This window comes from Strix uralensis, chromosome 25 (assembly GCF_047716275.1).
Source record: "Strix uralensis isolate ZFMK-TIS-50842 chromosome 25, bStrUra1, whole genome shotgun sequence".
Taxonomy (NCBI): domain Eukaryota; kingdom Metazoa; phylum Chordata; class Aves; order Strigiformes; family Strigidae; genus Strix; species Strix uralensis.
This window is the reverse complement of record NC_133996.1, coordinates 4,123,978-4,249,313: the sequence shown is the minus strand read 5'-3', so window position 1 is coordinate 4,249,313 and position 125,336 is coordinate 4,123,978. Positions and strand designations below refer to the sequence as shown.

The window sequence follows — 125,336 nt, the reverse complement described above, 5'->3', positions numbered from 1 at the left end:
GAGGGAGTGCTGTGCAAAGTGCGGTGCAGCACAAAGGGGGGAGCAGAGAACTGGGAGGGTGCTAAGGCAAGGTGGGATCGAACTGTAAGGGGGGTGCACAGAGGAGAGGCAAGGAACGGACAAGCGTGCAAGCCTCGGAGGGAGGTGCAATGTGAGGTGGGGTGCAAGGAGACAAGGGGGTGCAATGCAAAGGGGAGGTACGTAGAGGCAGGGGGTGTTAATGTGAGGCTGGACGCAGAGAATTGAGGGGGTGAAGATGCAGGGAGGGGTGCACAGAGGCGAGGGGGGTGCGAGGAGTCAAAGAGGCCCTAATGCCAGGGCAGGGAGGTGCAGAAGAGGGAAACGGGATCTGCGGACTGGCCTGGCGGGTGCCCGCTGCTGGAGGAGCGCAGTGGGGTGACGCAGCACTACACCGTGCCCAGCAGCGTGGAGGTGGCAGGGAGATGGCGGGTGCACGGCCCAGGCACCCATGAGGAGGCAGCTGGGGCTCACAGGGCCAGCAGAGCACCCTGGGCCGGCCAGGGAGAGCAGAGCAGCCACCGGCCTCCTCCGCGTTTGCTGCTCGGAGCGGGACAGCCGTGGTCTGCTGGGCCTTGGCGTGGTTGGTGCCGCTGTGCCCTTTGCCCTGGTCACCAGCGTAGCCTGAGTCACCAAGAAATCTGATAAGGCTCTAATAAAACTCCTGGAGTAGCGTGGAGGGGAGGGGGTTGCTTGGCACTGTGTGACTGGGCTCAGCCACCCTCATTTTTTGGCTCTGCTGCCAACTTCCCGAGTGTCACGTGTGTGTGACCGGAGCGCTGAAAACTGGCGGGAGTCTTAAACTGATTTATTAGCTAAACCTTAGGGGCAAAGGAGCCTTTTGGTAAAGATGCAGCCCCTAATCTGTGGCAGCACTCGGGGTGGGGAAGGCATGAGCCCTTGCCATGACACACAGCAGCTAAAACTCGAGCTTTGGTTGCGCTTGCTGGTTTGCATCGGTTACATTCTTGTTTTAAGATGGCATCAGCTCCCAAAGCGCCGGCGGCTGGACTCGCTCGGGGAAGGCTGCAGGGAATGCGGCCCTTCGCCTTCCTGGCAGGCAGGAGGGGAGCACAGCAGCCTCGTGCAGCTAATTTGATGGAAATCATCAACAAACGTGACCCATCAATTAAAGTGAATCATCAGCCTGAGCAGGAACCAGCTAGGTGTGTCAATTCCTCTCTTCCGCTTGGTTATGTTCTCGATAGTCAAATTAATCTGTTTTAGCAATTAAGCAAGAAATCCTGAGTCTTTCTCGTTTTAAAAGGGCTTAGTCATAACTGGGTGAGAAGTCTGATCCTAGACGATGGTGGTACGCGTTTCGGTTGAAGCAGGACCGTGCACTGGCAGCATGCAGACAACTAGAGACTTGCTCAGGAGAAAACACGGGGGCTGGTTTTCTTTCTGAAACAGTTCCTAGAAGCTAAAACCGGTACAATGTTCCCGTGAAATAACTGGGTCAGATTTTTCTACCTCCTCGTGCCTGGATCAATCAGCAGCCATGGTGGGTAGGGCTGTTAGTACCTGGCTATTGTACATTTGCTGTGGGGGATGCAGCATCAAATTAAGTTCTTGCTACCTCGGTAGCGTGCGTTCCCAACCTGCTTGGCTGAATGCTACTGGCTGGACAAGGGCCTTTCAACCTCTTGACCTCTGCAAAAGATTTCGCTCAGTGCAAATTCTTGACAAAGTAGAAAGATACTCTGACTTTCTCCAGATCAGGAGATGAAGACCTGGAGACATGCAATTAAATCTGTGTTCCCAAATTAATCCATGAGCACCGCAGCACTCTGACAGTGGCAAACACCCCCATCAGGGCCTTGGGACTTGAGCTGCCTTGGAGCTTTTTTCAGTTATTTGTGTCTCCTGTGTTAGGGTAGTAGTGCAGTCACCTCCAGCTTTTCATGGTCCAGCCGAGATGCTAGCTGTGATTCTTGGAACTTGCACTGTCCTCGCCCCAGGAGGGAACATAATTAGGAGTAAGCTTCTTAGCCTGCAAAGGGAGAGCAATACAACTGCATGAACAGGCACAGGGAGCTTTAAAAATGTCCCATCAAGCAAACTACATAAGTTATAATACACCAGAGCTTATCCTGTTGTATCTCGAAGAGCAAAATCAGACACTGTGTATGTACCTAAGTTCATAATTGTCTTCCTTGGCCCCTGGAAACACTTCACAGCTCCTGCCTTTCAGCAGCCGTGCAGCTGGGCCCCGTCTCTGACCCAGACACCGGCGTTCCCCGGGTCCTCCGGGCCATCCAAGCACGCGGAGCTTCATAACCCAGCACACACTAATACAGTACCCAGCAAACGCCCAGAGTTGTGTCCACAGGTAAATCATGCAAAATTCAGCCCTCATATTGAGAGAATCCTCCACAAAGCTTTGCTATTCCTTTGATCAGAGGGTCTAAATATTTTCCAGCAGATGTTAATCATCAAAATGTAAACATCATTTACACTGCACAGGGAGGTAAAGCCAGGCACAGAATCACAGAATCATCTTGGTTGGAAAAGCCCTTGAAGCTCCTCCAGTCCAACCATGAACCTCACCCTGACCGTTCCCAACTCCACCAGATCCCTCAGCGCTGGGTCAACCCGACTCTTCAACCCCTCCAGGGATGGGGACTCCCCCCCTGCCCTGGGCAGCCCATTCCAACGCCCAACAACCCCTTCTGCAAAGAAATCCTTCCTAAGAGCCAGTCTAAAGTCTAAATATCCAGGCAGAGACACCAGAAGAAGGGAAGTGTTTTCTGAAGTCGTGCAAGGAATCAGCAGCAGATTTGCTCAAAGAAACCAGGAGTGCAGACCCTGCCGTGCATCCTGGCTGCAGCCCACGCTGGCTACAAGAACGTCTCTATACGTTTCTAGTCCATTTCTATGTTAGACCCAGCTCTTTATTTCTCATCCTCTGTGCATTCATTTGGATTCAAATGTGCATTCAAAAGTGAACATGGCACTGCTACCGCTCTCTCTGTTTACACTTTGCTCCTGTTCCTTCATCCCCATCTGCAACTCACAATTGCCTGAGCAAAGTGGCTGCAGGTCAGGCTTTCTCTCTCAGTTAAATAATTTTCTTTTTCTCTGGTCTGCCCCAATAAACAGCACAGGAAGTGGAAAGTAAAGGATGCATGACTCTAAATTTTATTTCAACTGCTCTAGCCTAACCATTTGCACCTACAAACAAAACCTAGTCCAGCCCCAGCACTCACTGGCCAGGTGTCTGCAGGGCAAACCATGTTGCTTCTCTCTCACAGAGCAAGATCCATGTCTATGAACCTGTGTACATGTGCATTGTGACTTCCTAACTATGGCATGGGGTGTGAAATTTAACTTTTGTGTAGATGTTGTGGGTTTTTTACACTGAATTGTCTTTTTTAAATGTGTGTAGCATAGACTGAGGACAGAATAGGAGATAGGTATTTACTGAAAGCATTAAAAAATGCCTTCTGTATGACTTAAATTGTTTTCTCTCAAATGTTGTAAAAAGGTCAAGGCCAGCTCTCAGGCAGTTGTATTCCTTGCTCCCTGTACCTTTCTTTGGACTGAAAATCCTGCAGCCCTCTGTCAGAAGGATACTTCAAGGTGGTGTTTATCCTGCAGGAGGCTGGGCGCTGGGAGGAGGACATCTTGTTTACATTCCTCAACGTGCCTCCAGTTCCCTTTGAGACTGCAGTGGGAAACGTCACCTCTGACAGTCCAAACCAGCAAATACCCCCGGCCCTCCCTGGCTTCAGCCGCTGTTGTGTCTGTCTGTCACCAGCTCGGAAAAAAAATCAAGCTCCTGTGCCCCAATTTTCTCTCCGTCAGCAAGTAAAACTTGTATGTCAAGGGCATCCGAAGCCAGCCTGATTTTCTGTGTAGAGCTTTAGATCCCCATGAGGACGGCACCTGAGAAAAGAAGATAAAACTCTGTTGTAAGGATGATAGTGATGGATCCCGATTATTATTTGTTTAATTGAAAGAGTCTGGACAGATGCAGAAGCAACAATTAACAATTATATTCCGTAAAGAACTTTGACAACAGCTGAATAAGTGAAGGGGTGATGAGATGAAGACAAATCATTACAGCTAATGGTTGGTCTGTCATTTATGAGTCTGGAGGTGTATGGGAGAGTCCTCACACTTCCATCTAATGTCTGATTTAAGGGGCTTTTTGCTCCTTCTGTTAAGACAGAAGAGGCAAGTAGCAATTTTCTTCTGTTGTGCAGCTGGGATTATCTAGGAGCCATGGAATTAAGTTCTAAATGAAAATTTAAACTATTCATTACACTTTATTAATAGACTTCGCAATGTTTAATTGTGGAAATAAATTATAGAGAGAGGAATTCATAACTTTTTATTTTACGCACACCTCCTTTTCGGGAGGGTGCGTTAAGATAATTAGGACTAGCGGAGATGCCAGCCTTGCCTTCGCCCCAAGGCCCGGTTGGCAGCGTCCCCAGGGCCAGCGGCCTGGTTCGGGCGGCTGGAAGGACAAGGCAAAGGGAAGGTTTTTGCAAACACTGCCACCCCCTGGCTCTTTCCACAGAGTTATTTTTGTCCCCCCCCGCCCCAAACTCTATAACTTTTTGCTGCCTGGGGGAGCTGTGCACTTCACTTCTCCAAATTGCTGGTGGAAAGGCCAAACCTTGGTGGGCAGGGAGGAGTTCTTCTGCAGGGACTCGGGCACAACCCGCTGCCTATGGGGAGCTTGTGCCATGAGCTGCCTGCAAACGCACCGGCTTGGTGGCTTCCCCCGCGGCAGGGTGAGCTGTGCAGGATGGCTCCTGGCCACGGCGAGGGGAGGACCGCAGGGGGATGGAGAAGGGGCCGCGAAGACCAAGCCCCCCATCGAGGCCGTGTTGGAGATCTGGGGCGAGTGTGTGAGGCTGCTGGGGCCCACGCCCTGCAGCGGCCTGCGGGCTGAGGGGATCCAGGCCCAGCGAGGGCTGGCTTTAAGCAGCCCTCGGGTCTGGGGAGGGAGGCAGGGAGCCGGGAAAAGGCCTGGCCGGAGGGGCAGAGGGATGTGGCCGGTCTCTGAGGCTCCAGCGCCGCGGGCGGAGGCCTCAAGCCGGCGGCCATCCCACCCCCCCGCCGACTACAACTCCCAGCAGTCCCTTTCGCGGGGCCGCGCCCCCGCCCCCCTCCACGCCGATTGGCTGAGTCTGCACGGCGCGTTCTCCCCTTCCCGTTGGCTCGGGGAGCTGTCAATCACAGGGTGGCGGTGGCCGGGAGGGCAGGACGGAGAAGGATTCTCGAAAGCCACTTACGCCGTTTGCGTGGAATCGGGGTTGCTGCGGGTGCGCGGGGGGTGGTGGCGCAGTTGGCGTGGCGCATGCGCAGAGCTGCGCGGCGAGAGCGGCGGCGGGGGGTGCTGCTGAGCCCCGGACAGCTGGAGGGGGTAAACAGGGGAGGGGGCGGGGGGGCACGGCCGGGGCCTAGGCCGGGCCGCGCCTGAGGGCCCTCCCCGCGCCCCGGGGACGGCGCCCGGTACCTGCGGGGTCCTTCTGGTTCCCCCCTCCGCTCGGTCCCGCTCTCCCCCCGCATGGATGGAGCCTCGCAACTTCCAGTGCCCGCTGCGCCCGCACCCGGGAGGCCTGACAGGTAACGGTCCCGCCGGCCGGCCGGGCCCCGCCCGCCCCTGCAGCCCCTCCTCCCTGTCAGCTATCCCCCCCGGGCCCCCTTCCCTGTCAGCCGCCCCTCCCCCGCCCCTTACCTCCCTCTCCTGACAGTTCCCCCACACCCCCCCGCTATCCCCCTCTTTCCTGCCAGCCACCCCTGCCCCAGTCCCTGTCAGATGTGTGTGTGTGTCCCCCTTATCTCCCTGCCAGGCTTCCCACCCCCCCTTTGCCAGGAGCCTGACCCCATCTCTCTTAAGAAGCCCTCCTTCATCCAGTCCACCCCCTGCCTCCCCCGAGCCCCTCATCCCCCATTTTCCTCATCCCTTCTGCACACCCTCCCCCTCTAACCAAGCACCTCTCTCCCCCCAGCCCTGTCGATACCTGCATCCTCTGGCTGGTACCTCCCCCCCTGCCAGGTTCAGCCCCTGCCTTTTGACTTCTCTTTTCCCCCTCTCTTAGCTGGCACTGCCCTGTCCTCGCTTTCTTCTCCCCTTTCCTAAGGGCCCTGTTCCCTCCCCTGCTCACCTTTCCCTTACTAAAGCCTCACTAAAGGGAAAGTTTCTCTTGCCCCAGTGGGTGTCCTGCAACCCCTTTCCTTGGAGAGCAGATCAGCCTTTCCTTGGAGAGGAGATCAACCTTTCCCCCGCTGCCAGCATCTGCTGGCTGAACTCTTTCCGGGAGCTACTGGGCCATGTGGGTCTTGGCATCAGGCTGTTACTTGTGCTGGGCTGAGGTGGTGTCTTGCGTCTTCCCTTTCTTCCTGTGGATGACTGTGTCAGCTGGAGGATGAAGGGTAGAGGTCGGGTGTCAGCTTAGGGGGTTGTAACCACCTTGGGGGCCAGCGTCTCTGGGCATATCAGAGTTTCCTTGGCACTGCTGTCCTCTTGTGCTGGGTCTGTCAGGTCTCAGATCCTACCTCTGCTCCTGTCCACCTCTGTTGTAAGCAACTCCTTCCTCTGTTGTTGGCTGGCTCCGTGTTCTGAGCCATCTGTCCTGGGGAGTGACTGCTGCTCCTGGCAACTCCTTCAGCTGTAGCAAAACCTTCTTTTTACTGGGTGTTTGCTGCTAACCAGGTCATTTCCTCTTGCTTCTCTAGGTTTGTTAAAAAAAAACCCCAAACCTATCTATAATTTGATCCATGACCTCTCGGAAAGTCAAGGTAAAGAGGATAAGGAGAGTAAGTTGTGAGGCTGAAGAAGCCCGCTGAGTTGGGTCCTAGGTGGTATTTGGATGCGTGAAGTAATTTATAGATGCTTAAGGGAAGGGTCGTAGGAATCTTTCTTTGGGATGAGTCGCGTATCCGCAAGGCTTGTAGTGTGCAGTGCTGCTTTTTTCAATGACCTTGAGTTTGGAGACTGAGAAACTTGGGCGCATCCAAACACTTAGGAATCAGATTGCTTATTTAAGATTGCTAATTTAAGAATGAGTCCTGCTGTTTTGTGGAATTTCCTCGTGTCGATGGAGCTCTTCTGAGGGGCGGTGATCCCCAGGTTTGAACTCAAGCCCACATCTGCAGGACACTTCTCTGTGTCAGTGCGCTGCTGTGCGTGTAGGTGAAGTAGTGGGGTGTATGCAGGTGGTTCTGCGAGGGGAAAATCCGTTCAAGCAAAGGAGCAGCCCCCCAAATTCTAGCCGCATTGGGACCGTTCAGTATTAAAGTGACTAAATTGTTTGTGTTACCAATGTCGAGGCTTTGTTTCCAGACTCAGAGCAAGTGTTTCAGGAAAATTAGAAGAGCCAGCTGGGGAAAACCAGATAATCTTGTTACTTCCCTTCCTCCCCATACCCCGAAGCACCCTTTGAAAGCGTACTTTTCCAGGAGCTTAAGGGGCTCCTAGGTTACTGTCAGTGTAAATACAGCCTGGCAGATTTTGAGCCCACAGCCTGCAGAAATCTGTGATTTGTTAATTTTTGACTGCAGATTTAAAGGCCAAGTGTTGCAAAAGTTCTATATCAGCCTCTGGAGCTTTGCACTGCAGAAGCAGGAGTCCAGTGAGCCAACGACAGCTAACTGCAGGTTCCAAACTACACCACTTTGTGCTTCAGGGTGTAGTTTGAGAAGAGGCTGTTACTGTGGATGAGGTAGCAGCTTTAACTAGATCTCAGGTTTTTAGGCCTGTCTGGGGTATTCCAGGCAGGTTTGGACCAGTGAGGGATGAGGGAGGTTTGTCCTCGCTTGGAATTGAGCGCAGAGATGCTCTTGAAGAGTGATGAAGAAATGTGCTCCAGTGTCATCTAAAAAATTGCCAGAAAAGGTCATGATGATCTCCTACATGTAGCCAAAGTGAAGCTGCTTGTGGGGTCATCACTGGTAGCAATAATGCAGATTTATCCTACATTGTTCCTTGTCACTGGGACTTAATCCTCTCGTTTCATCATGAGTTGGTTGTGCAGGTTTAGTTAAAAGCCAGAGAACTGCATGAATGGTTTAGGAAACACTTTATCTAAAAGTGAACAGAGTTTGCACAGCAGTTTTGCTGAAACCAAACCCAGAGGTTTTGCTGAAAGAGGAACATCCTACACCAATTTACGTGCCTTTAGTGGTAATAGAGAGACTCTTTGAAGGGGCTTCACGATTGGAAGCCAGTATGTGTCTGAGAAATTGGAGGCACAGTTTCTTCTTCTCTGATTATTTATATATATTTTCCAGGAGACCTACAAATCTTAGGGGATTTTATGCTTTATGCAAGGGTCTGTTTCTAACGTAGTTGGAGATTGTTGATCTACATGTACAGTGGTGTGGTCATATATATAGTCTTTAGCATGAAGAGCACTTAATGCTATAGTAGGAGCTCTACACGTATTAACTCGAGAACTGGGTAACTATCATAGTCATGGTGAATGGGAGTCTGGGATGGCTAGTGGATAAAGTCTGACTTGGAATGAGAATTTGGGACTGCTTAATTCTTCGTCTGTGATTCCAAAGGTTGCCAAAACCTTTGCAGCGCTGGAATACCTGTTGAGCAACAAAAAATAGCATCGTGAAAGCAAGAAAAGCTCTTAAAGTCTTCTTGGCCAAGCATATACACATATTCTGGGAGACCTTTAAGCATTTTGCAGCATTTAGTCGCCAAACCAAGCCCTGTCTAGGCAAGAGAGACACCTTAGGCTCGTGCATTCCTGTTTGACTGTTTTTTTTCCAAGCCTGTCCTTTTTTTTTTTTAATGATCAAATGCTGAAAAGCATGCATCAGTATCTCAGGTATGATGGACACTGCTAGCATAGCCTTGGATGCTTGTATTAGTATGTTTAAAGTCAGTTATGCATCAGATGTTTTCTTTTAAACTCTGGCTTATTCAGCTTTGTCAACCAAAGGGCTGATTTCATGGATGATTTTCTTGACCCGCATCTTTTAAGAAATAAAGTTGTGTTGATCTCTTGTTGAGACCTGCTGAACGACAATCTGCTGAGAACACCTCTGATTTATCGCAGCTGGCCATGACCTGTACAGAGAGTTGGGAAGCTCCACAGCGCATCTGTAATCCTAAAAACACTCACAGAAATAACAAGTCCTGTGTCTTGCTGCGCTCTCCCGGCCAGTGTGTGTTTTGGAGTTCCGAAAGGTGTAAAATGTGGTGGCAGAGGACGCTTTGTCGGAGAGCAAGAGAATTTGAGTCTGTGTTAAGGAGTGGTAGGTTTTTGGGATGTTCGTTCCGTCTGAGCATCCTGTTCATCCAGTCAAAGAGTGGATTTATAGTGTATTAGTGGTTTTGCAGTAACTTATTCAGCAGTAAACTGACTTCTTGGTATGGGTTATTTCTGTCTGTAGAGTATGGGAGATCTGTATCCATGAAGTGCATTTCTCCATGTGTGTCCTTCAGGTTATTTGGTGCTTTTCTTGCTAGATAGGAGTTGAATAAAAATGAGCTGTTTAGAAATTAGCCATGACTAGAGGTAGGAAATCTGACAAAAATACTTCTAGGGGTCTTAAGAGAGCAGTGGGGCATTTGTCAGTCGGGAGGTGACGGCCTGCCTGGCTTTGGCGTGGTGTTAGGTCTCTTCGGGGTCCTAAGATCAAACAAAAACTAAACTGCTCTTGGAGAGGAAGGCAAGCAGTCCCTGCCTGGCAGGGAAGAAGAAGAGTTAGCTGGATTCTGCTTGGAGAGAGGGGACTATGAACAGAATCTGTAGGGAAGCACTAAGAGGAATGGAAAGCTGCAGACAAGGCTGAGATGCTGAGATCTGCTGGAATATTGTTCCTCGTGTCTCCTTATGATGTACTTTGGGTTAATGGATTATTCACTTCTCTGGAAAAAGTTGTTTAACTGTCATCAGTCACTGGTCACAGGTTCCTGCAGAAAAGTGCTGTGTGAGGTCAGGCAGCTGGTGTGTTTAATAGGGATACATGAAGGAGGAGGAGGAGGGGAGCCTTGGGATATAATCTTAGAGGTAAGAAGATCTTGGGTTTTGTACAGTGAGTACCAGAGTCCCTCGCCTGAGGGGTGAGCTGCTGAGGCGTCGCAGAACGATGGAGGGTCTCTCTGCCCTGTTGCAGCTATAAATGGAGAAAACACTTGTGTATCCTGGAGGGTTTGTTTAAGGAGGCCAGTCTGTGGGGATCCAGCCCAGGAGAAGGGCAGGTGGAGGCTTGTTAGCTGGAAAGGGTGTCTGGAGAAACTGGAGGAGAGAGATCACAGATACCGTTCATCCCGGCACGTTTAGTCTCTCCAAACTTGAAGCTGCTTTTTGAGTTAGCAGTCCTCTTCTCTCGCTCGCAGAACTTCGCAGAAAAGCATGTCTGGAAACCACGTCCTCGTGGATGTCTCCAGCGATGTAGCTTACTTAGCCCTGCTGGCGTGTTTATGTAGATCTGGCCTTGGACACAAGGAGCGATGGGTCTGGCCTGGTTTCCTGTGTTCACCTCTGAGCTGCAGAGTTGGGAGGATCCCCCTGCCCTGGTGCCGAGGCGCTTTGCTGCAGGTGCCCGCTTCCTCTCCTTCCCATGCTCGTGAGCTCTTCATCAGGACAGTTATAGACTCTGCCTCCATAAACAGGCAAAACAATACCTACGCTAAGCTCATGTGGAAAGCCAGGGGATAGCTATCAAAATCTGACAGCTTAATCATCCTACTACAGGAATTAGTGTGAAACAGCGATGACCAAATGCAGTCACAGTGCTGCCTCTTGCTGTTAAGCCTGGGAGTGAAGCAACTATTGCTTAACAGGAGAATAAGTGAGGTAAAAGATGCTTAAAACATGAGGTGTCTTCCTGGGTGTGCGTGCTAGCTTTCCTGGTGCTACTTCTGGAGTAAAAGGAGTGTGGATTAAATACGTACGTGATGGACAAATTCATACAGACTTGCTCAGTTTCAGGCTGGCCAGTGGATTCTAGGGGAGCCCCAACTTATGCACTAAAACAGATGATGAGGTCCAAAAAATCTCAGCTGATTGCTGCAACATCTTGGGATGTGAGTTGAGCTGCTTCTGCCATGCTGAACTTGAGATGTGTGGCAGAGGCCGCTGGCTTACTGGACACATCTGCTGCAGAAACTAGACTTGGACGGTGGTGAGTTTGGGCTGCTACATGTGCATCTGGGGTTTGAATCGGTCCTGGTGAAAGTGCGGCCCCGTTAGCCCTCGCTGGGCGTGGGCTGGGAGCAGGCTTGCTGTGCAGAGTCCTCCCATCGTCCTGACTCGCCTTGCGTTCAAGGCCTGCGCTCTCACTGTGGGAATTTTATCAATTTTGTTCTCATCATACGTACAAAATAGGACTGGAGTACAACCGCGAGGGTTGCTTGTCTTCTGCCGTCTGCTGTAGGGACGTTCATCTTCAGAGACTACACACAGCTGTGCCTTTTTTCTGTGGTTGTGTTGGAGAGATCCTATGGCTACCCTAAAAATCCTGCTTAGGAGCCCACTGCAAGAAAATCCGATTTTCAGTTTGTTTGTGTGGCTTTTCTTGCTATCTGTAGGTCTAATGATGTTTCTGTGCTCACCACGGAGCTGCACGGAGGAGCCGGCTGTGTTAGGAAAGCGATCTGAACCTCCACTTCGGATGAACTCTGCTTTCTGCGAGGAAACATGAATTCTTGGTGCTTCCTCCCCATGGGGAAATGCCCGTGTATGCACGCTAACAGTGTTTTGAAAGCAAATTGTGGCTGAAGCGCAGGGCTTTGGGGATCCTGGGATGCAGGAGCCTCATGGTTTCGCTGTGCAGGGGAAGCTGCAGAACGGCTGCACGGCCCTGAAGTCGCTCAGGGTGGAAGCCCTCGCTTTGCAGCAACCCGACAGATGAACCAGGCAGGGTTTGTCAAAACTTCTGCCTGACCTCAGCGGAGTTATTTGTTGCTGCGTTTCTGTGAAATGTTCTTGTTTCAATGAATCAGCATTTCCTCATTCAAAAGAGGACTCATTTGAAAATTTTGGCTTGTTCTGCTTGTGATTGCTTTTAAAGAGAATTTAAAACTATTGGGTTACGTAGGACGAACTGGGTGTTTAAAATTTTATTATTTTCTTTTAAAGAGAACTGTAGAAATAGCAAAGTGGGACAGCGCAGGGCCTGTGGTATGTAAATGAGGTGAATTACATCATTTCTCAGAGATTAACTGGTCCTTTCTAGGCAGCCTGTCCGGAGCAGGGTTGTGACGATCACTCTGCAATTTGAATATTTTTTAGCAGATGTAGCTAATTCTACGGGGTTTAAATTATTTAGGTAGTGTATTAAATATGGAACTCCATTAAGAATGTGAAAAACTCAAAGTTGCATTTCCAGAAGAAATTAAAATGATCGCCCCTTTTCTATTGCTAATGTAATTGGGTGTTCTGATGATAGTGTCACCTGATGGTTGGCTGTTGTGATTTCTAAGGAACATTTATGCCCTTTTGGTTGGGTTTTTTTTGGCTGATAATCAAATGTAGTAAATGAGAGAGAAGAGGTGGCCAAAACCACCTCGTTTGTTCACAGTGTAATAAGTCTTGCTGATTGTAGAGTTTGGGAAATGTGAAATTGGACATGGGTGGACATGTAGTGGTGGGAGGCAAGCTGTGAAACAGGATGGTAGCCCGGACTTGCAGGGTCTTTGCTGGCACAGAAACAAAGAAAGAGGCTTTTCTAGGCTGATGTCGTCCTGGGGTTGTGAATTTCTCTGCAAATTGGGGATGGCCTCTTAAGTCAGATGTTCTTCAGTCTTATGCTGTTCCTTCCCATCCTTGAGTTTCTTCAAGGAGCCTTTATACAAAACTTTTCAGTTCTTACCCACCGCTGTTTTTTGAAAATAAAGTACTTGACATTGTGTATGAATGGCCTCATATGTTTGTATGCCTGCCTTTGTTCCCTCTGGTTCTGTCCTGCAGGTAATTAAATGCCCTTAGTGTGGATCTTTTCTCTGTTGGCATGCTTGGATGCACAGCAGCTCTTCCGATAGCTTCTTTTCGTCTGCCCCATTGCAAGAAGATGGCAAAAGCAAACATTACCAGAGACATCATCCACAGACAGATCAAGGTATGTGTTAGCCAAATATTTGCTTGTGTTGGGTGGAGAGCAGATAGAGAATTGGTGTTCACTTGGGAGATACTCATGTTGTTGCCTTTACTTCTGAAAAGATCTCTGCTACTTACATATTGATAAGCTGTATAAGAAGCCATCCCGGTTTGTTAAGAGAACAAACACATAGGACCTATCACTGTCCTTAATGAAGAGCTGGGGTGAAGTTTGGCACGACAGGAATACAGTTCTTCTCCCTAGCAGGAGCACACCGTGCTAGTTTGACATCAGCAGCTCTGTTCCTTTTGAGTACAATGTTGAAGAGAGAAATATGGCTACTTGTGTTTGGGCACCATAAAGGACCCTTAGCTAGCTTCCCTCATGAGTTTTTCTGTCTGCTTCTTTATGTGTTCTCTTTGTGTGATCTTGCCATCAAAGGTATTTTCTGACTGTAGTAAAGCTAATGATCTCTGTCTCAGGCTCTTTCTGTCTCTTTTTCTTTAAAGAGTGGTGTGTTCCTTTCTTTGTGTAGGAAAAAACTTCTGTGGTGGTCAGATCAGTCATCTGATGGCTGCATTTGTGAAATATCTCTTAACGTGAAAGGACTAGCTCCAGCAGACACAATAGGCAATTATTACTTGGACTCAGAGGCCTTAAATCATTTGCAGCTTTGCTGGTAATCAGCATTCACGAAAGAGGTCTGTTAGCGGCCAGAATAAGGAACTAGGAGCTTGAGTGCTCCCTTCACTTTGCAGTTTGGTACCAAACTTTGTAATTTAATCCATGTGCAAAGATTTATTTTGCTGCTGTAACAAGGAGGGGATGGTTCTGTGGTTAGAGCGTTAGCCTGGGACTTTTTCACACTGTCTGCTCTGTCAGACTTTCATGTGTGACCTTGGAAGATTACTAAGTCTGACAGTTCCTTGTAGGAAAAGCAATATCCTGCTGCACAGACCTCGCAAAGCCACTGAGGTTGCAATAGCAAGGCAGTTATAAGTGCAGCACCTTGCACTGGGCCTAGCAGTGTTTTGGGAATGCTCTCCCTAAAAATATGTCAACGGGTTTGAAGTTTGTAATGGAAGTTACTACAAAACGCCTGTTTTGGTTTTTGTGTTTCCTCCAATCCTCTTATATCTGTCTCCATTTTGTTTTCAAATAGCTTTTGTTGTGTGGAGCTGTACGTGGTACACTAGTTCCTTGTGTCTGCTCTGGGACTACTAACGTGTTCCTAGTACCATCGGTGTCATTTTTGACATTAGTGTTCTCCTCTGTAAATGGTGATAGCGAATGCTTACGTTGTCTTCGCCTGGCTGTAGCATGGCATGGGACGGGACCGGGGCTGGCTCGGGTCCTTGAAAGGAATCTCCTCGGATGTTAGATGTTCCATCCCAAATATGACTTGCATTCCCTTTTCTTCATGCCTGCCTCTGCAGTTGGCCTTCTTTCGTTGAAGCCATCTGCTAATGCATCTGTGAACCCTGCGAGATCACAGGGGAAACAACTGTCCTGCTTTTCTTCACCTTCATTTGTACTGACGCAGTTTGGTGGCAGCTGTTCTCTTCCCTGTAGAACAGGCTGTGCTGTGGTACTGCAACTACAAGCTCCTACTCCCTTTCTCATGAAATAAGCCTCCTCTAAAGGATGCTGTCCATTGCGTTCCCCAATACTTTGCCCCGTGGTGGTGGTGCTTCAGGACAGGGTCTGTGTAATGGCAGAGCTCTGAGCAGCTGTGGTCTAGCACTGCTGTCCTCAGGAGCGAGTGGCTTCTGAAATCCTTGCCGAGGGATAACAACAGGCGTTCCCAAGCTCTGCTCTGTCTTCCATATAGGCAACTTATTCTGTCTTAGTGTGGGCCTCTCAGACCTTGTCTTGGCTACCCAGCTGGAGCCTGGCAATTAGATAAACATCATTTTAAACCAATTCAGGGGCAAGGATTACAAACTGCCTACCTGGAGATGATGCAAATGATGTCTCCCTACAGCAAGACAGGTACCCGATGCTGTGGACACCCCAATACCTGGCAAGGTCTCTGAGTGATCTTTAAAGTTCTTGAATCTTAAAGAGAAAAAGGAGTGTTTTGTTTGCTGTAGTCAGTGTGGCACTTGTTTGCTTCGTGCAGGAGAGGGGTGCGCTGGGCTTCGAACGACACTATCATGTCACCGATCCATTCATTCGACGCCTGGGCCTAGAGGCAGAATTGCAGGTAAGCGAGCAGTGTTTAAAGAGCAAACTGAGCTGCTGCTTGTACGACTCGCTGCAGAAAGGACAGCATGCAGTGATGGAATGGATGTGTATGGAATTCCCTCTCCTGTGTGGGATAGATACTGATTACTTAGTCCCCTAAACTGCATTAGAGCCAGGAATAGCTCAGCGAGATCTTGTGTGAGCTTTCTGCGTTACCTAACGCACCTACAAGAGGGCACGTATCAGCTAACCCCAACAGTGGTGCCTGAAGAAGGCGATGGTCAACTGTCAACTCAGCTCTAATGCTGAAGAGTGTGATGTGTTGCCTAAAGAACAGGTTGTTGTATAGCAGTCTGATACAGCTTAGAAAGATTTTAAGAGTATCTTGGTTTGGGGGAGGAAAAGGTTCTTTTGTGCCCCTTTTCAATTGCGTCTCCCATATCAAACACTACTCAGTGCTCCCCTAGTCTTTCCTGGTACAGTTGTTAGTTAATTTGGATGAAGATGGATGATGTAGCCACCCAGCAGCAAGGTGCTTCTAAAACAGTTACCAAAAGTGCGTTTTCCCTGTGTTCCCAGAGAACCTGTACATGTAATTTGTCAGCCTAGCCAAGGGCTTTTGAAGCAAAGTCACCTTTCCACATGTACAGGATTTCATCTGTAGCCTCTGAGACTAAGCTGCCATTTTATTCAACACTACTTTTTTTTTTTTTTTAAATTTGTTTCATTTTGCCTTTTCTACCCCAACCGCTATAGCATGTCTGTCTTTTTCAGAGGTGCTTATCTGCCATGTGGGTGGTTTTTTTGCAGGGTTGTAATAAAAAAACCTGCTTGTATTGGGAACAAGTTGTTATGTGTGGGGAGCTCTCTGTGTCCTTGTCTTAGAACAGCTCTGTTTGATAAGTCTGAACTTTGTGTAATACCATCTTACCATCTTCCCTTTTTTTTTTTTATCTCAGGGTCATTCTGGGTGTGTCAACTGCCTAGAATGGAATGAAAAAGGAGAGTAAGTATGTGGCTTGATTCAGGGGATCAACAAACTGATAACCCCAGGTTCTCCCAAGAGGAGGATGTAGGTCATCTTATCATAAGCAGCTGCTTCCCATCCCTAGTATCGTGGAGCTCAAGCTCAAAGTTTTGAACTGTAGTAGAGCTCACGCTTCAAAAGAAGCTTTATTTTGTTAAATATATCTGGATATTATTAGAAACGCCCCTTTAGTGAGTTCAGAAGGGAAATGGTCAGACTAACAAGTGGAGATTGAAGACCGCTTCTCTCCTCTTAAGTGGTATTATGGATTATAATGGATCTTTAGGATTTGCCCAACTGGTAGTGACGTTTCCCCACCCCCTTCACCATGCTGTTAAAAGCTTCTGCTGGGGGACAAATATATCAGAGAGGGAGATAGAGCATTTACCCCTCTGCAATTTTAGAGGGAAACTCTCCCTAAGAGCATTTCCGTTAACCAAGTGGAATAAAGAATATCTATGTGAGAAATGACTGGAAGAAAGAGCGCATATTTCTTGACATGCCTCTTAAAAGATCCGGAGTCTGCTGTCTGATACTCTTCAGAATTATTTACCAGTGAAAATTTAGTGTACTTGAAAGAGATACAGCTACAAGGAAATAAGTTTAAAACTGCTGATAGTTGCAGATGTCGTTCTTTTGCTTCAGATGAAGATAGATGTACAAGGCAAACAGTGCCTTGCAGTGCCGCTGCCACACCCTGCACTTAAAAAATAGTCTGTGAATCACTAAATGAGCCCTGGCTTGGGACTGCTTGGGCACATCCGAAGTCCAGGAATGAATGCCTTGGCTTGGGTTCGGGGATGATGTGGAGCAATTAATGCAGCCAGGCTAATAAGGAAGATGGAGGCTCTGCATTTTGTTGTTGACCAAATGCTCCTATTGTTTTCCCCTGTGCCATCTGAATCTGTGGTGAGCTGGTTCAATGAGCTAAACCAATGAAAAACACGCACTTTATTTTCCATGGAGTTGATATTTGGCTGGTTTAGCTCCTTAAGCTGACTGAATGGGTTGGCGCATGGGGAGCAACAAGAACACATAGCTGAGAAAAGAGAGAGGAAGTGGGCTTCTTAGAGCTGAATTAACTTAATGGCTGTCTGTGGTCAAACCACTCCAAGAAATTGGTCACAGCTTAGAACAGAAGAATACATGATGCATACTTCTCTTCTGTTTCTTTTAGCTTGTTGGCCTCTGGCTCTGATGACCAGCATACCATTGTCTGGGATCCTCTGCACCACAAGAAACTCCTTTCTATGCACACAGGACATACTGCAAACATCTTTTCTGTCAAGGTATATGATTGGAAGGAATAAACAGCTTAACAAAACCAGTAAGCTAAGTAGCAAGAGAATAGATCCTTGCTGGGAAACTTTTTCCTGCAAGCAATTCCACACCACCCCCTCAAAATAATATTTCTAATATTAGGAAAAAAATTGCATTAAATCTAATACCTGCACTTCTTAGTTTATGCAGCGCTCAGACTTATCTCATTCTCTCTGGAAATTCAAAGGAAATGGTTGTAGCAAATTGGGGTGTGTGACAAAGAGGCTATTTTGTGTGCTACTGTAGCTGGTGACTCTTGAGTACCTACATATGTGTAATGTAGGTAGTAACATGGGTCGTCCCGTGTTCCTAAAGCAAGCTGCTCTGTGACCTGCCAGGACAGCTCAGCAATGTCTGTGCAAACAGCCTCAGCACAGTCTGAGTGTCAAATCTGTCTCCCCCAGTTCCTGCCGCATTCAGGGGATCGGATCCTCATCACGGGAGCTGCAGATTCCAAGGTGCATGTCCATGACTTGACTGTCAAGGAGACGATCCACATGTTTGGAGATCACACCAACAGAGTTAAGCGGATTGCCACAGCTCCCATGTGGCCTAACACCTTCTGGAGTGCAGCAGAGGACGGGCTAATCAGGTACAGAACTCTAGTTGTTCTGCCCCAAAATTAATTGGATTAGGATCCATTGCAGTACGTACTATGCACAGATCTGAAGAGAGACCGTCTCTGTACTAAAGAGCTTAAGTTAATCTCTCCCTTTCCTGAAACTGGAAGGATTCATCTTGAAATGTAGACTCCTCCGATAAATACTCTCCTCAGCTCCTCTGTTTTCCTCCACTGAAAAGGAAAGGCCATGTAAGGAACAGCCACGTCAAGTGGAAGGGAGATACAACACTGAGCGATGTTTCCCCCCAGAGTCACTGAGACTCTTAAATGAGTAATGTTACTACAAGAGTCTGTTCTGCTTTTCATACGAGCTACTGTTTGTGAGATCACGACTTGGAGTTTAATCTGGGACTTGAATAAATCTGTGCACATTATAGAGCTGGTTTTAATGGTTATCCTCAATGATATTGAGGCCTAGTGTATATGGAACTGAGATGCTTCCAGTAACCAGTGGCACAAAGGACTGTTAATGTTGTTAGTGTCATCTCTTCATGTGCAAACTGGATAATTAAGTGTAGGTCACTACTGAGCAGTATAAATGTGCTGCTCGGGGTGGTCTTCAGTTTGGACACCATGGAATGCTAACCTCTCTCTTCCTGCTGCTTCTGTTACCCAGTGACACGGATTGCCTGACTCTCTCTTCCCTTTGCAGACAGTACGATCTGCGAGAGAACAGCAAACGTTCAGAAGTCCTGATAGACCTGACAGAGTACTGCGGGCAGCTGGTGGAGGCCAAATGCCTGACGGTCAACCCCCAGGATAACAATTACTTAGCAGTAGGGGCAAGTGGACCCTTTGTGCGGCTTTATGACATACGCATGATCCACAACCACAGGTAATGGCAACTGGCTTTTCTGGGCAGACCTGAGTGGTACAGAAAGCTGTTCAAGGCACTGGTGGGAAGGGGGAATTGCAGTGATGTGGTACTCGCCTGTCTCACCGTGCAGTTTTACCCAGGCTTTTCTATCACCCCCAGTCTTTCCCGTCTGTGTGAGTACACTGGGGTGGTGTGAGACAGGCTCGTGACTGCACAGCTGTATAAGCATGAGGCCTTGCCCTCGTGTGTGAACAAGAAGTGCCAGCGTAGATCAGGCTTCCAGCAGTTGAATGCTGTGATTATAAGACTGTTGTTCTTTCTGGCTAGAAAAAGCATGAAGCAGAGTCCTTCAGCTGGAGTACACACGTTCTGCGACCGACAGAAACCGCTTCCCGATGGTGCGGCACAGTACTACGTGGCAGGTATTGGGACCTGTGCTGGGGGTGACTGGTGGGACTTTAAGTTGATGCCTGAAGAAGTGGAGTTCTACCCATCACAGAAGAAACCACTGCCTGGAAGAGTTCTCCTCTGATGCAGGGGTCTTCCGTGGAATTGCAGTTTATTTCACTTCTATGCTGTGAATTCTTGCTTATGTTACCTGCCCACTTTCCCTGATTTGGTGTGTTGGTGAGCTGGCCTTACTTCTTGTCTAGCGTAAATGTCTTTTTGTCACTTTTATTGGAAAGTCAAAGATTGGATAACCTGGACACTACAGGTTTTCTCCTGGAACTGGTCCCAGCAAGGCTGCTGTTCAGAATCTTTTTGGCACGGAAGAGAAGTGCCTTGTCCTCATCCTGCAGATGAAGCATCAGCGATGCAGTATCTGGCCAGTCTGGATGATGTTCTCCAGTGCTCATTATTTACTATCTTTTTTTCCCCCAAATGCTTGGGTTTTTTTAAGTATCTTGGTCCAGCATGCTCAGCAGACCAGTTTTGACAGTCTTGCTTCTGATGAGTCCCACTAGAGGATTTCTTAGGTCCCCTGAATTGGTCATGCAACACATCTACTGTCTGAAGCAAAAGAACCTGTGTGTGAGCTGAATATTTAGGAGCCTTGGTTTGGTTGTGCTAAGGGCTTTATTAAGGAAACCCAGTTAGAGGGTTGAAGATGGAGGTATTTGTTTGCAGATGGCCACAAATCGCAGAAGCCAAATCCGTAGTGAATCCCTAAAACTGAGATTTGCTGGGTTCTGCAGACTTCATTGTTGGCAAGCTCGTTATAATCTGGTCTTCCATACAGAGCTGGCCTCGCAGAATTGGTATCTAGAACTTGTGAAAAGGCAGCTGTGCACATCTACGTGTTTTGGTGGCTGATGGAAGGTTTCAATAAACAGCAGTAGGAAATGGAAGATCACTTAGGTGCATGCGCTTCGTGGCACTGCTCTCCTAACAACCTCTTGTAAAAGGGAGGAGCTGGGGTCGGACAAAGACAACGGTTACTCGTTACACTAATATGTAGGGGCCTCTTCTCCCCACAGGGCACCTTCCAGTGAAGCTTCCGGACTACAACAACCGGCTGAGAGTTCTGGTGGCCACATACGTCACCTTCAGTCCTGACGGCACTGAGCTCTTGGTCAACATGGGAGGGGAGCAGGTAAGAAGGCAGCTAGAGTTTGACAGAAAGCTTCACATGTACATTGTTGTGCATTCTTGAAAACGGGTACAGCAACTTCTCTGTGGGTAATAGGATTGATTTTAAACTGCTTTCTGACTCATTCAGACTAAATGCTTGGTATTAGGGATTTATCTGTTATGCTACCACTGATCAAACTTGAACCGCGTTCTGTTCTGGTTTTCCAATTCACATTTCACTTTTCCGGAAGAGGTAAAAAACCAGTTCTGGAACTGACCTTTGCTGACCTAGAAAAGATTTCATAACTCATTCTTGAAACATCAAACTGCTAATATAATAGAATCTAGTGAATAAGGAACTTACAGAAGCAAAGGCCTTCACCTGGAGTATTGATTGCTTTAATTTTAAGCGCTGGGTGATATTCATGGATCTTTTGTAAAGCCTATCAGTGAAATGAGAAAATCCTCCTGACAGCATTAATCAGCATGGATTAAGCAGGACCTTCGCTTGTGGGCAGGTTACTCTGTGGTTGTCCTCTACAGATCTCTTTCTTACAGATGCACTCACTCCCTTTAAGAGAAGGTGCTGAGTTAGATTGTAGGTCTGATTTGGGCTGTCCGTTCCTATACCAGTACAGTTTTAAATTAGGGCTTTGCAGGGCTGCTTCCGAAGTTTGTCAGGAAATCTTGGTTTCATCTTAGAGGGACTTTTGCTTGTTTAGTGTACTGCCTCTTTTCTGTCAATAAATGTTTGATTTCTTCATGATCACTGTGTTAATTCAACAGTTAAAATATCTTTTTGGAGTTGAAGCTTTTTGAGCAGGTTGGTTTGTGCTCAGGGCATCTTTTAACTTCTGTAGGTGTGGAGAGGGCTTTCTTACATCCTCAGTAATTACTCTCAGCGTTACTCTTTCTGAACTCAGTGCTGGAATGGAACACGCCACTGGTACTGCTGTCATCCTCTGTGTACCCATCTATAAACAAGATTCCCAGTTAGAAAACTGGAAATGGCAAAACACAAATGTGGAACCATACAGCCATCCAACCCTGTTTTATTTCTGTGACTTGAGTATCAATGTTCCACTGACTTCTTTTGTCTCCTTCTCTTTCTTTGTTCCTTAGGTCTATTTGTTTGATCTAACGTACAAACAGCGACCATACACCTTTCTCCTTCCAAAGAAGTGCCATACTTCAGGGGGTAAGTATCATGCTATCATGAAAGTGAGTGGAAGGCAGGGTGCAATCACATACTACACACCTCTTCTTCAGGGTGCAGCCCAGTCTGGGCAAGAACTAGGAAAATGAAGTAGGGCATGGCTGTTGCTGGGCTGTTTCTGCAGTGCAGTTCATACCCTGAGTTCTAAAACCCTTCTACAGAGTGACAAAACGTGTGTCTTGAGGGGAGAAGTGAGCTGTTGAGAGGTGAATGCGTGTGTGAACTAAGGAGAATGCTTAAAGCTGTGCACCAAGGGTAAAGTAGGTTTTGTAGAGTGGTTGAGGTCCTGGTATCCTGCCTTCAGCTAAAGCGGGGAAAACTGTGGACAGGCATAGAAATGATATATTGTTTTTATTTTTTTTAAACTTATTAGTGAAATGTAGAATACATCTGCTATCCCCTTTTACACCCATTAGGAAGGAGACAGAACAATCTCTTTCCTAGTCTAAGAATCTGGCCTGGCACTAATATCCCTCCTGGTGGTGAGAGAGTTGAATCAAAAAGTCATTTATTTTATGAGTAAATATTTCCAAAAGCCTTTTTATACCTGGCTGTGTTTCTTACAGGGCCTGTTTGTACACAGATATTGCAGGCAGTGCGCAATGAAAGGCAGTAACACTATTCCCCGGGCAGAGGCTGACTCTTATCAGGGAGTGTTCCCTGCTCAGCCCCTTCCCTCCTCTCAGAGCACCCTGGCATGGTTTGATCTGTGTACTCAGCGCGCCTTAGGCCTTAATCTAACACTCACATCCTGGTAGCAGGCCCTGCCTGCCTTTCTCTTCTGTCCTGAATGCATGTGGGTGATTTGTACTGTGGTATCTGGTGAGGTCATGCTTTAAATGGCAGGACAGGGTTTGAACAGGCTCACAGTGGTGCAGCTGCAGCTGCAGCAAATGCTCCACCCCGTTGGGCACAGAAAGTTCAGGCAAAGGCTGTGCAAAGGCTGAACTTCGTGTGCACGCATGTCTCTGCACACTGAAATCTCTGAGCAGTTCAGGAGCCTGGTTGGACGGTGTCCCCAGTTTTCCAACCTGTGAAATGGCCGCAGGAGCACTCCCAGCTGCAACATAAATGCAGTTTGTAAAAATTGAAGCTAAATATTTTCTATAGAAATGGCTGATGATGTGGCTGCATGACCTTCAGAGGATTACTTCAGCTTGTAATGGCTCCTTGAGCAGTAGGGTAAGAAAAGAAGAAAAGGAATAAAGCATCTGGAATTTCTTTTACTGGATTCTTCCAGTGGTTCTACTGATCCTCCTTGTTCTATTAAATGTTTGACAACTTCGCTTTATGATTCTTTATCTGAGTGAATCTAAAACACGAAGTTACTACTGTTACTAAATACTTCTGCAGTTTTAAATGTCAGGCTTCTGGTGATCAGTCAGGTACTCTGATTATGGCCTCGACTTGGTCTGAAGGCAGTTCAGTTCAAGCTGCCCTCTCTTTGTGTGTGCCACTTAGTTCCTCGTGTATCTAGTTTTCTGTTCTAGAGTTGTACTACAAAGGATACTGCAGAGATTTTGTAGTAAATGTAAGAAGGCAAATCAAATCCAAGTGGCTGGAGGAGGTGGGGCATGTGGAATCATGGAAGTTTTTATTTCTGTTCTGGATGGGACTGTGGTATTGGCTTGGCTCTGCTGTAAAATAAATCCCTGAAGCTTCAGATAATAGTTTGTATAATCTACATTGATACTTAGCATGGCTGTATTTTTATTTTTTTTTCATAACCTTCAGAAGTGCAGAATGGAAAAACCTCTACCAATGGAGTGTCGAATGGCATCCATCTCCACAGCAACGGCTTCCGCTTGTCTGAAGGAAGAGCACATGTGAGGTAAGGGGACAGCTCTACCTGCATGAAAGCCTTACAGCTCTGTTCCTGTCCTCTTCCTCTTGCCAGGGTCAGGTGCTGCTAAACAAGGTGTGACGTGCAAATCCACTTGGCGTGTTGACTTGATTGTCAAGTGGCCTCTGTCCTAGGAGCTGCATTTGCTTCTGGTGCTTGAACGAGAGTCAGATCAGGCAGGAACATCCTGGGAGAAATGTTGTCCATGAGGATTTTTCCCTTCTTCTGATGAATTACTGCAGACAAAACCAAGAGATGACTTTTCAGACCTGGAAGCAGGGTGTTCTTAGTTGTCCTCAGTGGTGGTTACTTCCTGACCTGCAGAAACTGTGTCTTTGTAGATGGGAGAGGCTGTTGGGTCGAAACAGCTTTGCTTCCCTTTGACATTTTTTTGGGCACCTGCCTGCTGCAGACTGAACTGAAGCAGCCAAAATTGCTTTAAGGCAATGACACTGGTGTCATTACTCCTGCAGTCTGCATGTGAGCTAGGAATGGATGGAGAGCCCTCTTCTATTGTTCCTGCTGCTTGCTTTCTTTAAGAGCAAAATGCAGTTGGGGCGAAGCAGAAGCAGACTTGAAGCACATCTTGCCGACTGTTTTTCCTCCAGCTGATGAGACATGGTTAAAAGTCAAGACACAGTTGCTTAATACCATATATGGGTAGTCTAGGTTCCACCAAAGTCACTTTGTTGAATGTTTTCAGCTTGTTTCCTCTAGATGGCCCCTCCACCACGGCAGCAGAGATGTGGCTGGAATTTTGTGGTTGCTGAGGATGGGCCTTGTGCAGCCCTGTGGACTCGGATGCTTGGTTTCCTTCTGAATTTGCATTCTGTTATACATTGCTAAAAGAGGATTGGAAGTGTTTATGCAATCAAAGCAAAGATGTATCGGTGATGTCTGAGGGATTGGATGCTTGAAATACTCGCTGTTCAGTTTTGAGTATGGGTCTGTATATAAAGAAAAAAATGGAAACAGTCAAATGATGGTCAAAAAGAAACCTTCCTCCTAAATTCAGGTTGTTCAGGGTCTCTTCTGCCTTTTTATGAAACTTTTGATATTAGCTAATGGTTGCTGGGACTGGCTAAACTAGAATGAAGCACTGCAGACATTTAACCGGAGTCAATAGAGCATTAGCATGTGAGACTTACCTGTGCTCCTTTCTTCTTCCCCTTCAGTCCCCAAGTGGAGTTACCTCCATATCTGGAGAGAATCAAGCAGCAAGCCAACGAGGCCTTTGCTTGCCAGCTGTGGACTCAAGCCATCCAGCTATACAGCAAAGCGGTCCAGAAAGCCCCCAACAACGCCATGCTGTATGGCAACAGAGCTGCTGCCTACATGAAGCGCAAGTGGTAAGGAAGCAGAGAATCTCGGAGAGTTCAGTGTCACAGGCGCTGCTGGTGCCTGACTTCTGAGTACCACGAGTACCTTGTCCACTGCGAAGCACCGGGCTCCACGGAGCAGGGATGGGGTTGCTGGGTCAAGCTGTCAGTGGGTCATCTCTGGCACAGGACAAGGGGATTGCACAGCAGCATGTGTTGGAGAAATTACGGCCACGGGTACCATGCAGGCAGGCACAGTTGGTAGCAGCTCATCGTTTTGCCTACTGGCATGCTGAGTAATGTTCTGTTCCTTTTCTGTTTAAAAAGAAACCAAAAATCTGTTTCTGAGTACCAGCATTATGTGTGTCTCCAAGGGTGTTTGTGTTTCTTTGGATAGTTCTGATCTGCATTAGAGTATGGCTCTAAATCTGCTGTCAACAGATGAGGTAATGGTTACTATACTTTATAACTTCGTATCTCATGATATAAGGTTGTTGTAGGACTGCCTGGAGTTGCTTTGGTTGCTGCTTTATCCAAGTAACTAGTACTGCAGATAGTCAGGCATGACCTGGTGGTTCCTGTGTTACCCCAGCTAACCCACATCCCCTTGACTGGAAACAAACCTCTCTGAGGGATCTGGGGAGGCGGCAACTGGTGCCTCAGAGTCTGGGGGAGGTTCTGTCTTGATTGTTGCAAAATAGGCTGTTAGCCTCTGCAGTAGGTAATGTCTTCTCTGACCAATAGCCAGAGCTGCATCTGCAAGATACAGCTGAGTTATTTTAGTATCTGTCCCCTTGAGCAGAGTAAGACTGAGTAGCATGACTTGCCATTAACATATTTAAAATAGCTGTGGTCCTTCATCTACATTTGCTTTGTGAGGATATCCTTCTCTTCTCCCTGCTGAAATCCCCAGTATGAATTCTCCTATCTTCTTGCCAAGATAAAGAGCAGCCAGCAGTTGTTGTGACTGTTGGTAACTGGCCTACTGGCTGTTTTGCAATAGCAGAGATTTGGGAGCTGCCTCAAAAAGACCTCAGTGTTCAGAGGGAGAAGAACAATAGGTTGAGATTAAGGAATGGAAGACAGAAGCTGAGTGCTGATCTCATGAATGACATTTTTCTTACAGGAATCATTTTTCCCGAAGGATATTGGCAGATCTGAACCTTTCTGTGTGTCAGCTAGTGCTTTGCTACAGTTTTCCGTGGCAGGATGATGTGAAAATATATGCACAATGGGTTTCTGTGGCATGCAATGATTAGAATTTAAATAGTACTGAGCTGGTATCTTCTCAGGTGCAGAAAACACTCTTCTGCTAGGAACAGCTACTGGTGTATGGCAGGAGGTGGCTGGGATGTCACGGGGAAGGAGGGTGAAGCAGCTGGACAGTGACCCACGCTGAACCACCCTTCATGTTCGGAGCAGGAACAGCTACAGGCCACCCTGCAGAACACTGCAGGTCTTGCTTTGGCCTCGTTCTCTGAATAATGGAGAGATCTAGAAAAAAGGAAGGTCTGTTATTTCCTAACCTCCCCTTGCTCATCTCCCTTAAGATGCTACTCATACTCTGCAGCACTTCTAAGGCTGGCCTTTTAAAATTTGGTCAGAAGAGCCAACTGCATCACTCTCCAGATTGCTTTTAGCACTCTATGTTGACAGTACTTAGCTGATTTCTAGTTAGAGCATTTTTGCAGAAGCTGAGTCAAACCTGTAACAATGGGAGAAGTCAGTGCCTGCTTTACATCTCAATGTGTACGTTTTCAGACCAGTCTGTCAGGCTGTCTGACACAGGTAGTTGAGATTGAAGGATTTTTTGAGGGTGACAGAGCAGCTAATAGCCCAATCAGCTCTGAAAATGTAAGACACTCCTTGTCATCATAACAGGTAACTTGCATTCCCTCTTTCTTTGAATAAAAGTGGCCTGATGCTGTGCATCCAGCCTCCTGGATTAACCCAGAGACAGTGCTGCAAAGACTGCCCTCAAGAACCTCGAGAAAAAATTCTGCTCCACTGCAGATCTCATGGACAAGGCACTCCACCTCCTGTACTGTGCTAGCAAGCTGTAATATGTGGCCAATATCCACCTAGACGGGAGGCAGCAGGAGGGTGAATGGTTTGCAGAACATGCTTGTGACACTGAATAAGTGCTGCTTAACATGTAACCCAAAGATTTGGAGCTGCCTTTAATGAGTAGAGACACAGGAGCTCCTCTTCCCTGACAAAGGCTCCACGTGATCTAAAGTTGTCACCCTGTGGAAGGTAGAGGGCAATTCACCCCCTTCCCCTTGGGACTGTTTGGTAGGTGCAGTTCACATAGGTTACAGGTGTGAAACTGGTTATTATTTTTAGTATTATTATTATTAGCCATGGTATGGAGACTTGGCACACTTAAGACAGATTGTGGTGCCTCTGAACAGTTCAGGCTCGATGCTGGTACACCAGGCGTGTCAGCCCTGGCTGACTTCTCAGCCTCTGTCAGTCTGAACTGAATGCCAGCGTGCGAGGCTCATCAAGTCTCTCCTGCTTCCAGAGCACAAGCAGAGACGTTCTTATTCCCGCAGCCATGGAGCTCAGGGAAATCAAGCGTAGTCTCCAGTAACTGTAAACAGGATATAAATATCCATTATGATACCAGTCTGCTATAACGCTTATTTCTAAAACGTAAAGGTTTTTCCTCTAAAGGTGAGAAAAGACTGCTGCTTTAGATATTTGTCCATCAGGGCTATGAAGTGTGGTGGTTCTGTAGCTCCTTCCTGAGGGCTACAAGTGGCTGTGACTGTGGGCAGGGAAACATGCTGCCACGCTGTGCGTCCACCAAGGGGCACACGTGAGCTGCCGTGCTCCGAGGAGGCCCCGCTCGCCTTGCAGGAGAGGCCTTGTGTCTGCTTGGCCAGAGGGCTTGTGCATCCTCCATCTTCAAAGGACTTCCCTAAATGTGTTCTATCGGTGAGCTCTGCTCTGTCGGATTTAAAATGGCAGGTCAAGACTTGCTGGGCTTCCCTGTGTGGTCGCTTTACAGGGCTGCCTGTGTGCGTGTGGAGGTGCGTTCGAGAAGCTGGGCTTGGTCAGATGGTGCCCCTGGGAAACAGCAAATGCTATTAGTACGTGAGCTGGTGGGATGTCTGCTTGCACAGAGAGAGCTGGAAACAACAAGCTGTGGAGTGAAATGAGGGCTGGGAAACAGCAGTGGCGAATGTATGCTGTTTCTGCTTGGGCTATCTAATCCACCCCTGCCTTTTCTTCAGGGATGGGGACCATTATGATGCTTTAAGAGACTGCTTGAAGGCCATATCCTTGAATCCATGCCACCTGAAGGCCCATTTCCGTCTTGCCCGCTGTCTCTTTGAACTCAAGTACGTGGCAGAAGCACTGGAGTGTCTGGATGACTTTAAAGGGAAGTTCCCAGAACAAGCACACAGCAGTGCCTGCGATGCGCTGGACAGAGACATCAATGCAGCCCTCTTCTCCAAGAGTGATAACGGTGAGTGCCGGCGTTCAGTGTGGTTCTTCAAGGTTGTACTAAAACCTAATGATTGGACAAGGAGTGTTCTCCTTAAACTGCCCCTCTGAAGTAAAGCTCCAACTTCTGAGAGAGATTGATTGTTACTGTGCATAAAAACTGGCCTGAGCCTGTTCTTTCCTTGCGTCTGGTCCTGGTTTGTTCGTGAGCGAGAGTATGATAAAAGGAGTCTGATGTATCCAGGAGATAATCTGGAAGGAAGCTTGTGCTTCTAAACCCTGCTTCCTGCTGGAATTGTCCTTAACTCTTCTCTATAGCTATTGGGGTACCCTAGAGAGCTGTTTGCTGGGGTGCCCAGATTGTGATGAGGGAAATCTGTTGTCTTTCCAGCTGAAGACAAGAAAGGGGGTGGCCCCATCCGGCTGCGAGCCACAGGCCGCAAGGACTCCATCTCAGAGGATGAGATGGTGCTGAGGGAGCGCAGCTACGACTACAAATTCCGATATTGTGGCCACTGTAACACTACTACAGACATCAAAGAGGCCAATTTCTTTGGCAGGTATGTTGGCAGAGCATAATAGGGATGCAGGACAGGAGTGTGAGCAGCAGCAGAATGCTCTCTTCCGTCGGATAAAGCCTCATGCGTAGCCCCATGTGACTGTTCATAAAATGACGCTGACACTGGTTTGCAGGGTTGAAAAAGATGACAGAAACCATCCTCCTTGTGTGGCTGCATGAATAGCTGGTTCAGTAGCAGATCCACAGAGGACCCGGTTGGGCTAGCGTTTCAGAAAAGCCATTTGGGATTGAAAACATGAACCCTGGGGATGGAGGGAACCAACACAGAAAGCTTTATCTGGATCCATAAGCGTGAGGGGTGGCAGCCTGCTGATTATAGAAGCCAACTGAGATTCTGATCTCTGCTAGAGACTAGCTTTGGCTCTGAGCTGTGATCTCCAGTCTCTGCTCCTCTCACCCTAGCAATGCACAGTACATAGTCAGTGGGTCAGATGACGGCTCCTTCTTCATCTGGGAGAAAGAAACCACCAACCTTGTTAGAGTGCTGCAGGGAGACGAGTCGATTGTGAATTGTCTCCAGCCTCATCCCAGTTACTGCTTCCTGGCTACCAGTGGCATTGACCCAGTTGTACGACTCTGGAACCCTAGGCCAGAGGTAAGAGCTGCAGTGAAAGGCTGTCTTCTTGTCGTGAGATGCAGCACATCCTTGTCTTTCCTACCGGGATCTCTTGATAGTTGCAGCCCCTTTTTGGTGCTAGTGCTGCCTGGCTGAGTTCTCTCCCTTCTTGTCTTGCAGAGTGAAACCCTTAATGGCCGCGTGGTAGTAGACATGGAAGGTGCTTCCCAAGCTAACCAGAGACGAATGAATGCAGACCCGCTGGAGGTGATGTTGCTGAACATGGGGTACCGGATTACAGGACTGACCAGTGGTGGGGCTGGAGGCTCAGACGATGAAGACAGCTCAGAGGGGCAAGTCCAGTGCCGGCCCAGCTAAAACAGAACTGCCTCTCCTTCCTCTAATTGTTTGGCTGAAAGGGAACCTAGTTTCCTTGGTCCTGAACTTTCTCTGATGAATGACTGCACTGTTTCGCACTATGCACAGAGTAGGACAAGCTGGCAGGGGCAGGAGCGGCCGTCTCTTTAAACCATCGCCACCACCTCCTCCTTCTCCCGTCACGCTACTGAGCAGCATGGCAGTGCAGTCCGGGGTTTGCCTTTAGTGGAATTTAGTCCCAACAGGGGTCTTTGAGTTGTCTGTAAGCAGTGTAAGCTGGTGATTTTTTTTTTTTTCCAGAGCTGCTGTATGATCTGGTACAGGGGGATGTTGCCTGCATTCATGCATTTGCAGAGGGGGATGTTAAATTCCTGAATAAAATACAAACCTAGGGCAGGGTTATGGAATGAATTTACTGCAGTGATCTTGGTCTTGAAAGCTTGACTCTGCTTTCGTGCTACCAGCCTGTCTAGAGGCCCCTGGTTTAGAGTTGTTGGCCATGAAACACCTGTTTTATCCCATAACATCTTTCTTCTGCCTTCCATCTCTAACACGTTGTCACCAGATGTAGCTGTGTTGTATTAAGGACTGGATATTGCCTGTCTTGTCCCTGGGCATCTGTCTTAGTTGATGAAACAGTGAAGGCCCTGAGTATGTGCAGCTCAACAGGGCAGGATGTGCTTGCCCAGCTCTGATACTTTCTTCTGTGGTCTGTGAACCCATGGAGAAAAGTGACAGCAATGGGAGCAGGTTTGGTCAGAGACTGAGGACTCATGTAGCTAAAGCTGCTGAGGAAAGGGGCTGGTAACAGCACTCTTCCAGAGCTTCCCTCTCCATTGCCCAAAATGTGTGTAGCTGTATTCACCTTCTCCTCTCCATGTCACCTGTGCTGGAGCTGAGAACGTTGCCACCGCGTATATGTTGCGACTAAAGTTTTGAGCTCTTAGACAGCAGCATTTTTGCGCAGACAGCTGCTCTGTCCTGGCCAAAGTGCGCCTTCTCTTGTGGTTGGTGTAACATCGGATGGATTAGTGGTCCTCTCAGGAACCCTCCTTCCTCTTCCCACTCTCCACACACTGACTCTGGCTGCAAAGCCAGGAGTACACCTAGAAATGCAGCATTGTACTTCCATTCCTTCCCCTCTCATGTAACACGCAGCTCTGGTTTTTCCTCTTGCAGTTGCCAAACACTAAATATCAAATAGATCTTACACAGCTGTGCTACAACCGAATCCGAAGAGGTTGTTTTTTTCTAGGACTATCAACTAAGACCAAAGAGCCCCTGGAGATCTTAACTGCTCTGTGCTGTCTCGTATCTCTTACTGCTGAAGGTCTGAACATGCTAGCCTTGGTCCCAGGGGTGTGAGATGTGTGTCTGGGAGTGTGTGCGCATGTGTGTGTGCTGCATTAGGGCTCTTCTTCCATGTGGTGCAATCCCTGGTCTTCCTGTTCCTGCTGTGGAAAGATGAGAGGCCTCCCTTTCCTTCTCTGGCTGCTTCTGGCTGCCAGGCGTTGATGAGAGAGACTGCGCAGTGCTGGCTGATCAAGGTAACTGGCTTCCTCTCCCTTCCAGAACAGTCTTTGAGATGAGTGAGCCTCGTACAGGAGGGAGAGGTCACAGAGTCTCCTAGCTGGCAGCATCTCTCCAAGGACACTGTTCCCTGCATAGTGAGATCCCCCCCTTGTAATCGCAGCGGAGCTAACTGGGACCTGATCTCTGCCCCTCAGACAAAGACATCCATCTGCTCTTTCACACGTGGGTGAAACCGAGCCTTAGCAAACCCTGGTCTTGTGGGAACGTGTCCCTCGCCGCCCAGAAACGACTGGCTACTTGTGCTGTGCTGAGCTGTGATGGCAGACTCGCCCTCCATCTTCAGCTGAAGCAGAGCTCTCCTGGGACAGATTGTCACTTGGCTGCTGAGGGCACGTTTGCTCGTTTTCCTGCAGTACCAGCGTGGTAGATGTGGCTGCTTGCTCAGTTTACCTGTTCGGTTGTGTACAAGCTCCCCCACCCTAGTGTACCCTGGCACTCAACGCTCTTCAAAACCCAGAGACAGCAGAAAATTATTCTCACTTGGGTGGCTTTTTGACATGGTCTGGCCTTTTCTTTTTTTGCTTAAGGCTTTCCTACTAGACGCATCCTCTTTTTTTTCCCCTCTTCTCCTCCCACTCAAACTTTTTTTTCAGCTTTCAGTAGACAATGTCTGCAGACTTTGATTTTTTAAACTGAGAGACTGAGACGGAAAGCTCTGAAGAGAACAGACCTCTCCCTCCCCATTCACCTTTTGCTGTGGCAGCTATTTTTTGTTGTTTTTACCCTTGTGAGACAGTGCAGCTCTTTTACCTGCCAGTTGCAGTGTGAAAGCTACAGGATTCCCTGCCTCTGCAGTGGAGTGCTTTTTTTAATGGCTGCTTTGGTTAAAAAAGAGAAATAATAATGGGAGAGAAAAATCTTTCTGCCTCCAGCCCCTTTTCCCCTTGTTGTGGGCAGATTACCTGCTTTGTCACTTCTTAATGAGGAATTTGTATTTATTGGTGAAGGAAAAAACCTGCTGGGGAAGTAGGGAGAAGATGTTGCTTTATTGACCTCTGCTGTTTACTTCAACCCCCTCTTTGGGAAAGCTTCTTCCTGCTCTTTCTGGTTAACTCTTTCTAGCCTGGGATATGCAGGGATGCCTCCTTTATTTTTGTATTCTAGCAATGGGCTCTCCGTTAGGAGACTCTAGGGTTCTCTTAGTGTTGCAATGACCATTGCTTCTCGCTTTTTCAAGTACTAAAGATGATCATCTCGTAAACTTTGCCCCTGCAGTTGTAGAGGTAACACACAAGCCTTACTGCCCTCATTAGAAGGAGCAGAAAACTTGTTTCTCTGGTCCCTGGAAGAGAAAGGGTTAAGCAATTAAACAATTCTTTGTTCTAGTTCTTTCTTGGTGTCATTTTGTTTGGGGAATTGTTCTGGCTTTGTTCTACCTTTCTCCTCTATGGAGGTGGACAAGGGTGGGTGGAGGGTGGCCTGGTTGGGCTGGATGTTGTCTGTTCAACAGTGCTGCTTCATGGAGAATAGAGGCTTCGGTAAACTTGAGTGGGAAGGGGGCTGGGGAGCCCAAAACACGGCCTGTAAAGCTGTGGTGGCTGCTGAGTTAGTGCTGCTGTTAAGTTTATCCAGGTGTGGGAGCTCAGATCTGTCGGTGGAGCAAGGGCCAGGGCTGTGTTTGGGAGCAGAGTCCACTTCTGGCTTGGTTTAGAGCTAAAGCTGCAAACGTTGGGGTGAGGGTGAGAACGGCTTGCAGGGGGAGTGATGCACACATCTTAGGGAAAGATAAATGGTGCTGTAATGGAGTTAGTGTCTCTGAATCATGTTTTGTCAGGGTGGGGGTTAAAATCGATAAAATCCTTGCTGAGTCTCTGCTGAACCTTGGAGGTTCGGGCGAGTGAGGGGGAGGCAAAAATCTGAGTAGAGAGAACAGTCCATCCTTGCCTTTTAAGCTCTTTTTAAATAGCCTCTTGCCCTGAGGTGGCTTAGTCGGTGGGGCAGACCCAAGGTCACCTGCCTGAGTCACCACATCACTGACTGATCTTCTGAGTTGTTTCCGCTGTCAGAAGCAGCGCATTTATTGCCTTAAAGTGTCTTGCACTCCGCGTGGTGTGCAGGACAGCACCACGTAGACCCAGAGATGATCCTGGGCTAAAGAATATCACAAACTCACTTTCTCCTCTGGGCTCCTGCTGCAAAACCTCCCAAATACTTTCCTGCCCTCCAAGCTGCAGAATGCGAGGCCTTAAGTAAGAGTTAGAAAACCGGTTTGCTATTTTCAGAATCCATTTGAACTCTTCTCTTAAAAATTCCCGTTAGACACATTTCAGCTGAAGGCCTTTTGAGGCCTCTTCATTTCAAATCCTGTCTGATATAAATTATTGCTTTAAAAGACAGCTCTGCTCTAACAAAGCAATGTGCATCCACAGCTGGAATTGGCAGTCAACTAATTAGGTCAGATCTTGGACTGAATGGTTGGACAAAGAGGAAGCGTGGAAGGGGAAGCTGAGTGGTTGAATTGTGGGTGGAAATGGCTAGAAGGACCCAGAAATTGAGTTTTATTTGTAATTTGGGTGAGGGAAATGGGTTGAGGAGGGAGAGGAGCGATAATGCTCTGGGGTGTGGGGAGAGGAACGATCGCAGCCCTAGTGATGAGTTCACTTTTCTCTGATGTAACTGTTCACGGTGCCAGGAACGAATCGGCAAAGGGCTCAAGATGGCTCCTGTCTCTGAGCAAAATGGGAGCAGGATGTCAGAAAACTGCCTGCTGTTGTTGCAGTGAGGAATTCAGTCCTCTGCCTGTTATGCTCCTCGTAGCTCGTTCAGGCCTTGCTGCTGCAGGAGAGGAGACTGATCGGGCCCCCTCCGGTGGGCCTTTTTGTGGGTTTCATAGCTGAGAAATCGTCGTGACCTGCACTTGGCTCTCTGAGCACTTCCACCTTGTGCCCCTTGTCCCCGAGAAACTGGTGGCTTTTCCTTTAAACATAAAAGTTGCCCTGTGGGTTGGCTGTGTCAGTTGGAGAGGGAGAGAGAAGGAAATGCAGCTTTCAAGTGACAGAGGAAGCAGAGAAGACCTGAAGGTTAGAGCTGAGGGGTGAGCTGGCTTAGGGGCATGCTTTTGGGGTGGGTGGCTGAGCCTGCGTATGTTCTTGCGCTTGTGAGTAGCACCATCATCAATACAGATGAGAGTGACGTTTCTGGTTCACGCTGAGCGATTAGAGGCTGTCACATTGCAGCAGGCACAGACCACAGGAAGGGGAACAACAGAAAACGCAAAGCAACCCACCCCAGCATCACCTCCAGGGCAGGGGAAGGACGCCTTGGTGTCCTCCATCAGCCTGTGCCTCGGTGACATTTTAAATAGACTCCTGCATGCGGTGTTGCCTGCTGCTGCCTCGGTTGTCAATGTCAGAAGGGGGAGGGGATCTCTTCCTTGAGTGGTTTGGTTCTGGCAGTCCCTGTAATGTTTGAGCTGTCACAACAGGGAAGGTTCCCAAGGAAGCCGCTTACTGAACAAGAGCTGGCTGGGTGCCTGCTTCTTTCAGGCTCAGAGATGAGCCGGGGTAGAAAGGGGAGGTAACCGAATCCCTTCCAGGCCGAGCTCCAGCTATAGCCATGGTGGCGAGCGCTTGGACAAACCCAAACTGAGCTGCCACTCCCCGCAGTGGCCAGGCTCTCCTCTCGGAAGGGTCCGCGGCTCCAGGGTGCGAGTGAGGCACCGCCCGCAGCGAGCAGGCAAAGAGCGTTGTCCTGAGGACATTTTGGGCCGGTGACGGGAGGTAGAGCTGCTTCCTTGCTGACAACAGGAGAGAGGAGCCACCGGTGGCAAGGCGCTGGCAGAAGTGGGAGCGAAACCTTTTGTTTCTCGTCAAAGGAGAGATTGCAAAAACAATGATGGCAGTATTCCTGCTCTGTACATCGATCCAGTATTGTAGTCAGGCAAGATAGCTGCAATAAAAAGCCCGGCCTTTAATTTTATGCATGGAGAACTTCTTACCTGCTATCCCCTCCCTGATTTCCCCCCCTCTGCAGTTTCTTTTCCAACTGCAGCTATTTTTCCCTGCTGACTTCAGGTGTTTTGTATTCTGCTTAGATCAATAGCAGTAGAACAGCAGCAGCTTTCCAGTTGTCACTAGGAAGACCCTGCTGTCAGCTACAGCTCACCCATTTTCTGCCAGTGCGGTACTGGGGATGGAGAGCCCTTCTGCTTGTCTGACAAACACAAAAGAAAGCTGTGCAGTACAGGAGCGCTGTATTGATTATTTTTATTTTATTTTGTTTAAATCCAGCCTGGGGAAATCAGCGTTCTTCCCATGCTTCAGCAGCTGGGTTTGCCTTCCTGCACTTGGTTTAAGAGGGAATAAACTGGGCTGTCTGCAATGCCCCTGCGCACGCGGGAGGGGAGGGTGTGAGGCAGCACTGCGGGGAGTCGCGTCCTGCTGAGGCTGCCGCCGCCGTCCTTGCTGCGTGGGTCTGCCAAGGGACCTGGTCCCTGGTGATACGCTGCTTAGCAGCCCCCGAGACACAAGCAGGAAGAGCAAATCCATGGCCTAATCCGACAAACGTGCCAGGACCACGTTAGCTGATGTGAACATTGGCCCCTATTCATAGATTTTTAACAATCTCTGATATTTATGTTAGCCTGGAGCAAATCAATGCAAGTATTTTTCTTCATCAAACAAAAAGTGTTCACTGAAACACATACAACCTTTGTGCACATCTTCCATCGAAGTGCCAAAATAGGAAATGTCTGTTGGAAACCAAAGCACCAGGCATGGCTTTGCTCTCAAGAGTGTCTGTATTTCCTCGGCTTTCTCTCTCTTTTGGAACCAGACTATTTTGTGAATTCCCTCACCATCAGATTCCGAGGAGCACAATTTCAGGCTCTTGATCAACTCTTGACGCAGTGACACGTGCTGAGACGATGCCCACGCTCAGCTCGAGCGAGCGCCTCGGTCGATGGCTCTGCTTCCATCCAGATGCCTCGGAAGCAGCCCTCCCTCTTCTTGAGGCTGTCCTAAAACATGCTCTAGACTAGGAAACACGGTGGGATGTTAGATAATCTCTTGAGGGCTTGGTAGAGGTAAGGAAATGTAGTCTTCAGTGCAGTACTAAGCTAGTTGTGTTGAAGCCCAAGTACTCGTATGGCAAGTTAGCGCGTATCGAGGGCAGGTAGGACACCTCTACACTAGACTGTTAGCCGATGCTTTCTACTGCCGTAGCGCCAACTCCAAATTTGTGTCCCCTCTGACACGTCTCTGCTGTGGGCAGAGGTTACAGATCTCCTGGGCTTTCAAGCTGAAAGCTTCACTAGTCTAAAATTCAGTGAGCGTGTAAGTGGTGTTCTGTCCCCAGAACAGAGAATGCATTGATAAATGTGGAAGGCTGGACTCAGCTTAATTATTGAGCAAAGGCAGGTAACGGCAAGCAGAATGCATGGAGATGTCTTTGATGAAGGAGAGAAATTTCAGTAAGAAGCGGGGCCGTGATGTGGAAGCTCTGAGTTTGTGATGACCATTGGGAACGTGGCTCTCGCCATCAACGGGGTTTGCTAACAACAAAAGCCGGCACCGCGGTGTGCTGGAACCCAACCACGTGCAGGAAGGGGCCAAGACTGTTTTATTAGCAAAACCCCTTGGCAGCATGTTGTGTACCACCACAAAGTGCTGGAGAGCTCTGTGGGCCTCGAAGGGAAATGCAGCTCAAGGTCTCGGTGCGAGGAGGAAATGAGCGGCTTCCAAGGAAAATGTGGAAGGATGTGAAGAGGAGAGCGGGGGCTGGACGCTTGGCAGCTCTCCTGCACATCCTGGGTCTGCTGGGCTGGGGCAAACGATGTCCTCCCTGTTCTTCCCACTTGTTCAGTGCGTTGTCACTCTGTATTTTGCCGAGCGTGTTGTGGTGGGTGGAAATCTGGAATAAACATATTTCTTCTTCAGCTTTCTCGTGTAGTTTGAATTAAACTTCCTAATAAAGCAATTGTTATTTTTCTAATCTGATTCTCCATTTGTAAATGCTGTTGTGCCCCTTGCAGTACCTTGACCTCCTCCTCTCTGGCGGGGGGCTTGGTGTGGTGCTTATTTCTGCTTTTGCGCTTTCCTGAGGGGTTCTACCCGCCAGCTCCTGGGGATGACTCGTCCAGCTTCCGATCTTTGCGAGGGCAACAGGGAGAAGTTCGCTGCCAAGGTTCGTGGGGCGGATCTGCACAAGGTAGGTGCGAGGCGGGGGAGCTTCACCACAGCGGAAGGCCCCGCTGTGGAACAACCCCCGGGCCTTGTGCACCCCGCGAAGCCGCTGAGGCCCTGGGGAAGCGGGAAGCTCAGCTCCGCGGGGCAGTGGGGAGCAGCGAGCCAACCCCCCGCGGAGCTGCGGGCTCTCGGCCGGGGCTGGGTGAGCCCCGCGGCCCTTCCCGCCGGGTCCCCCCTCCCCAAACGGGGCAGGGGGCAAAGGGGGGGGCGCTGGGCCCGGCAGGCCGGGGGGAGCCTTGCCCGCTGTGCCGCTTCCTGGTTACCGGCCGTACCCGGAAGCGGGCGCGGTCTCCAGGAAGTGACGCAAAGGCGGCGGCGCAGGGGGCGGGCCCCGGTGATGGCGGAAGCGGAGGCCAAGATGAAGCAGTTCAATGGCGGCGGCGCCGGGCTGGACGCCGAGCGCGGCCGCTTTCCCTACTGCGTGGTGTGGACCCCCATCCCCGTCCTGACGTGAGTGCGGGCCCTGCGCGCCGGGCGGCCCAGCCGAGGCTGCCGGGGAAGGGCCCGGCCCGGGGCACCCCTCGCCGCTCCCAGGGCCCGCTCCGGGGGTGCTCAGCCTGCTGCGGAGCTGGCAGGGAGCCCGGCCTGCTCGGGGGCAACCGGGGGCTGGCCCGCTTCGGGGCGGGCGGACCGGCGGAACCGGCTGCCTGGCCTGCTCCGGGGGCGGGCAGGCTGCCCGGCCCGCTTTGGGGTGCCGGGGTGCCAGGTGCTTCGGGGCCCGTGCAGCAGTCAGTCCGCGGGGGAGGGCTCTCCTCTCCCCGCAGCAGGGGAGAGCTCTGCGGTGAGCGGGCTTGTCTCCGCAGGAGCGGGAGTGGAGGGGATCCAGAGAAACGTGGGAAGCCTTTCATGGTTTGGGAGGAAAGGTTTGGCTGCGGGGATCTTAGACCATCGTATGCCTTGAGGAGAGTCTCTGCGCTTTGCTTTTAATGAGTTAGAAGTTGATTTGCCTTCCCAGTCTTGTCGGCCAAGTGTAAGGAGGCTCCGAGGAGAACTTTTGAGTTTCTCTCTGGTCGTGGGAAAATGAAAAACTGTAAAATGTGGCTCTGGGGGTAGTCTGGGAACACAAAGGCTTATTTTTATGCCTTCCTCTTCCCCTCCGGTTCAAATCAGGTGATAATGTTTACTGAGCCAGAGCTGAAAGTCAGGTAGAAGACGTGGTGTGGTCTGTGCCAGGATCGGGAATGGCACCACAACTCCTCGGCGAGGGCAAGCTGCAACTTTCCTTCTGCTGTCTCGCGTACAGCTACAAACCAGCTTCGGTTTTTACCTCTTTTCTTTTCTGATTGCTTCAAATTTCCACCTTAGCCTTTTCCTGGAGGATTTTTCAAAGCTTTTAACCTTCTTGTCCCACACTGGGACTGATGAAGAGAGCTGTCCTGCTCCCAAAGTCACTGGGCATCCATATTTGTTTGAGGGTTCGTTCCCTGATGAGTAGTGACATGCTCTTGTTGATTTTGTTTTGGAGCAGAAATTTTAGTGTTGTTGTTTGGTAAAATTCCTCATAAGACTGCATATTAGCTCTGTTTTCTCCCTCTGATGTTTCCTGTCATCCTTGGATTTGGAGGCTTAAATGCTAGTCAGTGCTGAGAGAATTAAAAAAAAAGGAACAAGTGTCCAGACCTTTGAAGGTGGCAACGCTGTGACAGCGTTATATTCAGCTGTACCTTCTGGCTGATAAAACACTGCCCAGGTAGCCAAACTGGCTGCTTTGCATCACACCAGATAGGAACATGGAGAGGGTAAGTGATGCAAGTGCAGAACATAAACCTTGCAGAGTCCTTTTTCTACGTCATAGAGTTATGTTATCAACGGGAGCCATGTGCTGTTTATAACCCCAGCTGCGCTTATCGGCCTGTAGAGCTTGGCTTTCCTCGTAACATCCGACCACCTCGGTCCCTTTGTATTTTGATAGTTTTAGAATTTCTCTGATTGAGCCGTGACTTGTGAATCTGTTTCTGTTTAGCGTTGCTGTAATCTCTTCTGAAATATTAGTCGCTGCACGCAGTCCCTCAGGGAGAGAGGAGTGAGAAATCGGAGAGAGGTCAGCAAACCTGAGAATGCCGGAGGATGTGGGAGAGAGCTGTAACTTGGCCTGAAGTATTTACTTCTGAGTGATGATGATGGAAGGGGGTTGGGATATAGATCTGCTGCTCCCTGGGGCTGTAAATATCCCATGTGGAGGAGAAGATCTTTGAAACAATGGGATCATTTAGGGGAGGCAATGCTTCCTGGAGTCAGGAGCCCCGTTTTCTGTCTGGGGTGCTTAAATCTAGTTTGCTGCAGCGTGGATGGGGAGATGGGCAGGGTGACCTTATTTCAGAGAATCATCTAGGTTGGAAAGGACCTTGAAGATCATCTAGTCCAACCGTTGAATTTTCAGCTGTTGAAGTGGAAAGTCTGTTTTTATCTGAAGGCAGTTTCTCCTGAATCTGACCTTTTTGCTTGGATAAACAAATGGGTTTGTTCTGGGAGAGCGGGGCTCGCCCTTCCCTGGCCGGGGACGTCTGTCGTGCAGGCCTTCAGAGTCTTGCACTCTCCGTAACTGCCGCCACTCACAGTAAAATCCCAGAGCCTGACTGCCCCACGGATGAGCTGGCTCTAGCTATTCCCTGCGTGTTTTTCTTTTGCTCGTACCTCTTCCGCGTCTCTACCCGTCTTTGCCTGGCTTTGGTTCACCTGCTTTCATCCCGCAGCCGCGTAGAACGCGCTAACTGTGCCTGTCTATCCCATGCTACGCAGTTGGTTGTACGGCCGCTCCAGCAGTCTCCCGGCAGCATGTTGCACGCGCTCGGTGTGAGCGGGGGGCAAATAGCTCAGCCTGACGCTTGGCTTGTTGCCTCGGTAGATGGCTCTTCCCGATCATTGGCCACATGGGTATCTGCACGTCGACCGGAGTCATTCGGGACTTCGCGGGGCCGTACTTTGTCTCGGTAAGTAGATGATGGATCCGGGTGCTGAAGCAAAATCTGTTCTTGGTCTGGTTCTCACCTTCAGTGGTGACTTTTGAGCCATCCCTTGTCTTCTGCGGCTCAAATTTCTGCAAAGTAATGGCTTTAGATGTTTCTGAAGATCTTGGCTATTACTCTGTGGGCTGCTGTCCAGTGGAGGTCATCTGGGGGATATGATAGGTAGTGGCTAGCTTGGTTTGGTGAGCAGAAGGGAAAAAATCTTGTAGTCCAGGCTCTTAATTAGGAATTTTGGACCTAAATTCTCTTACAGTAGTCAAATTCTGAGCAGCAGAAGTTGCCTTCCAACTTCCTCAGCATGCCTGTTACTGTGATGCTGCTTAGCGTCAGGTATGTGCCAGTCTTCTAAACTGCTTTATAGTCAAGGGAGTTTTAAGTTGGGATAATTAATGCTCTTAATAGAGTGGAACATTTACAACTTTGAGTTAACAAGGTATTAACAGTTAAAAAAAAAAAAGGAGGGGGAACAAGGTACTTACACCATACAGCTAGATGATTGCACTGTGTATAGAGTATAAATATAGTCATGCCCAGAACAGGAATATGAAAACAATTGAAATCTAAATCCAGACACACAAATAAGATTGGTGCCTTGAGACTGCTGAGGCAACGTGACAGTTTTATCACTAAGTGATCGCGGGCTGTGAGGCCTTCCAGCAAGAGGCATGTCATGAATATTGCGTGGGTTTATCCTCTTGAGACGTTTTTCCTTTTTTGTAGGAAGACAACATGGCATTCGGGAAGCCAGTGAAGTAAGTGCTCTTGTTAGTTTTTATTAAAGGACATCTGCAGGTCAGTTGGTTAGTTTAATTCACGGAGACAGACGTGCTGTAATATTGCTTTTCTTGTTGTTCAGATGCCCTAATTCAAGTGGATGGCTACTGTGTCTCTGCTTTTCAAGAAACCACGTTAAATTAAATCTTTTTAGAAATGTGACAGCAATGTAATGGTATTAATAACTAGAACCTTTATTAAAAAAAAAAAGAAAAGGCTAAAACATTTTAAGATAATGTTAACAACAAGTGCTCCAAGTAAATACTGCCCGTGCTGTACTAATGAACTGTCATCATTCGCATCCTGTTAATGATTTTCTGGGGGAAGGAGGAGAGGTGTCTGGGTTTTGTGTATCTGTCAGATCAAGTTTATGTTTTGAATGGCCGGAAGGTTTCATATCATGGGACGTGAAAGCAGTTCAGAGTTTTGTCTGTGCCCCTGAGGTCTGCGGTTTCTCTCTCTGGGGTGCTGAGCAGTAGCTCCTGCTGCCCTCTGCAGCACATACTTGTCTTGAAGAGCTCAGCTCCGTGGACTCCAGAGGTAGTGGATTTCTCTAAGGCCTTTAAGCATCTTCCTGCTGGGAAGAGCAAGAAGCTGTGAAGGTGCAGCAGTAATGCAAAGGGATCTGTTCTCATCCTTCCAGGTACTGGAAACTGGATCCCAGCAAAGTATACTCCACCAGTCCCAATGCTTGGGACACGGCCGTACACGATGCCTCGGAGGAGTACAAGCACCGAATGGTAGGGCTCGGATGATGATGTCCTGTCTGTGTGGGGAGGAATATTTCCCCAGAGTTCGTGTCCTTGCTGCAGGAGTGAGACCTGTGGCTCTGCACCAGCACAGGGTGCAGAACTGGGGAGCCTCAAGACCAAGATTCCTAATCCCCTGCCCCTTTTTCTGTTCCAGCACAACCTTTGCTGTGATAACTGCCATTCTCACGTGGCTCTGGCCTTAAACTTGATGAAATATGATAACAGCACCTCCTGGAACATGGTGAAGCTCTGCTTCTTCTCACTCCTGTATGGGAAGTATGTAAGGTGAGCTGAGGAGCAGTCTAGATTCAGCAGGAAAAGGGGCTGTTCGTTCATTCTTCCTAGCCCTCTAAAGCTTCAGCCTGTCCCGTGGAGAAGGGAGAAACATCTCTCCCACAACATGTGGGTGTATGTTGCTGGTAGGTGGTATTGTCACTGCCTGCTGCCTGTTCTTAAGAAAAGAACCGAGAGTGCTTGTTGGGTTGCCCTAGATGCTGCTCCCAAAATACTGTATCTGGCAGCTAATTTAGGGTGCCTGGAATTTGGGAAATGCTAGCTAAAGCAAATCGTGCTCTGTGTTGTCTTGTGGCTGGGTTAGGTCGGAACATAAGGTCATGGAATGGCTTGTCTCCAAGGATTACTGGTTTCTCTTCCCTCTCTTGAATCTTGTTTACATGCAAGACAAACTAATCAGATTTCCCACTGCTGTGGAGCTTCCAGTTTGAGTGGAGAGGGAAACCCTGAGCTTTCCTTACTAGAAAGGGCACTTAATCTCCATTTCAGCTCCTTGTGCCTGAAGAGGAGATTCTGTGAGGAATGCCCTGCATAAAGCTTCTGAGTTGCTCCACTTTTGTTGGGTCTTCCCTGTTCTGGAAAACAACTCTCTACCAGCTTTTAGACAGGTTTAGTCCCTGCCATCTTGGTTAAATGCAGCAGCAGTCTGAATAATGAGGCCTGCAGTAACAGAGTTTCATTTTTTTGTGGTCTGTCACCACTCCTGTCTGTGCAGGTCTGAAACGTGCTAGTCTTTGACCTGAATTTAAGCTGGAAGGAGAATCCAGCCCTGTTGTTTGTGATATAGTTATTCATGGACCTGATTTAGTCTCAATTTTTATCACTCCCTGAATCTCCAGAAAGTGATGTGTGGCAGTGCCAGCAATGGATAAGAAAGTCAGAAGGGCATCTGTCTCCCTCTGATTTCTCCAGTGATTCTCACATCCTTCTCTCCCTTTTGTCTTTCTCTGCTGATTTCTTTAAACCCTTCCCCTTTTTTTCCGTTTTGCAGCATAGGGGGATTTGTGAAGACCTGGCTTCCTTTTGTCCTCTTCTTGGGGCTGATCGTGACCGTTGTCCTCACACTTCATTTGCGGTGATGGCAGCTGTGAACTCCCCATTCTGGGCACACGAAGGAGGAAACTGTGACTGATCCAGCGAGATGGAGGCATGGGACTCTGGGAGGCGTTTTCCAGGGAAGGTGGCAACTCCACTCCATTGTAACAGCTCATCTTTGTTTCCTGGAACTGGCTTCTTTTCCTTCTGTTTTTGTTCTGTCGGTGGTGTCTCCCAGTGTCAGGGGTCTTGAAGCCTCCTGCTCTCTCCCTGAATATGCTCCCTCTCTGCAGTTTGGTAGGTAGACGCGCGGTCAGGAAACGAGAGGTGTCGCACCTTTGCTTTCAGTGCCGAGTAAAAAGCCTCAAGGAGCACAAGCAGATAACACCTTGTAAGGTTCTCTCTGATCACCTGGTTTCTTCCTCTTGGCAGACTTCATTAGATGCTTCTCAGATTTCCTGAGTCTCCAAGAAGTTGTTCTTTCCCCGTTGGACAACTCTCCCGTAGCACATGTTTCACAGTGGAGGTGTGGGGTTCCTCCTGGGGACGTGGAGTGCCGCAGCACTCCCTGACGGTCTCCCCAGTAGCGACGGAAAGGTGTTGACAGCACAACACTCCCTTGAGGAGACACAAAGAGGAACGCTCCGTGGCAGGGCAAATTCATCTGGTCCTGCTGGTGAGCCCAGAAAGGCAGGAAAGGCCATCGACTGGCTTGGGGATGGCTCATGGCAGTCTGCACACTTTCAACAGTCTGTTGCAGAGTTGGGAGTCTACTGCTAAGTCTCTTTTAGCTTGTGCCAGAAAAAATATAGCTTCCCTGCTTCTCCCTGTGCTCTGAATATCTAAAACTGTCGTTACACTTCTCACGAGCCACTTACTTTCCTTTGATCCCTAATACTGTGTGTGTCGCAGCGTACGTGAGCCTGCAGAGGTGGCAGCAGCAGCAGGTACATGTTTCTGGGGCAGAAGGCTTAACGTAGGGGTTTGAAAGCATCCACGAGACCAGCTCCTGAGACCTGAGTTTAGTAGGGCCATCAGAGACTAAAAGAAAAGGTGAAGGGACTGGAAAGCATCCATGTTCTGGTTGGGCTTTGCAGCAGCAAATGGTCGCTGGCTTGCTTGAAGCTGGTTCTGGGATGGTGCACAAGGTCTGTTTATTTCTTTGGTGTGCTTTGAAGAGCACAGCTGGGGTAAAAGTGCTTTGCAGGACTGGTTTAGGTGTGAGAAATGCTGGTCTGGCAGTGTTGGTGGGCTTGGTGGCCCTTCTGAGCCCTGAATCGGGCAGGACGGGTAGTAGGGGGTAGGGTGTTCTTGAGTCTAGGCAGGAAGTGAATTTGGACGTGACCCAGAGCCTCTTCCAGGGCGAGAGGTCCAGGTCTGTGTTTGCTGAGGCTCTGGCCTCCAGATGCTGCTTTCTGTGGGGCTCTGAGCCAGGGGCTTCTTTAAAAAGTGTGGCTGAAGGGTTGTGTGCAGTTGAGCAGACCCCCTCTGACTGCAGCGGAAGGTGAGAGTAGCTTTTCCACTCATGCCTTGAAAGACCAGCTCTTTACTCCACAACCTGATGGATTTCAACCTCGAGGAGTGCTCGTGGCCAGCAAGAAAGCTCTTCTCAACGACCTGCTGTCTCTGTGGCTCCCTCTGACTGGGAAGCCCTTTCGCTGTCACCCCACTGGCTCTCAGGCCTGTCCCCATGTGCCCTTCCATCCGCTTCCATCTCTCCAACTCCTCTAGCCATGTGGGAGGCTTGGGGACTCCTCTTGGGCTCTCGATTTCTGTGGTTCCTCCTTTTCCTCAGTCACTTTTAAATAACCCCTTTAACCTCCCCCTTTTCCCTAGTGTCCAGTTGTCTCTATCATCTGGTTTTCTCCTTTCTGGGGGAGGGGGGGTGGAGGTGCACAGACCTCAGTGCCCTTCCCCATCCACCTGGGATGAAATAGTCGGTGTCTGCTCTGTACAGTCATCTCGAGCCTGCGTGGAGAGCGAGCTGGAGGCTGCTGGGCCTGGGGCTGATTAGAAAGCCACAATCTTGATCAAAGAGAACCTTACCATGAAAGGATGGTGTCTTACCGAGCTACCCTGTGTTGCTGCAGTCTCCACCCAGCTAGCCTGCTGGCTAACGTGCCCTAGGACAAGCCAGCTGAACAGGAGAGATTAATCCTTTGCCTCTGTTTTTAATTTAAGTATGATTTCTCGGAGTGACCCGCCAAGGATGCGCTGGGAGTCCCTGGCCCCAGGGCTGAAGCCAACCTGTCTTACACAGTAGCAATAACCTAGAGACTCTTAGGCCTGTCTCACACGTTGATTCAGTGTTTTATCGACAAGCTATACAAGCGTTGCCAAAGCTGAGACTTCAAGTTGTCAGGAGAGGCTGGGAGTGGGGCTGCTGGCCACAGTCCCTGCTCCTGGGACTTCTGAACACATGTTGAGTGTCATTTCCCACCGTGAAAATCCTCGTCGTTTGCTCCTAATGCTTTTGACCGGATCCGGGTTTCAAATGGAGACTTACTGTGAGCAGCAAACGAGATTTGTAGTGGGTCGGAGTGCTGGCTGAACAGCCCACCCGCTTCCACCGACGGGACGGGGACAGGGGGTGGCTCCCGGCTTCCGAAGGGAACGTGGCCAAGGGGAGAGCAAGGCCCAAAGCTGAGGTACCGCCGGGCCAGCCCCCGTGTCCCTGCTGGCCACAGCAGGCTGCCTGTCCTCCCACAACGCGGGACGCTGCCCGCAGAGGTCAGATGCTGGGAGAGGCGAGTGGCCTGGTCGGATTTACGGTTTTCCTACGCTGCGGGAGCGTCAGGCCAGCGCTGCGGGGGAGCCCCGGCTTGGGGTCCCAGCGGCGCTGCAGCCAGTGGCTGCGGTTGTGTGGGGAGTGGGCTGCTTCCTCTTGGCATGGGAGGTGGCAGAAGGGGTGGGTGGGGAAGGAATGTCCTCTCCTTGCAGCTTCCTTCATCTCAATACCGGCTTCTTCGCAGTGCCCCCTTCGACTGGCCACATCAAAGGTTCACCCCATCCTTCACCTTCCAGATGCCAGTTTTGTGCTCCCCTCCTTTCCCCTTTGCACGTGCTTGTGCTGCAGAGCTCCGTGGCTTTGCTGCTGCTCCCCGGCGAGGGCGAGCCCTCCGTACCCTCATCCTTTGTTCTCTTCATCTCTGTGGGGCGCTGGATTACTTTGTAAATATTTAAACTCTGCTTCTGTGGTTTCATAATCCTGACGGTAGGGGAAATAAACTTATTTCTGTGGATGTCTCCAAGCACAGCAGCATCTCTTATAGCCAAGACTCTTTCTTTCCTCCTTCCAGCCAGGAGCGGGGTTGGTATTCGCTCTGGCCCCTCTCCTACCCCCAGGCAGCGTGTCTGCCTGCCCGCAGGAGCCGGACCCCAAAGCTCCCACGCTTTTTACTTTATGAATTTGCCCTTTGCTCTGCTCCAGGGCAAAACTCACAGCCCTGTTTTCAGACCTGCTGCTGGGAAGGAGGGTTTTGGGGGTAGGAGGAACCCAGTTGCCGCAGTGTGGGAAGCATTTGCAGGGTCTCAAAGCCAGGGACCCACCACCGGCCTTTGTTATGTTTGGGGGGAGAAGGGGCTCTGCCTGCTCTTGCTCTTTGCTGATCCTCAGCCTCTGCCTGGGCAGCCAGAGCCTGCTTTGGGGAGGAGGACGCTTTTTTAGATGCTCAGCCCCCTCTTGCATGTTGATCCCCTTTAGCTGTGAATAGTTTCCCTTTCCCTTAAGTCTCTGATGTCTGTTTTCTTGGAGGCTGGGGGCACTGGCCCAGCTCCTTTCCCCTGCCAGCACAGAGCCCCCCATCTTCCATTTCCCTGCAGGCTCTTGGGGAGGGGATGTGTGTGCTGGGCCTGGGGCTGCCGGGAGCTATGGAGGAGCAGGGAACAGCGTGGGATGTGGGGAGCAGGGTGGGATGTGAAGACTCGGCCTCATTTTCCCCTCTCCCAGCAGGTTACCACTGCCTGAACTGGGAGCGAGGGAAGCTGGGGCTCTGAGCGCTGTCACCATTGCTAATGCAGTGGCCGATTTTCTGTTACATCCCATATCCAGAGGCCAAAGCTGCACGGTGGGGGAGGTAGATCAGCCTTAAAATTAGCTTGTGTACAAGGCTCGGGGATTTAACGGCGCAGCCATCTTACAAAAAACACCACCTGGATCCTCTCCTGCGCAGCCCCTCGAGCCAAACCACGCTGCTCCTGCGGCTGCGTTAACTCCAGCCCCTGCTTTGGCTCCGGGGCTGCGAATCGGCAGCGCTGGGGCTGGCGAGCAGCCTCCGAGGGGTTTGTCCTGCACCCCTCTGTTGCTGAAACACGAGGTGAGGATGCAGAACCCTCCCAGGAACATGCCCTGCGCAGCCTGCATGGCTCTGTGTGGCTGTAACCGTCCCGCTGGCTCCCTCCTCGCCTCCTGAGCACGGCAGGGTTTTTCTAACCCACTTCTGCTGCCTGGGGAGCTGCAGGGAATCTGGCGGGAGGTGTGTGGGAGCTGAGCCGCACGATTCGGGTCATGGTATTTGGGGATTAGATGGAAGCAGCTGGTCTGAATGTGCCAAGATAGTCACACTCGGGTGCCCGGGGTGATCACAGCCCTCCGGCTGTGGCAGGAGGCTGGACTGTACAAGCTTTGCTCTGCTCATTTTTTCTCCTCTCAGCGTGGCCAGCCCAGCCCCGGGAGGGTCGGAGGCTGCTGGAAGCCAGAGAGGCTGCAAAGCAGAGTGGCAGGATCCGTCCCAACCTGGCAAAGGGCCTGAACTGAATCATCAGAGGGACCTCGCTGCCTCCCGCCCCTCTGCCCTCACCGGGGATGGCCGAGTGTGACCGACCCACCCCCCCCCCCCGGCCACGGTGTGGGGGCTTCTTCAGCGCAGGGAGCGGGGCTGGGGGTCCTCGACCTCCCCGTGGAGAGGAGGGAGCGGGTGCAGGGCTGGCGTGGAGCCGCCTTTGAAGCGGGGTCACTTTGCTGCAGCTGGCCGGAGGGGAAGGGGCCCCGTTTCTCATCCCCTTAGCGGGGGGGGGGCGGGGGGGGGCACATCAAAGGGCTCCCTGGGGAGCGATATCAAATTGCACTTGAGCATTTGCACGGTGGAAGCTTTTGAAGACGCCAGCGGCGGTGGCTGGGCTGCCTCCGAGGCTGCAGCTCCCTCCTCATCCTCGGCCACCCTGTCTTCCACGTTTTTCCCAGGCAGGGGAGGGGAAGGGCGTGAAAGACCCAACATTGGGGGTCTTGATGCCCGTGTCTTCCCGGGCAGACCTTGCACGTCATCCCCATCCAGAGCCGAAGATGGAAATGCCACGAGGTCTCTATTAAAAATTTTTAAAAAATTAAAAACGAAGAGGGGGGAGGGTCCCTCCCTGCGTGCCTGTGGAGCGCTCGAGCAGCACATCAAAGGCACCGGGAGGGCAGAGGGCACGGAGAGCTGAGACCCTGGGAGGGGGGACACGGCCAGATGGCCCCATTGCTGAGGGGGGGACACGTGGCGGTGTAAAAGTGATAGCAGAAAGGGCAGGGGGGGGAGGTTGGGACTGGGGGTGTGTCTGTGAAAGCCCCCCCTCAGTTTAGCAGAGATGTTTGTGTTCTGCAGCCTGTGGGGGGATTTGGCATCTCCTGCATCTCCTGCCCTCACGGGATCCATGCGCCAGGACAAAGCCTTGCCCTTCCCTTCAGCGTTCCCAGGGGAGGGACCCCCACCCCTCCCAGCCTTCTCCCCACCACTGTGGGGGGGGTCAGCACCTCCTGGCTGGGGGGACGTGGGCTGGGGCTACTCCAAGACCCCAGTCCCTCCAGAGATGCTCTTGGCAGCTGGCGGCCATGGAGCTCAACTCCCACAGGAGCCTTCACAGCCTCCGTTTCCCTCGATGCCCCCCCAGCCTGGCAGCCCACCCTGGATGCTCTCGGCCTGTGGTCCCATGGGTGCTGCCCACCCAGCCAGGGCGCTCATCCAGCCCCACTCCCCCACCTACAAACCCACTGATGGGCAAGATGCTGCTGATGCTCTGGCGCGTTGAAGGGTCTGGAGCACAGGTCTGATGGGGAGCGGCTGAGGGAACTGGGGGGGTTTAGTCTGGAGAAGAGGAGGCTGAGGGGAGACCTCCTGGCCCTCTGCAACTCCCTGAAAGGAGGGTGCAGAGAGGGGGGATGAGTCTCTTGAGCCAAGGAACCAGCGCCAGGACAAGAGGGAATGACCTCAAGCTGCGCCAGGGCAGGGTCAGACTGGCTCTTAGGAAGGATTTCTTTGCAGAAGGGGTTGTTGGGCGTTGGAATGGGCTGCCCAGGGCAGGGGGGGAGTCCCCATCCCTGGAGGGGTTGAAGAGTCGGGTTGACCCAGCGCTGAGGGATCTGGTGGAGTTGGGAACGGTCAGGGTGAGGTTCATGGTTGGACTGGAGGAGCTTCAAGGGCTTTTCCCACCGAGATGATTCTGTGATTCTGCATGCTCCCTGCCTCAGTTTCCGCCCCCCCCCCCCCCCGGCCCCGGAGAGCCAGACTTGCCTGCACCTCCTGAAGAACGAGTCCTTGGTGGGGGGAAGCCGGGTTGGGGAGCAGGACAGGACTTGCTTCTCGCCCCCGCTCCCTCCCCGCTGCCCAAACGCCCAGCACAGAAATGAGGCAGAACCTGTTCTGTGCACCCACAGGATGCTGCCAGCACCCCGCACCCAGGGGACAAAACGGGAGGTTTTCTCCCTCGGATGCTGCTTTGGAGGTGTCTGGAGCTGGTCTGCAGGCCGTGGCGGCTGCCTGCCTCACTCCACGGTCTCTGCAAGGAAAACCATCCCCCAGGGCTGACCCAGCACCTTGTGCTGGTGGCCAGGGTGTTCCCGGGTGTCACCGGGGCTGACGCAGCCTCCGACCACCCCGGGCTGAGAGAGACACCATGGGAGTCTCGGCTCCACGGGCACTGCAGTGCTGCTGCGGCTGAGACCCAGCAAACTCACTGCCCCTCCGAGTCACCAGGGATGGGGTGGGGACGCACACAGCAGGATGTGACCCACTGCTCCCCCACACCTCCGGCCGCGGGGTTTGGCTCTGTCTGTGCTCAAGGCTACCCTGAGCTGCCTGCCTGCAGCCCCGAGGGGCTCTGCCCCACCAAGCAAGCCCATCACCAGGGTGTTGGGTACTGTCTGTCCATCCATCCATCCATCCATCCATCCATCCATCCATCCATCCATCCATCCATCCATCCATCTCCAGAGATCCAAGGGCAGGGGATGGATCCTGCCATGTCCTTTCCCATCCTGGCCTCAGCTGATAAATATTTCTCACTCTTGACGTTGCTGGTTCGAAGGGTCCGGGATGCACAGAAAGGACTCAGTGCCCACCCTGGGTGACCCAGAGCTGAGCCACCAGCCCACAAGCACCCCTGTGGGGACACGACAGTCCTCAAGCCATCATCCCCCCCGTGCTGCAGAGACCTGGCCACACTCACTGCATTTCCAGAGCATCCATAGCTGGGACCTCGTCCACCCGGGGCATCGCCCCACGGGAGCTGAGCTCTGCAAGGGGAGGAAGGGGAGGGTGGCTGACAGACGGACAGACAGACAGAGCTGTTGCTAAAGTCTCATTTCCTTAGAAACCATGCTAAAAATAATCCCCTTTTCTTGCGGTTCTGTGCTCGGTGTGTGTGCTGCCAGGCTGCTGCCGCTGCACCCCACTGCAACGCCTCCCCCAGCAGCGCTGCTGTCTCCCCGTAAAGGGTGATGGCTGGAGCCTGACACCCCCCCCCCAGCCACTCACCCTCCCGCTGTGATTGAGGGAAACTGAGGCACAGGGCCCTGCTGTGCCAGGGAAGGATGCACCTGCCCTGGGGGCTGGGGTTTGCCGCTGCCAGGCACTGCTGGCCTCATCCTGCATGGGGCTGAGCACCCAGGTTTGTCCTGGGTGGGACCCCTGGCCCTTTGGAGCAAGATGGGATTGTGCTGGGCAGGATGGGAGCTGGGGGGGCTGGGGGGTACCCATGGGATAGGGGATGGGGGGGGGGGGGGGGCCCTGCAAAGCCCCAGGGACCCCGCACCACCCCACACTGGGCTTTTGGGGGAGGGGGGGGGGGCAGACCAGTCTGCCCAGTCCCCCCAGTAGCTCTCCCAGAGCCGCTCTGGATAAGGCACCCCGAGGCCACATCCTGCCCCCCGTGCGCCCCCCAGAACCCCCTGGGTAAGGCGGGGGGGGTGTGTGTGTGTGTGTGTTCCCCCACCCCATCCCCGTGCCCACACCTTTGGTTTCGAGCCTCCACCGAGTTTGAGGGGTCCCACTACCCTGGGGTGCTTCCCCTCTGCACCACCCCTTCCCAGGCTGCCTGACACCTCCCAGTTAAACCCAGTTCAGCCCAGTTCAGTCCCGTCCGGCGGGTGTTGCTGGCTCCAGTCCCTGCTTTCGTGCCGCCGGGGTGAGGAGGCGCTTGCTCGCCTGCGGTTGAGTCAGCTCTAGGCCGCCAGCACCCAGCCGAGGGTGGGGACCGGGGGCCACCCACAGCCACGAGGGTCCCTGTGGGGTGCTGGGGGGGACACAGGCCACCGTGACCCCCAGTCCTGGGCAGGTAAGGGCGGCCGTGGAGCTGATGCCACTGCTTGCCCCATGGTGGGGCTGCACCAGCACCCTGGGGGGGGGGGTTGGGGGGGTCTGGCTCCTCTTGCTCTGTTTTGGGGGGGCTGCAGCTCTGCACCCCACCGAGGAGGGTTGGGGTGGGGGCTCCAGGACCCGAATTTCTGTGGTGGCTTTTATCGTGCCCCCGCTGTGCCAGAGGCCTGGCCCGGCCGGTGGGGCTGGACGGGGTCTGAGGCCACGGGGATGGGCTGCAGGGCTGGAAGGAGTGGGGGGTGCTGGGGGGGCCCTGGGCTGTGGGGGGGGGGGGGGGGGGGGTGGAGCTGGGACTTGCCAGTCCCCAGGGGGCTGAGGGGGGGGCTGAGGGGGGGCTGACCCTGAGCGAATTGGAGGGGGGGGGGGGGGGGAGAGTTTCATGCCGTCCATCGCCCCCCACCCCCCATCGCGGCGAGCTGCTTGCAAAGAAAAAGAGGGAGACATACACCCCCCCACCCCCCCACCCCCCCCCAACAATTGTGGCTTACTGGGGAGGTTTAACTGGTTTGACTGGTCTCCCGTGCAGGGTGAGGGGCCGGGTGCCCAGCACCCCTCTGCACGTCGGTGGGTGCGGGACGTGGGGGCTTGTTTACCCCCCCCCGAGCTGCGCCCACCCGCGGGGGTCCCCACGGGGGCCTGGGAACGGCGGCAGTGCCTGGGCCAGACCTGGGTGACTTTTCCGGGGTGGGGGGACACCCCCGTCTGCCGCCAGTAAACAGGATACGAGTGGGCTGCGGCGGGGAGGCAGCGGCAGCATCGTCCCAGCCGCGGTGACAACCGGTACGTGTCCCCCACGAGACCCCCCAACCCAAGCCCGGTGCAGGGGGTGTCGCCGGCTCCCCCTGCCTAGCGTGGGGAGGGGGGTGCTGGGGAGGGGGGGTCCAGGTGGTGTGGGAGGACCCTGGTATATGATGGGGTGGGCCGAGGGGGGCCTGGGGGGGGGAGGTGTGCTCAGATCCTGCTCTGGGTGCTGGGGTGGGGTCCCCAAGGCTGGGGGATGTGTGAGACCCCACCCCGGGTGTGGGACAGGGTCAGCCGTGGGATTGGGGACGAGGCCACCAGTGTCCAAGCCCCACGGTGGAGGTGGGACCCCCACAGCCGTGCTGGGGTGCAGCCGTGCCGGTGCTCTGGTCCCGGGGGGTGCCCGGGGTGGCAGGGGGCTGGGGACGGCGGGGGGGGGGGGGCAGCAGGACTGATCCTGCCCCACCGCTGCTGCAATTTCCTGCCCTCAGCATCCTGTGCTGGGCAGCACTTTCCCAACGCTGGGGCCAGGAAGGGCAGCGGTGAGGCAACACCGGGCAGTGGGGCAAGAGCCCCTGCTGCACCCTCTGCCCCGGGAGCTGTGATGAGCTGAGTACAGTCTCAGCCTGGTTCGGTCTCAGCCCGTCGTGGGTGCAGCCAGGCTACATTTTGCCACCTGTCTCGGTGTTGTGGCACCCGATGAAACCCGTGGGAAAGCAGGCAGGGGCAGAGCTGGCCCTGAGCAAACACCCTTTGCAAACACAGGCTGCGGGCAGGATCCCGGCAGCGGGCAGGCAGGGCTGGCCCTGGCACAGGGCCGGCAGTGGGGCCTGGCAGCAGGAGGAGCGATAGGGCTTCCCTGAGCCTGCCTGCAGCCTGCCCATGGGCTTGCCCCTCGGCATCGGCATCATCCTACCCCTCGGTTTGTTCCCGTTGGGGTCCCAGGGGTGTTTTGGGGTGCAATGGGGGAGTCTGTGTGCATGCTGAGCTTCCACTCCATCTCTTTGCAGAGGGTCAGGATGATTCCCACCCCAAAGCAGCCCCAAGGTCCCTCTCCAGATGCTGGCATCGCTGGTGCATGCCCGGCACGCTGAGCCCCCCTGGCCGCAGCCCCCCACTTCTCAGCACCCACCTAGGCCAGCGCCCAGGGGTGCCCCCGCCGTGTCCCCTCACCCCGCCATGGCGCTGGAGCTGGGGGCTGAGGCGCTGCTGGACCTGAGCTTCCTGACGGAGGAGGAGCGGCACGCCATCGCCGAGGTCCTGCGCCGTGACTGGCAGCTCCGCCGGCGTGAGGAGGGGCGCATCAGGTGAGGTGGGGGGGTCCCTTCCTCAGCGTCACCCCGGGGGACAGCATGAACCCCCCAAGAGCAGCCAGCCTGTGATCTATCACCCCTGGGACAGAGCAGCCAGGCTGGGGGGGGTCTCCTTTCCCATTGGGGTGGGGGGCACCCATTGAGCCCAGCCAGGCTGAAGCCCCCGCAGTGGGTGACACTGGCATCGGGGTGTCCCAAACCCCCTGGGAGACGGTGGCTGGTGTCCCCAGGGCGAGTTGTGGTGGCTCCACACCTCGCCGCCTGGGAATGGTGACAAAGGGGGGCCGATGGCAGCACCGGGGTGGCCGGGGGGGGAGCCAACACCTCCCTCCCGCCCCCAGCAAGCTCCGCAAATCGGTGTCGGACCCGGCGCGGCTGCGGACCCTCACCGGGGACTGGTTCTGCGACGCCCGCGCCCAGCGTCACCGGCACCACTTGGGCTCCGACCTCGTCCGCGCCTCCATCCGCCGCAGGAGGCGGCCCCGGGGTAGGCGAGGGACGGGGACGTGGGGTGACACCAGGGGCCGGGGCTCAGCCCGCTGAGGTCCCCGATGTCCCCAGGAGTGGGGGACCCGGAGCGTGGCCCCAGCCTGGGCGAGCTGGAGGCCATCGGTGAGCCGCTGGTGGAGGAGAAGGAGGATGAGGATGGTGTGGCTGAGGCAGAGCAGAGGTGAGGGGGGAGTGGGTGCCCCAGGGCTGGTGGCATCTCGTTGGTACCCCGCTGGGGGTGGCACGGCCCTGGGATGCCCCGGGGGGGAGCTGGACGTGGGGAAGTGGGAGCAGAGCCCGTGGTGAAGGGGGTGGCACAGCCAGAGCTCCACCATCCTGCATCTGTCCACCATCCCCGTGTCTGTCTGTCCAACACCCCGGGGGGGTTCTGCAGCCCTGCCGGACCTCGGCTCTATAAATAGCTGCAGGGATGTGGGGAGAGGGGTGAAAAAGTGCTCATTAGCCTAATGAAGGCAGAATTAGTTGAGAGAAACTAATTACCATCTTTTCTCGCAGCCCCCCTACGGAGGAGGCGACCGCAGAGCCCCAGGTCGGTGCCTGGTGGGGGGGTTGAGCTGGCAGCCGGTACCCGATGCCCCGGTGATGGGCTCGGGTGGGGGGGGGGGAGCACCCTGCAGTCTGGGTCACCCCAAATGCCCTGGCCCCGGAGCCGCAGTGTCACTCCAGGGGGGTGCTGCTGTTGGGGCCAGCCTTGTGCGTGGTTTTGCAATGTCTGATCCTGAACCCCCCCGTGGGGACCTAGAGGGACTGGATGGAGGGGGAGCAGAGTGGGGGGGGAGAGGAGGGTGCTGGGGGTGCCCATTTTCACCCTTTCCCCATGTGGCACCTCGCAGCCCAGCCCCGCAGCCCCGGCTCTGGAGGGGACCCCAGTGTCACAGCCCCTGTGGCACGGTGACATCCCGGCGAGGGAGCAGGACACCCCAGCCCAGTCAGGTAACTGTGATGGGGGGGACAGTGTTATTGAGATTTGGGGGGGTTGGAGCCCCCCCAGCACCACTTACCAGCCTCCTACCTCCTCCTGGGCCCCCATCATGGCCCCCCCATCCCTCGCTTGCCTGCTCGCTCCTCTTGCTGATAAAAGGGCCCCCCCCCTTGCTGCATCAGGCCCCCCCCTGCCCACACTGCGCCCTTGCAGGTGACACAGTAGGTGGGAACCCCTTCGGCACATCCAGCACGGAGGAAGATGAGGAGGAGCCTGACTCTGCACACAGCGGCCCCAATGCTGGGCAGGTGGGATGGGGGGGTCTGGGGGGGCCGTGTGGGGCTGTATGGGCATGGGGGGGGTGTTATGGGGCTCAGTGGGGTGTTATGGGGCTGTCTGGGGTGTGCAAAGCCAGCACGGCACAGGCTGTGCCCGAGCTCTGGGCACTTGCTGGGAGCTGGGTGCCCTCAGGAGCCTGTGCTGGGGGTGGGGGTCCGGGGGGGGGGTACTGACCCCTCTGTGCTTTGCATTTCCAGGGGCCGGGGTCCCCCCAGATGGATCAGGCGTCGCTGGGCCGAGTGTCCCCACAGAACGGCCACGTACCCCCACGCAGCCTGCTGACCACCAGCTCCTCCGTGTCCAGCCTCAGCTCCTCCACGGTACGGGGCTGGGGGCTGGTGGGGGGGTGTGTGTGGGGGTGTCACCTCTCCGGCTCCCCCTGACCCTGTCCCACCACCCCCCCCCCAGCTGAGCGGCAGCCTGATGAGCCTGTACAGCGAAGGGGAGCTGGGCAGCGTGGCCGTGCGGGGCTGCGTCCAGTTCTCCCTCCGCTACGACCCGGCCAAGAAGGAGCTGCAGGTCCACGTGCTGCGGTGCCGCGAGCTGGCCGAGGCCAAGAAGCAGCGGTCGGACCCGTGAGTGGCCCAGCCCCGAGCAGCGATGCCTGGGCGATGCCCGCGTTGCAGCCACCCTCATTTTTTGGCTCCAGGTACATCAAGACGTACCTGCTGCCGGATAAGTCCAACCGCAGCAAGCGCAAGACCACGGTGCGGAAGAGGAGCTTGGATCCCATCTTCAATGAGACCCTCAAGGTTTCTAACCCTGCTTTGGGGTGGTTTTGGGGGGTTCCTATGGTTCAAGGGGGGATAGATGAGCCGGGGCAGATACCCTCACCCTGTCTGTGTCCCCTCCCTGCCAGTACAAGCTGGAGAAGAGGGACCTGCAGGGCCGGACCCTGAACCTCTCCGTGTGGCACCACGACAGCCTGGGCAGGAACCTTTTCTTAGGGGAGGTGGAGATCGCGCTGGGCACCTGGGACTGGGCCAACACGAGCCCCGAGTGGTTCAGCCTCCAGCCCCGGGTGAGTCCCCGGCCCCCCCACAGCCCACTCCCCCCACCATCCACAGCCCCCCATAACCCCCCCACCGTCCTCCCCAGATGCCCATCTCCTCGGACGGCCTCGCCAGCCGGGGCAACCTCAACTTGGCATTGAAGTTCATCCCCGCCGGCTCGGAAGGTGAGAGGTGCCTGCGGGCACACGGAGCGGGGGGTTTGGCATGGCAGGGTGCCCCTGACCCCTCTCGCCCGCAGGCGGGGGGCTGCCACCCACGGGTGAGCTGCACATCTGGGTGAAGGATGCTCAGAGCCTCATCCCCCTGCAGAGCGGCACCGTGGACGCCTTTGTGCAGTGGTAAGCAGCGGGGGGGGGGCACCCAGAGGGACTCGTGTGTGTGTCCCGCTCCCTTCACCCCGCTGTCACCCCCAGCTACGTGCTGCCGGACGACAGCAAGGCGAGCCGGCAGAAGACGCGGGTGGTGAAGCGGAGCCTCAACCCCCTTTTTAACCACACCATGGTCTACGACGGCTTCCAGGCCAAGGACCTGGCCGAGGCCTGCGCCGAGTTCACCCTCTGGCACCATGAAGCCTTTTCCAAGCGCCAGCTGGGCGGCATCCGGCTCAGCCTAGGCACAGGTGAGGGGGTGGGGGGACCCCAGGGCACCCCCCCACCCTGCTGTGGTGGCAGTGGGGTGGCCGGGGGGGTGACAGCGGTGGTGTCTCGGCAGGGAGCAGCTACGGGCTGCCGGTGGGCTGGATGGACTCGACGGCGGAGGAGCGGGGGGTGTGGGGGCAACTCCTCCAGCAGCCCGGACAGTGGGTGGAAGCGCTGCTGCCCCTGCGGACAAACCTCGTCCCCCGGGCATAGCCCCCCCCGCCTTGGTGCCAGCGGGACCCCGGCAGGGACGGAGCTGAGCCCAGAGCATCACTGTGCGGGGCTGGGGTCTGTGCCCCCCCCCCCTTTTGGCAGCAATGAAGTGGCACCGGAGGGCACATTTGGCGGCTGTTTATTGCTCTGGGTGCTGTACCCCAACTTCTTCCTCTGGTGTGGCGCTGGAGCCGCTGCAGCCACCTGCTCCCGGGATGTCCCCTCTGTCACTGTCCTGCCAGCCCCGCTGTGGTGGCAGCCCCGGGGCTCTGCTGGCTGGGTCCCCCGGGGCTGTGTCACAGCCTTGGGGTGGGGGTGTCCCCCCCTCCCGCTGGGTGAGGGTCCGGCGATGCTCCAGGATGGCTGCCCAGAGGCGGTACGCCGGCCCGCGCCTGCTGGGACAAGGAGGGCGTTGGAGGGAGGGGACCAAGCTGTGACCCCCCACTCCCAGTGCTGCCACCCCACTCTCCCCACCCCAGCCAGGCCAGGTGGGGGCAACGCAGCCTGGGGGTACCTGATGCCCACGTAGAAGAGGTCGTCACGGGTGGCACAGCCCAGCAGGTCCCGGAGGGTGAAGTTGTGGGAAAGGAGCTGTGGGAGGTGGAAGGTGTGTTGGGGGGCAATGCTGGGGGGGGGTGCTGCCCCACTCAGGCCAGTGGGGCCTGCCCCCAGCCCCCATGTAGCTCCGTGTGGCCAGTGGCCATGGGCCTCACCGTGGCTGTGGTGGCCACATCTGTGCCGTGCTGCTGCAGCCACTCGAGGAGGAGGGGGTCAGCCCATCTCGGGGGGGGCTGGGGGCTTGGGGATGAGCAATGCTGCCCTGGGGTGAAGCACCCCAGGGGGGCCTCCCCATGCTCCCCACCGCACTGGGGCCGGCTGGGGATGGCGGTGTCACCGTCCCCGGAGAGAAGCACCTGCTGCATCAGCTGCTGCCACTCCTGCTCCTTCTCAGCCAGCTCCTGGAGCAGCCTGGGGGAGAGCGGAGCACCAAGTGGCACCAGGGGGGGGGCACAAATTGGCGCCAGGGGAGATGGAGGCACAAGGAGCAGTGGAGCCCTACCTGCCCGTCTCCATGCGGAGGTGGCAGAGCTGTGCCACCAGCGCCGAGGATGCCTGCAGGGAGGGCAGGGGGTCTGCCCAGGTGCTGAGTCCCGAATTGGTGCTGAGCCCTGAATTGGGGCTGCCCCGCTGGGGTCGGCTCATGGGGATGGACAGCCTCGGCGGCACGGGGTCATCCTCGTCACTCGTGTCCTTGGGGCTGTCCCCTGCCAGGCAGCTGGCCTTTGGTCCCAGGTCTGCGGGGGCAGAGGCAGTGCTGGGCACGGGGAGGTCCGCAACGGCCTCGGACCCCAGAGCATCGGTGACAAAACAGGGAGCTGGGCCCAGTGCGGGCTCCCCCCTCACATCCCTTTCCCAGCACCCCAAATTCCCCCAGCCCACCCTGATGGGGTGATGGGACCCGGACCCACATCCTGGCCATCCCCCAGTGCCACCCACCTCTCACCAGCATGGGGACAGCCGCCTGCACCGCCTGGCTCACGGCATCATCCAGCGCAAACACCCAGTGGGGTTTGATGTGGTGCTGGCGCAGCACCCGTCTCACCTGGAAGAGGCAGAGCCGTGCCAGGGCATCGCCATGCCAGGGCATTACCCACACAGCACCCTACCGCGCCAGCCCGGGCACTCACCGCTGCCTGGAAGGCGAAGAGGGGAGCCTGGAGGTGGGGGAGGCTCAGCCCCTCTGCCCGCAGCTGGCTCTGCAGTGCCAGGAGGTCCTGGCACAGCTGGTGCTGGCTGGGGCACTGGATGTAGCTCCGCAGGCAGCTCAGCAGCTGGGCGAGATGCTGCGAGCCCAACCTCGCCCCCGCCGTGCTCTGGGTGGGCAAGGGAGATGCTCAGGAGGTGCCACCGTGCCCACTCTCCACCCCCGGGCACCCAGCACCCACCTGGCTCTCCTCCAAGGCGGCGATGATGCCCGGTGCCTCGGCGGTGAGGACGCGGTGCAGCGTGGCCCGGCGTTTGCTGTCCTTCCGCAGGAGGAACCCGGCCCCGCTCTCCTCGGGGGAGGACGAACGCAGGCTGTGGTCGGAGCTCTGGGCAGTGCTGGGGGGAGACGGGCAGGGTTGGCACTGCCCCCCCCCCCCCAGACCTTGGGCATGTAGGAGTGTGGCCTTGGGGTGCCAATGGGGGACCTCCTGCAAACCCCCCAAGCTGTAACGGGGAGGGATGTGATGCCCTGGCACGACGAGGGGGCATCGTGGGGTGCAGTGCTGGATACCATGGGAGGCAGAAAGCCACCCCCCCACTCCGGGGTCCCTCCATCCCCCCCCAACGCCCGGGATATCCTACCCCAAGGAGCTGCGGCTGGAGGCTGCCTCGCTGTGGTGGCCTGGGAGCAGGGGGCTGCCCGCTGTGCCCCTCACTGGGGCGTCCTGCCTGGCCAAGGAGCCTCCCCTGCTCCCATCGCTGCCCTCCACATCCCCATCCTGCTGCCCGAAGTGGGGGAGATCTGCTGGGGAGATGATGGAGGTGGAGATGGTTATTTTAGCAGCTCATGTCAGGCTCCCCACATGCTGCCACCCCCCAGGACTCACCCCCCGCCGGGGGCACGGGCTGGCTCCGGGCCCTCCTGGCACCAGTGAGGAAGGGCTCCTGCAGCAGCGCGGCGGCCGTCGCCCGCTCGGCCGGGTCGGCCTGGAAGCAGCGCAGGATGAACGCCTTGGCTTTGTCCGACATGGACTCGGGCACCTCCGGGTGCATCTTGAACATGCCCACCTGGAGGGGAGGCACTCGTGGGGCTGCAAAGGGACCAGCCACCCCAAAGAGGGGCAATTTCAAGGTTGGGGAACACCCCCCACCCCACCCCATCTGCTGCCCAACCTCATGGGTACCTTGAACATCGCGGCCTGGGGGCTGCCCAGCTCGTAGAAGGGGGGCTTGCCCGTGGCCATCTCGATGACGGTGCAGCCCAAGGACCAGATATCCGCAGGCTTCCCATAGCCCCACGGCCCCTGGTTGATGATTTCTGGGGCCATGTACTGCAGGGTGCCTGGGGAGAGGATGAGGAGGGGTGACAGGAGCCTGTATCCATCACCCAAACTCTCCCCAGGGTGGGTGCTCCTCCTCCCCATGCCAGGATGCAGATCCCAACATCTCCTGGTCCTCAGCATCCCACCGCCTCCAAGCTGGGGGAGAACCCACCCCCCAGCCCCGGGCTGCCCTTACCCGTGAAGGTCTCGGCGCTGGGGCTGATGCCTGCCAGCCGCTTGGAAGTACCGAAGTCGGAGATCTTCAGCACCCCGCTGTACGTGTTGATGAGGACGTTGTCTCCCTGGCGCGGGAAGGGCACCCCAAAATAAAACCAAGCCACAAAAAGCTCCTGGAGCTCAAGCAGGGCTGTTGGGCATCACCCCAGGGGTTTTGGGTACAGAGTGGCAGCTCCTGGCTCCCCGGTGCCCCCCAAGATGGGGGAGGTCAGGCCTCCTGCCCCCAGGATGGATGATAGCCCCCACCCCCTCACCTTGATGTCGCGGTGCACGATGTGGTTATCGTGGAGGTAGCTGAGCCCGTCGAGGATCTGGCGGGTGTAGAAGACGATGGTGGGTTCGTTGTCCTTCAAGGGTCCCCACCTGGAGCGCAGCAGGGACGAGAGGCTCCCTGGAGAGGGGGCAGCACCCCCGTTTAGGCTACACATACAGCCACGTGTCCCCCTTTGACCCCCAAATCCCATCCCCAGCGCTGCCCACCTCCCGGCACCTCCTCCATGAAGATCTTGATGAAGCCGTCCTGGCTGATGGAGCCCAGGTACTGCACGATGTTCCTGTGCCGCAGGTGCTTGTGCAAGGCGATCTCCTCGTGCAAAGGCTGCGAGTACCTGCGTGGTGGGGGGACACCAGGGTGAGGGGCTGCCCAGGGCCCCCCCGGGACCCCCCCATATGGCACCTACCGGCTGTCCCGCTCTGGGATCTCCTTGATAGCGATGCGCACTTGGTTGCTGAGGCAGCGCCCAGCGTAGACGACCCCGTACGTCCCCCTGCCCAGGACCACCCGTTCGCCCGCCTCCGAGTACTCGTAGCTGTACTGTGGGCAGAGATGCGGGGTGGCAGCCTGTGCCACCCGCTGTCCTCTGTCACCCCATGTCACCCCGTGTCCCCATCTTACCTCCAGGATGGGCTGCGTGGGGCTGGGCACCTCCTCGCTGCCCGCTGCCTGCTCGGCGAGGAGGGACTGGATCTTGTCGCAGAACCTGCCGGTGGAAGGATGATGGTCCTGAGCCCCACGGAGGGTGCTGGGGACCCACTGACACCCCTGCACAGTCTGTCCCCCACCAGCGGCACAAGGGGGGCCTGTGCTTTGTGGGACTCAGCTGCAGGGGTTGGGTCCCTAGGACACCCCTTCCCCCCAAAATTAAGGTAGGAAGAAATTGCATGTTCCCATCCCTCCCTGCTCACTCCCCCATGCCCCCACCAGCAATGTGGGGGTCCCTGTGGCCCCCAGCCCTCCACTCACCACTGGCAGTGCTGCTGGGAGGGGAAGTAGAGCTGGAAATCCTCCTCCGCGTGCATCACGTAGAGGAAGCAGCCCCGTTCGTCGGACTTGCAGATGCTGGAGGGAGAGGACCCCCTCCCCGTGAGCACCGGGGCTGGTGGGGTGGGCAGAGGGGCTGCAGGCACCCGGGGGGCACCCTTGGTCCTGCTGGCCAGGGAACCAGGGACACGCTCACCTGACACCCCGGATGTCCGTGGCCGTGAAGGTCCAGCTCGATGCCACTTTCTGCAGAAAAGTGGGTTGGTGGGGACCAAGGTTGGTGGGGACCCTCCAGCCCCCCCCAGCCCTATCCCTACCTCCTCCGTGGGGCAGAGGAGGGCAAGCGTCAGGGTGGGCTCCTCCGTGCCACCATGCAGTGCCAGTCGGGCCGGCCGCAGGACCTTGCTGAGCTCCAGGACCAGGACCTGTGACAGCGGGGGGGGCTGTGGGGTGAGCCCCCCATCCCATCCGCCAAGTCCCCAGCACCGCATCCCTGCACCCCCATCCTCCCGCCTGGGTTGGCACCAGTGGGCTGCTTGGTGCCTCCCAGTGAGCCTGGACCACCAGCTGGTCCCCAGGGATGGCCAGGGGTCTGGACAGGAGGGGGTGGGCTCCAAGGGGCCCCTCACCGGGCAGTGCGACGTGGCAACGAAGGGCTGGCACGCCTCAAGGAGGAAGCCCAGCCAGAAATCAGCCAGCTCCTGCCGGGTGGAGGGGACCTGCGGGCTCCTCTGGAAGTGTTTGTAGAGCAGGAAGGTCTCCATGACCGAGACCAGGTACCTGCAGGGACGTGGGGGGTGAGAGAGGAGAGAGAGATGTCCCCAGCACCCCCTACAACCCCCCAAACCCCCTCCTGGGGCACAGACACCAGGGACTGGAGACACAGTCTTGCCCGGGTGGGCGCGTGCCATGCCGTGCCGTGCCATACCAGCCTGGCGCGTTGAGCTTGTAGAGCTTCTCAGAGGCTTGGATGACTTTGCCGAGGTCGTTGGCCAAGATGCCGGCTCCGAGGCAAAACCCCACGTCCCAGTAGTAGCGCAGCTCCCCCGGGCTGCCCTTGCGACCCTGGAGGCAGCTCAGCTTCACCCCTGGACATGGGAGCAGGAGGAATCCATCACCCCTCCACCAGCAACGGGGTACAGCTGCTCCGGGGGTGCCCCAATGCCAGTGGACCCCAGTGCCTGGTCCCCATCCCCGGTGGGTCCTTGTCCCCGACCCGTGAGTGGGGACCCACCGATTTGCCGCAGCTGCACGGAGGTTTCAAACTGGTGACCAGCAGCCACGAGGAGGACGGCGGCGTTGATGCCTGCGTGGAGGCTGGGCTCCACCTCGAAGGCTTTGTTGTACCTGGGCAGAGATGCCGGGTGGAGGGCACAGCCGCTGCCACCCCCGCCAGCCAAAACGCGGCTGCGTTGGTGTCCTAGACCTGCCCCTTATGATGGGGGAGCGCTCCCAAACCAGAAAAAAACCCAAAAGAAGTGAAAAAAATAAAAGCCCGACAGGAATTGGCATCACCTGCCTCTGCGTTCCTGCTGGAGGGGGTTGAGCATGGGGCTGTGCTGGTCAGAAACCCCCCCAGAGCCCCTGCAACCCCCCCCCGGATGGGGGCATGGGTAGGCAGGTGGCCCCCAACCCTGTCCCCAGCCTCACCAGTACAAAGCCCGGTCCCTCGTCTCGGTGTCGGTGAGGCCGGAGCCGATGAACATGTCCTTGTAGATGCGGCCACACAAGCAGAGGAGGTCGGGCGCAGCCCCCTCCCCGCGCTCCACCACGGGCAGCAGCACCGACAGGGCCTTCTCCCGGTCCCCGGCACGGTTACGCCTGCGCACACGCGTCCGGTGCTCAGCAAACGGCACTGCCAGCACGGCCCCTCGATCCCCTGACCCCCCGCTCAGCTCCATCCCATCGGGATGTCCCGGGGTGCATGTGTGTGTCCCCACCCCGGCCCGTCACCGCTCACCGGCTGAGGGCGAAGGCGTAGTGGAAGCGGACGTTGTGCTGCTCGGCCACGGCACAGGCCGGCAGCGCCTGGAGGGTCTCCACCAGCGAGACGATGGCATCGTAATCCTGCGGGGACAACGGCGGGGTTGCCCATCCTCAGCTCTGTGGGGTGATGTTGTCCCCGGATCGGACAAGCCCTGGGGGTCACAAGCTCCCCTGGGATGCTGATATGGCCCCCAGGACCCCCCCCTGATCCCCCAGCCCTCACCTGCACGTCGCGGTAGGAGAGGAGGAGGTTCACCACGATGTCCAGGCTGAGCAGCTCCACGCTGTCCAGGCGCTGCTGGATGCGGGCCAGCTCCCGGCTCAGCTGCTCCCCCCGGTACATCTCCCGTGCCCGCCGGATATCCCGCCGGATCATCTCCCGGAAATACCCGCTGGGGATGGGGGGCAGAGGTTTGGGGCTTTTGGGGTGGTGGTGATTTTCCGCCAAGCCCTGCCATCCCAGCTGGGCGCGGGGGTTTGCCGGCAGCCGGAGGGGTGGGCAGCAGTACCAGGAGTTGGTGGGGATCCCCTCCAGCAGTTGGACGAGGCGGGCTGCCAGCGGGGTGAAGGCAGCCTCCGGCTCGAAGCTGGGCTGGAAAAGCTCCGTCAGGCCCTTCATGGCCCCGGTGTCGCAGCAGATGACCTTGTTCTGGGGGGTGACCGCATAGGGGATGAAGGTGTAGCTGCCGCAGAGGTCCTGAGGGAGGGGAGAAGGGGTGAGTGGCTGTGCCAGCCAAGCTGAGAGCCCCTCTACTCATGTCACGCACCAGCCCCCCCCTCCCCAGGCCTGTCCACGCTGCCCGGACCACACAGACCGTGCTAACACAACCACCTTCCCTAAGACATTAGCAAGGAAAGACAAACCAGCTTTATCTCTGAGTGCCATCATTACGCTCCAGAGTGAACACTCCTGGTTCTTTCAAGACCAGGTACTCCTCTCCATGCTGCTGTGCTCTGAGTGAGTGGCATCCCCCCCCCAACTCAGATTTGGGGAGAGGTCTCGCTCCCTGTCTGCAATGTCCACCCTCTGAGGCTGAAGAGAGGCAGCTCAGGGGGAGAGGGGGGCTCAAACCCCCCCAGCACCATGGCAGCGATGCAGGAAAAAGAGACGCACCGAGTTCTTCTGGCAGATGTCTTCCTGGGGAGAGAGGGGAGGAGGAGGGATTAATGAGAGTCCCCGGCAAAAGAAATCAGCTGATTTCAGGCTCAAGGATCGGAGATACCTGGAAAACAGCCAGGGACAGCGAGGGATGCCGGGGCCGAGCCGCGAGGGCGGCTGGTCCCCCCCACACCGCGAGCGCCGCGTGCAGACCCCCCCACCCTGGGCAGGGCTGCAAACACAGCTGGCTTCTCCCCCACAGCCGGCACAGGAAAGGGGTCTCTGAACGGGCGCCTGGGGCTCCCCCGAGTCAGGGCAATGTTTGGGGACAATTTGGATGAGCTCCCAGCCATATTTTTTTTCCCCCCGAGCGGCGAGAATCCTTCCTGCCGGCCCCCTCCATGCGGAAGGTTTCGATTCCAAGGAATCGGCTTTCCTCAGGGAAAAGCACCCGTTCCCAAATTCCCGGCCGGTTGGGGCCAGGGGAGCACCCAGCACCCCGCACCCAGCTCTGGGGCTCAGCGGGGTCCCCAACCACCCCCTCCTCATCCCATCCAGGTGTGGGGAAATCTCTGCCAGAGCAGGATGCAGCCGTGGGAACTCGGAGGGGGGGGATGGAGATCCCCCACTTGCTGGTGCGGATGCTCCAGGCGCTTGGGGCTATTCCCACCCCGGAGCAGCAGCACCCAGGGGGGCCGGGGTGTCCCTGTCCCCGTCCCCGCTGACCTGCAGGGCCTGGAGGGGGGGCAGCTCGGCCTGGCAGCACAGCAGGATGTTGTGGGACATGTTGAAGCTCTCGCGAACGCCCAGGTGGTAGAAGAGGGAGGGCTGGCAGACGGCGTCGCTCAGCTCCACCACGGCCACGTCTGTGGGCAGGACCCAGAATTTTCCAGACCCCAAATTCATGGGGTAGAGGAACCAGCCCCCCCACCGGGTTTGGGGGGGTCTGTATCCCTATTGCCATCACAGTGAGGCCACAGAGAGGGGCACCCGCTTGTCCCTGAGCAAACCCTCCACAAAACCCACCCTTCCCGAAATCCCGCGCGCGGGTTTAACGCCAGGGAGGGAGACATCCCGGCAAACAGCCAACCACCCTGGAAAGTAAACAGGAGGAAGGCAGAAAAGCAAACAGCACCCGAGCACACAGCAGGAGCCACCCGGGGCTGAGAGAAAGCCTCGGCCCAGCCAATCCTGGATAACTGGGATAACCAGGGAGAGCAGAATCACAGCATCACCTCGGTTGGAAAAGCCCTTGAAGCTCCTCCAGCCCAACCATGAACCTCACACTGACCGTTCCCAACTCCACCAGATCCCTCAGCGCTGGGTCAACCCGACTCTTCAACCCCTCCAGGGATGGGGACTCCCCCCCTGCCCTGGGCAGCCCATTCCAACGCCCAACAACCCCTTCTGCAAAGAAATCCTTCCTAAGAGCCAGTCTGACCCTGCCCTGGCGCAGCTTGAGGCCATTCCCTCTTGGCCTGCCGCTGGTTCCTTGGCTCAAGAGACTCATCCCCCCTCTCTGCACCCTCCTTTCAGGGAGTTGGAGAGGGCCATGAGGTCTCCCCTCAGCCTCCTCTTCTCCAGACTAAACCCCCCCAGTTCCCTCAGCCGCTCCCCATCAGACCTGTGCTCCAGACCCTGCACCAGCTCCGTTGCCCTTCTCTGGACACGCTCGAGTCATTCAAGGGCCTTTTTGGAGTGAGGGGCCCAAAACTGAACCCACTCATCGAGGGGCGGCCTCACCAGTGCCGAGCACAGGGGTCAGATCCCTTCCCTGTCCCTGCTGGCCACGCTAGTGCTGATACAAGCCAGGATGCCATTGGCCTTCTTGGCCACCTGGGCACACTGCTGGCTTATTATCAACCACCCCCAGGTCCCTCTCCGACTGGCAGCTCTCCAGCCACTCCTCCCCAAGCCTGTAGCCCTGCTGGGGGTTGTTGTGGCCAAAGTGCAGAACCCGGCGTTTGGCCTTATAGCAGCAGAAAAAGGGAAAAAAAAAAAACAATAATAAAAAAAGACTCGTCGGAGCGGGTCGCGTCCTCACCTGCGTTGTAGAAGCGGTCGAGGGTGCCGGCGTCGCCCAGCGCCAGGGTGTCGAAGCGCAGGGCGTGCAGGCGTGCCCGCAGGTGGCGGCAGGCCTGGCGCAGGCAGGGCAGCGCAGGGCAGGCGGCCGGTTCCTCCCGGCCCAGCACCAAGACGACGCTCAGCGCCCGCCGCCCGCTCGCCCGGCCCCGGGTCCCGCACACCGGGCGACTCGTCGTCCCCGCCACCACCAGCGGGTCCTGCCAGCAGCTCCCGGTGACTGGGGGGGGCCTGGGTACCTCCGGGGTTGGGGCAGGCTGATCCATGGAGGGGGGGGGCTTGAGCCGGTATCCAGCACCGGTCCTTACCGGGAGACCCCACACCGGGATGCCCTAATCCCCCCCTCCGGGAGAGCCTGTCCCGGGCTGTCCTGCCCCGGTTCCCCCCACCTCGTCCCCGGGAGACCCCGCACCGGGCTGTCCCGGTCCTTACCGGGGCCGGCTCGCACCGGGAGGGTCCGTCCCGCTCCGCGGGCTCCTCCCTGGCTGCCCCGCACCGGGCTCCGCTCCGCTCCGCCCCGCTCCGCCCCGGGCACCGGGCGCTGCTTCCGCCTGGCCCGGCCGTGAGTCAACGGCGGCTCCGCCCGCACCCCCCCCCCGCGCCGTCCCGGGACGGACCCCCCCGGCCGGATCCTGACCCTCGACGGGCACCGGTTGCAAAGGGCCGTTGCAAAATGGGAACAAGGGGAAGGGGAAGTGGGAGGGGGGGACCCGGAGATGGGGGGTGGGGGGGGCCCGGGGCTGGTTCCCCTTCCCTGCACGTGTCACAGCCAAAATAACGGTCCCGAAGTCGCCTGCGTGGTGGGAGTGGCGGTGAAGTGAAGCCGGGGTTCATGGGGGGGGGCAAAGGGCCGGGCAGCCCCCTCCGTATCCCCATCGCATCCCCCCGGCCGGGGCGAGGGGCCGGGGAAGGTCCCCGGGGGACAGAGGTGGGATGGAAACGGCTGGCGAGCCTGGCTGGGGAGCGGGGAGCTGTGCGGGCAGGGCTGCGGGCAGGGCTGTCACCCGGGGCTCTGAGTGCAGCGTCCCCGGCTGGGAAAGTCTGGGTCTGTGGTGAGATGCAGGGGACAGGCTGGCACACACCCTGGGCTGGGCTGCCGCGCAGGCAGGGAAGCCACTGTGAAGGCCGACAAGCCACCACACAGACAGACAAGCCACTGTGCAGGCAGACGAGCCACCACGCAGGCAGACGAGCCACTATGAAGGCAAACAAGCCACCACACCAGCAAAACAAGCCATCGCACAGGCAGATGAGTCACTGTAAAGGCAAACAAGCCACCATATGCAGGCAGCAAGCCACTATAAAGGCAGACAAGCCACTGTGCAGGCAGAGAAGCCACCACGCAGACAGATGAGCCACGGTGCAGGCAGCAAGTCACTATGAAGGCAAACAAGCCACCACACCAGCAAAACAAGCCACCACGCAGGCAGACAAGCCACCACGCAGGCAGACAAGCCATCCCAGGGCTGTTCCCACGGCAGGGCTGGGCCAGCCCGGGGCCGGAGGGAGGAGCGGGGCTGCAGTGGGGTGCAGTGGCTGTGGCACACACCCTGCCCGGCCTCCTCCCTCCTCCTCATTGCCACCCCCGGGGGGTGAGGGGCCTTAGCCAGGGCTGGATGTGGCCGCAGAGGTTCCCCCTGAGCCCCCCCTGGGCTCGCCCACGCTCACCATAAGCTGGGGACCCCAGCCCAGCACTGCCCCCAGTCCCTCCAGCCCCTGCTGCAGCCCCCCAGGGGGTTCCCCACAGAGCTGGACATCACGGGGTGAGCCCCCCGGGACAGGAGGGGACCATGTCCTGTTGCTGCATCCTCCAGCATGGCATGTCCCTTCCCCATACTGGTTCCCCTTCCCTGGTCACTGGGAGGACTGGAGTCACTCAGGGCCACCCACCAACCTGTGGCCAGGATACAGCCACGTCCCTTTTCAACCAAAACACCCCGGGGAAGCACCCGCTGCTCGGGCTCCGGGGGTGATGGGTGACAATCACACAGACACAGGAATAAGAGGAAAATCCTTTATTGGGTCTCTGTCCCCCCTGCACCGGCTCAGGCACAGCAAAGGGGCACCCCCACTGCCAGCCCTGGCCACGTGTCCCCTGATCCCCTGGGGTGGGGGGACCCCAAGGCTGGGATTCAGGGCTGAATAGGACCCCCTTGCCCAGCTGCACCCCTCCACCCTGCTCTGGACCCCCCCCTCGGGGAGCAGCAGGAGGGTGCGACCGCGGCCACGCTGGGTGCAACGCCCCCCCCCGCCCCGGAGCATCCCCAGCTGCACTGGGGACAGGGGTCAGGCCTGGGTGACGTGTCCCTCCCTGGTGTCCCCTGGGGCAGAGAAGGACAGCCCGGGGCAGAGCCAGCTTTGCATAGTTGTGGTGTGGGGCCCCTGCAGCCACGGAGGTGGGGGGACAGTCTGGCAGCGGGCAGGGACACCGGCAGCACTGGCCTCTTCTCCGCCTGCCCCGGGGAGGTCGAGGGCAGCATCTCCCCAGCCCGGGGCGCGCGGTGGCCTCAGATCCTGGTGCAGCGGACAGAGAAGAGTGCGTAGCAGAAAGGGCCCAGGCAGCTTTGCCCTGGGTACAGGGGGTCCAGCCCCTCGCAGCCCCCAGGGAGTGGGGTGCAGGGAGGGTGTCCCCAGTTCCCCCCCCACCCCACCCCGTTGCACCCGTGTGGGTGGCAGTGCCACAGGGAAGGGTTGACCCTGCATTTGGGAATTGGGTGGGAGCTACTGCAGGGGAGAGATGGGGGGCACAGGCTTTCTGCAGCCATGCCCCCCCTTGCACCCCCACCCCAGAACAGCCCCCCCCACCCGCGGACATGAGACAGACACCACCTCGCAGAGTTTAATTGGGGCAGCCCGAGGTACAAGTCTCACCCCACGGCACACAACACGCACCCCGCTCCCCAAAACAACACACAGAAAGGTGCGGGGGGGGGGTGCTGGGGACCCCCCCCTTTACACCCCCACAGCAACACAGAGGCACAGCAAAAGCACACAGCAAGGCCCTGGCTCTGCTCCTCTGGCGGGCACAGAGGGGCTGGGGGGCCGGGGTGGGCAGGGGCTGGGGGGGGTCGGAGCAGAGGGCTGGGTGCTCCAGCCAAAATGCTGAAAGAAAAATCACCTGAGAGCCCGCTGGGGGAAGAGGGGACCCCAAGTCCTCCCCCCCAGCACACCCCGAGGCTGTAGGGAGGCAATGGGGCAGGGAGTGCCCAGGGTGGGGAGGGGGGGCTGGGTGCTCTCTAACCGGGGCCAAACTGGGCCCTGCAGCTCCCATCCTGCCGGGGTGCTCAGGGGAAGGGGGGGGGCTGCACCCTGCTGCCGTGGGGCTGGGGGGGTGGTGGGGGGGCATCGGGGGCACCTCGCCCAGGTGGCAGAAGGGGCCGTGCATCAGCTGCATCCTGCCAAGGGCTCCCTGCAGGAAAGGGGGGCTCGGGGGGGCACCCCCTTCCCTTCCACCGCTAACAACTCCCAGGAAAACAGCAAACCAGCCGGGAAACCCCCTTCATGCAAGCCAGGAGAGAAGAACCACGCCATCCCCCCCGGGGAGGGGCGAGGGAAGGGTGAAGCTCTTGGGGTGCAGGGGGGCAGCCCCCTCCCCATCGCCGCCGGCACCCAGAACCTACTGGTTGTCCTCTCTGGCAGCGTGCAAGGAAAGAGAGATGGGGCACGGCCCCCCACATTAGACACGGCAAGCCCCACGGCACATGGGCACGAGAAGAGCACGAGCCCCCGCTTGGCTCAGCCTCAGAGGGATGGATTTGGGGGGCCCCCATGCTCCCCACGGGGCTTGGAGCCAGGATCCGGCCGGGCAGCAACAGACGGAGGTGGCGGCAGGACAGCCGGACACCGGCGAGGGGACAGGCAGGGGAGGACGAGCCCCTCCATCTCCCAAATCCTCCCCCCGCCGGGCAAGGACGGACCGGCACAAACAGCCACGGGAGACAACACTCAGCTGCAGGACAGGACACGGCCAGACAGGCCACGGAGCCCCACACACTGGGGCTGACCCCCATTTTTGGCTTCAAGGGTGGGTTTGGCTCAAGCGTGAGTCAGCGCGGGTGTCCCCCCCCCTCCAATCCCGGCCGGGGGTGCAGGAGCCTTACAGCGTTTGGTAGGTGCTGTCCTTCGACTTGATGAACTTGATGATGAAGAAGACCACGGCTTGGACGCTCAGCACCAGCACGATGCCGCCGATGAAGCTGGCCGTGTCAAAGCCGGGAGGGTGAAATTCGGGGCTGCCCGTCAACGGGGCGCTGGTGGTGGTGGTCCCTAAAAATGGGGTGAGGGGGTTATGGGTGCTGCTGGCATCTCTGGGTACCGATGCTCCCGCCAAGGAGAGCGGATCTGGGGGGGCTGCACAGGGAGGAATGGCTGTTTCCCAGCCCAGGGCTGGGGTGTCCCCACCAACACGCAGATGCCGGGACGGGCTCGGCCCCTTCGCATACCGGAGCAGCCGGCACCGCGTGGGAGAGGAGCCAGCGGCAAAAAGATCCCAGTGGAATAAATAATTCAGAGGGCTCCGGGCTCCGGTTACCCGCCGTAATTAGCCCAGTGCTCTCCAGTTCCCGCTTCCTGGAAGAGGCTCCTTCTCCGCTCCCAGCCCCTGCTCCAACCTGGCCGGAGATGGCATTTCCCAGCAAGGATGGCAGCAGGGCTGCTTCTTGGGGGGGCTGCAGGGTGTTATGACCCCACCCCAGCCCCATCCTGGCATCGCTGCAGCCCATGGCAGCATTGCTTAGGGCAGGGAGGGGTGACGGGGACAGAGCTGTGACCCCGGGGACAGCGCTGGCACCTCCTGGGGCACAGCCAAGGGTGAAGCTCCACGGATGCAACCCCGAGGGCAGCTCTGCTCGTCCCTCCCCAGGGATGCGAAACACGGAGGGAAGCGGCTTGTCCCATCCCACTGACCACTGTCCCCTGGGGCACCCGGACTCCCCCACCCCATCCCACCACCTTCTGCCCTCCCCCCAGACCCGCTCACGTGGGGAGTGTGTCACCGGCTCCTTGCTATGGGACCGTGGAGGCTCTTCGGTGGGGGACTTCAGTGCTGCTGAAGGAAGGGGAGAAAAAGGGTTGTCAAGGGCCATCGCCGTGCACCCCCCACCCCATGTCCCTGTCCCAGGGGTGGGATTTCATCCCCACGGCCCCTGTACCCACGGCAGCACCTCTGTCCTGGAGGCTGCTGGGTGCGGGGGACCCACTCTCATGAGGGCGGAGCGGGGTTACCTCGACACAGGGTGCTGGTGTTGTAGAGCGCACAGGTCTCCCGCGCTGCCGCCCCTCTCTGCACGCAGCTCCCCGTCTCTGCGGGAACAGGGTTTTCCCAGGGAACCCCCCCAGACAAACCAGCCCGTAGGGGCACCCAGTGCAGCCGATGGCATCAGGGCTCAGGGCTGCCCTGGGCACCCGAGGGTTTGGGATGGCGACGACTGGTTCCCAGGGGTGGGCATCCATCTGAGGGGCTGCGAGCTGTGGCACACACCCTGCCCGGCCTCCTCCCTCCTCCTCATTGCCACCCCCGGGGGGTGAGGGGCCTTAGCCAGGGCTGGATGTGGCCGCAGAGGTTCCCCCTGAGCCCCCCCTGGGCTGGCCCACGCTCACCATAAGCTGGGGACCCCAGCCCAGCAATGCCCCCAGTCCCTCCGGCCCCTGCAGCAGCCCCCCAGGGCCAGGCAAGGGGGTGCCCCACAGAGCTGGACATCACAGGGTGAGCCCCCCGGGACAGGAGGGGACCATGTCCTGTTGCTCCATCCTCCAGCATGGCATGTCCCCTCCCCATACTGGTTCCCCTCCCCTGGTCACTGGGAGGACTGGAGTCACTCAGGGCCACCCATCAACCTGTGGCCAGGATACAGCCACGTCCCTTTTCAACCAAAACACCGCGGGGCAGCACCCGCTGCTGACTCCGGGGGTGACGGGTGACACCATCCCAGCATGGCCCCAACCCAGCAGCTGTGGCTGGGGAAGGCTGGTGGGGGGTCCCATCATACACAGCTGAGCCCCCCCCTCACCTGGCTCCTCGGGGGTCCCACAGCCCATCCAGACGCAGCCGGTGCTGTTGTGCGAGGCGGTGCCGGCCGTGCATGTCTCGCAGGACCTCAACTCGCCGCAGCCTCCTGCCAAAATGGGGGGAAAAGGGGTGAAGGCAGGACCAGCATCTGTCCCCCCATCAGCTGGGGTCGGGGCTGGACCCTCTGCTCCAGGGAGGAGGTTTTTCAGGATGAAGTGGGGGGGATGAAGGCACCTCTCGCAACACCAAACCCACTAACAGACCCGTCCCGCCAGGCTGCAGCGGGGGTTGGAGCATCACCAGCTCTCCAGAGAGGGGACATCCCACACCCCACAGCCACCCAGGACACACGGAGCTCACCCCATGGCCCGCGCAGGATGAGCCCACCCCAGCCCGGGATCTTTTGGTGGAGTTTAAAAGAGACGAGGCAGCAGCACCAGCCCCACTGCTCCCGGCAGCCTTCTTGGGGTTACCTGAGCCGCTTCACCCCTCTGCCCCCCCCCCCCCCAAACTGTCCCACAGGACACACCCCCCCCCCAGCTCCCCATTGCCCCGGTAATGGCGGTGAGTCACTTGGGTGTTCACGGAGCTGCTCTGCCACGAGATCTTCCCCCACACACGCAGGCTCATCATTAATTTACAGCGATGACTGGCAGCGAGGGAGGCTGCAACGGGGAGCTGCGCCCGGGCCCTGCCTGCACCCCGCTGCGCCCCACACCCGCGTTTGCACCCTCCCGGGAAAGAGCCGGGTGCCGTTCCCCACCCTGGGACACGTTCCCAGGCTCTTGGGGGACAAACAACCCCCCCCCCGGACTCTCAGGAGGGTGCTGGGGGGTGGCACCCCTTAGGCTGGCACTCCAACCCCCCCCAGTTTTTCGGGTCCTGTGTTTGGCTGATGGAAGAGGCTCTTTCCTTCTCCCAGTGCCAAAGCAAAGGGGGTAACTGGTGGCGTAAGGCACGAAGTGGGATGCCTATTGCCATGGCTACGGCGTGGTGGGCTCGCCGCTAGGCCCCCCCCCCAGCATTTAGAGACCTGCCGGGAACCAATGGGAAAGTAGGACTTTGTTCACAAGGGTTTCAGGCAGGTTTATAATTTAAGTTATTTTTATCGCGGCAAGCACAGGAACAGACGTTTGAGCCCGACGTTGTCAACTCCCGCTCCTGTCGTCAGGTGTGGGGAGGGAGAGGGAAATAAAGGGGGGCAGCCCCATCGCTGTGGGTGCTCTGGGAACACGCGTGGGTCCCGGGGGGACAAGTCAGGGGGGGAAATGTCTCCGGTGAGCAGAGGGGGGGATGGGAGATGGGGAGCAGAAACAAGCCTGGGGTTTGCATAATGAATGCCCGGAGTTGCAGGAACCCCGGGCAGGAGGGGGACGGCTCCGCTCCCCGCTCCCCCCCGCCCCGGGAAACTGCCACGAACCACCAGATCCCTCCCCCCCCCCAGGCCAAACCCTGCACCCCGCTTGTCCCGCAGCGGCTCAGAGCACCCCTCCTGGCCCTGGGGGTCCCAGCCCCCCCGGTTGAGAGCAGGAGCTGGGGCCCGTCTCCCCCCAAAGTGGGGCCAGCCAAGGGAAGCGGGGGGGGGGGTTGTCCCAGCCTCATCACGGGCGGGGGGGTCCCGCGGGGGCCGGGGGTGAGGGGAACAACCCCCCCCCCAAAAAAAAAAAGTTCGGTTGCCCCAAAGCTGCAAACTCCCCTCGACACCCCCCCCCCCGCTTCCCGGCCGTACCTGCGCGGGTGGGAGCGGGCCCCTGCGCGCACAGCAACGCGCAAAGCAGCGCCCAGCGCAGCGCCCCGGCGCACGGCGGGGCCATGGCCCGGCCCGGTTACGCTCGGCTTAGCCAGGCTCAGCTCAGCTCGACCCGGCTCTGCTCGGCCCGGTCCCAGCGGGAGGCGTCGGGCTGCGGCACCGCGGAGCTCCCGGGAGAGCGGAGCCGCGGGCACATGCGCGCCCGCGGGAGGCGGCCCCGGCGGCGGCGGCGGGGGGGGGCGGGCAGGGGTGGCCCCGCCTCGTACCGCCCCGCCCCTGGGGGCCCGGCCCTTGGGGGCGCCCCGCTCCGGAGGTGCATCCGCACCGCCCCCCCCCGCCTCCTGCCCGCTGCCGGGGCCGTGGGGAAGAGCCGGGGCTGCCCCGGGCTCGGGGGGTCCGGAGCGGCGGGAGCTGCCCCCCCCCAGCGCGCACGGACACACAGGGTGCGCTGCGCACACTGCACTCACTGCACACACTGCACACACCGGACACGCTGCGCACACCGGACACACTGCACACCCTGCGCACTGCACACCCCCTGCACAGACACTGCGCTCACTGCACACACCGGACACACTGCACAGCCACTGCACGCACACTGCACACCCTGTGCACTGCACGCTGCACACCCCTGCACACCCACTGTGCACACTGCGCGCACTGCCTGTACACTGCACACACTGGCTGTGCACAGCGCGCACCCTGCGCGCTGCACATACTCTGCACACACCCTGCACGCTGCCTGTGCACTGCACATGCCGCACACGCTGCACGCACTGCACACCGTGCAGTGCACATGGTGTACTCACTGCGCGCGCTGCCTGCGCACCGCACACCGCACGCACTGCACACACTGTGCACGAGCTGCACACACTGCACACTGCCTGTGCACTGCACTCACTGCACTCCCTGCACTGCCTGCACTCGCTGCACACACTGCCAGAGCACTGCATATACTGCACACACTGCACACACTGCCAGAGCACTGCACACACTGCACACACTGCACACACTGCCAGAGCACTGCACACACTGCACACACTGCACTCCCTGCACACACTGCACTCCCTGAACTCACTGTACACCCTGCACACTGCCTGAGCACTGCACTCACTGCACTCACTGCACTCCCTGCACTGCCTGCACTCGCTGCACACACTGCCAGAGCACTGCACATACTGCACACACTGCACACACTGCACACACTGCCAGAGCACTGCACACCCTGCACACACTGCACTCCCTGAACTCACTGCACACCCTGCACACTGCCTGAGCACTGCACTCACTGCACACAGTGCACTGCCTGAACTCACTGCACACCCTGCACTCTCTGCACACCCTGCACTCCCTGCCTGTGCACTGCACACCCGCACCCCGCATGCACACAGCCGGTTGAACACCCCGCACACTGCACACACGCTGCACACGCGCCCCCCCCCCCCCCCCCCCCCAGCTCCCAGCCCCGTACCCGGGGCACCGTGACCCTCCCGGGGGCTGCGCGGGTCCCTCCGCCGGTCCCGGCCCCCCATGACCCCCCGCCCGGGACCCGGGGCCGTGCCGGGGTTCAGCACCGCGAACAGCTCCCGCTGGGCCGGGCCGGGCCGGGCCGGGCTAAGCCGGGCCGGGCTAAGCCGAGCCGAACCCCCCCCGGCCGGGCTCCGGGGCGGGGCGGCTGCAGCCGTGCCCAGGGGCACCGCGATCCCCCGACCCCCGCCCGGTCCCCCCCGCGCTGTGACAGCGGGGCCGGGACTGCCCACCCCCCCCCCCCCCCTCGCCCGCCGCGGCGGGGGCAGGTTGGAAATGCACCGGGCTGCGAGGAACCGGGGCGGGGGAGGGCCCCGGGGGTGCGCACGCCTTCTCCCTCCTCCTCCTCCCCCCCCCGGGGAGGAAGGCTCCCGTCCAGCCGCCCTTCCCGCAGCCCCCCCCCGCCCCGGGCCAGGCCTTCCCGCTTCTCCGGGCGATGAATTATTCAGCCCCGCGTGGGAAAGCCGGACCCACCGGGGACGCCGGGGGGGGTGGGGAACCGCGCACCCCCGCCTGTGCGGGGGAGGATCCAGCTTCACCCACTCCCCCCCCGCCCTTTTCCCCCCTTCAGGCCGCCCCCTCCACACCCCCCACCCAGCGGAGCCCCCAAACCTCTGCAATGGGGGGCGGGGGACCCCCCTCCTCTGCATCACGGCCCTGCAAGGACGGGGCGGGGGGGACCCGGGCTGAGGGGGGGTGTCCCGGGGGCGGCGTGTTTTTTGGGGGGGGGGGTATGTCTGTTTTTATGAATGGGCTGCTCCATCCCCACCGTGATTACTATGCGGCGCGCGCCTCCGCGGGGCGCTGATTGGCTCCGGCGCGTATTGACGTCACGGCGGGGAGAACGGTGCTACCGGGGGGGGGGGGGGGGGGGGGAGCGATGGTGAGTCACCCCCCCCCCCCCCCCCTACACATACACACCCCCCACACACACACCCCCCATCCCCCCCCCCCCCCCCCCCCCCCGACGGGGCTCGGTCACTATAACTCGGCGGCGCCCATGGCTGCGGGCCCCCAGCGCAGCCCGGGCCGAGCATCCCGGCAGGTGAGTGTCTGGCACCGCGGGGGGGGCGGGGGGGGGGGGGGGACAGCGGCACCGGGAGGGGGACACGGACACCGGGGTGGGGGGTGAACCCGCTCGGGCAAAGCACAGCGCTGGGGGAAAAGGGGTGAGGGGCAGCCGGGCATCCCCCCCCCCCCCCCCACCTCAGCTCCGGGGTTTGTGGCGCGGGAGGGGAAGACGCACACACACCCCCACCCCCAAGGCAAGGGGGGGATCCCCCTGTTTGGGGGGTGCATGGTGGGGCTGGGAGGGCGCCTCTCCCCGCCGGGGTGCTGGTCCCGGGGGAGCAGGGCCACCCCCATCACCTTCTGCTTGGGGAGCCCGTCAGTTTGGCCCTTGGAGGGTGGGGGCGTGGGGGGAGCCAGGGCCGGTCCCGCTCCCCGGTATTTACCCACCAAAATCATGCAGGGTGCCAACCCCAGCAGCTGAGGCAGGCAGGAGCGGGCTGAGCTGGGGTTCCCCCCCCCCCCCCTTTATTCCCATATTTATTTTATTTATTTTTCTTTGCTTGCAAAAGAATTAAAACCAAACCACCTTATCCAGAAAAATCCCCTCGGAGCAAAGATCAAGCACCCCCTCAACACACCCCGCTCTGCCCCCGCTCCCAGAGACAACTTTTGGGGGGGGGAGGCAGGGCTGTCCCTGGCTGGGGGGCACAGGGACAGCTCGGGTGGGTGCCCGTTGCGGGCAGCGGGTGCTGAGGGGGGCTGCTCTTGCTTTCGGCTGCGGCAGGTCAGCCTCTGGCAGCATGATGGAGGAAGGGCCCCCCAACTCCAGCAAAGGCCAGCAGGGCTGGTTTGCGGCCAGGAACGGCAGCGGCGACTCCTTGGACCTGGAATCGGTGGTGCAACCCCTCGCCTTGAACCCGTGGGACGTCGTCCTCTGCATCTCCGGGACCATTATCTCCTGTGAGAACGCCGTGGTGGTGGTGGTCATCTTCTACGCCCCAGCTTTCCGGGCTCCTATGTTCCTCCTCATCGGCAGCTTGGCCACGGCCGACCTCCTGGCCGGTTTGGGGTTGGTCCTGCATTTTGCCTTTGTCTACTTCATCCCGTCGGAGGCGATCAGTTTGCTCACGGTGGGGCTCCTGGTCACCTCCTTCACGGCCAGCGTCAGCAGCTTGCTGACCATCACCATCGACCGCTACCTGTCCCTCTACAACGCCCTCACCTACTACTCGGAGAGGACGGTCACCAGGACTTACATCATGTTGATCCTCACCTGGGGAGCCTCCATCTGCTACGGGCTCCTGCCCATCATGGGCTGGAACTGCCTGAAGGAGCCCTCCGCCTGCAGCATCGTCAAGCCCCTGATGAAGAACCACCTCATCATCCTCTCCGTCTCCTTCTTCATGGTCTTTGCGGTGATGCTCCAGCTCTACGTGCAGATCTGTAAGATCATCTGCCGGCACGCCCACCAGATCGCCGTCCAGAGACATTTCCTGGCCAGTTCCCACTACGTCACCACCCGAAAAGGCATCGCCACCTTGGCCGTCATCCTGGGCACCTTTGCTTCGTGCTGGCTGCCCTTCGCCATTTACTGTCTCCTGGGGGATTACAGCTACCCGGCCCTCTACACCTACGTCACCCTCCTCCCTGCCACCTACAACTCCATGATCAACCCCGTCATTTACGCCTTCAGGAACCAGGAGATCCAGAAAGTGCTGTGGACCGTGTGCTGCGGGTGCTTCTCCGCCACCATGCCTTTCCGGTCCCGCTCCCCCAGTGACGTCTGACACGTCCTCCCCTCCCCAGCCTCTCTGCACCTTTCACTTACCGATTGTAGTTGGGGGATTTTTTTTTTTCTTTTTTTTTCCTCTCCCCTTTTCATTGCCAGAGACACATCACAGGAGCTCTCGGAAACAAGCAGCTCTTCCCAGCCCCGTCCTTTTGGGTACAACCCCTTCTCTTCATCTATTTTTCCACTTTTTGAATTTACAGGAGAGAAAAACATATTTTTTATCCATAATATAATCTATATTTATGTGTGTGCACGAGAAAGAGAGGGGGGAGATCCTCGTATTTTCTTTAAAACTATTTATGATGCTTTATTTTTTTAAGGGAGGCTGATACCGGGAACATTCGCTCCCCTTTTGCTTTTTTTACAGCCTCGTTATTTACCTCAGATAGTTAAAATATATTTTGTACGTTTGGGGAAGGGGAGGGGAGACTCGTGTGCCGGAGGAGGAGGGACTTAAACCCACCCCCTTCTCCCAGCCGTCCATCCATTTATTTATTACTTTTTAATTATTATTTAATATGATTTTAATGCCGCCCTCCCGCCAGCCCAGCGCTGGGGCTTGCTGCCCTCTAGTGCTCGCTGCCTTCGGGCAGAGGGTGCTGCCAGAGGTTCTGTGCCCCCAAACCCAACAGCTTGGGGGTCCCCTGGGTGCTGCCCCCCCCTCACTATGGCACCCAGGGCTGTGTCGCCCCACCCCCCAACGCCTTTCTTTGCACAGGGACTGGATTTGCACATTTTTTGGGGGGGGAGATGGTTGCGAAGAGGGCCCTTGGGAAGGGGACCTCTCGGTGGGGTGCGGCAGAGCAGGGGTTGGGGCAGGGGGGGCTGCTTCTTGTTTACAACCGTGGAGGGGGGGAATAAAAGTAATTTGTGATACGAGGTGAGGCTGTTTGATGCTGGGGAGGGGATGGGTTGGGATGGTGCCTCCTGGGGCCGGGGGGGGAGCAGGTTGAGGTCACCCCGAGTCCAGGCAGGGTCTTCTCCCCGCTCCGTTTCCCTGCGCCCGGGTAAGAAATCCCAAGCGACAGCGCTGCCCCCACCCATCACATCCTGTTAGCAGGAGCCGGCCCCGGGGGAGCAGCACCGAAGGCCCCGGCCATCCTCATCCTCATCCTCCCTGCACCCAGCAGGCAGAGGGGCTGCATCCAGCCTTGTGCTGTTATTGCTGCCTCCATCGCAGCAAGATCACGGGCAAGCTGCCTGCACCCCAGTCCCTCTCCGGGGGAAGGTGGCACAGGGGGGGCTCAGGGCTCTGCCCAGGCCCCCCCTCACTGAGGTGCCCGCACTGCAAGAGCCACCCCACAAATAGAGTCTGGGATGGCCACTGTTGCTGTTTGCATGCAGCGCTCGTCCCAGGGAAGGCAGGGTTAACGATGGCAAAAGCTAATTAGGGCAGCTCGTCCCCTCCGGTAGCAGGGCTCTGCGCCCCGAGAGCCCCCCGTGCCCCTGCCCATCCCAGTCAGGGAGCAGCAGGTTTCTTACAGGCATTTGTGCATCCGCAGACACGCCGGGATGTGGCAGAGCCCAGGGCTGAAGAGCAGCCGGAGCCTGGCTGGGTGCTGCGGCGCGGGCGGTGCAGGATGCGTGCCGGCCCCCAAGGCTTGGCTTCACCTTGGGCTCGGGGACCTGGTGGCAGCCTGGAGGGTTGGTGCTGTTTATTGCAAAGGAAATAAAACATTTTCCTTCCACTTCTCGGCCGAGCTGAGCGCTGGAAAGGGGTTATGGCAGCAAGCGTCGAGGGGAGATGGGGCTGGGGAGAGGCTGAAGGACTCACAGAGCGACGTATCCTGCTCTCCAGGGGCTGGGCTCAGCGCTGGGGAGGGGGTTGGGGAATTTGGGGCTCCCCCTGTTAAGCCAGGGGGAAAGGAGCAAAGCTGGGGGGGTTGGAGACATCTGTCATGGCCCAGGGCTGAGCTCAGGTCCCTCCATCCCTCAGTCAGGGAATAATTCCTGAGCCCACCTCCCTCAGCAGTGAAAAATCCTGTAATTCCCAGCCCTGCTTTATTCAGGGGGAGTTTATACCTGGTTGTTCTTATGTCAACATCGTACAGCAGCTTAAATAGCTTTTCTCTCCCTTGTGTTTCCCCTGCTGATGTCTTCAGAGGGAGCAGCTACAGCCCCTTTGGTTCTCCACGGTGGGCAAGCCCAGTCGGTCCCTCCTGCTCCCTGGGGTCCCTGTCCCTTCCCCGGGGGGCAGGGTGACACGGTGGGGGTTGTTGCAGGGTGTGCAAGCATGTGGCATAAAGGCAGCACCATGCAGGTGTGCTGGGACCCCCCTCAGGGAGGGGTGGGCACAGGGCTGCAGCCCCCAGCTCCTGGCAGGGGGGTTGTGGTGGGATTTGATGCTGGGCTGTCGCTGTGGGCTCACCCCAACCCAGCTGCATCACACCACGTGAGGCCAAGGGGCTGCTTGCGCCTGGCTCCCCCCACGAGCAGCAACTTGGGGAGCCCTCGGAGTTGGAGGCTGCGCTGAGCCCTCATACCCACCACCGTGGGTCCCCTGAGAACGTCACCCCTCGCAGTCCCGTCCCTTGCTGTCACCAGACACCACGGTGGCCATGGCTCAGCGTGCGGCTTCCCAACTGGGAAACGCACCCTCCGGCTCCTACCTGTGTCCGATTCCCTCCTGCCAGGATGGATGAGGAGAGCAGAGGGGCTGGAGGAAGCCGGGACCCCAACCCTGCCGCCGTGCTGGTTGCTCTCTCGGCACACCAGCGAGTCCGGAGACGTTCCCCGCTGCTCCAGGCCTCTGGGGGACGGAGCAGGCGGCACTGAGGGGGGAGATAAACAGCCCGCAGCAGGGCCCAGCCTGCTCCCTTTTTTGGTGGAGAAAGATGCAGAAAGCGGAGGTATAAAAAATAGTCAAATCCGTCCAAGAAGGCGCCCGAGTGCCGAGCAGCCACCCCCACGCCGCTGATGTGCAGGAGAGGCTCGGGGGGGACTGAGGGCCCAGCTTTGGGGTTAAAATATGAGCTAAGAGGCTGTGAGTGGGATAAAGGCGTGGGCACAGCATCACCCCAGCTGTGCACACACATCTGGCAGGCCCAGCCCTCCCCAGGCACCCCCTGCCCGGCACTGAGGCTCCCAGCAGATGCTGTAAGCCACAGGCAGCCTCTTGCCTCTGAAGCCTGGCTGCGCTGCAGTGAGGGCATGGGGCTGCGGGCAGGTTTTGCTCCCTGCGAGCAGCCCCTGCCCCGTTGGCAGCAGCCGGGTTCGGTTACAGCTCCAAGCCCTTTGCCACCTTGCCGGGAGCAGGGACACTGGGCGAGAGCGCTGGCAGCAGCCTCAGCAAAGCCAGGGCTGGGCCCTGCCAGGCAAGAGCCCTCCCTCCCCTCACCCTGGTGCCAAAACCAGGGGGGCTTTGCCAGCTTGGAGGACGGAGGGAGGTCAATGCTACCCCAAAAGCCTCCCAGCAGCGCCTGGAACGCCGACTGACCTGCCTGGGGCAGAGCCAAGAGCTGCCCATCGCCCACACCACACCCCAGGGCCGGGTCTCTGCTCCCAGTGGTTTACTGGGGTGCCCATGATGGGTCTGTCCCAGCAGGGAGCACAAGCCCCAACATCCTCCCTGCACCATCGTGGGGGGGGTGGGCGGGCTGGGAACATCGGGCCATGGGGAGGGCTGAGCAGCTCTGGTTATTGGCCTGGGTTACATTTAAAATGAGAAACCTCAGCCCTGGCTTGGGGGATTTTGTTTCCTTGGAAGCAGGAGCAGGCAGGAAATGAAGAAAACGCGGCCTTGCTCGTAAGCGTTTTACCAAATGCCGAAGGCAGCAGGAGGCATTTCCCGGTATGGCTCGGGCTGCGGAGCATCGGCTCCGGCCACCACAGGAGCCGCGGCTCCAGGAGGCATCGGCCGGTGCTCCCCAGGGAAGAGAGCTCGTCCCAAGGTGCTACTCTGGGTGGGACACAGCAAGCGGGAGGGTGGAAAGCGGGTCTGTCTCCCTGCAGCCTCCCAGCTCAGCAACAGCCGATGCAGAAAGCAGCTTCACGCCCCTTTGGGTGCCTGGCCGGGGTGTAGGGACCCCGGGGTGGCAGCACCCTCTGCTCCCCCATGGCAGCTCGCAGAGGAGCGGGCTCCCACGCTGGCTCAGGGCTGGGGCTTTGTCTAACTCAACCTGGCCTAGAGACAGCGCTGGGGAGAGTAATTTGGCCCTGGCCGCAGCCCCAGCTCCGCGCCGGCTGCCTTAAGCCCTCCACATGCAGGCGCTGGCCTTTGCGGGAGCGGATGAGCCCAGCGCAGAGCTGCTGCCCTGCCAGACTGCAGAAACTTGAGCTCCAAATACATAATTCCTCTGGCACCCCGTGGTTATTTGTGAGCTGCTGTGAGCAGATGGAAGAGTTACAGATAAAGCCATCCGCAGCACGGGAGCCGATTGCCTTCCCCACACAACCGCGTAGGCAACAGCAAAGGCAGGGAGGAGGGAAAAAAAAAAAAAAAAAGGCAGAAAGAGAGCGAGAGAGAAGGAGTCAGCCATTTCTACAGGGGCTGAGCTGCCATCTCAGCACACCTACGTGCAAGAAATGGGGACTCTCTGCTGGCAGCGGGCCCTTCCCGGGGAGTTGGAAGAGGGTAGTGCTCTCCCACCACCCATGGCTGCTTGGCTAAGGCAGGCAGCGCGAGTCGGGGGTGACATTGGCACGGCAGAGCGCTGCCACACACTGGGAGAGCAGGCTGTTAACGCTGATCAGAGCTGGCAGCGCCTGCACTCGCTTGGGTCCCAGAGGGGGAATTAAGGGAGAGAAGCTGACGTCAGTGGTGGAAAGGACACGCAGCCCACTCGTCCAAGGCAGCCGGCAGCATCTTCTGGGTGTTGCTAACACCACCTTGAAGGAGAAAATTAAATAGGTCTTTGGAGACAGGGGCTCCTGTGAAGCCGGAGCCCGGCCAGCTGTGATCTGGTGCCGAGCCCCATGGAGGAGACAGACAGGCAAACACATCAAAGGCTGGGGCCAAGGCCAGAGCGCAGAGGCACAGCCGAGCCCCAGAGACTGCCCCAGCTGCAGCAGCTCCTCCATTGGAAACTGCTGCTCACGGAAAGGGCTGCGGCTGCGGCAGCACCAGCACAGGATTGAGCCCGCTGCTGGGCTTCTCCTCCCTGCACTGAGCTAAACCCCGGGCTAGGGACCTGCAGCGGAGGGGGGGTCCTCGCCCTCCAGGAGCTCCCCCGGCTCCGTGGGTTGCTGGCAGAGGACAAAGCGCAGGGGCCTGTGGTCTCCTCGCTGCGGGCAGGCAAGCTGCCCGGGAAAGCAGATCTGGGACTGAGATTTCCCTGTCTTTTAGGGGAGTAAACCAGCACGACACTCACCCATACACCACCCCCCCCCTTCCCAAAGATGACTTTCAAGGGCTGGTACCCTAAAAAAGCAGAGGCACCAAGTCAGTCCTAGCCACAGCCGCACCCATCCAGACATCCCGGATTCACGCTGGAGCCAAGAGCCGGGACACGCAGCAGCAGGGAGTGTGGAAGCCCAAGAGATCCCTCCTTCCCCTGCCCTCTGTGCCCCAGCACGACTAAAGGGCTTGCTTGTTCAGAAGCTGGCAAGGCCAATTAATCTAATGAGGTTTTGCAGCCAGGGACTATTGTCAGCCAAGAAAGGCACAGCGCTGCAGAGCGAGCGCACGGGTGTCTCCAAGAAGCCAAGGGAATTTGGCAGAGCAAAGCTCGCAGTAAAAGCAGGGACAAGGAGCAGCAGGGACGGATCCTTTTGTTGCTCTCCACCGACCGGCACGAAAATACACCCGCACAACAGGCTCACGTACCAAGCCCAGACAAGGCACCTGAGAACAGGGCCAGGAGCCATCGCTGCTGCGGCTGGGGGCAGGCAGATTAACTGCAGAAGGGACCTTGAGCAGCTGAAATGGAGGCAAAAAAGCAGAAGCAGCCCCCTCCCACCCCAGCTGCAGCGGCTCTGCTCTTGCAAGATGGAGCACAGGCTCATTTCGTATGGCAGGGAGCACACACCAGAGGCCGGTGGCTCCTCCTGGAAGGCGCTTCCTTGGCGCCGTTGCCCACCGCAGGCAGCACTAACCACCACCATCGATAATCTTCAACCCACCCGGGCACGGCTGCACTTTGGTACTGGAAGAGGCTTTGGCGCGGATGGTGTTTGCCAGACGGTTTGGGACCCGCTGGCTTTCTCCATCCCTCTGCCCCGGCACCTGCAGACAGGACACAGCTCAGGGGGCCTCAACAAAACACCGAAGGGAGCCAGGCTCCCCAAGTGACACCCCAGCAGCCCCCCAAGATGCGCTACTACAAGTTGCACAGGCACGAGCCGCTCACGTAGCCCAGCACCATCCCGTGCTCCTGTGAAGTCACACGCGAAGCGGCCGCAGCCCCTCCGCCCACCTTCCGTGTGCGAAGGACCACACTGCAGCCCCCCCAACACACGCCCGGAGTAACACACGCAGGCACCGATTGGATAGAAAGGTTTTATCAAGTTTACCGTTTTAAAAAAGGATCCAAAAAATTATCTCAAATTTTTTTTTTTTTACATGTACATTACAAAAAAAATTCGCAACTGGGATCTTCATCCAGGGGTTACGGAGCTGATTATAAAACAAAAAGAAAGCAGCAGGAAAGCCTGGCTTACACAGCGACTGACAGGGCAAAGCACAGACAGACGTTACAGGGGAACGGGGAAGGCAGCGAGTCTGCACCGGTACGGCCCCGGCCCCAGCCCCGCTCCCCCGGCAGCAGCAGCTTTACACCCGCTGCAGCCGCACACACGAGGCGGCAGAGTCTGGCCATCAGTGTTTATTTTGCAGGGGTGAGAACAACCAAACAAGTCTACAGTATTTTGCTCATGAGTTGGGGGTTTTTTGTGTGTGTGGTTTGTTTTTTTTTTTTTTTTTTTTTAAATCTAAGCAGAGTTTCACTGCTGAAACTCCTTTGGTCTGAAGTGAGTAACCCCCTGCACCCTGAGAGTAACCGTCAAACATCACCCTTCCGACCCCCAGCGGGGCTGGGTCCTCCGAGGGCACTTCCCCTCTCTCCTCCCACCACATCTTCTGCTCAGCAATAAACCCCTAAGATACAAGTGGAATAATTATTCTTATAAATATATTTATATCATGTAGGAAAATAAGGCACTTTAGGAGGGTTACAGCTCGTCTAATTCTATGACATTCTAATCAGGAAGAAAAATGGGTTAGTTTCTGAAATGAATTAAAATGAATGTTAATACAGTAATAAAAACCATCGGATCCACTTCCCACTTCAAGGCTTTGTTTAAAAAGGAAGAGAAGAAAGCCCCCCCCGAAATCCAACAGCAATGAAACCTGACCCAGGGCAGCTGCATCTGCCCCGCGCGAGGCCCTGCCAGCCCGCTCCCCGCCGGAGCCCGTCAAGGGCAGGTACTTTCAAAAGAGGCACGTTAAATAAGTTCATGGACTGAAAACCAAAAAAAAAAAGTAAAAATAATATATCCTTTCCCTGAAACGACACTCCGCACAGTTTCTATGCCATGTGGGACCTCCAGGAACCCCTTTCCCTGGATCTGGTCTGGTGCTTTGGGCCTGATAAGGAGAGGAGAAAGCAGTGAAGGTCACCGACTGCGGCTGAGGCTCCAGGCTGAGCCCGGGGAGCCGGGACGAGGCTTTCCCTGCGAGCGCGGGAAGGGGGGTGGCGGGGGAGAGGCTGCCGGGAGCAGCAGCCAAGCACTGCGGGCGAGGACACCGGGAGAATGTTTAACCAGGAGCGCGGCGCCGGGAAGGGGAAGGCAGCGGCGGCCTGCCCATACTTGCACGCCCCGAGCAAACGGCTTCCCAGGCCGGGTGAAATGGCTGCTCCGGCTCTGCGTCTCCATACGGACACGAGTCGGGCTGGAATGGAAAGACGGGGGCTCCTCCCGGGTAGGACCCCAGCTGCCAGCTCTCGCTTTTGGCTTTCTGAAATGCTTGAGGTTCGCCCGCCGTGCTGTTCAACCCAGCCTCGTGTGGAAAAAGGGGAGGAAGGAGTAAGTTAAGACAAAAACGACAAAGATGGCAGGGGAGTCCAGCACAGGCCCTCGGTCTACATGGGGCAGCAGCCCTGCAGTTACAGCACAGCTGCTCTGTCTTGCAAAGGTTGTTTTTGGCACCTCTCCTCTTCCCCTACTGGTTTAAGAAATATTAAGCTTACTTGGTGGCCCAGTGCTCTGCGATTTTGCAACGATACTCTTAAGACGGTCGCTTTACACCAGTTGTTTCTCAGGGATCTCCACGCCAGGCGCATACCACTCCTTTTTGCAATCAAAGGAGATTTAAAAAGAAAACAACCAGCCTTCCCTACCTGTCCACAACCCTTCTGTTTAGGATCCAGCAGTTTTCTTACCTCGGGATGCGAGTTTGAAAGCAGAGGGTGGTTACAGCAGGCTTGCACGGACAAAGCAGCGTCCCTCCCGCTGCCAGGAGGGCCTTGCAAGCAGGCGAGGCAGTCGGAGGAGCCGACTCCACCCGTGGCCATGCCAGATCGCCCACACAGCATCCTTGTGCAACAGGCAGCGGTGGGGCAACCGTGTCCCTAACGCCCCGAGGCACGGCCCTGCCTGACAGCCCATCCAGCTGGGGCACGGGGAATATGGCACTTTTCTGTATTTTACATGACAGGAATACTCGCTCCCCTTTCCCAACAGGGGCCAAGTCTAGTTAAGGCAATTTAAAATTAACCCAGGTTTGGCATTTGCGAGCTCCTCGCTTCCCTGTGTGATAATGCTGTCAACCCGGGTTAGCTTAAAGGTCCGTTGTCCCCAGGAACCTGTCTCCGAGAGAAGCCAGAGGAGGATGCTTACAGAAAGAGCAGAAAAACAAGAGGCAGCGATTCTCCTCTAGCCCCCCTTACCCAGCTTGCAGCAATAATCAGTTTGCATTTCCAAGTCCCTCCACTGCACGATGGCTCACTGGCACTCGAGGGGTTTGTTCCCTCTTCCAGAACCTGGAAGAAGCACGGCTCAGACGTTCCCAGCCCATCGGGATGCCTCACCGTCTACGCCCTTTGCATCCTGCCTAGCAGCTGATTTGCAGACAAAAATCTGATGGTGCAGCGGTCCAGGAAATCTCTCAGGGTCGCACTGGATCTCAGCTTGATCCGCACCCCTGAAAAGCCCATCCTCCAGGCCATCATCTGCTCTGTCCGAGATCAAAAATGCACACGCACACACACACACAAGAAATCAGTAAGAACTCAATGGCACAAACTGAAGCCATCAATCAAACCCCGAGAAGGATTTTCAGCAACCTGGCAGCCTCGGGCTGGGCCTGGCGTTCCAGGTATCAGCAACATCATTAAACGAGGCAAGCCAGAGAAGAAAGAACAGGCACAGGCTGGCAAAATACTTTACAATAGAAAGGCAAAGAGGTTGGAGAGTTGGTCTTAATGGGACATGCAGCTGGTCCCACCCTGCAACAGCTGGACCCACAGTCTCCAAAAGGCTTTGGAATTGCTTTCCTGCGTGACCCTGACGGAGAGCCATGTCCCAATTAAAATACCGAAAGCACATCTGTAGCACTGGGGGTGTTTGTTTCTAGATTTCCAAGATATGCTTATGTTCTATGTAAGGTAATATAAAAAAAAAAAAAAAAGCAATAAAACCTAGGTCATCTAGTTCAAGTTCACCATTTTCTCCCCCTGCCAGTACTGTATCCATAGCGAGCAGCCTGGGATTTCATAGGTTAGTGAGGAGAAGAAACGTTTTCTTAAAATTAACTAATGAATTATAACAACAAAATTATAGAAACAACATAGGTTAGGTCTGATGTAACTGATGGGCAACTCAGTTCACACACAAGATGTTTAGGCACACAGACTCCCCTCCACAGGTGGAGGGGAGGAGGAAGCAAAGGTAATACCAGCATTTTTTGCTACTCAAGTCCCTGTGCAAAAAAGTACGGTCACCCTGCTAGAAAAAGCACCTCTTCAAACTGACTGCAGCATTGCCCCGAACAGGCCAAAGATCGAAGTGCCTGATGTTCAGAGAACCCCTCCCCACACCATCTCCCTGCTCTAGGCACTTTTTTTTTTTGTTTTGTTTCTTTTTTAAACACACTCTCAGCATGAATTGGAGAAATCAGCAAAGCAGAGTTTCGCCACCGCTCAGGGCTGACCACACAGATGTGTCTCAGTGGGGCAGTGGCTCTGCTCTCCCAGAAGCAGGAGAGCGAGCAACTGTTCTACCCTGGCTTTGCACCCCTTTGTGCAAGTCTCCTTTGGCAGACTTGGCAAAGCAGTCCAGGAGATCTGAGGAAGGTAAAGGCAGCTTTTAACATAAAATAAGTCCCTCCTCACATTGCACCCAATGCACTCCACAGCCCTAGAGCCAGGAAGCGCATCCCATGCAGGGTAGTCTCGAAATAACACTAGGGGGTCAGAGGGGAAAGAATTGTGCACTGTTGCCAAAACCTGATTATTTGACAGTGGGATGCAGCAGAGAACTGACATTTAAAGCCCATTTTCTTGCAGCACTACCAGTATTCACTGGAAAGGAAGCGCCATCAGATCAACCGTCTGCTTTTGCAATGAGAAAACTAGCTGAAAATGTCCTTCATCTGAAAGGCCACGCGGCCGCAACAGGATCATCCATCTTTACTTTAAAAATCCCTCAGGATGGAGGGTTTATATGTGCTCTGCCTGGTGGCATCAAGAATCTGGAGGTTTAGCTCTCTTTTAAATAAGCAACCGTTACAGCCCCTCCAGCTAAATCCCAACACCACATCCTCAGCGTCCGTGAGGAGACCTTTTGGAAAGGCAGAGCACAAAGTCCTGCCAAAGCCGGAGGGGTAGGGAGAGGGGAGATATGCTGCTGGTTGTCTGAAAACCCTTGGCACATCTTTGGTTACGGGATGAAAAAGGAAGTGGTGGAAGGTTTGGCCACACGATTCTTTAAGATGTTAACCCAGGAGAGAAGGGGAAGAAGGAGATGGGACGGTGGTTAATCCGACCATTCGTCCTCATCGAACTCCGAAGAGTCGTCCTCAGAGTCGCTGTACTCCACAGCGATGCGGCGTGACAGGATCGTTGCCACATCATTGCCCACAACGTCCCGCTTCTCCTGTTCCCGCTGCTCCTCCACCTTGCGGAGCTGGAAGCCTGTTGGGAAGAAGGCAACGGAGGGGATCATGCAAAAGCTTTGGTCACACTGAAATCTCCCGAGCAGCCATCCCTTTGACACAATCCTCTGAACAAGGCAGCCTGTCCTCTGCCAGCGAGTATTGGACACGCTGTGGGATAACACTGATGGTGAATGACAGCCAAGACAGGCTGGGTGGGCAGGTGGAATGGGAAGCGAATCGTTTCCGTGCTCCTCTGAGGGGTTAACACACCACTGCTGTTCAATCCACTCGCAAAACCTGGACCACGGCAATTCCAGCACTGCCGTGTCTCTCCAAAGGTGCAGGCGGAGCCATAAAACCACGTGAAGTTGTCATCAGGGTGTGCAGACAAGGAGGGACCACAAGGGACGGGTCTCAAGCAGCGAGGCAGTCACACCACTGCTCATGAGACGGCTCCCACGTGCTCTCGCTTGGATACCGTGGGGTTTTTCCAGAGGCAAAGTTGGTATTGAAACAAAACCTTACCTTGACGAATAGCTGAAAGCAGATCACTCCTGGCATCGCTAACGGCAGGCAAGGATGACTTGGGCTTGGAGGCGGAGGTGTCTGAGGGTGGAGGAGGGGGTGGGGGACCATCCAGGCCACTGGAAGACAGCGGCGGTGGGCCCGGAGGCGGTGGTGGCGGAGGGGGAGGTGGAGCACTCCCACCGCCTGGCTGCGGCAGCGGAGGTGGGAGCACGCTGGCATATTCGACTGCTGGAGGCGGCGGGGGTGGCGGTGGGGCAGCAAACTCGGGGTGAGGAGGGAAAGAAGGGGGCGAGGGTGGTGGGGGGGTTCCCGGGGAAGGGAAGCCCATGGGAGGTGGTGGAGGGGGGGTGCCTCCCATCAGCGGGGGTGGCGGAGGAGGTGCCGGAGGGGGAGCAAAGCCCGGCCTGGCTGCTGAGGGGGAGCCGATCGGAGGAGCTGGTGGCGGGTGACTCGGGCTAACCAGGCTGGATCGTTTGGTCCCTCCAGAACCAGAACCTCTTTGGTTGTCTACAGGGTAGCTGTTGCAACAGAAGGAGAGAGAGAGAGAGAGAAAGAAGTAAAGCTGTGAGGCCAGAGCAGACTGTACAATCTCAACGTTAATGCAAATCATGTGTGTGTTGCAGTCCAGACAAACATCTAAGTTCCAGCTTTAACTGGTGTTTCCATGAGACCGACTCCTCGGTTCTAGTTCCCTCGCAGTGTTTCTTTTGGCCTACCCCACCAGAACAAAGGAAAGCTTCTGGGGACTGGCAGAAATGCTATCATCTGTCCCATCTCCCAGGCTGACAAGAACATGAGCCATCTCACCTCTCCACCAGAGGCCAGGCACGTCTGAGCTCAGAGCAGCCTCCTGGCTTAAGAGCTCCTGCAGCAACACAAGCCACTACCCCTCCACGCTGAGGTCAGACTCATGACATGCCAAGCAGGGATGTCTACCGTGATAAATCGCACAAGGACTGGTGGGTGCGCCAGGAAAGCATATGCTCTGAGCACCTGCTAGGAGCAGATCTCTTCACCGGATTCCATGGCGCAGAGCTGGAGCGCAGCAGCCATGTCTCATAGCTCGCCGTGGGGAGTGAAGAGGAAGACGTGGAAACCCAACACACTCTTAAGGAAAACACCAATCTAGGAGCGACCAAATCTCCCATTTATGGAAGCTATGTTTATACCAGAAAACACTACTGCCCATAAGATACCATTAATATCCTACGTACGTGTAAAGGAAGCCCTAAACTGACATCTCCTTCCACGGTAAGACAGAAATATAAGGCACATTTGCCACAAAAACATCACAATTTTTAACAGTGCACAGTGCTGATCCAAGACAGACTACTGGAGATCAAACTTGGCTCCCAGGGTTCTTTAAAAAACAACCACCAAACAAAAGCAGAGAGGGGAGATCTCTGTGGCTAGGCAGAGATCTGAGCAGCTGCATAAGGCAGTGTAAGCTTCATCTGAAAGCTCGTTTCCGCTCTGCCCTAGAGGAACATGCTGCAGAGTGGAGTGCTTGGTTTCTTTGACACATCAGAAGAGCCTTTTCTGCAGCATTGCTGTCTTTGGATAAGATGGGAGACAAGCTAACGCAGTCCTATATCAGACATACTTCCTCCTGTTACTCTTGAATCTGTTTTACTGCCTTTAACAAAAAAAAAAAAAAAAAAAAGAGCTAGTCTCTTGTTTCCCCCTTCGTGTCTTGAGCCACTGCTAGACCATAGTTCTCATCTCTAGAGGTGACTGGAAGTCACCATTTCATCCAGTACAAAGCAGCTGCCCTGAACTTGTGCTGAAGTCTTGGGGAAGAAGCCAGCTGGTGTGCTCAAGTCCTTTAAATTTAACTACATCTGCATCTTCAGCACTCACGTTGTGCATTTGTCAAAGATCACAGGGAAAAGGGTAACAAAAAACAGAGGTGAAAGAAGCCGTTCGCTGCACAGCTCCATCAGGAACGTAAGTCTACATGCTCTGGAAAAACTGCACTGGAAAACCCATGCAGTGGAGCCAGACCATTAACTGGGACCCCGCTCCTCTAGAAGGTGAGACAAGCCTGCTCTAGTTCTCGCCCAAGCCCCTTCTCCCCTTCCGGAGGGGAACAACGACGGTGGCTGGGATTTACGGAGAGCTGCGCTGCCTGTGCCTCTGTCCCTGCCTGCAGTTGCACTTCCCCTCCAGACAGGAGCATTCTGGTTCCCATACAACACCCGTCAGGAAGTTATGCTGAACTATCTCAGCCTGTCTCATGTCATCCTTTTACACCACCTACTACTCCTTGGTGACAGAAGGGATCCCGTAGGCTTACCTAAATTCCACCGGGGGTGGAGGCAGGCTGTCATCTGGGAATGAAGGAGGTGGTGGCACAATAGAGTCAGTCTGCGGCGGTGGCGGGTAGCAGTTCACGTCCATGCTTTCGTTTGAACCGATGCTGCCATTCTGATACACCATGTTAGAGGGGTACCTGAGTGAAAGCAAGACAAGCAATTTATTTAAAGAGTTCAAGGCAATGTCTAAAGCTCATTTTTCCCCTCACTCGCGAGAGCTTTGCCTCCTGGAAGGGTTACAACAAACAACTGTGCAGCAGTTCAACCACCAATAGATCAACCTGCAAGATTTAGAAATGAGGTTTTCTAGCAGGAATGGCTTTTCCCAGCACAGTGGGACCCGCCTTTAGGTGGGACCTTATCAACCACCACAACAGGACACACAGAACTAAACCTTAAAGCAACATTTTTTTTTAAAAAAAGAAAAAAAGAAAAAGGTCTCCATTTCTCAAAGCATCCTGGATGAAGAATCACGTACAGCTGTATTAATTTGCTCTGCATAATTCTTTGGCTAGAATTTGCCCAGATGCTCCCATGTTTGTTTATTGCTACCGCACACCAGAACAGCATGGGTATATGTTTTAATGAAGAAGAAAACACCAAAATAAAAAATAGGTTTCTTAACATTTGATTATAGAAAGCCACATTTATAAGAGTGTATTTTGACCAGTTTGGCCTTGAAAGACTCCCAGTTACATTGGCTATCATCAGTGACAAAAAAGAAAAAAAAAAAAAAAAAAGAGGTGCTTAAAGATGCCAAAAAATAAGCTTGAGAATAAAATATCAAGAATCACCCAAGAAACAGCGATGCCATTAAAAGCAAGCATCCAGAGCTGAAATAGTACTGAAGGAAGAGATCACTCTCAACTTTCCATGAGCTCATCTCACTGTGGGGTGGTGGAACCACCCCATTCTTGGGGGCTCTGGACCTCAAGGAAATTCAAATGCATGAACATGCTTACACAAGAAAAGAGAGGAGCAAGAAAATGGTGCTGTTGTGCTGCTCAATTCCTCTGCTAGAAACCAAACCTGCTCTCCTATTAAACTAAAAGCAAGTTTTATTTTTAGCTGGAGAGTGTGATTTAAAGAGAGATTTTTCTTATATGAAAGGAAGCTGCAAGGAGCGAGCAAGCAAGAAGTGCATTGTGGGGAATTCGGTCTGCTTCCAGCCTCGCTGGTGTCAAAAGTTAAATGAATTCCCAAGCCAGAAGCGCTAAAGAGAGATCTGTAGCTTGAAATACTTGGATGGGGACAGCCCCCGCTTCAACTTTAGGGTGTGAAGAGCCATTTGTGAAATGTAACAAAGCAATCGCACAATAGCACCGCGATGCCACCCCGCTCCTCAGCGTAAGGCCCAGAGGCTAGGTGTGAGGGGAAGGGCACCGCGATGGGGTAGGGAGCCAAAGCTCTCAACACTTCTGTGCCCACAAGACAGGCAGCCGAGAGCAGACTTGCTACTGAAGCTGTTCCTGCCACCTTGTTCAAACCGTGTAGCTCCCTGATTTATTTAGCAAATTTTAAATCAGCAGATGGATTTACTTTGGAGAATCTGATTAGTGGCAGTATCGATCCGCACTGTGCCGCGGATCTGGAGAAGCTGCAGAGCAGGGTGAACTGCATTACAATCAACAACGCCCGCCCGCTCCCCCTCGCCAGGGAGCTGAACAGAGAGCCCCAGACTTGCTTACCCAGCAGGACCGTGTTTGTCCTTTGACTCAACAAATTCTTGTCCCATTTTCAGCTTCTCCCACTCTTCTTTCCGGGTTTTGATTTTCCGCGGATTCACATTTCCTCGGTTCGGATTCTCCTTTTTCTCTTTCTAAGGGAGGAGGAATCAAACAGAAGCCTTATTTTGCTTTGAACTCACTGGGAATAAGGAGGGATAGGACAGACCTGTAGCAGTTTCAGGAAGATACATTCTCAAAGAGGGCCAGGATTTTTAATTTACTTTCCTGATTGCTGCAAGCTCCAAAGATCTCCCATACAAAGAAGCTGGAGCAGATAGCATAAAGAGACAGGCAACATCAGATTTCCCCAGTGTAGCCCAGACACGATGCCATCGCTGCTCCCTGGCACGACCACCTTGGGGGCGGAGTGAAAGCTCAGTTTCCCACATCAATTCAATTCTTGGCCTCTGTATCAGGACTGCCAAATCTCACCTTGCTGGTGTTAAGTGCTTTGGGGTGCAATATGGATACTCGCCCACAAAGAACTGGGCTTTAGCTAGCCTCACTCTATTCTAATATACCCTAAATCTCTCCTTTGTTATTTTGACTGAAAAAAATCATGATCTGTTTTGATATTTAATACTTCAGTTGCTTAAAAACTAAATAAAGTACGCACAGACTGAATCATTTATGGTGCAAGTTTCAGTGTTGGTAAACATGGGTCCAAATCCCCAGGCAACCAAACAAGGAACTCTACCTGGCATTGTCAGCTTAAATGGTTTTGTTAAGCCTCCCACTTGCCCCTAATTTAACATTAGGGCCTGGTTTTGCACTCCTGAAGGGTCATTTTCTCCTTTCCGTATTCTTCCACGGTAGAATTCATTACACCACTCACCACACCGAGGTGTTGGGGCAGTGGGATTTACACCACTTCAACACTGAACAGACCCCTCTCCAGCACCAGAAGCACAGAAAAAACTCCAACACAACTTTTGATGTTTGAGGACCACAAATTAACCCATTATAACCATACAAAGATGATGGCATTTGGAAAAACAGATTAAGGGTATCCTTGTTTTCTTTTTTTAATTAAGAAGGAAGAGAGTAAACCAGATAAAGACTTCACTGAATTGATCCCTAAAGAATTTAAGAGAGCAAACCTGAATTTCGGAGAGCAACTTTGGAGTCCAAGATTTATTAACACTTCCCACCTCCTATTCTTCCCTGACATGCCTCTGCTGGCAGAGATCTCCCATTTCCTCACCCTATGTTTCCGCTTCTCTTTCATAATATCCTTGGTGTCTTGAAGCATTTTCTCTTTCCAAAGGTCAAAGAAATATGAAGGATCTGTGTAGAATTTAAGTGCCTCTTTGCCATCATCCCTAGAACAGGGAGGGGGGGGGGGGAAAACACACAAGGACCAAGTCACACATTTGTTTGAAGCCCAAAGAAAACACAAGGCACAACCCCAGATGACAGTTTAAAAGTCTGCAGCGAGAAGGTCAAACACGCTGCTCTCTCCTCTGTCCCCCATTTCAGAACAGGCAGCGGACCCACACCTTCCCTTGTCCTGGCTCTCCCACTTGCCATCGCTTTTGCCTTTACACAAACTCTCCATTACTCAGCACCTGAAGAGCTCAAACTGCTCTGAACAATCACCAAGACAGCAGCAGGTCTCTCACTTCAACTCCCACTTGTTTGTGTTGTATTTTTGGTGTGAAAAAAACCTTCTCCAGCTCAGGAACCCTAAATCAGACCAGCAGCGTCCTTGAAACTCATGAGCGAGCACACACACACACACACACACTCTCCTCCTACTTTGCAGTGCAGCCGCGTCTGGCAGAAGGCAGCTGCCTCCAGCTATCTGTAATTACTTTTTACCTGTTCAAAAGATATTTATGGATGTGGGCTAAGTCTCTGTATTCTGACCCCCTTTACTCTACCACCTACAAGATGAAATCGGAGCAGGACTGCTCAGGAGAACTGGTTACACAGACAACGTAGGTCACATCAGATGTCTCAGACCAGGAACAGAAGGCCACAGAAAACATCTCCAGATCTACAGGAGTCTGCTGCACCCACCTGGGTGAGAGCCATTTACAGATATATGCTCTGCAGTTTGCACTGCGGCTTTCTGGAAAGGAGCCACAGGGCTACAGAGAAGCACAAGAAAAATGCATCATCTGCACAACACCTAGCATGTTTATGCAGTGCCAGCCAAGCCTTGCCCCAAGGCAGTCACAAAAGTGGCAGCAGGTAACCAAATATATAATTTTCTAGCTACGCTCATTTGTACAGCCCCAGAAGCAAAGTTTCACGTAATCCAGAGGATGGAGATTTCCTGGTGGATCTCAGTTTAGCAACTCAATTTCCCATTGGAAATGGCTACTTCAATACAGCACGGGATGGGAAATGACCTCCTTGGTGGGTTGGGAGGATGAAGTACTCCTCTGCAAGAGAGCACGGGGCCAAGAAAGTATTGTAGCCGTACCTGTAAGGTGAGAGAATGTTGAGAGGTGGAGGAGTATTGCAGGTCCTATAGGTTTCAAGGACAGGCACGGGGAGGGAATCTCTGTCAAAGAGCTTCTGGTCCTGAGTAGTGGAGCTTTTGAAGGCCTTCCTGGTGTTAATGCCTTGCAGGGAGACTATAAGAAAGAGGAGAGAGCAAGTGAAGAACAGCTTGACCCAGGCCAATGACACTGAAGATCAAGTAGTGAACATCTGATTTCAGTTGGAGTTCTTGGCATGCTAAGCACTTCTTAAGGTCAGGTTCCTTTTCCCACAGATCTCTTGGGAAACCCAGCAAATCTCCGATCACACCGTGCCAAGATCCACTGCTGTACAGACACGGCTCTCTTGAGAGTTGCCAATGCGGTTTTGAACCCCCGTGACCAAGACTCAAGAAAAGCACCGCTATCGGACTGTCAAAAAGCGAGTTTCCACATGGAGACTTGCTAACAAGCAAATCTAGACTCTGCCAGAAAGGCTACCCACATGAGCAGCACGGTGTTTTTTCAGGAGGGGAAGAAACAGTCCCTCTTAGTCCCAGAGAAGACGTTCCAACACCCATCGCAGCATCGTGCTCGTTTTATGGCCGTGAACCAACCATGCTGACGCAATGAGAATCTTTACCACGCTTGGTCTGCAAGGACTGTGCTCCACTCCATTACCTTCTTCCTCTTTGGGATCCAGCTGAGTGACTTTGACTTGCAAGCGGTCAACTCTTTCGACTAGAATGCTCACCCGAGAGGCAAAGGTGTTGGCTTGAGTAAACAACTCTCCAAATATGTCTTCTGCAAATTTACCTGGAATATGAAAGCATCCACATTACCCTCGTGAACCACATCAGACCCTATTCAGTCTCCCAGCTTTTTTCTTGAAGAAAGGAGAAAGAAAGAATGAACCATGATTCTTTTCAAGTTTGCCAGGGTTGAGTTTAACATCGAGGAAGAAAACGCTCTGTTCCACCAAAACCTGACATTTTCAAGGAATCTTCAAGCAGTAAAGAAACAATCGAGACATACTTTCAAGTCATTATTAAAGTAACAAAATAAAGAGGGCTGACAGCACTATACGGGTCTCAATCTGGATTCTCTGCTGTTCTGTTTATTAGACAAGCAAGTACAGTTAGATTTTTATTGCTCTGGAGAATCTCAAAGGCTCCCAGTCTCCAGCAGGCCTGCCTCCAGGGTAACTGGCACATATTTACAAGCTCAAAGTACTCTGGAACTAGAGAGCAGACCCAGTCCTTGATCCTAAAGCCTGAGCCGTAACCACAGACGAAAGCACTGACCCTTTTGTTCCTTCAGGTGGCAGTGTCTGAAAAACTGATGCATTCACGTTTATTCTAAATCAAAACCAAAGGGGAACTTCTCAAACAGGGATATTCTCTCTGTAACAGCTTGGATTGCCCAGTGGGCTGCTATGACAAACACCATCCATCGTTTGGACTGCGAGAGCGCCTAGGGGCTTGGATCAGGAGCTCACTGCACCACTTACAAGCGTAACAAAAAGATGTCCCCTGTCCTTAAGAGTTTAAAAATCTACGCATGCAACAAGAAATGACCACAGGTAGACAGAGATGGGAGAACTGGAAGAAAACCAAGAACTTACAATGAGTACTGTCTTTTTGTTCTGCTCTCAGGCATAACCCAAGCCAGGGAGCCCTAACCACGCTGAGGACAACACTGATCAGAACAGACTTGGCACTGACAGCAGACACAGGCCCATGGAGTTCCCACTGATGGGAAACATTTCCAGCCACGGCTGTTGAGTACAAGGCTGCTCCCAATAAGCAGTCTGGTTTTGAAGTGCATCATCATATGGTCAACAGTTTGTTCTGGAATCTGTTACTCCTAAAGATCCTCTCCGACATTCAGGAAAGGATAACCAGTTGGAAGCCTAACTTTAACTGCAATTTTTGGAAAATCTGGTTGTCTGCAATGAGTCACATCAGAAAGACAAGCACCCCTTCCACAAGGCAACGCGAGGACATCCCCCAAAGCCCAGCAGCACAAATACTTTTAGCTATCTAAAGTGACATATCAGCTACTTGTCGTACTCCTGTGCAGTTCTCCTCACACTGCTAAGCACGAGGAACCAGCCAGGTTAAAAATCAACCTCCTCCACCCCTTTTGGTGGCAATGCCAGCTTGAAGTGTTTGCAGAAAGCAAATGCTGGAAGTTAACTTCAACTGACCTCCTCCTTCCACTCCCCTAGACACTACAGACTCCACACATGTTCCATTAACAAGCCCAAAGAGCTTTCCCCAAACTCATGAGAGGGATTTTATTTCTGGAAACCTAAGGGCCAGGTAGCTCTGGCTATAGCCAGGTTTCACAAAGCACTCTCCATGTTCAACATCAGCACAAGACCAGCTCTCCTATTTGACCAAAGAGCCTGAACGTTTATCTCCCAGCAACAGTTCAAAAAAGGAAAGTTGTAATTTGGTTTCTACTTTAATGGGAACAGAAAATCATTTCTGAATTTCACAAGGAACTGTAACAAGCATAGGGAAAAAAAGAAAGTCTTTGGTTCGCAATGCTGAGTAGGATGTTTCAAGCATAAAACAATACATAAACAGCATTATATATCCCGGTTTTGACCCTGGAGGGAGAGAAGGGATAGTCCGTATTCCCCTGCCTGTACAGAGTTATCATCCAGCATCTCGCATATCGTTCTGTGTTTCATGTACACTCTTAGATGGGGTAAGGCAGAGATTAATTTTTTGGTTTAGTTATTTTGACTGCAAAAGTGCAGCTTACGATCAGAATTATCTTTGTCATGCACTGGCAGGAAGACAGACGGCATGATTTAATAGGTCTTTCCATCTTTAGCTTGTGGATTCTATAAAATCACACAAACGCACAGTCGACTTATACAAAGTGCTACCAGCTGTGATAGTAACGAAGGGTAAACTCACTGGAATATGAAAGTTTGACAAGATTTATGTTTGCATCTTTGTAAAGAGACTGTGGTGCACTAGGCATGGCTGATTATTCACTTGACAGGGCTGTCACAGCCTACTGAACCTGCTTTACGTTCCTGTAATATTCAATGTACGAGGAAGGAGCAGATTTATTTTTCAGAAGAGAAAAGGAGCGAGGGGGCAGGAGTTTGGTCATTTGGGTGCGAGCGTTCTGTAGCAGTTAGTCTAAATATTGCTTCATTTAAAATACTGCTGACCCTAGGGAAGCGGATAAGAGACAGTGCTCAGCATTTCCTCCCCACCTGCCTCGCTCCCCTCCTACAGACAAGCACGCGAGTGTCAGCAAGAGCCACCTCTCCCGAGTTCTCCCTCCAGCGCTCTCCTCGAGGTATCTGCGATTGGTCCAGCAGCACGCACCTCCCTCCCCACATCGCCGAGCGAGGCTCCCAGGGTGCCTTCCCGACCAAGAAACCGGGCTGCAATTTGGCTTCCAGCACTTCACCTTCTCTGACGAGGCAGAAGCAGAGAAGCTTTGAATCTCGGAGCTACGCAAAGAAGGTCTAAACCTGAAGGCTCTCACCACGGCTCTGTCACACTAACCCACTGCGTGCCGTTGGACTGGGATTAGCTTTCTCCGCGGCTGGGATCTGCACAGCTTTCCTGCCTTCTTCCTCATCATTTCACATGCACGAGATGGATTTTACTCACACTCCACAACCATCTTGGCTACAAGACCTAACAAATGAACAAGGGCCAGTTGAACGCGAGCAGAGAGACTGGTCTTGCCTGTGCAGTGACATTTCTACAACCCAACAGAATGTGATATCGCCTGGCAGCAAACACAGGCCCAGATTTTAGCGACAGCCATGGTTTTCACTGCTGCAAAGAGGCTGCACCCAAACTTTCCCTGCCACATTCACGCTATGGCCGAAGACGAGGGGCTTGCTTTGCAGAGCAAGCAGAAGCGCCCGCAGACACCACAGAGAAGCTAAACAATATACGAATTCGATTACCAGAGTCTTGCTTCAAGGGCAGAGGTGGCTAATCAGAATCCAGAGCATTTCAGCAGAGGGAAGAATCATCCTGGAGAGACCACAATTAACTTTGTTTCTCCTAGCGCATGTAGGCCCACGTTTTCCCTCCAGCCTTTACAAGGCTATTGGTGAGCCCACCGGAGAGCTGAGCTAGGCATCGCTACGGCTCGTGCTGCCATTTGCACGAGCGGCCCCAAACCCCCAATACTCCGGAAGCAACGCTTGGCTCAGACTGGGGACTTTGGGTCTTGCAACACAACAAACAGCAGGGGCAAACAGGCAGCTCCTGCGTGCGCGCTTTAATTATCTTTCATTAAAAATAAGACTACTGACACACTGTAGATTCAACACAGTCAAGCTCCATTTAGTAGCGCGTGCAATTACAGGCACATTCTCTGACACAAGATCCTGGCTGCTGGGAGAGCCTCCCATTTTACAAGCCTGAGTTGTGCTCCATCCTTCCATCTGCAGTTTCGCTGCAGCCTCTCACACACGCACGCACACATACACACCCCACACCCCCCATTTTCTCTTAGATAGGAAGGCAGTGGGACCAGGGATATGAAATTAGCATCAGATTTCTTTAGGAAAACATTTTAGCATTACCCAGGGAAGGCAGATGGGGGAGAAATAGGAACACGAGAGTAGAAAGGGAGCTAAATAAAGAGCACTAGCGACTCCTGAGGGCAACGCACAGGCTCGCCATGGTACTCACTCAGGCTGCCCAGCTGTCGAATGACATTTGCCAGGGTGATGTTGGTCATGCATTCCAGCTCGCTTCGAACGCTAGGCAACGTCTGACGGCACAGGTGCCTTGGCTCAATGTTCCTCGTTACTAACGGCATGGTGGACCTGCTTCAGGCACTGTTCTGAAAGATGAAAAACAACCCAAAAAAGAAACAGGAAAGGATTACTCAACCGCAAATTCCAGGCACACCAGAGCCATGGTGTTCGTTTTTCCTGCTCTCAAATGGCTTTATTTATAAGCCTTCTTTCCCCCCCTCCCCACCCTTATAAAACTGGTTCATCAGAAATAAAGATCCTGCTGTTCTATGACTTGCAGTGACAGCAAAGCCCCACCAGCTCAGGTACAGAGGCAGAGATGGAAAACTACACATCTTCGCCCACACGCAAGGTGCTGCTGGCATCACCGCAGCCGTTGTTCCCTTCCTACCCATCCGCTGCCACCGAGCGGTCTCCTTCCTCCCGCGCTCACGCACAGCGTCTTTGGCGAGTCTTACAAGCTCTTCTTCAGAAATATCTGAAACTTGCAATCAATAGGTTTGCTTAAACCGAGAGGATGAAGACGGGAGATGTTTTTAAAAAAAAAAAAAAAAAAAAGACAACCCAGCTTCTTCCAGCACACCAAAGCATGCGTGGTGCCTCCCTCAGACAGGGCTCTCCTGAAACAACAGGAAGCGCTTGCAGCTGACCAGGAAACTTTCTGGTGACTGTTCCTTATCCTGCAGGCTGCACCCCTCTTCCCTTGGGAAATCCCCCGGGGCCGAGGTTTACACTGGACCATTGTTTTCATGCTACAGCAGTTAAACGTTGAGGGAGCTCTAATCAGGATGCAGGACTAGAGTGCGCTCAGAAAGAAGTCAAGATTGATTGTACAACAGTAAGGACAAACTTCCAGTTCTTTAAAAAAAATAATAAAATAAAAAAAAGAAGAAAAAAATAAGTGTCCGGAAGTTATGCTTTGGACAGAAAACGCTTTTATGTGCAGGTCAGTGCCTTGAACTAACAAAACTCTCCTTTGCCAACAGGCCAAAACGTTGAAACAACCAGTGTCTCCCCTCTCAAGACCGTCCGCCTCCAAGAGAAAGGAAGAAACTTGGGTAAACAGCTCAGAACAAGGAGCATGATACACGCCTGAAATCTTTAAGACTAAGTGAAAGCAAATACATCCCAACTTCTTGATTAATTTAGAAGGGGAAAGAATCACTTTTCTAGGTCAGCTGAGGAACAACCCAAGAGAAGCAGCCAGCTCCCATGTGATAGGCATGCTGATCTGCTCGGGCTGGGTGTAAAAATAAAACAGGAAGCTAACAGCTTGGGGAACATGGCTTCCTGTCACCAACAGCAAAAACCCAAGAACCATAAAAAATCAGCTGTTTGCTCTTGACTTTGAGCCACCCTTTGATAGTCTCTGTGGCAGCTGGCAGCTTATCTTTGAGGTCCAGGAGTCCTTCCTGGATGCTTTTCTATCAGGGTGTTAAGAGGAAGAAGTGGGCATTATCCCTCCTAATTACCTCACAAGCCAGATTTTGAATTGCTAAATTTGACCCATTAAGGCAGAGGAGTTCAAGAGCCGCAGCATACCGGGCACACGGATATCTCCCAGACAAGCAGATGTAGGTTGCCATTTTGTAATGCCTCTCCACGAGGGATTTCGCCTGCATGTCCCTGCGCAAGAAAAGGGTCCCCAAAAACCGTACACCTTATAGAAGAGAGGAGCGAGATCTGCATCCAAAAATATCAAAGCAGAGACTCTCCGAGGACTGAAAGTCCGTGTTGTTCTTCACTGTGTCCAAGCACTGCAGCAGCCATCAGTAACTACTGGGATATTTAAAGAACAGGGCGAACTAAGGAAGGACTCTGACCTTCGCTTCTAAATACCCCGTGTTTTATCGATTACAGCCCAAGCCCTACAATCTTTTGTCAGCTTTAGCGCTTTATGCCAGACAAACTTTCCCAGCTCCCCCCAGACTGCAGTCTGCACCAACAAGCAGCTCTCATAAACAAGGCAGCATTTGCAGGCTGTCTGCATCCAGCTTCTCCCCCTTCGTGCTTCCCCAGGGCTCGGCCAGGGAGCACAGGCGGTGGGATCTGCAGAGCCAGAGTGGACAGCCCATCCACCAAGCCCGGCTGGAAACCTTCCAAGGTGCAGGACAGACAGAAGGAAAACAGCAAGAGGAAAAATAAGGCTGTAAGGGGGGGAAGAGATGTGAGCATGCATGTATAAAAAGAGACAAAAAACCCCCAAAGATGATAGGTAGCCAGGTCAGATAGATGCAGGTAACACTAATCTCTGCAAGTATGGGGAGAACAGGGCAGAAAATGGGGTAGCGCCCCAAATACCCACCAATAAACAAAGGCTCAGAATATGTGGTCTATATACAGCTCCCCCGAAAGTGTTTGCCTTCAAAGCATGTTTTGAAAGTAAAGTACTAGTGGTGAAAGTCGCTTTTCTTTTTTTTTTTTTTAAATAACAATGGTACAGCACATGTACATTATGAATTTGCACCGGTGCAAGACAGCAGAGATAAGGGCTAAGAAAAACACTCCCTTTATAGCCTGGCTCATCCTGCCAGCCACCCCCACCCTCCCAGCACAGCCTGCCACACTCCACTGCAGAATCAAGAGTTTCGCCCTCGTGATCGCTACGACAGCCCTCCTCGCAAAGAGTACGGCAGCGCCGCTTCTTCCCAAGGCGACAGGGACGGCTCTGCTGCCCCGCTGCTGCTCCTAAAACCAGTCAGGATCCAGCAAGCAGCAGTCCAACTAACAGAAGAGATTAACCCCGTGGAGCACCGGAGATGAGCGAGGCAGAGAGGACAGGATGGGCTGTGGACAACCACCCTTCGGCTCTCCCAGCAGCCTCTGGGATAAGAGGCATTTTAAAGCAAAATTTCCTCTCCTCTGAGCGGAAGGACAAGGAGCTTCAAGGTTTCAGATGTTTTTGTAGGGTGGAGGCAGGCAGATAGGAAATCTGGGACCTACAACCAGAGCCTGGTGCCAATGTTAGCAAAAAGAGCAGGCCACGACCCACAAGAAGGCACTTCACTGTTAGACCTCATTTTTCCCTGTGAGCCTTTGGAGGGTAGGTATAGAGATAACAGCTAATGGGCTCCTGTAAAACCTTCATGCCTCATGAGTGGGTGGGACAAAGATTAATAGTCTGGATTGGAAAATAAGTGGTGTATTTCGAAAGCGGCAGCCAGGTGGGGCAGAAAATCAAGTGCGGAGAAGGGACAAGGTATGAGAGCAGAGAAGGAGGAAGCAAAACACTGGAGACAGCACAAGGCACGCGGCTGGGGGCAGGGAAGAGACACAGTAAATGAAACAAGGAAGGGACAGCCCTAAAAAAAGCTTTCCAGGAGGCCCTTGCTTTTCTTCTTTTAAGAGAGTCATTAAGAAACCGATTGACAGCATGCTACCAAGCAAGGGCCATCCAGAACCGCTTTACTTTCAGTGGTCAGGGCATAACAGCACAGCAGTTTTCCACCCCAGCTAGCCAGACTGGTCATCAGGCATTAGTCACTGTCACGTAACTACCGCAGACCATATATTATAACTAAATCCTACCATTCAGAAGGAAGCTAAATGAATTGTGAGGCCAAAAATCCTTATCTTTCAAGCAAAGATAAGCGTTTCCACTTGCTTATTAATATTGAAGATTAGATTTGTTTCAGTAGTAGAGTCTGGGGTGCATACACCTTTTTTAAGAAGCTGCAAGAATGGCACGTCATGGGCACAGAGGACCTGTCCTGATCCCACGGTAATGGGAGAGATCGTGTATGTTAAAAGGAAAAGGAAACTGCCTTCAAGAAACAGAAAACTGTCTGCAACAGATTTCTAATGAATATGGAAAACAAAGAAAGGCAGCAAATTGAAACACAGCGTTAGCTATGTGAGGAAAGAAGTTAAATGATCTTTGCTGGTTGCGGAATAACGCTGGTTGGGAGAGCCGTAAGGAAATGGGCCGAAGTGAATGCCAAATCCACAAGCGCTGCTGCATCAATTGACGTTCAAAATACTCATCCTCCCAACCGCCGCGCTTCACACCTTCTTAAAAACAAGAAGTAAGGGCTTTTGTTACAGTAACAAATGATTTTTCTCTCCCACTTGAATCAGAACCTTCCTACCTGCTCACGGCAAGCATTTTCTCTGAAGTCTCCAAGTCACGGCTTGAATCAAAGGAGGCTCCAAGCCTTGTTATGACGGCAGTGACTAAAAGCCAAACCATCCGAAAAGCCCAGCTTCGCCCCGTAGCTCTTTTCCCCTTGCCTCCCCGCAGCTGTACGCTGCCCCACCTCCAGCCGGGCATTGCCAGAATTCCTCATAATTTCCCCTCTCCCAAAATGCTTACGCATGCGTTGCCAAGCCCTGGCCCGCTCCGCAGCCCCACGCCGGCCCAGAAAAAGTTTGCTGAGCACGACAAAAGCCCTGGAAGCTGAGTTCACCGCTCCTACATTCCTATCAATCTTCCAGCCACAACTGGCACCTCTTTTCCAGGATTCACTGGGCTTTTGCTCGGCATCACCCTTCCTTTCCTGTGCTTGCGCGCTGCACACACGGTGGTCTCAGACACCTCATATTTCTCCAAAAAAGCAGAATCCGTGCATAGTGCTTCTTCACGTGGCTGCCGATCCAACACCCCGCGCCCTCAACAACAAGCTCTCACCTTGAATGCCTTGCTCACCAGTTTTTCAACAGATTCTGACTTTGGCAACTATTTCTGTAAATACTCTTGGGGTGCTGGGGAACAAGCGTGGCACAACACAGGACCATAAAGAGGGGGGAAAACATAAAATGCAACTTGCAATTTTTGCCTTTCCGAATCCAGCACTTTGAGCAAAGCACGAGGTAAACTCAAGATAAGTGTGCTGCTCTGAGATTTCTTATCAGCAAGTCATCGACTGCTCTCCCCATGAGCTCTGCTGTAGCAGATCACTCAGGAATCCCAGTGCTGGATTAGAATCAAGTACAATTGGTTTGTTTCAAACAAGAACTGCCAGTCTATAAACCCTTCGCACAAAGCTGCGTCTTATTGACTATTTTTAATAAATAGGGCTGGCACAGTAAAATTGGACAATTGTTACGAACAATAAAGGAGACAGACTTTGATTACAAGTATTGAGAAGCAATACAGGGACATTTTAGGATTGAGTATTTGCTTTCCAATGCGAGTTCTGTCAACTGAAAACAGCAACTCGGAGCAAATACTCCTTAACAAGCAGTTTGGAGCAGAGCAGAAAACAGCACTGCACAGCAAGAGAGGAACCAGCCTTTTTTTTTTTTTGTACAGCAGGCAGATAGCACAGTCAACACCGCGGTGCAGAGGAGAAGGCAGGCAGAACTACAAGGTGAGATGTGTGTATGCAATGCACACAAAGAGCTGTAAATAACAGGCGAGTTGGAGGGAGAGATCTGGCAAGGTTCTTCTCACTGGTATTTGACCAGCTAGCATAGCATTACTGGGAGTCACCTGGGTAATTCCCCACTCAATGTGACACACAACCTCTTAGATCAGGGACCATCTGCAAATAAATCTGGACCCCAGCAGTGATATCATCTGTCATAGTGTCTGGTGTAGCACAAAGCACCTAAGGAGGACAGAGCACATTTTTGGGGAAAGGAAGGGAAATTAGGCTTGATTTTCAAGTACGTCAGGGTGACCAATCACCCTGCCCTCAGCAGGGCTTACAAAATCCTCTGCCTGGACACAAACAAGCAGCAGAGACGAGGAGACCAAGCCTTCAGCTAAGCGTCTTGGAGAGCAGCCTTTAGGAGTACCCATCGGGGGATTAGACACACCAGCAGGTTTGGGAATGAGGGAGAAAGGAGATAATCAGATCTGAAATTCCCATCAGTATGAAATGAGACTTAACTCAGTAGCTTGCCAACGCAGACTGACTGTTCTTTCTAATGTCTGTGACAACTCTGCTTCAAATTTCAAGCTTCTCTCAGCAGTAACTACTCCCCCATGTAGCTGTAATGGCCAGAAAGAGACTGGCTTTTATGTAACCCCAAAAGACTAGCAGAAAGGGAAGCAGCAGCCACACACACACGGAGAACTGAAAAAAAAAAAAAAAAAAAAAAATTCAGCAGAAGGCTCTGCTGAGTGCTCAGGGCTATATCCAAGCTCACAATGCAGCCACAGAGAAGTGGGATGCAGCAATCAGAAATGCTACAGTTCCACACTCGGAGAGAGACCTAGCAATCAGTGCTGCATCCGAGCAATAGGGAGTGAAATTATAGAGCAAACTGCCATGTGATGCCACAAACTACTCCATCCCGCCAGCTGTAACAAGTATTCATTCCCAAAAACGCGTCACAGGCTCATCTGTCATTAAGAGCCCAGCCTGCCAGCAGCTGAGCAGGAGTCAGCAGTGAAGGGCAGCTGCAGGGCTGCTTCCTTTCACAGTGGTCTATTCTCCCCAAAAGCCACGGGGGAGACACACGGGTAAAACCCCCCGGGCTCCGGGGAAAACGTTGCCCACCATCTCTTACCAGCCGCTAAGATGGAAAGCGCAGGCTGCGTTTTCACCCACCATCGCACAAAAAGCTTTCCTGAAGCAGGATCTACCGAAAACACGGGGCCTTCAGGAGAACACAGTTAGCCAAGCGCAAAAAAAACCACACACAACCCCTCTGTATATTAATAATCCACTTCAATCACCAACTCGAGAACTTCGCAGATACGATCTGCCGGCATTACGAAAGAGGTGTTTCGGCACTAGCGTGGGGCAAGAGCAGCGCTGCACATTTCCACAGCGATGTTCTGACACTAGGAAGCGTCAGCCCTGATCTCGCAGAATAACGAAGCATTGTACAGCGCACTGTGGAGTCCTTGAGACAACAAACATCCAGCCCGCTCAGTTCCCGGAGTAAAAATACTCTTTTTTTTTTTCCTCCTTTTTTTTTTTTTCCCTCCCATTCCCCCCCGCCCCCCGCCTCCCTCCAGTCTGCTGGCTCTGAAAAATGCAAAAGAGGCTCAGAAAGCCATTTTCTGCGTTTTTTGTCTGGCTCGTGCATTATCATCATCATTTACTGCCCTCAAGGGGATTGCACAGGTGTGACTGAAAATTTGGCTCTTCCTTTTAAACTTTTGTTATCAGCTTTACTGAAGATGATCTTGCTGGAATAAACGCCAGCCTGCTCTCCTGGAGAGGGACTCGCTTGAAGCTGCTGGCAGAAATCAAGCTGGGGGTGGAAGGATGGGGGTGTCACTAACGGGGAACATAGAGATCCTCTTAGCTTCTGTTGTGAGTACAAATACAGCCAGCAGTTTGACCTAGACTTTTTTTTTTATTCCTAAAAAAACCCACCATTGCCCTAATTAATGTTTCCATTCATTTAGCTGAAAAACAAGTTAAACAAAGAGGGTCACCTGGTGTTCCTATCAATGCCTGACTAGGATACAGGCAGAACAAATGCATTTAAATAAAACTTTAGAAGAGATGTGACAAGAGAAATGCAGTTTAGCTCAATTAAAGAGAGTTGTCACAGGGATTTGATTCTCAGAATACAGAACTATTGATTCAACAGGAATTAAAGCTCTGAAACAGAAAGGTTTCAAGGTCTTTGCCGTGAGGATATACATCAGGAGAGAGGCAGGGCTCCTTCAGCGCCAGAAGAGCTCTGGCTTTGTTGCTTCCTAGGAAACAGGAGCAGCAAAGGGAACAGAATGCTTTCTGTTAGACCGACGATTAATTTTGGCAAGGATACAAGGTCAGGGATGATACCGAGTAGTATCACGAGCTTCAATCAACAGGTAGCTTTGGCGTACTCGGGTACAGAAAACCCACTATAGGCTCTCAAATATTTTAGGAGTATGTGGGGAGAGGCTGGATCAGTGGGCAGGTTTCAGTCCATCGGCAGGTGGTCTCCAACAACACCTGGTCTGAGCCCAAACCACCGCCCAAAGTCAGTGAGACTGTTCAAAGAACCGGTCCCAGGAGATGGGTCCCCTGAGCAGTAAGAACCACCGGGGTTAGCAGTCACAGCAACCCAGGAGAGAGATGTCTACTAAAACGGGATTGCCACCCTGCCCCAAAAGCCAGTCCTTAAAGGTGAAGGTTGAGGAGCTTTTGTTGGCAACGTCATCCATTTGCTTCTGTCCCAATCCAGGCAAAATGAGCTCTGGAAAAAAAAAAATCACAAGATTTCATTTTCCAAGCCTCAAAGTCTGTAACAGCACTGAATTCACTTCAAAAAGTCTTGACTAGAAGAGATGCAATTTAGGTGTCAACACAAGCAGCATCGTTCCCAGCAGCCTCACTGGGAGGGACTGCAGGGACCCGAGCCTCGCGCCGGGGATGCCTGCGCAGAACCACAGGCCAACTTCTGCAAATGGTGCGCGGCTGCTAAAGCAAACGCCGCTGAATCGCTCATTCCCAGGCTGAATTACTGCTAATGAGGATAGCATGTTTTCTTCCTCTCCTTCACACCAGCCTCCTCCAGCAAGAGGGAAGGCTTGTGCCTGTTAGCACTAACAAAGCGCTCGGTGCAAAGCACAACTCTCACAATACATCAGCACATTTTCATTCTAGGGCAGCGCTCGGTAATTAATACGGAAAGAGAGGGTGTGGTTTTTTTTCTAAATGACTTATTCCTGAAGTCTGAACATACTTTAACCTTCCTTTTCAGCAGATAAACTCTGTCTCATTTGCAGCTAAGCTCAGCCTCCCCTTCTTTAACACACACTAAACTATTTTGATTAATGAAAGAGTAGGAACAAACCAGTTCCAAGTGTTTTCTATACAGCTCAACTGCTCTTTCAGTTTCAACTCACGCCTAGATAATTATATCACAGCTCTGAGTGCCCCCACCCTTCTGCTGCACTTGGGGAATACTGGAAAGATAAGTCTTTTCTTAATTATTAAATGTAAATAGCTCATTAAATATAATCCAATTACTTTAATTGTAAGAAAAAGGAAGTAATTACAATATGTACATGTATTCTTGCCTGAACAGTTTTAATATCTTAAATGAATCTTTGCAGCATTAATATTTTAAGTTAACCTTTGACACAAGGAAAAAAAAAAAAAGACAGTGACTCCTTTATATTTTCCAGAAGTGTTATATCTGCTGGGATTTCTGTCACAAAAAAACAACAGAACAGCCTTGAGCATCTAAATTAAAATGGTTTATGAACAGTGTCTTAATAAAGTCAAAATAACACATGGGTTTTCTATTGCGGAGGGAGAAAAAAAAATTACACGTGATGCCACTTTAAGACCCAAAATATGCTTTTTGGCTCTCTGGAGTCAAGCGGGATGGGTACAAACTCAGGAGAACAGGCAGGCCCCCACCCCCCCAGTACCAAAAGCCACCACATCAGTGGGGTTTTCCAGGCAGTTCGCCTCCCCCACACCTAAAGTTTGTCCTGTCCAAGGCTGGGAAGAGGAACCAGGGCTGGGAGGAAGGGGCCTGCCCCACGTCTGGGATTACCCAGCTCTTCCGTAGAGGCACCCAGCGAGTCGACCCCACAGAATCACCAAATCTGTTTTTTTGTGCGTGCACAAGCCATCTGTGCAACGTACGGGCACGGCGCATGATCCCGGGCTGCCATTTGGGATTTGCAGGCAGAGCTGCAGGAAGCTGCGAGTAGCAGTCTTCTGGTTTTGCTCAACAGCATGACAATCCTTGGACTCACTTTCTCCATCCATGCAGCCAGCGGGACCAAACAACCTTCCAGGCAGACTTCAGCAAGGCCCCACTGTTTCAATCAGCCCCCCCTGGTCTGACAGAGCAGGGTCAAATTTCAGCTTGGACATGGTGACAGATGCCTGTGTAATCTCCTTGGGACAGTCAGAAAAATATTCTTTTTAAGCTGTAGTTGTTTCCATTTTGTACATTCTGAGCCCAGCAGTGATCTCACCTTATGTAATCTACAGTGCAAACTCCAGGCTCTGGACCATCCAAAACTATTTCAGAGTGTTTGAAACCATCACTTTACTGAACCAATCTTTTCGGGAAAAGAGAGATTAGACCGTATTAGGGATGCTAAAGATGCAAGTCTTTCTATCAAAGCTCACCACAAGGTCTATAATAAGCTGCTTTATGGAAACCTCTCATGTGAAGCCAGACCCTAGATGTAACCTCCTTGATACAATATTGAATTCTCAATAGCAACCAAAAGGCTATTTTGTATAAGTTAATTACACGAGTTTTTAATTTAGCCTCCAAAAGGGAAGCGGACAGTTATTTCATGCTGCCCTAGACAGAAGGTAAAGGTTTTACACAAGCTGTGTTTATAGCTATATGCCTTCCTCCAGCAAAGGACCGGCTCAGCAGCTGTTGGTATTGAAAGAACAGGATCTGGGTGTGTGCACGGTTCTCTCGTGCCTTTTTTTTTTTTTTTTTTTTTTGCAGCTGCAAGGCCAAAACCATAAGAGTGTGTGCTTTTTCTTACGGTGCACAAAAGCAGGGTGCCTGAAAGGGAACTCGCTTCCGCTCTGGCAAGCGCTCAACCAACTATTTGCTGGGCTAAGGGGTGGTCGGGGAACTTTCACCCATCCATTCAGCCAGGGCTGCTATTCCCCCTCCCTCCCAATTAAATCCCATTTTTTGCACTCCATGCATGAACCGCAGCTACACCAATACATCAGATATTGTGGCTGATAGCCTTCTCTGAATGCCACTTAAAGCCCTCCAGTGCAGAGCTGCCTGAAAGCAAAGCATCGTTCATTCTTTGAGCAACAGAAAAAGACTTTTGCTATACAGAGACTTGAAGTAAGACTCTTAAGAAGTAGGAAAAGGGCATCCAGTGAAAGAGGAAATGAGAAATTAAAACCACATTCAATCTTATTAGCGGTAATACAATAGGTCAACAAAGTACTTCGCAAAACTCCACAGCATGTGAACAATTTATGCAGAACTCGCTCCTATGCGATCAGTGACACCAGCACGCTTGGCTATTACGGAAAAAAACTCAAAGATTTTCAGCAGTGCTTTTAAATAGCCCAGCTGGGAGGGGAGATGGCTGGACATATTACCTCCATGCCTTGCAGGAGAGTACACTTACGAGATGAGAATGGGAGGAATATTCCCCCTCCTCCTTTTCCATCTGAAACATTTTCTCTCTCTAGGGATTTCCAGCATCTTAAAAGCGAAGCCTCTTTGAAGTACCACAAAGTGGCATTGCTCATCATTTCAGTAATGATAGTAAATAAGCTCCAGTATTTTGTTGATCCTTTTCCTTTTACTTTACAAACAAAAGGTCAGAGTCATTAGCCCAGTTTTATGAGCAGAGAGAAATGGAGGCTCGGAAGAGGCAGGTTGCTCTGTAACATCATCAGAAACGTCAGCGAACAAACAAGAGAAAGAAACCCTAAGCCACAGGACTTAAGAATAGCCATGCTAGGTCATGCAGTCTCCAGACAAACCAGCATCCTCCATCCATCCGTGGCCAGATATCAGGGGCATAAAGAAAAGAGCACGAGAACAAGGCAAGCACAGAGCAACATTTCTCCCTGCTGTCCTTTTCCACGTTGCAGCATCCCACCGCACCTTAGGACCACGGCGAAACAAACGCTATAATTTAATTGTCCTTTATGGATTTCTCTTCCATAAACTGGTGTCATCAGTTTCTGAACTCATCTAAACAGTCGGCATCCATGAAATCCCAGGGCAGCAAGTCCCACATTTATCAGACGCTAGGTGAAAAGATGCTTCCTTTTATGCCTTTCACTTTTAAATCAGGAGATTTTAATCTCAAATCTATGTATGTCTTTGCTTCATAAAGGAGTTGTTCAAATAAATGCATCACCATTCATATTAAACAAGCACCTTCCGAGAGAAGGTTATCTGGCTGCATCAGACAACACAAGAGAAGCTCTCAATTCTTATTGAGCACTTTCAGCAAAAAAACAAAATAATAAACTCATGGTTTAGCTTTGATTTACGGCAGCAGTAAGAACAAACTCTTTTTAGCAGACAGCTCTTCGCGTGTTGTCCATCCCGTTCTCGACGGCGCACCACTTCCAACAGTTACGCAGGAGAATCAAAACCTCCAAGACAACGGGTCATTAGTGATCTCAGAGCAGCTCCTCTAAAGCGGTGGCACAACAACTGCCCCCCGTGCAGAATTTTAAGCCCTCGAGAATAAATGCTAACTGCTGCTGCTTCATAGGCATCTCCCTTCTTCCTCTCTTGGCATCACATCATCCTTTAAACCACCTCTTCTCCCCAAAACAGGTCTGGGATACTGCTCTGTAAGAGGAGACGACACAGAAGGTGTCGAAGGAACAGAGCAGGTCGCCACTGACCCCATTTGTGGGAGCCCAACTGAGATCCCCGGTCCTTTAAATTTTCTTCAAAGCCCCTGGCAGATGCATACTCAAGATATATCTGTGCTCCACCACTTCTCCCATAGCAACATAATACCAGAGAGCTTTACCGCAATTTCAAGAATTAGGGTAGGATCCAGAGGAACTATTTCCCAGGCCCATCACTGCAGTGAAGGCGAGCTCGGGATGGAGAATGTGATTCACGCTTTGCACTGGTGCTGCGCTGCACGCTCAACAGAATAATGTGGAAGTTCACGTTTTGGTTCTTCTGGGAGGGGACCTCCCCCCTGCTGCCTCCGAGGCAGGAAAAAATAAAATATCCTGCAGACCTTCAGATGGAAAAACCAAATCTTATGTAAATCAGAATCAGGTCTGAATCTGATAACCTTGTCTAGAAGCTCCTGTTAGCAAGCACACCCTTTGCAGCGAGGCCTGATTGGCAGCACGGGTAGCCTCCCCTCCTCAAAAAAGAAAACACACAGTCTTTTTATTACACAGAGTTGCAAAAATACAAAGGAAGTAAATGTCACCAGGGAGGTTCTGTTCTGAGCAGTCATTTGCTTATTACCCAGAAGCCATTTCCACATGCCTTTTTTTCAATCCAGTGTTTATAAATACCTAAAATATTTAAATAAATGTTAATCTGTGGTAACTAAGGGCCCGATCTCACAAATATTTATCCTTGCACAGTGAGAATAAATACTCAAATACACAGTTTCTTACTAAAGATCCCCTTAGAAGCAAGAGTGCTGCTGAAAGCAGTAACACACCATAAGATAGGCTGGGAAAATAGTTGCATTTTGCTTTCCTAGATTTCCACCCAGTAAAAGCGTCACTTTTGGTCTGCCTCCTGTGCGTTTCGCACAGCATTACTTTAGAGACTATATAAAGGAGCACACCCAGCGCTGAGCCTTCAGACAGTGGCCTTTTCTGGCTATTTTAACCTTCAGAAGGAGTTTTTTTGGCAGTGCGTGTTCTTGCCAGGTGCTGGTGTCCCATTCTGTATGGGGACGGCGGGAACTTTATACACACCGCACGTAAACACAATCGCTATTCAATCCTTTTCCTGGTTTGTGACTCGTAGGGCACACGCAGCAACTTATTTTGCTCAGCTGAATGACCAAGGGCTAAGTATTATCACCAAACCTAGCAGAGACAAAACAGAAACCTTACATTTAAAGTTATTAAACATCTGAGTCTAGAAAGCCCACAGAGAGAAACTATCTAGAAGGATTAAAGCTGAGTCTTAACACTTGTTGAAATCTTCCTTATTACAGTCTGTCAAAGAAAACTAACCTGATTTTGTGGAAACATTAATCCTAACAACCTTCTTTGTTCTTCTACCACCACAAAAATACAGAAAACCAGGAGATGGATTTGCTGCTGTAACTGTACGCATATGAGGCAATCACTGAAGTTTTAACCCCTCCACCCACACTATGTGATTATCTAAGCTTTGTGAATGAAATCAACTTTTCCTAGACCAGCCCTGAAGAATGAGATATATTCAAAGCATGCTGAGAAACTGGGTTGGTAGTTATCATAAAAGTTGTATTCTTTTTAATGAATCACCGCTCACAAATACCTTCTGAGCTGTAACTTAAAAATACACCATTTCTGTTTGGTGTGTCACATCATTCACAGGGAAACCAGTTTTATACTCTGCTTAAAAGAACTTGACTATTAACTCATTACTTCAAACCCCAGCAGTGATATCTCTAAAGCCATGAGGGCTGCAGTTCCAGCCTCTACCCTTCTTCAGTAAGCCACTCACTTCACAGCACATTTCAAACAGGACTTGTACAAAATAAAGGAGCCAGAAACACACCGTATTTCCTTCTTTGTTTCCTGCAACCTTAGCCTGCGTCCTCCTACACACCCCCCCAGCATAGTTTTGTAAAACCAGGGCTGGAAAGATTTGTTAGGAACGTAAACCAGACAGAAGCTAAAGCGAGAAAAAAGGGGTGAGCCCGCAGCCTGAGATCAGGCAGTGGCATCACACTGCTGCACTGCTGATTTTTTGCGGGATGGGGGTGTGGGAATGGCGAAATGAAGCAGGGGTCTTGCTAACATCACCGTGCAGCGCTTGGGAAAACCTGAGCAGCAGCAGACACTTTGGAAAGGCTTTATCTTCACAGCTGTGAGGAGGAAGGAGCCTGACAGGCATGAGCCATCAGAAGGTGGTTTTTTTAAACTAAAAAAAAATGGGATGTGGGGCATTTACTTTTTGAACTTGTTACCAGACAGATAAAAAAATATCACATTTCTTTTTAAAAGCAGTGAAAATATGCAGTTTAGAGAAAAGTTTACATTCAGTTCAGCCCTGGAAGTTTATCCTCTTACAACCCATAAAGTAGAGCAAAGCTTCACCTTGTCTCAGCTGGGCTACACAGGGAGCTGGTAAACCTGCTCCTCACCCCAAACAGAACGAGCAGCAATGGATGCTTTGGAAGGCAGAAATCCTGGATCCCCACCATCACCAACCCACCCGGGGACAATACTGACAACTGTAGCTTGACCAAAGATCAGCGTTAGGTGGGTATTTAAAGCTTGGGTCAAGCTCTCTCACTCAAACTTCATGTTTTCAAGCACAAACCTTAAAAAAAAAAAAAAGGCAAAAATACACAGAACTGGAGTGCCTGGCATACTCCACCCCACTTCCTGGATAAAGCTCGTCCTTGGCTGTGAATGCAAGTGGATTTTCAAAGTCACTCTATCAACATGCTGTCTGTGTTTTCAGTGGGTAGATGTTAGCTTTGGTTTGTTTTTAACTAAGTTTTGGATTAAACTCTGTATCGGTTTCTATGACAAAAACCTACTCAAGGTCAGTAAGGGGCAAATCAGAATGAAAAGTGTCGCAACGCAGCATTTTAAATTCCTGCAGTATTTAGTAGCAACTGATTCTGCAGATGTTTAAAACGGGTGGAAAACATAACTATTCCTTCTTCATGTGACCAAGCATACAGACTTTAGTACTTCCCATAAAGTAACATTTCGCATCCATCAGCTTTGTCACAGGGAAGCACATGCACACACACCCTGCCAGCTTCTCACATATTTTACTTTCAACTTTTCCATCTCACAAGTCTTTGGGAAGGACACACAAGCATGAGGGTTACAGAAGGCTCCGTGACCCTGCCTGCAGCAGGTGTACTTAATAAAAGGTTTTTTACCATTTTTAATATAATTTCATGTCTACCAACACCTACAGTGCTAAAATACTTAGCCTTTCAGTGTTTTCTAGTGTCTTTATCAAACAGGCCTACTCCGGGCATTAACACATCGTGCAGTCCCACCAGTGGTCTGAACTACGTAGAGGTGCCCAATTCTGTTGTTGCTACTAATGAAAGTAGAAGAGTAACGCCAAATGTGAAACTTCTGGCAAGAAAAAAAAAAAAATCCTACCACAGAAAGGTCCTTGAGGTCAAATAATATCTAACACAGAGGAGCTGCAATCTCTTACCTTTCTCCAAAGGACACAGGCTATTTGTATCCCAAAGAAGTAAACCCAACACAAACTGAAATGCTGGTAAGGCACAACCTCAGGGATATTCCCTAACAATTTACTACTTCTCTGGAAGAAATATGGTCTGAGGTCACCAGCAGGTCAGTGCGTTTGACCAAACTACACAACCATATCCCATTACACCCTTCGCAGCTTCTTCCTTTCAGAGAGCGCCTAGGGATTTAATATTGGGGAAAACACTTTCCAAAGCACACTACAGCACCCAGACAGTCTCACCCCAAGTAGTTTTATATTTTGTGTGCCCATAGTTAACAGTCAAGAGGCTTACACACATCCTTAAAGTGCACCCAGACATACTGAAGGATGCACCCACTTGTGGGGCAGGAAAACAGCCACAAAGGAGAAGTTGCTTTCACAGCAACACTCCATGAGTGCAATCGCCAGAACTTGCACCAAGGGCGGCCAGCTCACACCCAGACAGACTTTGTACACGGACACGCACACGTTTTCACAAGCACTGATGTCAAACCCAGACAGCAAAGACCACAACCAGCCTGGAAAGGGAGGGACCCCTCCCCTCTTCCTGCACAGCACCACTGCCTCTCCCTCAGAGGGGACCCTGCAGCACCCCGCCTTCTCCCCAGCTTCCCCAAGCCATTCCCCTCTAAGTCAGACCCCTGTAACAGCCCCAGGACAGCAGACACCGGCGAGGCCTCGGAGTTGCCCAGCAGACCGGCATTTCCCTAACCCAACACAGGGCTCTGTCCACCCCCCCGGGCAGGCCAGCCCTCGCCCTACACCCCAGCTCCTCCGGCCAGGGCACACGCCCTGCACTGAGCCATGGCCCCTGGGAGGGGCTGGGCAAATGTCAGCCCGGGGATGAAGCCATTTCCTCCTCCCCGTCCTCAGGCCGAGGCCAGGCCCGCCTCAAACCTCCCAGCCCACGGGCACCAGGGCCCACACCACCGGGTACTCACTATGTGGCAGGAAACAGTGCCCAGCTCGGCCCCACAGCTCACTATTTGGCAAGGGCCTAGCGGCCCACCCCAGCGCCTCCGCCTCTCTCCCCCAGGAAGAGGCGGCCTGGGAGGCCCGAGGAACCACCGCTCGCCCCTCTCGTACTCACCCCTCTCCGCGACTGTCCCCTCCGGCCCCCTCAGCTCGTTACCACCAGGGCGGGCCAGCCCGGCCGTCCGCCATTCCACAGCTCCCCCTCCCTGCCCTGACTGAGCCTCGCCCCGCCTCCTCCCGGCCGCCGGTCCGCTGCGCCATTGGCTAGCCTGTCAAAGACACTGCCACGCTAGTGGCTGCATCTGGCTGTCTATCAAGGCCGCCCTACGCCACTTGCGTACGAAACTGGAGCAGCGAAAGAACCCCACCCAAGCCGGCCGCGCAAAGAGAGTAAACAGAGAGGAACGTACTATTAGGGGAGGTAGATGGGGGGAGTGCCAGAAGGTTTTGGGACAGATTCCGGGGGAAAGGGGTTGAACTGCGACACCACGCACAGTCACGACATTTTAAAAATACGAAAATGAGTCTGTGAGGGCCAAATCTCGATATTCTTCCGGGTGGCTTTGGAGGGAAGGGGTCTCTGTCCCTTCCGCTCCCCCCTCCGCAGAACTCGCCCTTTGGTGTTGCCTCTCGCCTCTATGGTCTGACGCCCTGCGAGGAAAGTTCCACCTGGGGGAGCGGGGGTGTCACTCCAGGGCGGGGCGGGGGGGACAGAGGGCAGAGCCGGGGGGGGACACAAGGCTGTGGGGTCCGGACTGGGAACTGTGGAGTAGCGTGTGGGGCAGGAGTGTGGGGTGGGGGTTAGGGGACGGGGGGGGGGGCAGGAGGAGGAAGGGCTGGAGGGATGGGGGTTTTGGGGTGGGGGGGTGGCGTTGAGGCAGGGGGGTGCAGGTGACAGGGACAGTGCTGGCTGGCGAGCGGGACCGCAGCCTGGCAGCTGCCTGTCCTGCCTCAAACCCAGAGGGTCCCCATGCGCCTCCAGCCCCCCATCCGCCTCCAGTCCCCAAACCAGGGTGGGGAGTCCCCAAATCGGGGGTACGCGAAGCTGGGGGACACGGGGACAACCAGCCGCCCTCCTCGCTGGCCATGCAAGGGCGATGGCCGCTGGAAGCAGCCGAGTGACACTGATTTTGGCTCCCGCCTGGGTTTTTCCCCATGGACTGATGAGGCGGGGAGCAGAGTCAGGGCTTAAATGAGCCTGGTTTAACGAACGGGGCTGGCAGGGGGTGTGTGGGGGGGACATAGGATGGGTCCTGCTGAGTGGACACGGCCATGCATCCCGGTCCCACAAGGACATCGCGCGTGGTTGCGGCAGGCGGGGGTCACACCGGGATGGGCAGCATGGCTGAGCATGCCGGGGCTTGGAAAAACCCCAATCCCTGCCCGGCCTTGAGCTCCGGTGACCTCGGCAGCCTCCTCCGGCTCAGCCCGGTCCTTGGCAGAGCCGGGGCAATGCTAACGGCCCCCTCAGAAACTGCGGGAGCAAAGACTTGATCAAAAATTACCAGCACGCGGCATGCCGCATTGCTGCCTGCGCACCTGGATATTAAATCTTTCCTCTCTTGCCTGATTATCAACATTAAGCGCTGGGTTGGTTTGTACCTACAGAAGGGGGAAGAAGGAGCGGGCGGGGGCAGGACGAAGGGCACTGGGCGCAGCTATCTATCTCTTCGGTGCTCAGAGTGCTGGTGCTTTAAAACAAACCGCAGGGAATAAATCACCAGCACTCCCACCAGGAAGCAAACAAATCCATGTCGGTGCTGGCGAGAGCTGCGACGGCAGCCGGGGAGGGCACCCCGGCCACGGGCATTGGCGACGGGCAGAGCCAGCAGCCCCGGCTGGAGCAGCCCGGGGGTCGCTCCGGTGCCTGCCGTGCTTGCCCGTTCTGTCCGCAAATCCTCCCCCGTGGCACAGCCTTTGCCCGCTCCTGGGGTCTCCCAGCCGCCATCTCGTTTGGCTCCTCCTGGACAAGACGGGCACACGCACATGTTGCAAACAGCCATTTCTTGCCCATTTTGCGTCACTCCCCACCGTGCACGGCTGCCTTGGGTGTGATGCTCAGCAACTCTCGGTGCCCCCAGCACCCACTGGCCCCCGTCCTGCCACAGCAGGGTGCGAGGCAAGGGCTGAGGTGCTGCTGGAGGCCGTTTGGCTCCAGGTTTTCCAGGCTGCCAGCGAGCCGTTCCCTTGAAGAAGATCTGCTTCTATCTCAAGGTGTCACAGCCTCAAGGGAACCACCTAATCTGTATCTGCACTGCAACCTTTATCTCTCCCCGGCTGTGTGAGAGGCTCTGTTTATAGCTGCCAAATAATACCTGCTAAATTGCAGGATCCAACCCCCCCCCTCCCTGCGGTACCCCCTGACACTTGTTTCTCTGCAAGAGGGATGCTCTCGCCTGCCAGGTGCCTCCCTGCGTTTTGCTGGAGGTAAATGATGCTCCTGGGGACAGGGAAGGGCAGCTGAGCTGCTCCTGCCTCCTGGCTGGGCTCCAGCCACATCCAAGCCCCTGATAACCCCAGACAGACCCTGGCACAAATTGCTGTCACCTCTGGCTTCATCCCAGCCCCGCTTCCCTCAGCTCGGGCTTTGCTTCTGCTGAAAACAAGCTGGGATCCAGCAGGTCCAGCTTCATCCTTCTTCTGCGTGACCCAAGGATGGAGGAGCAGACATCCTCCACGGGAGGGAGGAGATAGCAGCTTATTGCAGCCCGTGTGCTGCCCCAGCCTTGCGCAAGGCCGTGGCCATGTCCTCGCCCAGGGAAGGCAGCCAAGCGGCTCTCTGGAATCACCCACCCTGAGCCGGCGAGCCTTGGGTGCCCCTTCCCTGGCTAACTGGGTGCCCCTGTCCCAGCCCTGCCGTCCCACTTCCCCTGTGTCTCACAAAATGGCTGAGGAGCTGCCACAGCGTGTGGTAATGTGGCACAAGGGCAGAGTGGCTCCGGCTGCATCCCTGCTCCCTGCGGGAAAGGAGCCAGGGCTGTAAGCACCGGAGCTGTGAGGAAGCTCTGGAAATGTGCACCCAACGGGGTGCTCCGGGTTTCTCCTGCACCCCTGATTCCCATGGACCATGCTGCTTGGGCATCAATCTGGGCCACAGCTGTGAGCTAGGGAGCCTGTGTGCATGGGGTGCATGGGATGCACAGGGTGCATGGGGCACCTGGATGTGCCCCGGGGATGTGTGGGGCATGTGGGATGCCCAGGGTGCAGGGGATGCCCAAGGTGCGTGGGATGCATGGTGCACACAAGATGCAGTGGGGCATGTGGGGTGAGTGGGGTGCGTGGGGTGCTGGGGATGCAGAGGACACATGGGGTGCCTGGGGTGTGTGGGATGCGTGGGGCATGTGGGATGCTTGGGGTGCACAGGGTACCCAGGGCGCATGGGGCACGTGGAATGCAATGGGGCACACAGGATGGACGGGGTGCACAGGGTGCCCGGGACACAGAGGACACATGGGGTGCCCGGGTTGCGTGGGATGCGCGGGGTACCCAGGCTGCACAGGACACTGGGGGTGTCCGGGCCACATGGGGTACCCAGGTCGCATGGGATGCCCGGGATACCCGGGATGCAGAGGGGCACACGGGATGGATGGGGTGCGCAGGGTGCCTGGGTCACAAGTGCATACGGGGTGCCCGGGGCGTGTGGGGTGCCCGTGGTGCCCGCTGCCCGCCGGGTCCCCGAGCCAGCGTGGCGGCGGGCAGTTGCTGCGCCGTTGACATTTACTAATCAGCTCTAACCTCAGCTGCACACCCGCTCCGTCTCGCTTGCTGTCTTGTCTCCATGGAGACTCCGCAACCTTTGCTCACTCGTTAATGGTATCTCAGCAAACGAAACTCCAACGCCACCCAGCCTTCCCCTCCCGGCCCCGGGAGAAATCCTCGCCTCTCACCTCCATCCCCGTCCCCTCCCGCCGATGGGGATAAAAGGGACGAGTTCTTGTTAACGAAGGACCCAGCCATGCTGGGCCGAGCCGGGGGCAAGTTCTGACGGCGGCGCGGGAAGGAGGGAGAGCTGCCATCCTCCTCGCCGCCAAAAAAACAAGGCCGGGGGATTTTATTGCTGCGGCAGCAAGGACAGGCTCTGGCCATGCGGGATGCCAGCCAGCAGCCCCTTCCCGGCTGATTTATTGAGCCACGAGGCTCAACACAAGCTGTTGTGCCCAGGCTTGTGTGTGCCCCCATCCTAAACCCACCCCCTGCCCAGCGACCAGCACCCACCGAAGCCACCAGCACCCAAAAATCATCCAAAGGCAGTGGCAGCTGCCGGGAGCATGCTCTGTCCCCAGTGTCCTGCTCTCACCGATTCTGTTTTCAAATTAACATGGGAAAGATGCCCATTACCTGCTTCCAGATAATGACTATGATTAGGCAGAGCTCTGCTGCCAGCCGAGATCTGAAGGATTTCTGTGCACTCCAGCAGCGCTTGCCGGTGCAAAAACAAGAGCAATAAAGTGTAAATAAAAGACTAAAGAAAATAGCGTGGTCCATCAGCGGAAAGGGTGTGCGGAAGCAGCTCTAATGACGGGCTTTCTGCGGTGGTGGTGGTGGCTTCAGCCTTGCTACAGGCAAGGCAAAATTGAAGAGGGGCTGCCCTGTGCCTGCACCCCACGTTTGAACCTGGCTCGGCCTCCGCTTGCTGGAAACTGGGGGTTTTGAAAGAAAAATTCGAGATGTGTACTTGTAAGCTGCAGTGTAATGAGTGAGGCTGTCCTTGGGGGACTCCTGGCCCAGCAGACAGAGCCAGGGGCTTAAAAAGGGTGAAAAAAATAGCCTGATCTCCTGAGATGGCTGCTCTGGCTCCATCTGCTCTGCCCTGTGGTGGGCCCTGGCATCCGTGGAGCCGGCCAGGAGCAGGGCAGAGGTGGCCCCTCTGTGTCGGGTGTCCCGGGGCATCCCCATCCCCAGCCCACTGGAGCCCACTGGGTACTCACAGCCCTGGGGGGCTTGGGACGGGCAGGGAGCGGCACAGGACCCACGGTGCCCATGGGCACCGGCAGCTGCGCCGTGCAGCGCAGCCCTGACAGGCACCCGAGTGGATAGGATGGGGCACACAACCCCGCTGCGAGGCAGGAACCCCAAAACTTTGCTGTTCATGGGTACCTGGCTCAGCTGGACCCTCCTCATCCTCCTGCTCCCCTGCCAGCCTTACGGGGGGCAGGCGCGGGGCTGGCAGAGCCCACACTGACTTCCAGGGTCTCCCCTGCACCCTCACATGCCAGCATGCCCCAAAACACCCCGGCCCAGCCCAGCCTCCACCCCCTGCACCCCCAGGGATGTCCCACAGGTCTTTGTCCCACGACATGTCACCCCATGGCACATTGCCCCATGGCACGTCACCCCACTGAGCCACCCATCTTCCCCAACAGCCCTGGCTGGAGTGGCCCCCCCTGAGTCGGAGCCAGGCAGGGCTGAGCTGGCAGTGGCATCACCCACCACCCACCACGCAGTGGCTGCAGGAGGAGGATGAAGGCAGCAGAGAAGGGGGAGAAAGGGCGACTGACATGTCCTAGTGCCGCGGCAGGGAGAGATTCGCCCGGTGGGAGCCACAGGGCTGCCTGGGCATCGGTTTTGGCTCCCCCCAGGGCTCCATTTCTCACCCTGTGGCTCAGGGGGGGTGCAGGAGGCGGTGACCACAGCCGAGTTTGTCCTCATCCTCTATGCTGGGGTGTCACTGGGAACACTCGCCCTTGTCCTGATGCCAGGGCAGACACAAACCCCCTGCCTGTGCTGCCAGCTGAGCTCCTGCTCCCCCCAAACCTGCCAAGACCCCCCCACTGTGGCTGGGGGAGATGGAAAATCACAGCCACGGCCATGAGTTTGCCCTTGCCAGCAGCCTTTGAGACAGCTCTTGCCATCCCCGGGGCAGAGCATCACTCCCAGCTTGCCCTGCACTGAACCACGGGGCCAGTGACGCCAGCGCTGGGGTGCCACCACACCTGGCGAGGGCGACAGTCCCCGTGGTCGCCTGGGGGAGGCTGGAAGAGGAGCCGCCATTTCCTCTGCCAGCTGCTTTGGGCAGTCACCGTCGCCTCCAAAATCTGGTCCCACATGTGGCTCGCAGGCGAGGTGGCTCCTTGGGGACCTGGCAGTCCCATGTCACCCCACTGGGCTCCTGCTGCCAGCGGGATGGGCACAGGGCAGCCCCCCGTGGACCCCCATCCTGGGCAGAGGCAGCCACAGCCCCGGTGCCCACAGGAGCCGTCCCAGCCCGGCCAGGCAGAGGCAGGGAGCTAATCTCTGCTCCGATTAGGCAGAGTTCCCAGCAA

At 54.5% G+C, this 125,336-nt stretch overlaps 7 protein-coding genes across 13 annotated transcripts; 4 read left to right on the top strand and 3 right to left on the bottom strand.

The window, feature by feature from the left end:
- The first annotated feature begins 5,399 nt into the window (after positions 1–5,399).
- WDTC1 (WD and tetratricopeptide repeats 1) lies at positions 5,400–32,849 on the top strand. 2 transcript variants are annotated; one of them, XM_074894466.1, is made up of 16 exons: positions 5,400–5,601; positions 12,912–13,059; positions 15,161–15,244; positions 16,185–16,231; positions 17,430–17,541; positions 17,977–18,164; positions 18,847–19,029; positions 19,339–19,433; positions 20,490–20,605; positions 21,706–21,781; positions 23,534–23,630; positions 24,818–24,991; positions 28,204–28,439; positions 28,809–28,977; positions 29,400–29,592; positions 29,734–32,849. In XM_074894466.1, the coding sequence occupies exons 2-16, from the start codon at positions 12,952–12,954 to the stop codon at positions 29,929–29,931; spliced, it is 2,076 nt and encodes a 691-aa protein (XP_074750567.1). In that variant the 5' UTR covers positions 5,400–5,601; positions 12,912–12,951; the 3' UTR covers positions 29,932–32,849. The 2 variants fall into 2 exon arrangements, with proteins under 2 accessions (XP_074750567.1, XP_074750568.1); XM_074894467.1 differs by lacking the exons at positions 29,400–29,592; positions 29,734–32,849 and adding an exon at positions 29,111–29,382.
- Positions 32,850–38,013: 5,164 nt separating this feature from the next.
- On the top strand, positions 38,014–46,792 carry TMEM222 (transmembrane protein 222). Of its 3 annotated transcripts, XM_074894470.1 has the most exons (6): positions 38,014–38,159; positions 40,555–40,639; positions 41,396–41,427; positions 42,093–42,189; positions 42,356–42,486; positions 43,487–46,792. In XM_074894470.1, exons 1-6 carry the CDS (start codon positions 38,047–38,049, stop codon positions 43,572–43,574), a joined length of 546 nt encoding a protein of 181 aa, XP_074750571.1. In that variant the 5' UTR covers positions 38,014–38,046; the 3' UTR covers positions 43,575–46,792. The 3 variants fall into 3 exon arrangements, with proteins under 3 accessions (XP_074750571.1, XP_074750570.1, XP_074750572.1); XM_074894469.1 differs by lacking the exons at positions 38,014–38,159; positions 41,396–41,427 and adding an exon at positions 38,187–39,448 and having other exon boundaries at positions 39,673–40,639; XM_074894471.1 differs by lacking the exons at positions 38,014–38,159; positions 41,396–41,427 and adding an exon at positions 39,457–39,750 and having other exon boundaries at positions 40,449–40,639.
- Positions 46,793–51,922: 5,130 nt separating this feature from the next.
- On the top strand, positions 51,923–57,916 carry SYTL1 (synaptotagmin like 1). 2 transcript variants are annotated; one of them, XM_074894413.1, is made up of 16 exons: positions 51,923–52,059; positions 52,813–52,880; positions 53,852–54,148; positions 54,496–54,641; positions 54,716–54,824; positions 55,160–55,193; positions 55,498–55,597; positions 55,800–55,894; positions 56,123–56,245; positions 56,334–56,500; positions 56,575–56,677; positions 56,785–56,946; positions 57,024–57,102; positions 57,177–57,276; positions 57,352–57,557; positions 57,650–57,916. In XM_074894413.1, the coding sequence occupies exons 3-16, from the start codon at positions 53,901–53,903 to the stop codon at positions 57,787–57,789; spliced, it is 1,812 nt and encodes a 603-aa protein (XP_074750514.1). In that variant the 5' UTR covers positions 51,923–52,059; positions 52,813–52,880; positions 53,852–53,900; the 3' UTR covers positions 57,790–57,916. The 2 variants fall into 2 exon arrangements, with proteins under 2 accessions (XP_074750514.1, XP_074750513.1); XM_074894412.1 differs by having other exon boundaries at positions 52,627–52,880.
- Positions 57,913–67,880, bottom strand: MAP3K6 (mitogen-activated protein kinase kinase kinase 6). The gene is made up of 28 exons (XM_074894411.1): positions 67,446–67,880; positions 66,128–66,267; positions 65,417–65,440; positions 64,812–64,999; positions 64,526–64,694; positions 64,277–64,383; positions 63,967–64,137; positions 63,551–63,663; positions 63,245–63,404; positions 62,946–63,096; positions 62,634–62,741; positions 62,513–62,562; positions 62,299–62,394; positions 61,951–62,035; positions 61,736–61,869; positions 61,536–61,663; positions 61,310–61,446; positions 61,015–61,120; positions 60,681–60,838; positions 60,384–60,564; positions 60,139–60,301; positions 59,736–59,892; positions 59,478–59,663; positions 59,287–59,392; positions 58,850–59,084; positions 58,503–58,758; positions 58,304–58,380; positions 57,913–58,181 (listed from the first exon to the last, which is right to left on the bottom strand). The coding sequence occupies exons 1-28, from the start codon at positions 67,747–67,749 to the stop codon at positions 57,929–57,931; spliced, it is 4,143 nt and encodes a 1,380-aa protein (XP_074750512.1). The 5' UTR covers positions 67,750–67,880; the 3' UTR covers positions 57,913–57,928.
- Positions 67,881–69,483: 1,603 nt separating this feature from the next.
- Positions 69,484–75,450, bottom strand: CD164L2 (CD164 molecule like 2). 2 transcript variants are annotated; one of them, XM_074894417.1, is made up of 6 exons: positions 75,220–75,450; positions 73,492–73,596; positions 72,707–72,784; positions 72,462–72,530; positions 71,584–71,749; positions 69,484–69,997 (listed from the first exon to the last, which is right to left on the bottom strand). In XM_074894417.1, the coding sequence occupies exons 1-6, from the start codon at positions 75,302–75,304 to the stop codon at positions 69,991–69,993; spliced, it is 510 nt and encodes a 169-aa protein (XP_074750518.1). In that variant the 5' UTR covers positions 75,305–75,450; the 3' UTR covers positions 69,484–69,990. The 2 variants fall into 2 exon arrangements, with proteins under 2 accessions (XP_074750518.1, XP_074750519.1); XM_074894418.1 differs by having other exon boundaries at positions 72,462–72,527.
- Positions 75,451–78,460: 3,010 nt separating this feature from the next.
- Positions 78,461–80,096, top strand: GPR3 (G protein-coupled receptor 3). Its single transcript, XM_074894416.1, has one exon. The coding sequence runs from the start codon at positions 78,579–78,581 to the stop codon at positions 79,563–79,565; it is 987 nt and encodes a 328-aa protein (XP_074750517.1). The 5' UTR covers positions 78,461–78,578; the 3' UTR covers positions 79,566–80,096.
- A 5,896-nt stretch (positions 80,097–85,992) lies between these two features.
- Positions 85,993–119,327, bottom strand: WASF2 (WASP family member 2). Of its 2 annotated transcripts, none has more exons than XM_074894414.1 (9): positions 119,189–119,327; positions 102,290–102,443; positions 98,283–98,417; positions 97,604–97,757; positions 96,377–96,494; positions 95,134–95,264; positions 93,427–93,582; positions 91,128–91,648; positions 85,993–90,639 (listed from the first exon to the last, which is right to left on the bottom strand). In XM_074894414.1, the coding sequence occupies exons 2-9, from the start codon at positions 102,417–102,419 to the stop codon at positions 90,482–90,484; spliced, it is 1,503 nt and encodes a 500-aa protein (XP_074750515.1). In that variant the 5' UTR covers positions 102,420–102,443; positions 119,189–119,327; the 3' UTR covers positions 85,993–90,481. The 2 variants fall into 2 exon arrangements, with proteins under 2 accessions (XP_074750515.1, XP_074750516.1); XM_074894415.1 differs by lacking the exon at positions 119,189–119,327 and adding an exon at positions 102,749–104,299.
- Positions 119,328–125,336: the final 6,009 nt, after the last annotated feature.

Excerpts from the sequence above, each read along its gene's own strand:
- MAP3K6 (XM_074894411.1), bottom strand. The coding sequence starts at position 67,749 with ATGGATCAGCCTGCCCCAACCCCGGAGGTACCCAGGCCCCCCCCAGTC. Across the intron at positions 65,441-66,127 it reads CCCCCCTCCAGGCCCTGCAG|GAAGACATCTGCCAGAAGAA; the intron begins GTCAGCGGGGAC and ends CTCTCTCCCCAG. Across the intron at positions 62,395-62,512 it reads ACGGACATCCGGGGTGTCAG|CATCTGCAAGTCCGACGAAC; the intron begins GTGAGCGTGTCC and ends CTCTCCCTCCAG.
- CD164L2 (XM_074894417.1), bottom strand. The coding sequence starts at position 75,304 with ATGGCCCCGCCGTGCGCCGGGGCGCTGCGCTGGGCGCTGCTTTGCGCG. Across the intron at positions 73,597-75,219 it reads GCCCGCTCCCACCCGCGCAG|GAGGCTGCGGCGAGTTGAGG; the intron begins GTACGGCCGGGA and ends CCATTTTGGCAG. Across the intron at positions 72,531-72,706 it reads CACCAGCACCCTGTGTCGAG|CAGCACTGAAGTCCCCCACC; the intron begins GTAACCCCGCTC and ends CCCTTCCTTCAG.
- WDTC1 (XM_074894466.1), top strand. The coding sequence starts at position 12,952 with ATGCTTGGATGCACAGCAGCTCTTCCGATAGCTTCTTTTCGTCTGCCC. Across the intron at positions 17,542-17,976 it reads CAAACATCTTTTCTGTCAAG|TTCCTGCCGCATTCAGGGGA; the intron begins GTATATGATTGG and ends TGTCTCCCCCAG. Across the intron at positions 29,593-29,733 it reads TCTGGAACCCTAGGCCAGAG|AGTGAAACCCTTAATGGCCG; the intron begins GTAAGAGCTGCA and ends CTTGTCTTGCAG.
- GPR3 (XM_074894416.1), top strand. The coding sequence starts at position 78,579 with ATGATGGAGGAAGGGCCCCCCAACTCCAGCAAAGGCCAGCAGGGCTGG.
- TMEM222 (XM_074894469.1), top strand. The coding sequence starts at position 40,164 with ATGGGTTTGTTCTGGGAGAGCGGGGCTCGCCCTTCCCTGGCCGGGGAC. Across the intron at positions 42,190-42,355 it reads AGGAGTACAAGCACCGAATG|CACAACCTTTGCTGTGATAA; the intron begins GTAGGGCTCGGA and ends TTTCTGTTCCAG. Across the intron at positions 42,487-43,486 it reads CTGTATGGGAAGTATGTAAG|CATAGGGGGATTTGTGAAGA; the intron begins GTGAGCTGAGGA and ends TCCGTTTTGCAG.
- WASF2 (XM_074894414.1), bottom strand. The coding sequence starts at position 102,419 with ATGCCGTTAGTAACGAGGAACATTGAGCCAAGGCACCTGTGCCGTCAG. Across the intron at positions 96,495-97,603 it reads AACATTCTCTCACCTTACAG|GGATGATGGCAAAGAGGCAC; the intron begins GTACGGCTACAA and ends TCCCTGTTCTAG. Across the intron at positions 95,265-96,376 it reads AAGAGAAGCGGAAACATAGG|AAAGAGAAAAAGGAGAATCC; the intron begins GTGAGGAAATGG and ends CTCCTCCCTTAG.
- SYTL1 (XM_074894413.1), top strand. The coding sequence starts at position 53,901 with ATGCTGGCATCGCTGGTGCATGCCCGGCACGCTGAGCCCCCCTGGCCG. Across the intron at positions 55,598-55,799 it reads GGACACCCCAGCCCAGTCAG|GTGACACAGTAGGTGGGAAC; the intron begins GTAACTGTGATG and ends GCGCCCTTGCAG. Across the intron at positions 56,246-56,333 it reads CCAGCCTCAGCTCCTCCACG|CTGAGCGGCAGCCTGATGAG; the intron begins GTACGGGGCTGG and ends CCCCCCCCCCAG.